Raw genomic sequence first — 121,896 nt, 5'->3', positions numbered from 1 at the left:
GATTGCCTTCCCGCTCTTGTGCCTCCGCGCATCCCTTTATCAGTGAAATATGCCTGGGACTGTTCTTCGTGTGTGAGATGAAATGAAATGAAATGCACCTGATGCTGAACACAGGGAGATGCTCCTGGGCCAGCCCCTGGACAGCCTGGAGAGCTGCCACCCACCATAGAGGGTGCAGGGGAAGACAGGGCAGGGATGATGCTGGGTGGGCAGAGCAGAAGGGAAGCAGGTGGGGGGAAGCTTTTCCTCCCAGATAAGGCTCTCCATCCTAAGAGAACGGATATTTGTGTTCCTCCAGGCTGACACATCTGCCTTTATCAGCCTCGGTTGCACAGGAGGGGACCGAAGACCCTTCCTGTGTCCCTCAGCACCCATTGCCCCACCGGTTTCAGCCACCCCATCGTCTCTCAGCTGCACTCGGGTGCTGGCCCACGCTCCCCCAGGGAGGGTTCGCCTCCCCCCGCAGTGTGTGGGGGCTGCGCTGCTCCTCCTCACCCACGGCACTGCCGGCAGCCAGCCGGCGTGTGACATGCAACCCCGCTCTGCTCTCACATCGCCTTTAGGCAGCCCGGGCGTCCCTAACGCCGCATCCCTCACCCTCCCCGGGTTGCGCGCACAGCGGCACCGCCGCCGCCAGCTCTCCGACTGCATCCGACCTACATTTGCCGCCTTCTCACTGCCGCAGCTCGATTTTATTTAGAGCAGCCTGGCTCCTCCAGCCTGGCTGCAGGCCTGCCGGTGAGAAGAAGGAGCTCAGTGCACAGGATGCAGCAAGGGGGGGCAGGGGGGGGAAGGCTGGTCCTTGTTGACAGGCCACCATGGTACTCTACTCTTCCACAGAAATCAGTGATTAATCCAGAACCAATAGATTCACCCCACTCAAGCTGGAAAACCATCCAACTGCTAAAATATTTGGATGAGGAACTTGCTGGGCGACGCAGCAGGAGCCAATGGTCCCACCGCGTGAAGGCAGCGTGGAGGGGCCCGTGCAGCGCCCGCAGCCACCTGCAGACGTGTCAGTGCTCTTCCAAAGCTCGCAGACCTATTGATGACGCTGTTTTCCAGCTGGGGAAGACTTTTTGTTGAGGCTATACACGTACTTACTGTTCATGTGAAACAAATCCCTGGGCGGGCATACTTTAAGATCTTTGACTTGTTTTTCGGTAGTAGGATGTGCTGCTGAAATATTTATTTTTACTGTTTCCCTCGCCCTTGAACTACAAGGAACAGGAGCAGAGTTTTACCTACAGCAGTCTGGAGATACTGCTGTAAAGTTCTGTAGATCGTAAAGCACACAGCAATTAATCCAGCCCTAAATGCCATTACAAATCCCCATTACTTTCAGCATGGGAATAGCTACTTGCCTTTCAAAAAAGACATGACACTTTACGGGAATACGAGGCAAAATTAATTTCTGGGGGAACCGAGCCCAGCAGAAGCCTTTCGAGTCAAAGTATGCAATCAATTCATTTGCATCCACGTATTGCACCGTGTGCAGTTAGTGCTTAACATAAGTATACTGGTCATCTATTGAAGGGTTTCCATTAGGTATAGTTTGAGAGAAGGTATGTACCGAAGGTGACATATTTTAAAAAAAAAAAGCCCCAGGGAAGTGGCCTGCTTTGGAGTATTATCTTCTCCTTGCCATCCCCAGCTGGGAAAACGGCAGTGATAAGCCCCGTTAGTGTGGGCCGAAATATGCCCATCCTGGGGTCTGTGGCGGTCTCCGGCTGAGCCCAGGGCCTCTTCTCGCCCTCCCCGGCAGCCTCCCTCCCTCGCCGGGCTCCGCTTTATCGTCCCACGGCTGTATACCCCCACACCCGCCCCGCACGCCCCGGGCCGGCCCTATCGGCAAGTGCAGCGATGGCCAGTCCTCCCTGATAAGGCTACAAATCCCAAAGAAGAGATTCAGGGGGGATAACGCCTTCGCTCGGGTCATCTCCTCACCCAGCGAGCTCGTTCTTCATCAGCGGGGCAGCCTTTCCCCAGACAGCCACCGCCGGGTGACAAGCCACATCGCTGGGGGCTCAGTCCCACCCCAAGGAACGCCGCGTCCCGCCGACCTCTGCCATAGGGCCATGTGCTCCCCACAGACCAGCTCACGGCGGGTCTTCGCTCTCCCTCACGGGGACGAAAAAAAAAAAAAAGAGAAAAAAGAGGACCTGGCAGGGCATGGCCATAAATTTCTGCACTCGGTTCCCCGTGTGACAACTGAAGATAAGCAGCCCTCCCCGTTCTCCCCAGCCTTTGCCCAGCCAGCTTGCTGCGCCGGCCAGCTCGCAGGGAGCAGAGGTTCTCCTACCAGCTCAGTGTTTGTGTAACTCCCGGCGGAGCGGGGCCGCCATCTCCGACGGGGCGCCTCCGCATCATTAGAATAATAAAACAATCTGGGAACAAGAGTTTCTCTCTTCCCCCCGGTGACAATTACCATCGCGCGCTCCCCCCCTCCCCGCATCCCCGGCGAAGATTTTTAGCGAAGCCGGCGAGCGCAGCTCGAGCTGGGCTGAGTCTTTCTTTTAAAGACTAATTCAGTCTGATAAGAGTGCCCAGGACAAAGCCGGCCCGGGCAGCATAATTAAAGAAGTACAAATTGTTTCTAAAACCTCATGCTGGCAGAATTTTTACAATTAATGACCGGTTGTCAGTGCTGGGGCTGGCCGGGGAGGAATCGCTCTCATCGTACGCGCCTGATCTGGGTCAGCAGCCCGTCCATCGCCCGTTTGGGGACGGGAAAGCGAACAGGCAGCACGGCACTGCCCCAATAAGCTGTTAATGACACCGTACTCATTACCGTGGGTGACAAACATCGCGCTCTTGTTTCTAAGCAGAGTTTTTGCCAGCTCGCTCTGACTTTCGAGGCTATGATTAAACACAGCCAGAAAAATAGTGTGCTTACCTGGCCTACTTTTTTTCATTTTCCCCCTCCGCACGCATCTTTCATCGAAAAAATCTGCACAGTAAAACAAGCGTCTGTAGGATCACACAGAAGGCTTGATGAACGTAGGACAATATTAAGTCATTTTAATAACGCGGCTTATGAAAGACTGAGAAAAAAAATAATACGGTTAGGCGGTCAATTTAAGAAGGGCCACTTGCTCTGGAATCTCAAATAAGAAACAGTATAGACGGATGTATCTCTCTCTCTCTATCCCAAACTTCTCTGTGTGCTACAGAAGAAAGGATAATAAACGTTTATATTTTAAAAAGCAACGTTACCATCCTGGTATCAATCAAACGCGAGGTAATTCAAAAAATATGCTGACACGCTCTGTCCTTTCCTTGCCCTGCTCTGCCTACATTTTTTAGCACATACAGTGCATCCACTTGAAAGCGTGGTGGATCCTTGCACACAGCAGGATTTTGCAGTCTCCTGCGGGACCCACCGTGTTACAATAGCGTTCAAAGCTTTATAAGCTTCATTTAGTTTCAGCAAGCCTGTTGGAGCATTGTCTGTGCTTAAAGAGGCATTTAAAACTAAAGCGAAGCTTTGAAAGCTTCAGAGACAATGACGCTGGACTCCCTAAGCCCATGAGTTCACTGCACGGTTTGAAGGGATGGCATCATGTAGAAAACATGACACGCTGCCCTGAGAGCCCCGCGCTACCTCGGCGCGAAAGAGGGGGTGAGAGCGGGAAATCTGGGGTGCCCGTTGAGTTTCCGTCGCCGAGGGTCACGTCTGCACCGCGGGCAAGCAAAGCATCCTTATTTTTCTCCTGCCCTTGAGATTTGTACCCGTGCATATTTATTCTCTCTTGCTCTGGAATGATTTCTAAGCCGTTGCTGCGTGCATTTCTAAGCTGTTATGAATAAAAGAAAACAACCCCCGGAGCGCACACAATAAAAACAAGGGGCGACGCAGCAGCCGTGCCACGAGGAGATGCCCGCCTCCTGCGCCTCCTGCGGCGCCGCACTGGTGTACGCGGTTTGCACATCTCTAGACTGAGCAAAAGGCACCATTTAACGTGGAACCACGCTACCTACGAGCCGAGGGAAGTAGCTGCAAAACAGGCGTCAGTAAAGCTGTGTTTTCCCAAAAGGTACTCGTTTTTCAATGCGCAACCATGCCTGTCACCATTTCCAGGCAAGGGCATGTCATTTGTATAACCACGGTGATAAACTGTCCCAATAACATCTCAAGGCAAGAGGAAAACATCCCCTCGAGGCCCAAAAATAAGCGTCCACCCTATCCATGCCACATCGCTCAGGCTGTGAAGGTCACCCGCATCCTCAGGCTGCAGCGGCACCAAGTCCCTGTTCCCACTTCGTAGGAGTTCCCCGGCGAAACCCCCGGTGCTCGGCCACGGGCAGCAGCATCTCAGCCACCTCCGCCGCCAGCAAGAAGGACGAGGAGGGGCAGGACCCGCACCGAAATAAGAATGATCCATATAAATTAGCACAAGTCAGCTACGTGACACCCATAAGCAGATGGAAAGGGCGGTCTGTGGCAAAGGGGCGTAATAAATACCAACCTTGTGGAAAGCCATCGGGCCTGAGTGGGTTCAGAAATAAAACTGTAAATAGGATTCCAAAGGATGACAGATACTGTCAATAAAAGCTGGGCGCACCCCGGTGCCACGGCAGCGCTCGGAGAGCCGCGCCGCGTCTCGCAGGCTGCGTCTCGTTCGCAAGACCGCGGTATTTCATCGGGGCGCAGCTGCAGGCAAAGCTCGATGGAGCGGAAAAGGAGATGGCGTGAGCCACGGCGGAGTTACCGCGTGGTTTAATTTTCAACTTCCATAGCTGTAGAAGGTTTTAACAGGGGTAAAATGTAGTTTCACTTAACCTCAGTCCAGCAGAGCCGGTTTTCGCTACAACTGAAAAATAGGGAAAATAAACCAGTCGGAGGCAGATAACGGGCATGGGAAATTTTAGCCCAAAGGGTTAAAGCCTGGTAAAGGTGTAAAGCAACCAGAATGAGTTTAGTACCTCAGTATGTCAGAAAAAAGCTTAGCTGTCAAGAATGCAGCAGTTCCACGTGTGTGCAGATGCATTGGAGGGAGGAAGATGCGCTGCTGGCATTGAAAAAACACAGCACAAAAATAAGAAAGATTTCAAAATACATCCAAATTGAAAACGCTACCGTTCAAAGCTTACTTAAACGCAGTAAAATATTGCTGTCGCTCTTTCTTTTGAAATCCTGAAGTGCTACTGTAACAAAAATAAACATGCTGATAAAATACTAGAGAACAGCAATGCCAAACTCCCAGAGAAGCGAGTGACCGATTTGCCCGAGCCGTGCTTCAGGCCTGGCTCCAAAGCTGGCTCCGCAGCCCGGGATCCGACGTTAATGGCTCACAGATGTTCTCCTGTAAGAAAAAGGAGTCGAATGTGTTTATTTCTTTCCTGGTACAGGCCAGAGGGCGGTTAGGGGAGCAACTGGAAACCTGCGAGTTGCCGTTTACTCGATCGAATAACCCGTTCGAGAAAAAGATGTTGCCGTGCAAAATTATCCCCCCCCCTCCCCCGCCGAGTTTCAACAGCAAGTAAGAGTTTCACTTCCAGCTGAAACTGGGGGGGGGAATTCAGCTAACCTAGAAAAACAACGTAAATGTACCCAGTTTGTGAAGTACCAGGGATTTTTCATGCCACAGCCTTAAGGCCGACGCTTTTTTTTTTTTTTTTTTTTTTTTTACACCCTCAGAGAAGCCGGGGGGACGGCCGCTGCTCACCTCGGTGCCAGGGCATGACGGTGCGGGCGCGGGTCGGGCTCTGCAGCCGGCGCAGGGCTCGCTGCCTGCTCTGCGAGGGCTGCGATGATGAAGCATCACCTCTGGGCACGACCCCTCTTCTCGGCTCGTCTCCTTCCAGGCAACTGGTGTGGCTGCAGCCAGCGGTTTCTCACCGAGCACCCTTCCGCAGCAGTAAATTAAGCGAGGGGCTTAATCCTTCAGGGATGAGAAAAGCCAGGGTATTACGAGGGAGAAAATAAATCTGTCCCTGGGGACAAGGACTGCTATTACAAAGTTTCCCTGACCGCCCCCAAAGCATTGGCATTTGGTTTTACGGATGTCAGGGCTGGTTTTAATGGGGGACGAGGAGAGGCACTGCCTTGCACCCAGGCTGCGCGGGGAGCAGCGGGGTGGGTGGCGGGGTAAGACAGACCAGTACAGTTCTTCTGACGTGGAAATGGGAAGGATGACGAGACCCACGCTCAACCCGCAGCATCAACAACCCCCCTTTCTGGATGCCTATACCGCATAGAGCAGTAAAATCCTAGGCAAGAGTTGAGTATCTCACGACAGTCCTGCAGATACAGGGTACTGAAGTCCTCTCCAGGGCCCCAGTTCCACTGCCACTGAAGTCAAATGTCACGTGTGACGACGCTTCTTCCGTGGGCGGCAGGCCTGGGTGCCCAGCTACAAACCGGCATCCCTGAAAGGGCACAAAATACACGTGAACTCCCCACCCCGCTGACCTACAGCCACGTGGTTCCCCGCAGAGGGCGCAGGCGAGGAACGGTGGGGAGGTAACACCTCGTCCTGGGTCAGAAGCCACATCACCCCCCTCCCTTGAGATGGTTTGATTTCCGAAGGAGTCTCTGCAGAAACCCTTGCCGTGTGGCGGACCCCAGAGCACAGCGGGGAGGCCCGGGCCACCCTGGGAAAAGCCATTTTTTCCTCTTATTCCTATAGCCAGGGATCAGCCTAGATACTCGCTACATTCTAATCCGCTCTCAAATGCCACCTAGAAAAGCATTGCAGAAAAATCAGATGATTTGGACATATGAAAGATTTTCTTTTTATTTCCCAGAAAGCAATTTTTGGCTTGTTCGTTTCTTTTCACAGAACATCTGCAATTCCCTGCAACTGTAATTGCTGTCATTGTCTTCTGAAAATGACACCGGCGTTTGTACAGCTTCCTTCCAAATAATTGCAGGTACTTTCGGTTCCTCAGGGGGAAGCGCATTTTTGATGCGCGGGGCTTTACCTCAGAGTCCCTCTGCCCTTTCCCCAGGGATGCGCCTGCATGCCTCTGCTCCGCTGACATCCCAGGGGCCGTGGCCCTTCACTCACCGGCTATTCCCATCGGCACGGCCACTCACGGCTGGACGGGAAGCGGTACAGCTCCAGCGCAGTCTGGATGAGGAGCCGTGCAGGTCCCATCAGCCACGGGAGGCAAGTGCCCGATTCTCCGCATGCCATGCCGAAAACGTGCTCTTGCTGGGTGCCTGGAGGCCAGGCAGGGTTGCTTTTTTCAAACCTGTCCTCTACGCTGGGCGACGCTCGAATGAAATGCAACTGCGGTGTTTCTCTAAAGGGCTTGCTAAGAAGTTAAACAAGTAGAGCTCTGAAAGCAATGCATCCATCCTAGGAAATGCGTTTGGGTTATTCTAATGAATTACATGTTTATAGCCAAAATCTGTTTAGTTTCCAGCAAGAAATCAGAAGATGGCTAACATGCAATATTTCCTTAGATTCTGCCAAAACACCCATCTGGTGGCTGGGCAAAGGCAGAAGGATTGGGACTTTCTTTAGGGTATTGAAGACTATCCTACAAATTAGTTACAAATAAGAGGTTGTGTTTCTGCATGGAACTGTCGGCCTTTTAACATCCAGCGCTCCAGCTTTGCTCTCGGCTTTCTGAAGCATTATTCCTTATGCTGCTGACTACACGCTTGCACTTACATGTTTTCTTATTTTTTGGCTCAGTGGAGCAAGCAGTCCGCTTTTCCCTCATTCCTGAGGCATATCAGGTTACAACGAATGTTGTTCTGCTCTTATATACTTACCCAGTGGCATATTAAAAATGCATATTTTCCATTTGATTTTTCTCCTTGCCAGAGTTGGGTTTAATGCCACTTTTCTTCTCCCACTTGCTAGGTACTGTTAACAAGCTACTAGCTTATTCCCAGATGTAAAAAGGCAGGCAACAACACATGCCCTGTTTAACCCCGGTTGGGGATGTCGTCCCCGCAAGTCACAAAAGTGCCAGTTGATTTTTAACTAGGGAGATTTATAGTGCCTCCCTGCAGCTCAACTATTTTTGAGTGTACTAATGTTTCGAGGAGGTAGGCGAAAGGCGGGCGGAAGGAGGCTGCCTGGCAACGGGGCAGCCTCCCGCAGCTGCGTGCGTTCCTGCCCCGCTGACGCTCGCCACGCGTTGCCGTCGCAGGTGCCGGAGGGGCTGGAGTGGGTACCGCGCCTGCCCCCCTGCCCTGCCCTCGGGACGCGGGGCAGCCGGCCCACACCTGCACGGCCACCGACCAGCATCCGCTGCTGAGCTCCGGGAGTCGTCCAGGGCGCCGTTGCTCTCGGGTTTGTTCCAACTTTCAGATCCATTCGGCTGTTAAAATTGAAGAGAATTGAAAAAACCAGCCAGAAATATGGTGTGGGCTTGTTAGAGCTGCGTGCCGAGGCTGCAGGGTGGTGAATATCCACCTACCTTTTCCTTGCCCACCACTTCTGTGGCTCAGTTTAGCCGTTTCATCTAAGTCCCGGAAGAAAAAAGTCAGGATAAAATCCCGTGGGGTAGGTTTGACTCCCCACCAGCATTGTCCAGTACTGCTCCGGCAGCCCGCACCACTGTTCAGCTGCCCAAAGCCCATTATCTGACCTGAGGAGAAGCCCAAGTGCCGCAAGGCCAACATCTGCCCGTTTCTTCCCTTCCTGCTCCCCGTGCTATAGAGGGGTGCTCCCGCTCCCGCCCTCAGGTGAAGGCACTGCGAACCAGTCTTCGTGCAGATGTGGTAACCACAGGACCTCGTTCTCAGTCTCCAAACTATTTAGGTCCAGGAGAAGGCTTACTGTCTTGCACACGTGTGCATTCATCACTGTAACAAAAGAAATCTTACCGACTGGTTATTTTTTTTCTTGTTTACAATTAGGTTAAACACTTTGAATCATTAAGTAGGACTGATGCTAATAATATTCTTTTACAGATGTGCTAGAAACTGTTAGTACAGGAATCTCGAGAGACAATTTATCACTATCGTAATTTCCCAAAACACCACGAGGAGGGTTGTAACTGCTTTTCTTACAGCAAAGAAGGGTGAAAGTTTCAGCCTGAAAATACATTTGTGACTGGGAAATTGCCATGTGTGAAGAGCATGAACTAGAGGACTAGACAGACAGAGAGGGCGAGTAAATCATATGGATGTAAAACCACATTACCAGTCAAGCTAGAAATACTGTTTAAAGGAATTGTATTGTCTGTTGGCATTATATTTTATTTTCTCTTAATTGAGCATATAAAAAAGTAGATCGTGACTCAATACAAACTTCTGAATTGGTGCCTCACTACTTGGATTTATCTGTGGCTGTACAATTCTGGATGATCAAAAACAATTAAATGCATTGATTAAGTAATGATCTTACCAATGGAAAATACGTGAAACCGAAAAGTCAAAAAAGTCATAGGAGAAAATGTTCTAAAATTATTTATATATTTATATTCTAATATGACGTAAAATAACAAGGAGGACAGGCTGATATTTCTAAAAGGTCATTTTTTTTGTGCAAGTAACCAGCAATGAAAATACCAGAATCACATATATCCACATGATTCATAGTCCCAACAGCCAGAGGTGGAGAGTTTGCATGGACATGCCATAACTCTTAACCTATGAAGGGATACATCTGGGCTTTATGGCAACTCATGAATCTTCAGCAAGACAGTTAGGTTATATTTCTTTTCTTTATACAAATTTAAGCATTTCAATTCCATCCATTTGGGAAAAAATCCAAAAGATGTTTTTACTCCATTTAGCATGACCAGCATGTGAAAAGAAACGAGAGGACACTTGATGCAACTTTCTCAAGGAAAAAGAGTGCGAACTGACCTCTCACTCTCCTGGGAAACCCTCTCATTCCAAACAAGAAAAGAAGGGGGAAAAAAGCATAGTGGACTAAACCTGAAACTTGGTTTGTTTCAATTTCTGTTTTAGGTAGTTGAAAGTAATGCATCCATCCTTCAAAAGCATTGAAAGCTGATGAGACTGATTCTCAAACTGAAAAACGACACGAGACTTCTGTCTGTTCCAAAACCAGTTATTCAGAAAAAAATCTGCTTTGCTGCCGGTCAGCGTTGAGACCTCAGACCCTATCCAAGGGCTCTGAAAACTGTAGGAAGCACAATGCCTTCCATCTAGATTGCATATTCCTGCTGTACGCAGAACCAGGCTCAACTGCTCTTGCAATAGAGGATGATTTACAATCCTGCTGTCTTCGACAACAGAAAGCTTAAGTGAAAAAAAACTCACAAAATCGCCCTTATTTACTTGAGTTTACGTAGCTACCCTAGGGAAGGGACCTGCGACTGACTTAGACAGATTTGTAGGCTCCCAGCGATTTCAGCAGAACTTGCTCTCCTGAAAAGCTCCGAAGAGCCACGGATTGGCAGTGCCTTGCACGGCATTTAGCGGAGCTGTACTCCAAACCCCAGGGAATGTCAAGGCAGATGCTGAAGAACACTCAATAACCTGCTGAGGGGCCGGGAGCAAAAGAGACTGTATTGTGCTTAAAGCACACCAGGAAAGCTTCTGCTGGAGAAATTGCACTGTGGAGTAAGATCTTTACCTTTTACCTCCATTTTACCTACGAGCTAAGGAAAAAAGAATTCATTTCAAGAAAAAAACCTTCGCAATACTGTGTATGATGCTTATGAAAAGGTAGGATCGGGCTGGTCCCTTCTAGAGGCTGAGCTGCAATAGAACTGCACTTTAAGTTGCATTCGAGAGAAACACATTTTTCAACCAAATCTCTTCAGTCTCGAGGCCCTTTGATGCTGCAGAGAGCGCTACTTTTCTCCACAGCGGGCCGAAGCTGCATCTCACGTCTCATTTCAGCACACGACAGCTGTTTTCGCAGCAAGACATCACAAAAAAAACACGGCGCGTTTGAGGCTTGTTCGCAGAGGCTCTTTGCATGAGTAATCTCTGAGCAATCACAAGTTTGCCTCGAGAGAAGCTCCGCAGCCTACAGCAGATTACCGGGCTCTGCCGTGGCATCGAGCGCTCCGGCTGAAAGGCGTCCTGGGGCTGGGAGGCGAGAAGACATCAGCAACGAGGGAAAGGCCAGAGGCACAGTATCCTGCATCATCTCGCGGCACACTGCCTCCCAGCCCCGCTGCAGAGAGCGCCCCAGCAAAGTTACTCTGTTTCCATAAAAATTGGGTGCGATTCAAGAAGCTTTAGCCAAAAAGGTAAGCTGGAAGCCACGCGCCAAGGAATTCTGCAGCACAAACCTCCCAGATTTTCGTCCCCGAAGCAATAGGTACCCATTTCGACTCAGAAGGCGGAAAGGAGCGGGAGAGGGAAATTGTGGGGGTGAAACCCAGGGCACACTTGGTGGAGGGGAGTGGAGGCAGGAATCCTGATTCCTTCAAGGTGAACAGGGTTCAAGGAAAAAAGGAATTTTACTAGGGTGAGCAGAGGATTCCTAAAAAGGAAATGATTTTCCTCCTTTTCATCGACAAAAAGATTGTTCCAGTGACAGAGTTACCATGGAAACCGATTTTGAGAATAACAAGAAAGCATTTATGGTACAGAGCTTATTTTAAAGGATGGTGAACCAGCAGCATCCCATTCCCCTAACTGGACTGATAACCTGATCAGATGGCCCAAAGAACTAAAATAACACGTTTTAAAGTGGTGTGGAAGGGCAAGGCTAAATGGAGCTGTCATAGCTTCGTATCTCCGTGCCTTTATGACCTTCAAAGGTGTGGATGGGGGACTCGAAAGAAAGTTTCTCCCAAGACACGGCTTTGGCCAGGCTGACTGGCACCGCATCGCTCAGCGAGCAAAAGCCAGCGGCTGGTGAGCGCCTCTCCTCGCATTAATTCAATTAGCCTGTCATTTTCTTTAGTGTAATTCAGTTTTACTATGAAGGAGGTTTATTTTTTGCTCCCCCGTAGACTGAAAATTCACAGCTGTCAAACGCGAGGGCATGCGTGACTGACCGAAGCGAGGAGGGCAGCGCTCCCGCTCCCCACGGTACCTTTACACTCACACGTGTCACTTCTTCCTGCGGCTGCCACACGGAGAAGGGAAACTGAGAAGCGCCTGCCTACCCCAAGGGCTACCCTGATGCTGACTGCACACCTCGGTGGCAAATATTTTCCTCAGCAGCGGTGGGGGAGCCGCTGAATAAAGCAGCCTGTAAAATCTAGCATACATTGAAACAAGCACATAGCCCCGAACTGCCCATCTGTGATTTACTCCAGCCAAAGCAGAAACAGGTCACCCCTTTACACTGAGCATGGAGGGGTTTTCCCATCATCCCAGCCCCCTGGCCTCCGAAAAACCAGGAAGAGCTGTGACCTTTTGGAAGGGTCCATCACCTCCTGAGTCTGCTCTTTACAGTGAAGGGGTTCATCTCTGCCAGGGTAGCTCAAGTCCTAAGGAAGGATGAGGAGATACTACCTCGTACAGCCAGAGGTATTCTCAATGAGAGAGCATCCCTCTGCAGCCTGGGATAAAAAGTCACCTACTAATGGTTATTCCAAGCATGAAGTCACTGGCACCTAAAATTTTCTTTCCCATTAAATGGAAATGCGAGCTAATAAAAGCTACTTGTGTATATTGCCCCCGGGTTTCCCATCTTGGGAGCAGCCACGTGAGGCTGCAAGTGATAATACTCATCCTCTGAGAAGAAAAAAAGTCTGGTTTACATTGATCTGGGATTCAGACATGAGGTAGAGATAAGAAAAGACACATCATGGGTCTCTCTCGCACACATAATGTTGAAATGTTGACTTCAGAGTAGAAGTCGTGAGGATTTTTTCTTCCCCTCATCTTCCGTCTTTGCTCTGTTTTGTATTTACTGCCTATTTTTATTGCTTCTCCTAGAACTTCGAAGGCTGAGGGACGGCAGGCTGGACATGCGCATTATCTCTATTCCAGACTTCAAAGAGAAAGAATATGTGGACATGAGCTTTAAACTAGAGGAAATAATGCTCTTCGAGCACTGCCACAGAATTTTTCACGCAAGGCTATCAAAAGCTTTTCAGCTTTCCAGCAAGATACGAGGCCATTCTCTGCACACAGGTAACCAAGGAGCAGTATCTGTCCTCACCGCCACCCACAGCGCTGGAAGGAGAACCTCGCAGCCCAGACTCCCGGGGCCAGCCTCTAATGGCTAAAACCCACGATAAGATGACACCTGTCAGGTGGAGCAAAGACAAGAGGCAAACCCCGGCCTTTTGCAGGATGTGAGCGCAGAAATGGATGAGAAAATTAACTCGATCAGATCTGGGTGCTTTCTGAAGTACTCGGCAATCAAACAAGCCTGTAAAGGCACGTGCTGCAGAAATGTTTGTTTTTCAGGTAGACTGGTGCTGCTCAGAAGGTTTTCTTGCACTGGCTTCTTGACAGAACTTCTTTCATTTTAGTACAAGCTGAAACCACGTGTCCCACCATCATTGCTGCGGTTCATACAAGAGGTGACAGAACCGTTCCATTAGCATTGGCCTGGTGAATGAAACTAAAGCCTCTGAAATATATAGTCTTGCAAAAAACCCTACATTGTCAAGGAGATAGCTTGGTATCGAATGGTTTTTCTTTCAGTAACTCCGTCGTACACCTGCAAGCTTGGTCTTCTGATTTTTTAAATTTAATTGTAAATGGTTGCTTACACCACTGCGTACTAGTTTATGACGCAAAAGCACTTGCATTAGAGTGCAAGTATTCCCCGCATACTTGTCAAGATAAGTGTTTGTTAGGGTTACTATATCCAAACACAGTCGTCTAAAAGAGCTGAGAGGGGAACTGCTATCAAATGTAGATCTTAGTGTAGATCTTGGTAGTGCTTTTTAAGCAGTAAATCCTCCTTCCTCTGGCCTTAATTCAGGACGGAGACATACTAACCAATAATTGTAACCATAGAAAGGCAAACAACTTCACAAAACCCTGTTGCTGTTGATTAAATCAGCTCCCTACCAAAAGCTGGATGATGCAGCTAGGGGGTTGGTATAGGCAATACTTGCAGAGCAAGTCAGGAATCACTGCTTTTCATTTATGATTTTCTAATTTGGGAAGTCGGTCCAAAACAGAGGTGAGACAATGCCCACTCTGTTGGCTCAAGACTGACAAGGCGAAAGCCTAAAAAGAACCAAAAATTTGAAATTAAATTCCCCTTTTTAATTTCCCAAGTTCCTATCAAGTTAGCAGCCGAATTTGCATATCAGTAAAGGGCACTTAACAGAAAACACTGTTTCAGTAACTAGCATAAGCATTGAAGAAAGAATAATAATGAAAATATGCAACCCCGAAATGCAGATTTTATATCATGCCTATTCAAAAGAGTGAAGACGTATGTCCTGCTCAGACACGCATGGTTTTCCCAGGTTTGTAAAATCTTCTAACGATTTAGACAGTTAATGATAAGGAAAGAGCTCTTCGACTTTTTTATTTTTTTCCTGGTAAAGAAAAAGACAGCTTCAAGGATATTATAACCAATTTTGAACAAAGTATTTAAAATTGAAGTTTTGATTTTGAATTATTTTAACTATTTAATTTTTACCACCTCTAATCTAAGGACTGAACAGTAAACCAGTACTTCTATAACAGCTTTGCTTGAAAGGACCAGAAAAAGTTGATGGACTCCAAAGATGGATTTGAAACTGGTTTGTTCAAAAAAAATCACTCACTCACTGAACCTTTGATGGTAGTTGCACCAAAACCAGAAGATATAATCCAGGCTTTTTTTTTTTCTTTAATAGCCAAGGATGCTAATGATAAATACCTCATTGAAATCGGTGCGTAATGAAATAGAAAAAAAGCGCTTTTTGCCTTTCACCAGATGATACTGAGACTGGTGTTTTGGAGCTCTTGGTATAACTCTCTTTGGTGTTATTTCTTACATATCCTTCTCAAACAGATATGGTATTAATGATCGTGTAATAACAAACAGGTCTGCTACAAAGCCTTGACTTCTGGGTCACTGATTTCAGGAACTGACTGGATTTTAAAAACATACTGAAAAGCACATTCCCTAGAATATATTTTAGGAGGAAAGAAAGCCTACAGAGGAATATAATTTATTATGATGATTAATTGATGTCCATGCAAAAAAATTAATCAAAAAGCATTTCTGTCACTAGGAGTATGTCTTTGACCAAGTACAGCATAACGGGCGGGGGGCGGGAAGGGAAGGAAATCTGACTCGATACTCAGTTAATTTTTCTGATAAACTGAGAGCAAGATATGAAAATCTGACTTTCATATTCTGTCAAAAATCTTTTAGCATGCTAGGATCAGCCAGGTGCATTATTTTCAATGGCTAGTAATGGTAATGCAAGAAAATATGATGGCATTGACTTTTTTCCCTGTACTTCCCCCTCCTTTAAAAAAAAAAAAAAAAAACCAAACAGAAAGAGGAAGGGAAAAATGTAATGTTTCCCACTGTAGACCGCAGAAATGAGCAAAAAAACCAGCTTTCGCACCTCATCACAACAATTTGATCTCAGGATGCCACTGACATGCAGCCTAAAGGCGGGTGACACGAACAAAGGCGGCCAGGGAAAGAGGTGGATCCCTGGTGGATCCATACATGGCTTCAGTATGCAGGCGGTAACTCAAGCCCTTTTCACTTCAAACACAACTTCTTCCTCCACTGGCTTTCTTGTGGAGCCATCATTTTTGGCAGCTTTTCCTTTTGAGCTTCAGCAGCAGCACAGTTCAAGTTCATCACCTCACCTGAAAAAAGGTACCCCTCGGACTGGTTATGGGATTTACTTTACAGCAGGTTGCCAATAGACCAGTAAGACTTTTTGAAACAAAAGGACACGTTATTTTTTTAAATTAAGTCTTTCATGTGGAAAGGCTCTTTGCTTCTCAGAATATCTTGAGTTTTCATCAAACAAATAGAAACAGAAAATTGCCCAGCAGGTTTTGCTTGAAAGCTGTTTTTAATAAATACTTTACTGCGATTTTTTTTTTTCCCCCAAAAGGAAAATTTTTCTGAGCAGGTTAGGTGAAGTAATGACCAATGACCAAATTATCCATAATATAAAACCTGTTCATTCATTTGTGAAGCATTATAAAGCTTCTGAAGTGATCCTGAAATGTTCAGCGGTGCTTGTGGTGGTGTTCACAGCCGTTTTTGCCCTCTTGACCCGCAACCTTCTGCACGTGCAGTTTGAAGGGGCAAGCCTAACGTATAGATGCTTGCCTTCCTGTATGCCTGTGCATGGGACGGTGTGCGCTGACAGGTGTGTCAGCAAGAAGAGGAGTAAGACAGGCAACCATCTGTACTGCCTGCAGTGTGGTGCTCGTTCAACCTACGTAGCTTCTGTAAGCAGATCTGAAAGGGAAATGACAGTGGAGGGATGGGAGAGAAAACGCAAAAGGAACAAGGAGAAAAGGAAGCTGAAGAGAAAGGCTATTGCTGCTGTGAAGGCAGATCCCTCAAGCACAGGAATGTTTACACAAGCATCATATCTAGACGGCCGCTAACTGCACACAGAAGAATCCAGCCACGTGCGTGACACTGAGGATTAGCCGAGGACTTTGTTGAAGCCACCAGACGTGCGCTTCTGGGCCGCGCTGATTCTCTAGAGCAGGCAAGATACCTAATTGCTGTCTCAGTAAAAGCCTTATGTAGTTTTACAGTGCCACGAACCCCCAGACTAACAATCACAGCTCCGCGAGCAGCAGAAGCAACAAAGTCAGGCTGCCGAGAGACCAGATTCCCGGATTCCTATTCCTTCCCATTGAAATGATGCACACACCATCCCATCTCTACGCAGCAATGCTGCCAGACCCTCCCATAAACTCCGCCACCAGCAGGCACCAAATGCTTCCAGCTCCTTTACAGCCATCTTTGACATTTTTCCTTCCTCCTCCCACCGCCAGCACGCTCTACCCCCTCTCGAGTCCCTGAGCTGGCAGGGGGGAAAGGGAAAGCTTGTATTTATCAGGCAGGCAGCCAAGCAGAACAGATAAATTGCAAGCTCGCGCCACAGCCCCTAAATTTGGCTGAAATTCACTGCGAAATTTAAGAACACTGGGAGGGAAAAGGAGAGGAATGACAGAAAACGTAATCCTAGAAACCTCACCTCTACACGAAACAAGGTGAAGATAAGCACCGGCCAGATCCCCTGACTAGTGGAAATACACCTGGCGACAGGAGGGCTCTGTAATGAGCTCTCGCATCAGACTTCTTAGTCATCATCACAGGTTGGGTTTCCTTTCCCATCCTTCTCCCAGTAAGTTTCAGTTCCAGCTTTGCCACTCGGTCACAGCATCACTGTGCCATTTGCTTCAGAGCCTGGATTTTCCCTTTTACAACATGTAGGTTACTACACCCCCAAAAAGTAATGACATTTCAGAGGATGCATTAATGAAAGGTTTAGCAGCTGAATTACGTCAAAACCTAAACCCTTGTGACTGTTAGCATTTTAATGCTCTGCAAGTACCACAAAGGGGGCCCTGGAGTTCATGCTTGGTGTTGTACAGAGCACGCAGATGGCTAGTTAAAAGAAAAGCTGAGGCAGAATAGGTTGTTTCAGAGCAGATGCAGTCAGCAGACTTTCTTTAAACTGGTAAGGTTTCTAAGTAGATCAGGTACAAACAAATATTCTCTCGTGTTTGCTGCACAGTGGTTAATCAACATCAGTCCCAAAGAGTAGGTTTACCCAACACCTCAGCCTGGTACTGCGCTGATAAACTCCTCATCAGATTATTTTGACAAGCTGGACCTATCAGTGCTCCTCTAAGAGGTGCAGGCTCTGCTAAAAACAACCGCCTTTGATTTTCATACTTTGCAGCAGTAGCTGCTTTAATTATAAACCTGAATTGTAGTAAGGGTCTGACCTTCTGACTTAGCTGTAACAGTTGAAAATATTTACCTTACATGGGCAAAAAACCCACAGGGCAGGAGGGAAGGAAAAAAAAAAAAAAAAGAGGAAGACATATACATAATACAGCTGTGACATAACCACAAGAGTGACAGCAGAAGCGAGTATTTAAGTCCCACCATTTTCATGTTAGATTCTTCAGAAATATCGCAGATTCTATCTCAGGAAAACTCTGAAGAAACAAATTGGGGCACAAGATCAGATTGATTGTTTTAATTTTTGTTATAGGCTAGTAGCCAAAGACATCTCAGGAGAAAGAAATTCATTTTAGCAGTTAGTGACTCTTAACTCAGCAGAAAACAGAAGTCTCAACTTGTCTTAAAAATTAAAGTGAACACATCTCAAACCACATAATCATACATGGTTTCGTACTGTGGGACTTAGCAGTCTATTGCATATCTTTTTAAGAAGAAAGGCTTCCAAAAGTGAGCAGGTGCAGCAGTCTGAAAGCATCTTGGAGTATTCAAGACATACAAATTGTCTCTTTTTGTCTCCGAAAGGATCTGGATTTGCTTTTCCTGTTGAAAGTCACCTACATTAAAAATGCAGAATCATGAGAAAGGTAGCACAAAATAAATCAATGCCGCTAGAGGAATAAGCGTCAGTTTCTGATAACGCACTGCCTCTTCCCTGCCTCTCTTTAGCTGAGAAACTTCTGTTCTGGTTGTTCCAAAATTGTGTTCTTACAGGAGGAGAGACATTCACCCGCCAGGCTTGCTAACCCACACCAGAAGTAGAAGACAGGAGTAGAAAATAGGGTACGACTGCAAGTCTGTGTTCTATTCTGGACCTGTAAAACAAAACCAAAACTCTACAGAAAATTATATTGCTGGAAATTCCTTGCACTTGAACTACTTATGTTTTGTGTCCAAAGCACGAGGACCGTGTTTGACATTTTAAAGGTACTGCTCGTGCTGGCTGACTGTAGCATCTCTAAGCAAGTCTACCTCAAGTACAGTTATTTAGTTGCTATTTATTATATTTAATGGGTTTATAACAGTCCGCAATGCTTTCACCCCACAGACAGGAAGCCACAATATTGCAGCTAAACTTACATAGCTTGGTCATCTTCATTTCCTTCTTGAATTTGGAGAGTAGCCAAAGCAGTAAAAAGCAGTAAGAAACCCTCATCCCCACAGGTACCAGAGGAAGTCTTGGTGCACTAACTGCTACAGGCCATAAATTACCCAAGACTCCTTGATGAGTAGAAGTTCAGCCACGTGAAAGTGATTCTAAGAGGTAAGAGCCATCAACAAGCTCATGTGTTCAATGCTTCTTCATACAAACAAGCCTTTGGAGCCATCATCATCTCTTGTGTGTGGCAGATACGTGCTCTCAAACGCAGATGTGCCAAGGAGCTTCTGTCACCTTTCGGGTGGTACAGAATAGATTCACAGAAAAAAACAAAAAAAAAAAAACAAAAAAAGAGACATTTAGCAAAAAAAAAAAATCACTTAAGAGAGATATTTGACAAAGAACAGAAAAAACTCTTTCTTTAGTGTTTCACCGCACACAAGCCCAGAGTAAGAACAACCACCCAAGCTACATGTGTATCAGTACCTGGGTCTGGCACCATCTCGTAGCTTTGGTGGACAGCAGTCCGCTCATGGGGCAAAAGCCAGGCCTGGGAAGAAACACTGCATTCAGCTCGATACTACCTACTTGCATTAAGCTTTGCCCAATTAGCAGCTAGTAAACTGTTACTCAGTTACTAACACATTTTATGTTAAATATTGGATAGATTAGGAATAAAATCTTTCCAAACGCAGAAAAGGAAATGTCTCTTGCAACAATGTTGTGAGCACAGTGACATTTTACTGTGTGCCAGGCATCACATACGTTTTCCTTTAGGCAACAGATAGCTTGCTACGCTACCTCTGTAAGAGGAAAATCATCCGCTTGGTATCTTCCCAATAACTTTGCTGTCTTCATAGACATAGGATGACAATAGCCGGGGGCACACCTGAAATCCTTGGATTTTAACATGCATTGAACGGCTTTTTAATTGGAAAGGTCACAGGAGACAGACTTCTGAGCATATCTCCAGCTAAGTGTCACCTTTTCAGTGATACTCTCACCAGAGGTTACATAAAAGACAAACAGACAGACACTTTCCCGGGATTCACGCGTCTACCTTGCAGCAGGCCCGCCTGCCTTGTGAAGGCAAAGCTTATGTCCTCCAGAGTTGTACAGCAGAAACGCCATCTTGCAATCCATAGCTGTGGGAGGTACGAAACCAGTCTGTACTTTCCACCCCTCTTTTTGTAGCCACGCAGCGATCAGAGCTAGAAACCAGAAGCTGATAAAAAGTGAGGTTCTTGTGAAATTTCACCAAACAAAAATGAGATATTCTGAAGTGTATTCTTTTGGTTGGCTATTTTTTTAGTCTGACATTGAAAAATGTACATAAACCCAAAGACGTGCAGCATCTTCAATTCAGTTTGAACAGCAAATTGAATTTGGTCTGTCACATCCCAGATTAGCATCCTAAATCTTGGTGCACCGTAATGTGAATGGATGGATGGGTGCTCTTTGCTCCCTCTCTATGCCGTAATGACGTTGAACAGAGAAGTTTTCTCAGTGTCAAATACAGTACATTCGCTGGAACAGATTTAGCTCTGATGAACTAGTATTTTCCAAGAGCAAACAAAATTTTGTCACTAAACATACAAGCGGCTCTAGCAACACAATAACGAACAACCTGAAACCAGGTCTCTGCCTTTCTACTCACATCCTCGCTGTTTTCACTGGTTTCCATTAATGGATTCTGCATCTTTCCTATTTCATTGTCATGATGAGGGAAAAATTCATTCTATTCCACATCACCCCCTGTTACTTCCACTCCAAAGTCTTCAAAGTTTTTAAACTTAAATCCCTGGAGCTTCCTGCTCTTAGTACTACTCCCAGTTAAGCAAAAGAAGAGTAAAAACCAGTCTCAGGACTTTGTGATAATTATTCCCTGTAACCCCTAACCATTCTTAGTTTATCTTTCATAGAAGTAACCAAGTGTTTTACTGTCCAGAGAGTACAAGGAAAAAAAGCAAACGCAACAAATATTTTTAGAATTTTATTAACTTTAACAAAACCTGCTAATTAAAGGGTGGTCAGTTGTTCAGAGAGGGTTCAGGTACACATTTAAATGCCAACTGAGAATATGTAACAAACTATGTACAACTGTGTCAGCCATCAACAGCTGAACACTAATCGATGTAATCAAAATCTTCTGGGATTCCAAAACTTTTGTCAATTCTGCTTTCTTCAAATCCAAATTTACGTTTGGCCCAGGACTTTATTGAAAAGATGTTATCTGTAAACAGAATGAAAAACATTCAGTTTCTAATGTTTAGGAAAGCATGAATTATAGCCTTGGCTACAACAAAATCCTTCCATTTGCACTCTCCCTGTGTATATGAAAGAGGTACATAGTGGGGAACATCATTACTAAGTAGATTTAGAACAGAAAATGGGAGGCTTTTGTTAATGACATATTTTTACTCAGCACTAAGTAAAACATGTCTTCTTTTTTGGAGGTTACCTTGATCTTTTCTTGCTCCTCTTCTATGAGAAGACTGAAAGCTACAATTACAGTGTAAGCTTGAGGAAAGTGTGAATATGCATAATAAGTATTTTATAGGTCCTTTTTCAACGGGACACCTACTGTGTCACTGTCTATAACTGTGAAAATCAGGTTCAAATTAACCATAAGGTCCTTTCTAGTCCTGCATATGTTTGTTCAGATAACATATATCTTATTTGAAAGTAAATAACAGAAATAAAAAGGAGAGATTCAAGTAGCTTTATTTGAGTCAGCATTTCTCTTTTAGAATCACATTACTATTATTTTAGCATATACATTTTCTTCAATTTAACATAATTTTTCACTGCAGTATTGGTTGAAACTCACTCCTTCATGGCTAACACCCATAAATTGCAACATTCCTTAAGACAGGAAGCATTCACTGTGTCTGCACACCTTAGAAATATTTTTTTTCTTTAACCATCAGACAACTTGGCTTTAAAACTGTCTCTTCCAAAGAAAAATATGCTACAGCATATAACCTAATTGTCTAATTAAAAAGCAAAGTGCCTTCTACAGCCTTACCTCTCTCAAGACCTTGAGATCAACAGCCTCTCATCAAAGTAGAAAGCCCTGACAACAGTACCCCTAGAAGTTATTTTCAAATATTTAACAACTTTGTTTTCCCATATGCAGTAAACAACCCAATGCAAATGAAGATATAAAATAATAACAGTCAAAAGATTATAATATCTTGCTGCACTTGGCATAACCAATGATAGTAAGCAGTCCATCAGTATTAGGTGAATTCTAAACAAAAAAGTTACAAACAATATTCCAAATAATTTTTTTAAAAGGACATACATATTGCTAGCTCTGCAAAATGGAAATTATACCAATATAGCAAAGCTAAAAAACAAGAGAAAATTGAGTTTAACTTCTATACAAGTGTTATCACAGTAACCTTCTTCAAAACTATGTAGCATTTTTCCTGCATGTCAAAGCTGATGAATTAGTTTAAGAAATATCTACTTTATATTAGCATCCATCATATGGTAGCAGCAATAAGGTTCCACAAAGCATTCTACTCTTTAGGAACAGATGAAAATTCAGAAAGGAACAATTAAGCTTTCTGAATATCTCAAATTAAGACAGTGCCAAACTAACCACCATTTCCAGTCTCTTTCCACTCAAGTTTTCCTCGTCTTAAAGAGATTTAAACTCAACGAAAAAAATGAGCTCTCAGTTTTAACACGGTGTGCAAGAATAAATCTGTTGTTACATTCACTAACCAAACTGAGAAAATGTATTCTTTTGTGAATCATGATGATTTATAAGCAAAATATACTTCTGTATGTTTTTGTAAGTGAGGGCTATCCTACATCAATTCTGAATGAAATTTAAGATTCTTAACAATAAGTACTCCTTTTATTCAAACTCTTCTAGTCTGAACCTGTGTTAAGCAATATAAATGCATACACACCAGTCCATCTATTGGCTGCCTCCTTGGCTACTTTGTTTGTTTGTCCTGAAAGAGAGAAAAAAACCAAACGAAATAAGCATACTTCAGAGTAAAATCATACAATAGTTTCAAGGCATAGAGATTAATTATCTTATTGATGTCATTTTTAGGGAACAAACTGTATAAGGAAGTTATTCTTCTGCTTCCAAACCCTTCTGTTTTACACTTTTAAGGTTCCAACAAGCACAAAGCTAAGTTAAAGAAAAACAGGAGCGAAGAAACATGAAAGATACCATATGAACAACTTTGAGTTTTTGAAGTGTATTTTAAAATAAAATAATCCTGGTTTGGTTTGCCTGGGGGCTTAATTGTCTGTACCAAGACTGGAACTAGATAAATAGCCTAAAGATGGAAAATATTTTACAAACCTCTCTATACATAAGTAATCCATCACATAGGTATGCATGACTCTATACAGATAAGAAAATGACAAGGGTAACAGTCTATCACATTAATCCAGAAGTTTATCATCTAGTTCTGGAAGGTCTCCCAGGCTTTGAGAACCCCCTCAATGAAATGAAGACAAAATAATGCTCCTGGTTATTAAACTTGGCTTCCCTCCCTTACCACCGCTCCAGATCTAAATATATAAGAGTAAATTACCATTACTACAAATAGCTTTTATATAGTTTCCATGAGGCAAAACAGCATCAAGAAAAATTCCTCTTAGATCACCTTGCTCCAATTAAAATAAGTAGTGAATCAAATCAAGCAGGTTGGTTTGTAACGTGGGAATTTATCAGAATCATTATGGTTCTCACGCCTTCACATAACTTAGTTATTCCCAGTTAGACTTGTTAGTACTTGCATGATAACATGTATTTGAATGGTCAGCATGAAATTTGTCTCCAGGGGTACTGAGAAGTGAACATATGATCAGGTATCCATTGTTGTAAAGATTATACTTCAGGCAAAATTAAATTACGTTGAAAAATCAGCTGCTCGCACAAAGGAAGGTAAGTGCTTATTATTCTACCCTTAATACTTCAGTAAGTGATGAGAAAAATGTTTAAATCAGAGTAAAATACCATTTCAAAACCAGTGCAGTTTCTAAAAATGGCTTACAATTAGAAAGCTTGGGCACAGCATGAAGAAAAACTAAAAAGAAAGTTGGGGAAAGAAAAAGAGTGGGTGAGAAGATGGCATTTTTGCTTGCTTGCATGCATCAGAAATTCAAGTTATTCCTAGCTTGAGAGAGATATTCCTTATTTTCTGACTTCTTGTTGCCACCCCCGCTTGTTCAGTCCCTTGACTGGCAGCACTGACAACATACCAGCAGCCAATGACATTCTGAACAATAACTAACGCTACTTGAAGCAACTCTGTAGAGTAAGGGCTTTCACTGGTCAAGATTTTAAATGTGTTAGCTATGATACTTCCCTCAGCGTTTTTTTAAAACTTTGGAGTAAAAGTGGAAAGCTTTATTTGACTACAAGTAACGAGGTTAGAAATGAAAGGGGGGGAAAGTAGGATGATACTAAACTCTGTGGATCCAGAGCTGCAAGGTGACAGCATCCTGATGGCGGGAGAGCCAGCCTACTCCACAGCACACGCTCTAAACCTCTGCTTGGATGGAAGCAGCTAACCAGCTGAGCACTGTGCTGCTGCATCACACACCAGCATTAAGTTCCTGCAGCTTTCAGCACACAGCCCTGTGCTTAAAGCACAGTGACAGTATGGTACAGTGCATTAAAAAAAAATAGCAGCAGCATGGTCCATTGTCCCCCTTCAAACATCGCTTATGCGTGGTAAAATACACACAAGTGATCACGTGTTTTTAAAATGTGACTTCTTACCTCTGGCAAAGCAAAGGCTGAGGTGACCAACAGATACAGGTTGGGCAACAGGGTAGTTAGAATGGCGGTGGCTGCCTATAACCGGCCTGTGGCTAGAAATGAAATCATGGTAGTAAGAACAGAAAGCTGTATCAGGGAAATCCCACAGTGAGCAGCACCTTCAATGACTTAAAGAGCAGAGAAATAACAAAGAAGCACCAACAAAAGAAACTCCTGAGGGTAAAACTTATACAAATAAAATGAAGAAATATTTTAACGACATCATTCTTTCCATGCACCACCTGGGACTGATCGCAGACTGGCAGTGGAGTGTCATGGTAGAAGCATGGAGGGATCACAACTGGAGGCAGAACTTCAAGATGGGGAAGGTGACATTCAAACAATCTGGTTGAATATCAAAGAAGAGGCTGCCTCCGTCCTTCAGAGGGTGGGAATATACATCCCCCGCATTACTCTGCTGCCAGGGGGGCTCAGGGTTGGGGAAAGAGGAGCTGCTTGTAAAGCCTCAGGCACGTGACATTTCCAGGAAATGCATTCACAAGAGACCGGGGCAAGTGTTTGCTGCTTGCGATTTCCCATTTACAGTGGCTGCCCACACACCCATGTACATGAGGGATGCAGGTATGGATTTATTCTGCCATCTTGAAAGTTGCTTAGACTGTCAGGCATATTGTATCAACAGCAATGCCAGCTAGCTGGGCAATTTGCAAGGCACCCACGTGTTCCTCGTGTCCAGCCTGAGCAAGCTCATGCAAACAAGATAGCTTGCACTGTCTCTTGTCATCAAGTGAGACTGTCACTGCCACTGCTGCAGGATGGCACTGCAGTCTGCTTAACCATTAATTCCTTCACTTAAATTTTCCCTTCATATTTCTTTTTTTTTTTTTTAATTTGGGGGGAGGAAACACATCTCGTCCATTCCCCAGAAGCTACTATGTCATCACCTCAGCTGTTGCCTCATGGCTATGGGCTGAGCATCTAGCTATCTGAAGGCAAGATTAAAGTCCCTGGGGATCAGGCTCAACTCTTGCCTGCTCTTGGAGGGTGGAGGAAAGGAGGAGCAGTAAAACAGACATCGCCCAGACATACCTACTTTATGTACTCATGTAACTCAAAGTCATGCTACTTCTGATTGCCTATTCTTTAGCTGCACGGGATCACACAGCCATTGTCTTCCTGGTTTTTAGATTGTACTGAAACACAAAGTTTAAGACTTAAAGAAGACAATAGCATGAGAACTGAAAAATGTATACATCAAAGAAGAATCAGGACACAAATTGTGTGAACTGTAAAAAGGAGAAACTCAGAGGCAGTGCTCAGTGCAACTGGCTAGTTGCCAAAGCCACCACAACCGTTAGGTCCCAAGCTTAGCTGGAGTCCTGATGATCCTCCCGCTGTCCACAGCTAGTCTATCAGAACTTGATTTTTGGCAGCTACTAAGTAGTGCCCCAGTACAGAAGCTGTGCAAGATAACAAAAGGGCCAAATGTGCAGAAGAGATGAACAATACAGGAGGCAACATATGTTCCAGATGCTTCCAGATGTTCTCATTACCACTACTGGGCCGTAGTTACGCTCTACTTTCTATCTGTACATCTGCACATAGGCTGACAATATATACAATTGCTGTCTGGAGGCAACAGAATAATCCATTTGTTCTGGACATTACATATTTATTCCACCAATTTGTGTGACAACGCATCAACAGACTTTCTTGCTCCCGTGCCTGCAGGATACAATTCACTTGTCTGAGGCACACACCTGTATTCTCTGCTAACCAGTTTCAGGCACAACTGGCATTTTCTAAGCAGGAAAACAGAAGCTTGCATTTTCTTTCTTGAACTGAGCAAAAGCAACCACAGTGTATACAGCAATGTAGGCCCCAGGAGCAGCATGGCTTGCAACACTAGTCTGTTGTGTTAGCAAAACACACCTGGAAATATGCCCTAAACAGTGACAGACTAAGGGTCAGCGAGTCAGTTTTGACCAGTCCTCATGGCAGTCTCTTCTTCCCTCAACCCCAGGTATCTCCGGAGAACTGCAGGGAACTCAATAAGCTCAAATTTTGGGAACCGAACCATTGTCCAAAGCATCTGTGATTGTCCTTATCACAAGGATAATCCCCTATATCCCCTTAGAGGAAAGCAAAGGTAGTGAAAGAAGGCCCAGCAGCAGTGAATGTCTAAAAAGAAAGGGAAGAACATTTGGAAACATGCTTTTTAATGCAGGCAAGTGACATTCTACCAAAGACCTTCAGGTATTCAGGAGCAGACCAGGAGACAAAGCTGACAAAAGGGCACATGGACAGCTGTAGAAGGTGCAGTAAGAAGCCTTCTAAAGCAAATGAACAGTACCTGGTCAGGAGCGAAGGCCAGCAGCACAAAAACATTAATGCAGAACTGTTTCTGAACAAATCTGAACTGGCAATATATATGGGCCCAAACCTTAGCATGGTCAGGCCACATTGTTTCTGATCTGACTCAGGATGCCCTACAGTCATTCTCAGCATACTGCAGAACTACAGCCTCCTTTTTCCTCTTTTCTTTCTTCCTTCCCCCAGATTCGCTCACTTTTTTCCTGGAAGGGGTGGTGAAGGTAATTAGAAGTCATATTTTGCATTCCAAAATGGAACAGCCAAAAACTATTGAAGCCTCAAATATCTCCACAGGAGGACATGTGGAAATACCACTACTCACCACTACATGCCTCATCAACACAATATATATGATCCAGGAGACTAAGTTAGTCTTTCTATCAGACTTCAGATGCTTCCAGCGGTGAAAAACAATTGCAATAGCAACAACCACCACCATCTCCTCACAAACATTTTCCAAACCTACTTTCAGGTTCTTCAAAAAAACTTTTTAAAATCCTGCACGTATCGTTAAAGGAATACTAAGGAAGCAGTCACCGAATATTCAAAATCAGCCTGTAAAGGTAACACATTCCAGCTCCAACAGCTATACTAAAACCATCCCAACAGCCAGAACCAGCTCACAACCCCGTATAGACTTAGACACAAAGAAAGAGCTGTAGCTTTCTTTCCTCTCCTACCTTCTACTCTGGCATCTTCAGGGTAACTTTAAAGATCATTGTAAGTAATGTTTTTATGTGTAAACAAAATTTTCAGGCCCAGGAACCTCTATTTCTACAGAATAACAAAAGCTGTATTTATAAAACTAGCACAGTTTGGTGCCAGTTTTGACCTACCACAACTAATGCCACAAGAAAATTGTATGGAGTCCTCACTTAAAAGACACATGACTGCAGAGGGAACTAGTACCTCTTCAAGGAGACAGTCACCAATCAACTTGTGGGACCGTTAGCAGATACATGCAAAATACAGCTGCAGTCTTCAGCATGTGTGTGAGGGAGTAATTTTACAATGCGAATCGCAATTCTTCTGCATGAAATGCAGAGAACAGCTGCAACTGTTCTCACAGGCGAGTGAGGCATATTAGCCCAAAGATTCCCAATCTCTCTCATGAAAACTGGTCAGGGTAAATTAATTGCATTAGGGGGATTTGAATTCCAGTAATAATTCTGCATCCACATAGACTGAATTTAAATATGAAAAATAGCAACTACCATAAGAACAGTATATGAACTTGAATCTCAAATGAGTCCAATTATGCATTGCTTTCTGCAGTTATCCATTCTCTTGCTCGCAATCTGCCTCACTTTCCAAAAACCTTGTTTACCTCGCTATCATCCCACTGCGACACATTTGTTTCTTTATCATTCTTGCAGAAACATCATTATAATATCCTGTGAGGCAAAATTTCTAAAATCTTTCCCATTAATGAAAATGTCTCATGCAAATAAAGACCCATCTCTAAAGGCCAGGGTAGAAGGTGAACTTAGAAATTATACACAGAATCACAGAATCACTTAGGTTGGGAAAGACCTTTAAGATCATAGAGTCCAACCATACATGTCATCCACAGAGAGTACAAAAGTTAACTGCCTAATAACTCCTTCTGACATGTCCATCCACAAACTGACACCAGAGACCCTCATCAAGAGACTGTAGCTTGCCATTGGCAATGATGCAATCAAGTGCCTTCTTTAAAGCCCACATTTGAGTATCCTTGAGACTAAGTAGTCTACAACACTGTCAACAGGGTAACTCACAACACAGCAAGAACAGCTTTAGAAGAATGTTTTGTAACCAAGTATTAGGCAGAGATACCTCTACACTATATGCAATCTTTACCTCCCCCCATGCTTCCCCAAGAGGTGCTTATTCTTATAAGCAGAATAAAGACCTCTTGTGTAGAAGATGAATTCTGTCAACTCCTTTGAATCCAAAATAACACATCATTCTTCCCCCATACTCCAGTATACCACATAACACTCATCCCCATGATATTAATCAACAAGTCACAATGCTTCAGAATTCATGATTAAATTCAAGTCAATGCATAGCTATGATTTCTCATTTAAACGGCATCACAATTTCAACAGAACTATTTATACTGACATACTACTAAATAATAAAAAGGAATATCCCGTTTTATATTTAGACTGAATAAAGTTTCAGAACTACAAGAAAAAGTGTTCACATTTATGAATCCTACCTACTGATCTACAACTATTTTGAAAAGCACAGAACATAATATGACATTTGTGATAGAAAAATAATCACGAAATTTTGATATAAGAATGAATTAAATTAGCACTTCCATTGCAACAGCTCTGTGTGTGTGTGTATATATGCTTGAAAATAAACCTGAGCAAATACATAACATAGTGCCAGTCTTGTCTATACGGTGAGACATGGCAGTGCACAGTACAGCTACTAATAAGCTGATCCACATCTCTGGGAATATGCTTTTAAAGGGTCTGCGATCTTTGTTAGTGTGTTTGAAAAAAGTGTCAAGTCTCATCAGCAAAAGCTCCCTCTGCCCCATATGAAAAGGTCACACTGTCAAATTTCATCAGGATGTACACAGTGTGTCTCTGAAAAACGTCCAACAGAATTTGTCAGAATTGCTACCAAAAGATTCCTCTATGCAAATACACGCTCTTGCACTTAAGTTTACTATATTCACGTACCCACAGAAAAAGACCATTTACCTCTCAAGTATTCTACCTGGAAGCCCACAATGAAATCTTAGTTGCATAACTCAAATACATCTATTCTTATCCAAAGAACAGAGGGAAACAATGTGCTTACAAAAGGGAAAGAAGCACACCAACTTTGTGATTCAGGGCTCCCTAACAACATTTTGTTTTTCCTTCAGTGGACAACTCCCTCCTCCCACTTCATTTACTAATAAACTCCATACCCACAGTACAGCTGAAGGAAATTGCAAACTTCTGTGCTGCTGAACTGCATTTTGCAAGGAGGCCCATCCCAGAGCGCTACGGTTTTTGTCCAGTTCAGGATGTCACTCTGCTGCACACCTCACGTGTCACAGAAGTTGCAGAGAAGAGTCTGGAAGGCATCGCAGGAGGTCCTCCAGTCTCTGTACCAATGACTCAGTGCATGTCCAACCTTACCTATGCCGTTTCTGAGGTATTTGTAGCCTGTTTTTATGGTTTCCTGTGTTAGAGCTTTTACGACCTTCCTAGGCAATCTAGTTCTGGGGTTGACTATTGCTACCATTAGAATAATTTTTCTTCCAACCTTTTTTCCCCTGCAATTTAAGGCTCTTACTTATTACCAAGTTCTCCATGAACCTAAGCAACAGGCTTTTCCTTTACTTTTTTGAAGGAGATAGATATGTGAAACCCACCAGGAGCAGCCTTCTTTTGAGCCCTATTTTTGTAAAACTGCTCAATGTCTGGTCTTTTTGCTCTACTCTGAATTCTCCCTAGTTAGTTATACACCTCGCCAGTATACCTTTCACAGTAAGAATGTCTTATATTCGACCAGTAAACTATATAACCCTGACATTATTTTCAAACCGGCACCCCTTAACCAACTGCTCCGGATCATTTCCGTAACACAATATCCTTGAATGCGTATCCGTCCTTGCACTTGCCACTACTGAATTTTATTCAGTGTTTTTCAGACTATCTTTGCAATTTGTCATACTCATTTTGAAATCTCACTTTGTCTTTTGTCTATGCAGTCCCTCCTAGTTTCGTCATCTGCAAATATAAAAAAAGCATACCTTCTATTCTATTATCCAGCTCATTAATACAAATACTGAGCAGGTGCACAGACGTGACAGACCCTATTAGAACTTGTTCAATTCAACCTCCCTTTCTGATACTCAATTACTAACGAATACACCTTGAGTACAATTGTAGAGTAGTTTGAGATTCATACTACTGCAGTTTCATCAGGATTGTATTTCCCTACTTTCCTTACCGCAGTATCATACAAAACTGAGTCAAAATACCAAAGACAAACTTCTCCCAAACTACAAAGGTCTCTTACAGTGGCAAAGACAAAATCTCCGTGTTCTTCTAGGTGTTTCCAAATTATTTCTCTATTCCAGACTTTTTTTTTTTTTTCTGATATCCTGTTCTTTCCAGTGAAACTAGTTCATAAGACGTTAAAGTGAGGAGGGGAGAAAAACCATAGGAAATACTCTCAAATACACCACCACTGCCAAGATTAGTCTAGCACTGACACAACCTGCCCTGAAAAATGTCTGCAGTTAAATAGCACAGAACAAGGTATTTATATTAGGAATATACACTGATAATATATGGTCCTAATCTAGATAAACCCATAACGAAAATATACCCTACCATCCCATAACACATGTGAGATTTCCTAACATGTAAGATTGGCAACACATTTTTTTTAAACGAGGCCAGGGAAGACTACATTTGACAGTCCTGCAACGTAGCACTGAAGATAAATTAAAAATCCACAATACCTTTCCGGACCTCATTTTGCATACGGAAGTCATGAAAAGATATAAACCAGTATTTTTTTAAAAAATCCTTTGAATATCACCATAAGTTTATCAAAACAGTCTGAATGAATGGTACCATACACAACTAACATAGCGGGTCTAATACTGGGAGAGAGAAGCAAAATAATCACTCCACAAAAGCCTTTTTGTTTCATATATAAATGATCTATAGTTTACTTCCATTTAATGCTGTCTTCAGGGCTTTAAAACACGGCCAAATGGATTGCTGCTGATTCATTTTAAATCACGGAGTATCATAAACGGAGTCACAAGTAGCCATTTTCCACATCACAAATTTTATCAAGTGCCTACCTTTCCTAAGCAGCTCAACAGCTTTTGCCATAAAGATTTACTGGCTCAGACAATAAAATGATTCCCACATATTTCTCCCCTCTGCCTCTCACCCTAGGTATTTTTTCTGCCATTCCAATATAAACAAATAAGAAACAAAATAAACAGAAAGACCAAAAATAAGCCCTGTGAGCTTTCTTGTTTAATTTCAAGAAAGGTAACTTGCCAGAGTAGCCAGTTTATTTAAGCAGGCTGTTACATATGTTAGCTAAAGATTTATCTTCCAACTACCTCTTTTCTGAGCATCCAAGTAAAACCCCACTGGCATAAGACAAGCTATTTTAAAAAAAATTTCCTTTTTTTTTTTGTTTTGTTTTTGTTGTTTTTTTTTTTTTCTTAACAGGCTAAAATGCAGCTTCATTTTAAAGCAAGTTGGCTTAAGTTGATGCTCCCCAAGAAGAATAGTCTTGCTAGAATGTGTTTGAGGTATAAAAATGCAAATATGCATGTGTCTGAACATTTAGGACAGTTTTTCATTGCAGAGTAACCTCTTAGCTGGAGTCCAAACTTTAGGCTAAAAACAGAGACAGAGAAATTCTCTGAAATGCTGAGAATTAGGGCCTTTTCCTGAAAGATGTTCAGATGCTTCTGAACTTCAGCTTTCCATCTTTGGTTAAAAGCCCCACATTTCACGCACGCAACTTAAGCTGCAGCAGTCTGTCCTAGTGGTCATTATTCTTCGTGGCTGTTATATATATTCTCCTTTCTTTCTAAGTGGAACTGGGGGAGCATCTACCCTGCTCCATATTAGGGAGTGGGGGAAGCATAAAAAAAAAAATATCTTGGCTCAATAGTCAAGTAAATGTGTTCTTTCGTTATTGGTGCACATTTACATCCATTTTGGTAATCCATGATGAAGTGGAAAGAAGGAAAAAAAAAGGGGGGGGAAGGCTTTGTGATTTTGTTTTTATTAGTAGCAGGTAGCCCGCAAGTTATGTACATAAACATCCATTGACTATTTCCTGTCATATCGTCATCCAGATCCTCAGGAGATGAATACATTAAATATACAATTCTCCGAAAGATGCGACTAAGTAAAAAAAGGAGTGCTTGCTTTTAAACCTAGTATTTTTCTATGTAATTTCAAGCAAGTGTCTGGTTCGCTCAAATAATTTCTAATTGCAGATCTTTGTTAATGATATTGATTCATAAACCATAAAAAGGACAGCTTGTCTTTTAGATGCCAGCTGCATATTTCATGGTCAGTAGCTAGAAAACATCCTCTTAATTGCAAACTGAACATATTGGATCTAGAGGTGATTAAAAAAACCCTCTCTCTATAGGCTTGATCTGTACCCTATTGATCTTGGTGGCACCTACACCAGGCTTAAAATTATTTGTAGACATTCACTTTTCCAAGTGAATCATTACATTTATAAAAATAGCTACTTAATAGTTCATTAACTGAAAGCACTGACAAGACTCTTCCATTTAAATAACCTTTCTGGTATGTTTTCTGAACAATAGGCTTTGCCACAATATATAAAAGAAAACCCATTAAACCATTTTGTAAATTATCGGCATTTTGATGAATTTTGAGTAAAACTGATGCAACTCATTTTAAAGCCTCTCCATTAGACACGATAGTCTAATCTTCATTTCATTTCTTCAATACTGCTCCCCCTCTAGGAAAAGGGACTATTCCCAATATAAGTAAAAAAACTCCAAAAGAATCTCGCACTTGGTACTAAGTTTTTGTAACATTAAATACATCTGTATGCATAACAGATTTTCAAATTGATTTGAATTCAACAGTTAGAACATAATAGCTGGGTCTCTCAACAAAAAAAATCCCAAACAAAAACCCACAAAACCCAAAATAAGCACCCCACAAAATGCAGCAGCTAAATCAACATTACCTTTTCAGCATTCAGCCTCAGGATATTAAGATGAATGAAGAAACTGGTAAACCCAGAACTATTTTCTCATACTGTCTGTATACCCCGATATAATTCTTCACAACAGTTTGTCAAGCTGAAATTTTCGGTGTTTAGACACATCAGCATGACAAAGTTTTGAAGCATCTACAATGAAAAAAGACACTTTCAAGTGCATACTACATATAGCATGGCATTTTCGTGGTATTCAGTGATGTCCGGATGTTTTCCCAAAATTCATTTGCACACAGCCATTTAAGCATTACTTTTAGAAAATAATCTAACCCTGAACTGGACTACTAGTGATGCCTCTGAGATCACACTGTCGGAGACTCAAAAAGATAACTATCTGGATATTTGTGGTTTAAAAATCCATTGTCCATTTGAGCCTCTTATGCCTCTTGCTACAGGATAAAAATAAACAAAGACAGCAGAAGTAAAAAGGTTGACACGAAAATGGGCACATTATATGTGTTGTATCTGGCAGTTTGCTAATTTTTGAGAATACAGTTTTTCTACATACGTTCAGATTACTGTTTGAAAGGTAAAAACCTAAGACATAAAAATTATCAGTAAGTGGACATTCTAAAAACATGCTAAATAAACCAGGAATGCTGACAAGCAACATCTAAGACCAGCCCCAGAAATATTAGCAATCGTACCACACAGAAGTCACTTACTTCACTCAGTATGTAACTATTTCTGAGATTACTGTCCTATGGAAAGGCACACAGTAACCAAAGCAAGGCTACTGTGAAAACAGTGTCTAAGACCCAACAATGTTTTATTACACAATAAATCAACATCCCTCTAATTACAGTGGAACAAGAAGTTTGACATTCTAGAAATGTTTATTTTACAGTGAACATTGAAAATGTTTAGCTGTTGCCAGTTACAAGCTGGCCAACATCTCGGAGCAAAATCTGTATCATTTATACTCTTAGGCTGCCAGACAAACATTTCCATAAAATTAATTGTCAAAAAAAAATTTTATTAGCTCCCTAACATCTCTTTCTGGCGGGCAGAAAGAATTAAACTTAGGCAGCAGATTAATCTCGATGTTACGTGGAGCTTTTTTTATTTGCCTTATGAAAATCTGGATAAATTATGAACTATTGAAAGCTTGCATTCTCCATGCCTTTGTCCTCTACCGTAATCTTTAGGGAATCTAGCAGCATCACATGTATCCAACTTTGCATACATACACATTAGGTCATATTCTCCTGGAGGAACAGAGAATCTCTTCTCTACAGTGGCTGCTTCCCCATGAGAATATCCTCCAGCCTACAAAAATCTGCCTCAAAGCTAAGAAACAAGGGCTCTGTCCTGTGCCAGCTGAAGCAGGATTACAAGTTTAACGGAGAAACACAAAATCCCAGTACCTCTTTTCTTTTTTTTACTTCTGATGACTGTTGTCAATTTTACCGCCTTTAATGCAGAGGAATAATTTATTAATCAATCCTAACTCACACAAGATGGCTTAAACAACATTTCCAAGTGGCAAAGACAAGCTTCAACCACTGAACTGCAGTGGTCATTAGAAGAAAGCCATATATTCTGCCATTCTAGATATATTTTTACAACACCCTACCTGTAAAATGGAATTATCCAAATATATCCACAAGACCAGACTATTACGTAGCTTCCTCTAGTGGTCCGTCCCTAAATCTTGTTTCTTCTGCTATTTACTGTAGTTAATTGTTACATACAAATACTGAAATTCTGCAGTCAAATGCTGTAAACTTGGGAAGGCATTAGAGTTTATACTTCAGCTTTCTAATACAAAAGCCAAGGAAATTAAGCCAAAACACATAGCAAAACATTTGTTACTGATATTAAAAGGACAAGCAGTGAAGTCAGCAAAAAACAGAGTTAGTATTTTAGTATTCTGATTTGTCCCCTTGTGAATACACATTATAGTACGTGTAGTTACATGGTAAAACATAACTTTCCCACCACAAGACTCAGGAAGCAAGACAGATGTTCAGCTTTTAGTTGAGTCTTCAGATATTTGCTATGAATCATCCAAACTTTATTTTGACCCTGGAATTACTGTGTGTGTTTGTTTGTGTTTTAATGAGGCTCATCTCTGTACAATAGGTTTGTTTCTGCAACACTCCTTTGAGGAAAAGAGAAATAAAAGAGGCATAGCAAAGCATTCACCAAATTTGAAGGCCACTGAAATCAGATGATAATTTGATACATCTCTAAAATATCACAACAAAATTCAAAGCAGCTCTATAATATGAGATGGGGACATAATAGAGTAAAATTTTATATTAAGCGTTAGAAAGACTTCCTTACAGGCTGAAGTCATTAAGGAAGAAGAGGGAAAACCCAAATGTAGACAGTGACCACTGCCCATTACAAAACATATTATATTGAACAACCCAACTCTTAAAAGACTGCAATTAACAGCAATCTCTGATTTCTGTCTCAAAATTAAAATGAGGTAATTTAAAGTTAGCAATCTCCTCAGGTGATTTAACTGAAAATAATCACAAGGATTATATTATCTAAATTGTACAGCTTGTAGAAAATTGTATCACTCATGCAGTTGGAAAATGCTTTAAAATTTGTGAACCAGTAACTTTGATTATAAGGTTATTCTGTGAAACAGCAGCAGTAACTTTCATGTCTAGCTGAACACTTTCCATTGCCTGAGATTCTTTATTGCCTTCTTACACTAAAAACCATAACTTCCTGCATCTTGTTTTGCCTTTGCACTTTCCTGCACTCTGGAACAAGAGAAATGCTCCCAACCTTTTTTTTTTTTTTTTTTTCCTCTCCCTTAAAGCCTGTAAAATTCCATTCAGCTTTGACAAAGACATTAAGTCCCCAAAATTGACATCACCATTTATTCATTTATACATTGCCAGCAACAATGTGCACTGCCAGTACAACAATGACTGATGAAACATATAACGAAGCAGAAACTATTTAATCAAAGGTCAGGGACAAATTATTTTTGAAACACTACTGCATATTCCCCTGGGAACCCTACAAGTAGCTCAGCAATGCTAACCTCACCAACTGCCTTGAATGCTCATCCCTCTATTGCAGCCACTCACATGTAGCTTCCACACATTTTAATACCAAAAAAAAACCCAAAACCCCTAAAAACCCTCAAAAAAGAGACAGGCATGACTGAAGTAACTAACAATTACATTTCTTTCCCTTTCCCTCTTTTCAGGATATTAGTCTCTGTGTTGCGAGCCCTAGCATTCAAGTTATGATTTGCTCCTAGTATTTAGGAACGTGCTCGTTACGACTGCCTCAAGAGAGGCTCCTCAAATCGTTCAGTGCAATGCTTACTATAAGAGTATCTCAGCAGTTAAAATACCTGGTACTGCGGATCCCTCTGCTGTCAGTATCTGCCTAACCTCATTCATTTTTACAGCTGGAATCAGCTGGAACATGTCTGTTACTTGTCCTCAGGAGAGCACACAGCGAGGGATTTACAGCACAGTAACTAACCTCAGGTCTCAAGCTTGCTTATTCCCTGGCATACCATTGCATCCTCAGGGAGACATAACGCAGCTGACAAAAAATGTCACAGCCCCTCAAAATAAAATATATCTGTCCAATTTTGGGGTGTGCTGCCAACTCTGTTTATGTTCCTGGGTTTCTCTCAGCACATTTCTAAAGCTGGGGACTTTGTTAGAAGAATAAGGAAAGAGAAAGATTCAGTCAGGTATCTTCTCAGGAAAAGGTCTGTGCCTGTTCCTCATCACTCCATAATGGCATTTTGGCATTACAGCAACTGAATATGCAATGGTGTTTGGGTAGCAATGTAAGAGCCTAATAAATAAAACATGAAAGTTGAAGTAGAGAAAATTCAATAAAATTTCATGCATGCTTTTCATTTTTCATGCTAAGGATCAGAATATTAAGTACATTTCAGTGCCCAATTCTGCATTAAGTATTGAAGTCACTCATCATTCCTCATATTCCATTAGAATTAGAAACGCCAACCAAAACCCAGCATGTCAGAGACAGTACAAACAGAAAGTCAACAGTGTAATACGATACTTACGTATAAGTGACAATTAAGTGTCTCTAATGAAATGCTTATATTCTAAATACACGAGACAAAGTAAGTAGAAAGATACCTGTTTTGCTAGTGTGGAACTGAAGGTAAACAGGAGCTAAAGACTACTCTTCCTAAATACATTCTAGGGTTCAGCACACTTAGAAGTTATACAATCTATATGATTCTAGAAGGAATGGTCCTGATATTAATTCTAACGCATCACAGTATTTCAGTTTTAGGATTGTTTGTTAACTGCTCAGTTGCTGGCAGAGTAAATATCAATAACACCCCCCCCCCTTAATATGATACAGCAGAACATGAAAAGAAATGGTCAGTGTACCTGTATTGTATTGCTTACAGCTTTAAAAAGCAGCTGCGCTTTCGCTTATCTCTGCATTCCAGATTTTAAGCTAAAGAAGTGCAGACCCTTTTGTGCAAAAACTCACTTTAAAAAATACAAAACTTACGCATTTCCTCAACGACGTCTGGATCACATTCTCTGTATTTGTCTATTTCTGCCTTTAGCTGCTCTTTTTTCTGACGAAGAGCAGCAAGTTCCTCTATTAGAGCTGCACGTTCTGCCTGAGGATTCAAAGTACATTGGGAGATACAAAAAAATACAAAAATAAAAATCAGTAATTATTGCACAGAATGTTTTTCAAAAAATAAAAATATGTAAATTTAAAAGCTGTTTTCACTACTGCTTTCTGTCATTGAACCAGTTGAGCATTTTATGCACACACGAAATTCTCACTGACACTAAATGATATTGAGTACAAATGGGAAGGAAAAAAAATAAGGCCAAAATGGATAAACCAAAGAACAATTTTCTACAACCTTTGAACTCAACGTGGTTTAACAAACTCCAAACAGATCTCTTAATTTTTGGGCTTAAAGGCTAAATGATATTTAGGAGTGCTAGTCTTGTAATTAAAGACAGCATTACAGAAAAACCTACCGTTCACACTTCCACAAATTGGGATGCTGTGTATGAACGCTCTCTGAATTTATTTCTTTCCTTTTTTCCGCACCATTTAAGAGCAGTGGTCTTAAAAATAAATCCAGATATTTATGACAAGGTAGTTTTTGCTGGGAGAGTATACAATATTGACCTCAAATATTCTATTGATCAATAAGAATCTGCAGACACTGACTCAACACAAGCTCTCCCATAGCCAGCTCAGCACATACTTCTAATTCAGTCTGTAGTTACAGCCAAACACTGTAACTGGCTGATATTCAAAGAACTCATGCTAGGCCACTGGCTAGCCTAAAAAAGCCAGATAGCATGAGTTTGTAAACCATCAGGTTTTTAGTCAATGGCAATTTCCACAGCAGTCCAGCAGCGTGAAGTGTTTTTTCATTTGTGTTTTTTTGGTTTTTTTTTTTTTTTTTCCAAACCTCCATATTCCTAGTGCTTTTGCCAACAGTCTGGGTTCAGCATGTTCTGAAAATGCAGATTGGAAATCAAAAGCTTCTAGATGCTAGAGTATGGAGGCCAATTGCTCAGAGACCTACATCATGATCTAGATTTCTTGGGACTTGTTCCTGATGTATAATCTGGAATCAAAATGTTGGAAGCATCAGCCAGAACAGGATTTCCAGGGCCAATAGCTTCTTGCGACTAGGGCAGGCCACATGGTGAAGCCCAAGTCTCGAACATTCCATTTGGAAACCTGACAAGCACAACTGTGTGAGAAACCTGCCTGTGATTCCCCGATTGCAGTCAAACCCAGAGCATTTCTATAAAACATTTTGCATTCTAAGATTTGGCACTTTCCTACAAAATTTGATTCCACCTGAAAGTTTCTGGCCATCCCTGTTTACGCATTTATTTATTGGAGGTTTAAACCACTTTAGACTGAGCATCTCAAAACAAATCAGCAACTTAGAATACCATATGAAGTATTTCTAACTAATATGCTACTTCATATGTACAGTAAATACAAAGCCTAAATATTATTTTGCAGTGTTAACAGCTTCAGCACGCAAAGAGCACCAAGCTTACATGGCTGCTCAGAACAGTACTTTTGAAATCTAAATTATAAATGAGATTAAAAAAATAAGACCCCAAAACCTAAGTTTGCAGTTACTAGATTTGGCAGTTCAGCAACCATTGGCAACTTTGGACATACCTCTGGGTAGTTCAAGTTTTAAAATATCTTTAAATCTTGACTTCAAGCAGTCACACATTTTCTCAGCCTTGGAGCTGCCAGTTGTCAATATTTTACTCATTAGTGCATGACCAACTAAGGAATAATCTAAAATCTGATTTTTTTCTGTCCCTTTCTCATGTCCAGTATTTAGAATTCTTAATGGATTTCCAACTACTACATTCGTATGTACAAACCGTGCATACTTGTAGCCCTATTTCCTGGTAGGAGTGCCTCCCCCCAGAGCAACTTACAGTATCTTCACGTCCAATTTTTGATTTCTCGATGCTTTTTTGTAAAGCCTCTTTCTTCTGACTGCTTTCAGCAAACTGATAAAGGGAAAAAAAGAACAAAATTAACCCATTTCAGTAACGTATATTAAACATACTTTTAAAATGTGTATACATAGAAATACATTTAAACAAACAGGTGGATATACACTTTTAAGTATATAATATATATTTATAACTCATGTAATAAAAATAAATACAAAATAAGTACAAAAGCACCCAAATAAAAGTCTGAGGCTCTGAATGACAGAAAAGAATTACAGGAGGCAAATTAAAGTCTAAGAAATTTTCACTCCCGTGGCACATAATCTTGTTATGTACTGCATGTTCAGCATGGGACCAAAATCCTATTTCATACCATAATCTGGCATCTCTATGCAAAGGACTCCATGACATGGATGCTTTGGATTAGATTATTTCCTTTGGTCCTTTTCCAGCTCTTCTTATTCAATGGAAGCAGTGACAAAAGCTGTAGCAGATCCACCTGCTCAGCTGCTGACACCAGTCTTCCCAACGTCTGGTATACCATTGGCACGGCCCCAATTCCTTTTGCATACTGGTGAATAGAAGCCTCTATAGCTCAAAGGCGTGTAAAGCCACAGACCCCTTTTTGTGTGCTGCACTCACACTGCTAGACTTCATAGTCCCCTTCCTTCACGCCTGAGGCAGAGGAATCTCACAGAAGTCGTATCTCACAGGGCTGGTGTGAATAGTCCCTGCAGTTTCCTGTTACTCCAGGAGGAACCACTCAAGAGAGACCTCTCTCCATTAACCTGCCACCCATCTTGAACCAGGCCCTTCCAGTTTAGTTGGAAGTTTTCCAGAGACACTTCGGAAACCCTCAAGCTGAGCAGGAATTATGACTCACCCCTCAGGGACAGAATACTCAGCATTAGCCAAAGCACCTTGAAATATTAAATGAGATGAATGAGAACGCAAAAAAAATTCTAGTAAAACATGCTTTGGAAACTAGTTACTACATTTGAAACCAACACAAAAACAAAAAGAAAAAAGAAAGAAGAAACAAAAGTATGCTTTGTAAGTACTCACTCTTTGGTTTAACTTTAAGATGTTCTGAGCAACAGTCAGGGAGAAAACTAGTATATCAGACTAATTGCAAAGACAATGAAGGTGACTGTCAGAGCCCAGGTTTCATTCTGCCTTCCCCTCAAAACCCTCACATGAAGCCTCCACTTCTATATTCCCTCTCTCACTGAGGATCCCACTGAATGGAAAAGCATTCCTAGACATTTCTTGCAATACCTAGCCTTGATAATTTAATCATATAATTTATACTCGTGCAGTTGAAACACCAAGACCACAGTCATACAATGCAAAAAGAGCTGTTTTGAAGCTATAATCACTTTTCAGTTTCTATTTAAACTCACATTCAGGCTATATTTTCAGAAACGCATATTAAATGTAAATGCATGATAAATATCACGCAGAGTTTACTGCCAAGTCTTAGAGATCAGCCATAACAGTAAAAAGAAACTCTGTACTGGTCGTCCATATAGATTAGGACCCATCCCAATTGCAGCTCACTGGGTTTAGGGGTTCCTCTTATAGCTCAACTTTTAAAAATTATTTACTCTTTCTGGGTAAGTATGTGTTCATGCAGGTGTGAATATGCACAGACATGAAGGTGTCCTTTCAAAAACAATATTTTAGTTTTTCTTCAATTTGTATAGAAATTATACTAATGGTAAGGCATATACGATCTGGGGAAAAATACGTCCAGCTGTTTACTCGTTGCTTTCAGTGCAAGTAACCACAGAAGCAGCGTGGATTTCAGTATGTGGTTTAAAGTCCACCAACATCTTAATTTTGGTGGATAGTTAAATAGCACTCTTCCCGGGCTTTCCACAAAATTCCTATAAGGTTAAGTGTATTAGTACCCACATTACGCCGTACTAAACAAGTATACAGTTCAGAAGAGGACAAGTACTCAGGTGTAGTTTGCAGTTCATGAAGCCCAGTGAAGACAAACACCAGAGCATACATCGTTCAGTATCTCTGAATGAAGGATTTTTCCGGAACAAAACTCACAGAGGAAGCAGAGAAGCCAAGGATCTTATCTAGGCCCATATACCACAAGCACAAAGAATAAGCCAATGCTTTCTGCAACAGAGAGGCCATAAAGGTGTTGCTTTCTCTGTTTTTCATATTCATGAGGTTCTTCAGGAACTTTTCTGCATTCTTTAAGATGGAATAATAGAAGTAGCTCTCAGGGAGTTGCAATAAAATCTTGGAAGCATGTTTCCCAGTATGGCATCTTACTATTTTCTTGATCCTCTGTATTCCACAGCATTTAATCATGAAAGAGACAGTAACGACAAACACTGAGAACTACAGAGATTTCTTAGATTCTGATCTACATAACATGCAAGGTTGCCATACCACGAGGTTAGAAGATTAAAAGATCTTCCTCTGTCTAAAAGCTATGATGAGTTTTATACAATTTTATTCAAGGTTTTGCTTTCTTCTATCACAGATTTTAATTTCCTGGGTTTGGTTTTGGCTTTTGTTTTTGCTTGGTTTTTTTTGTTGTTGTTTTTTTTTTTCCCATTCTGTCTTCACAATCAAGAATTTACAAAATAAAATGGAACGACAGCTCTTTGTGTATTATTTAGCAGTCACAGTGGCTATTCCCATGACAACAAATAAAAGATGAGGATAAGGAAAGGAATAGCAGGAGGAGATGAGATATTGAAAAAAACCAAACATAGGACAAGGATGCAAACGATGAGGAACAGATGGCCAGGGTCTGTGCAAGGAATCCATGACGATGGGAGAAGCAGGAAGGCTTGGATACAGAGGTGGGAACACAGCTGAAAATAACTGTAGATGAAAGAAGGAAAGACAGTCAGCAAGAATAAAGGAGTCAGAGGAAGGATGAATACAGATGATACAATACTTAATTGAGAGGTAAGGGCAAACGGCAGATGATGGGTTATAGGGCATTAAAAGAAAAAAAGGTGGCAGAATTTGCAAGTGTTGGGTATGACAGCAGAGGATCACATCTCACCAAATACAGTGGAAGATTGTACAGTGGAAGCAGATGGAAGATTTCAATTCTTGGAGCAACCTTGGGACATTTTTCAAGGGAACTCGCAAATAATTTCTCAAGAAACATTAACCACCCTGAGAGAAGTTTGACTCCTGCCAATAGCAGTGAGGTTGATCCAGAGAAAAAGCTACTTATTGTCTCCTCTCTATGTTTCTTAACAGAGGTGTCTGGTCTGACACATGAGCAACCTTCTGCCACATGTGTAACTGACCAGGCGTGGAAAACAAGTACAGAAAGAGATATTCTACCATACTAGGAAGTTTCGTGTCTGTCTGACTGCTCTGAATCAACACATGATTAAGCAAGATGCAAGAAAGCTGGAAAAATGTCATCTAGGGGAAAGCTGTTCAAAGAAGGAGGGGAGACTAAATAATTAAAAGTTAAAAAGTAAAAAAAAAATTCTCCACAAAAGCATTTTCAGTGTTTGCAAAACATGGTGGGAGGCTGCAAGACGACAGATTAACCACGTAACTAGCATCTATAAAACAGGAGAGCTGGGAAACAGTTCCTTTAATTTTACAGACCACTGCGGTCAATTAACTGACCACTGGCCTAGCTTCAACACTAGTTCAATCCAAAGTCCCCCAAAGGGATGTTCTTTCGTACTTTGCAAAGGTCTCACAACGTTTAGCTATACATTTGTGCAGCAGTCCGTGTGTGCTAATTGCTACTTGCTGATGATAACCATCAGTTCCATCACAGGCCTTGGGGTTTGTATCAAATGATACAGATTAGATGTACACAAGTAATTTATAATACACTATGCACACACTATTACTAGGATTCCACTTTGGCAAGTTGGTGATGTACATGTGGAAGAGGAACGTTTAACCCTGACACACAACAGCAGCAGGTTTCTGTTCTCTTCCTTCTCAAAACCCGCCTGATGCTGTCCTAGCTCCACACAACTGAATTTTTATTCTCCAGCAAAAGTTTTTGTTGGCCATATTCCTTCTGGTTCCTCATTCTTAACCACTCTAACCACCAATATCCCACCAAACATGTAGCTTGTCTCCCTAGCATATTAAAATATCTACAAATCTGGTGTAAGCCATGCAAATACAAACCCTAGAGTATGTACACTGGACAAGAATCAAACCCAGGTCTCATATGCTAACCACCAATAGCACTCACAGCTGTTAGCCCACTGTCATTATGGTCTTAAAGAGAAATATCATATGCTCAGTTTTCTGTCAGCCAAAACACTCAATCAAAAGTGGTATTAGAAACTACTGCTATTGTGAGCACCACTCACTGTGGCACTACAGAAGAATTCAAGACATCCATTTTTTAATTGTTTATAACTTTGCAAAGTTATTTACTTTGGATTTGAAGCCCACTATGCTTTGTTTCAGGCCAGAGGTTGTTTGCTTTTAGCTTAAACAAAAGCAGTTCAAGAGTTTTAGGGTGACGTTTGCAGTAGATGGGTGTATTTATTTCCTATGTTAAACCTAACCCACCACTGAAAAACTTAACTGGAATTGACAGAAGGCATGGAGAGAAAGTACTTCAAAGCATTCCTCTAGATTTTAAAGAAAGATAAAAAAATTTGAAGCCAGCAGGCAAATAATATAGAGAGAATAAAAATGCAAAGATTAACAGCCAAAGAACAATCTGAAAATATTGAAAACAGACCTGTTGTGTTAAAAGAAAGGCATAGAGCATTACTAAAAGAAACTGCTCAGCAATCACTATTGACTAAAACAATAAAACTCAGGGGAAAAAGGCAGCGCATCGATACGCAGAATTGCTTTCTTAAGTACTACACAAAGCAAGCATACAACTACTTCTTTTACATAGACAGTCACAAATACGTACTTGCCAGGGCCTCCAAATCCTCAGAAGTAAACTTTTAAGTTAGATAATTATGCTCGCAGCAGAGTAGAGAGTACTACCGTGAACTGCAGTATTGTCACTTCTGCCCTGCTCTCAGGATGCCTGCATACCACTTGTGAAATGCCATTTTGCATACAACCCATCCAGTGAACTGAACTACAGTAGGAGCAGGTCCCAGGTTCACTGGGACTTTAGTCAGGGATGTGATGTACCCTTAGTGAAGTACAGACAGCAAACATACACTTGTTATGTAAATACGATTAAAATACCTTTTTTTTTTTTCTTTTAACATTTGTGAAAGTAGGAGAAAAGAAGTATGCAATGTCTTACCCCAAGTCATTACAAGTCACTTCATGTTTGCTGGGACTTAGAAGGAGCATGAGAGAAGCAACTGAGAGACTGCAATGGTTAAAGAAATACAGGTAAGAACAAGAGCAGAGATTAAAGCACGACAGAGTATTTTAACTCAGAAATCGAAAAATAGACAACAAGATTTTTTTCAGCAAGAGAACACCACGTAATGGATTGGAAACAGAATGTAGAAAAAGAAGAGACAGAGTTAGAGCCCACCATATTTCTGTACCCTCAAGAATTTTTTGTCTTAAATACTGCATTATAGATATACTGGAGAAATGTTCAAGCCAGGAACTCTCTTCTCTTTATGCATGCTACAAATTTTACCATAAAAAAGATTAACTCATTTTTAATGCAATCTTTGAAAAAGTCAGTTCAAAAACTTGGGAGAAGGTAGGGAATAAATATAGTTTTCTGGAGAAAAAGGAGACCCAAACCAAGTTATATTTGCTATTCAAAATGAAGGGCTGGTGCACTGATTCTTTTAAGTGAATAATACTTGTTCCAAAATATCATGCTATTAATTCCACCAGTGTGCAAGTTCTGTCTTTTTAAAGAAGTACTGAAGAGGTAACAAGGGGGTATTTTTTAGTTTTGGATTGTAACTTATGTCAGTTTAAAAAAAAAAAAGTATCAGACACTCAAGTTAAGTAAGTGAAGGTTTTTTCAGGGAACTACCTGAACAAATATCTGACTCTCCATACAACTGCCTGACAAAGCACTATAAAGATTCTCAAAAATATATTCTGAAGTTAGATCTCTGCACTCATAAGCAGTATTTATATGTTTTGCTAGAGTATTCATGTGGGTAATACTGACTTAGTTGCCCCTCCCACAAACACAATCCATTTTGTGTTTCAAGATTAAATTTAGCCCTGTAATCCTGATTTATTTAGCATGCTAACACATAAGAGAAAGACTGAAATATCACATGGTAAATTAGGCATGACTCTATTCTCAGGTCACGGTAAGTATGAGATGAGTCCTTCTTCCTGCTATTGCTTTTGGATAAAGAAAACAGAACGTGCGCAGTATCCAGAAGAAACAAATGAGGAATCCCCCCCTCCACTGGAACCTTCAGCCATCCACATACAAACCTTATATTGCTAGCTGAAGTTATTTTAAAGATTATTGCTATGTAGTGGTTTACTATACCACTCTACATTAAAAGTAGCTTTTAATTCAATAATTTTCCTTCTGTCTAGATTTGCCATAATAGTTAAGTTAAAGTTTACTTAGAGAAGATGTCTTGCCGTGAGCTTTTGGTTTTGCTTCATTCATTTGCAACACCATTTGGTAAGTACTAGTTATGCAACAGAAAATAACCACTCCAGGCCAATCTCCTTCATAGACAAAAGGTGAAAGAAACAGTTGTGCAGCCTGAATGAAAGAACTGAATTTCTCTGGCTGCTTTCAGAGTTGGCATAATTGGCACGACCTGAGGGACAGATGGCTGTCTACTCAAATATAAATACTAAGTATGCCCAATCAACCTACGAAAACAAAAAAAAAAGCTGAAACGCCTTATTCTTCAACCCTGTTTCACAAACGCAAGCAGTCTAATAGGGAAAGCTGAAAGAGCCAAAAGGCATCTGCATGACTGACAGAACTATAGAAAATTTTAATACCTGGACATGAAGGCTGCTTGTTACTGCCTATTAGCATATTTACTAAACCTCCGAAGTCCAAGGTGATAGTTACCAGGTCTGTTCAAGGCAGAAAGAACACTGAAAAATATTTTCTCTTGGAAAGAAAGGGAGAGAAAGAAGAAAAGTTCTAATTTTTCCCTAAAGGGCTTTTAAAGATTGCTGTCCTAAACAGCTGGGCCGTACACCGACAATGCCTTCAGGGACTAAGCACAGACAGTCCCAAGTTAAAACACAATATTCATCTGATATTCCCTGAGCTCAAGTCCTGCCTAAGGACTACAAAAACAAATCAAAACTTTATTCCACAGGCTTTAAAAAAAGCCCAAATTCTACACTGAGATATTATCAGTAAAATAAAAAGCTTCAGTAAAATACATCTATCAAATTTCAGAGTTTTGACAGCACTCTTACATATTCACTCTTTATGCCAATTTCATCGTTTTTAAGTAACGCTCAGACAGATAACCAAGTCATCTCAAATTCCAGATACACAGAACAGTCTTTGATGGAACTACCATGTGTTCAACAATAATGAGCTGTTTGTGACGGAAAAGACCTTTCCTCTAAAGTCTCCCTGCTTCAAACCAACTTCACACATTTTGGTTTTATACTGTTTGTTTTTTTTTATTCCATTCCTTTCAGAAGAGAAAAGTGCCATGAAGTGAGACTTACATAATTGCATGCTAGTGTTTTACTCCTGCATCCACGCTAATTTTCTAAAATAAAATATCCTATTTTAGTTGAATGACAAGATTTTAAGGTGAAAGTCAAAGTTCAAATTAAATAAGATTACAACTCACTGTCTCCATCAAGTTCAGCTTTGAAAGCAGTATTGCCTCCGCGCTATCCCCAAGCTGGAAGCTCCTGGCCTTGCAGCGGAAGCACACTTCCAGGTTTGCTAGACAGCGCAGAACATCTAAGCCTTTACACTTTCCCAGGATGCTGGGTTTCTGCGGATATGCTGAACTGTCACTCACAGCTGCCATGCCTACTGTGGGGCTTGGGGAGACGTGCAGGGCATAGGGCTGCATCTGTGCCAGATTTGACTGGGCTTCCGGAGTGACAGCCCCATGTTTATTCCCAGTTTCTTTGCATTTCAGATTAACAATTTCATTGCAATGTCCAAAATGGTGCCATCAGCCAGTATGCAAGCCTCTTCAAAAAGGAAAGGTAAACCGCATGATGATATTTCATAAAAAATTCAGTTTCAGAGAAAACACTGTTAGAGAAAGCTGGTATTTTTCCTGCATTATATCAGAATGAATATATAATATACACTTCTGGGGCACAGTAACAATATATCCTTTTTAATATAGTAGGATTCTTCCTTCAAACCTACTTTATAATCTTTAGAGTTACTACAGAGCCAGCTTTTTTAAAAAAATTGCTCTTAAACCATGCAATTTTAGCTTATGCTCATGAAGAAGGCAGGAAAGGAAAACTTACACTTCACAGATGCCATCAATCTAGTTACATATTAACAGCTAGTAAAAGGAAAAGCATGAAATTCAACTAATGAATACCAAATTATGAGGTTGCTTAATTCTAACAGAAGCCTCCAGAGCACTGTATTTTTAGAAGTCTGCCATGACAGCAGTAACTAAGCATACCCTCCAGGGCTTTGTAGCATGCCATTAAACATAATTCCAGAAGGCTCTAATAAGTTACAGCATTAGAAGAGTATTCTCTGCTGGACATTTTAGGACGTACTAAATTCAGATTCATTTCAAAACATCAACATTTTTCAAGTGCAAGATGCAAAGAGGTAACAAAACCCCTGGACTGCTTCAAATAAAACATTATTAGCATCTTCCAGGAGACTGATCCAGGGAATAAGTTTAACAAGATCAACAAACAAATGAGCATAGATACAATCAACATATTCTCCATGTTTAAATGATGCAAATTCTCAGCCTCTTGCTTTTAGGATACTTCTTACTGCCACAGTTCCCACTGGATGGTATGAAGTCTGCTAGTCACACCATACCAGCTTCACAGTTGGCCATTTCTTTATGTGTCTAGTCCTTTATTTCAAAGAAAACATACAGGTCAGTGAAAGCCTGCAGGCTGAAAATAGGGAGGCGTCACTAATTGCCTCTGTTGGGAAAGTCATCACTATACAAGAGAGAAAAAAAAAAGTGAGCCAGAAGGGAATGAAATCACCCAGCAGACTGGGGCTGCAGATTATCAAAATGGCCAAGCCAATCCAAGAAGAATGAATAAATAAAGTAGAAAGCTAAATGAGATGCCCTCAAATATGAGGGGGAAAAGGGAGGCCCAGCATGGATACGGGAAGACTGCTGTAACTGCTTAATCAACGCATTGGGATCCTGCCTACGTATTATAAAGGGCATTAAAAGAGAGAACTCTTCAGCAATTAGATTTTTATTTTTCCTGGAAAGGGACAATCTATTACGTTTTCTGCAACCTAATAAAATTAAATTGTAAGCATACATATTAGAGAAAAATGTCTAAATAAATAAGTCCTAATACAAGTCACATGTATTAGTTGCAAAAGTACTGATGTACTTCTCTGTTTTTAGAGGACAATACTTAACTACGCTATCTGTTCCCTAACGCTCATAAAATGCATACTAAAAAGAGAGCTGTAAGCTTTTCTAAAAGGTATTTCAGCAAAGCTTAAGATTATGTTAAACTTTAAGACACTTTATGAATACAAGTTCTTTATTTTCAATAAATGAAAAGAGTATTTTTAAAAACATACCGAATACTGAATTACTACAGCTATTCAATTGCTCATAATGTGAAAATCTTGCACCCAAAAAATAAACTGTTCTAACAAAACCATTAGGCCACAAATTCCAAAGGTGTTGCACATGTACCTCTAGGGATAGCCCATCGCTGCCATCAGGAAAAAAAACAGTGAGACCCTGCATTCAAAACCATTGACAGAGGCTGAAATTTTAAATAGAGCTGAGCTCTGGTAAAGGCTGATACACTGTCTACTGAGGACACTTCTACAAAGCAATGCAAAAAGCTTGCTTCACAGCACTAGGTCCCACAGGCACTCCCTGGCTGATTCAAAGCGCCAGGCAGAGGATGCATCTTGTCCAGCACCTTCGGCAACATCACCCAACTCCAAACACCATCAGGCCTGTTACCCCTCACTGAACATCTGTCATCGCCATGGATTTGTACCTCTGTTCAGGATTGATTGCTTTAAACCAGCCACCTCTGAGCAGTACCTACTTGCAGTCCAGAATCAATCTCCAAACTCCGTGGAAATACACTGACAATTGAGTGAGTCCATTGGATCAAGGAGGCGGCTGCTCAGACTGAAACAATGTGGACAGCAGAAGCTTCTTGTGCTTCAGTCAGTGCTCTCAAGCAGACTCTATTCAGCAACTTTCATTCAGTAATACAGTCACAGTATTTGAGAAGGAAAAATCTATCTGTCTAAATAGAAATAAACCAAGCTGCATCTTGAAAGAACTTTCTGATGGTTAAAACTCAAAATTTTCTGTGTGTGCTCTGAACAAATAAGGTTCTCTCCTTTTAGTTATGTTGTCAAACATCTCCAGGAGGCTTCAAGCCAGATTACTCACCAATATGATTATTTTTTTCCATTAACTATTTTCAAACAATGTGCATTCCTAACAAATGCATTTCCTAATATAGCACTCCCTGAGTCTTTTTTTTTTTTTTAAATAAAATAAATCCTTTCTCTTGTCATATTTCAGTGTTCATAAGTACAAACAATTGGGAACATGTGAAGTCACTATTTCGACAAGTTCATTCCTGGGCTGTTTTTTTTTTTTTTTTTTAACTAGCTGCCAAAGGAGAGTTAGGATGTAGTGACGTCTAAATTCTTCCCCTGGCTCAATACATGAGTCATGGGAAGTGAAAATCCCTCCTCTTACCAACCCTAGGGCAGGGATTTAAGGAATGAAACATCAACTAATCCCTTCCATCTTCACCAACACTGGCCCAATGCAATGCTTAGTGGGAGAAAAAAATTGCCAGAAACTCTCCCCAACTTTCTGTTGCTCACATGTATCTTGAAGTGAGCACGGGGACAGCATAAAAATACTCCATCTTGTATCCTGCTCTAAAAAGGGTCTGTTTAATCTTTGTTGCAGTACAAGTGACACCATCCTGCTCTCAGTCTCAGAAGGTACTGCAGCTATAATACTGTTTGCTGTTAAACTTTCCCTTGCAAAGCCTAAGAATACAAAAGAATAACCCACAAGAAAGCAACGTCATGAGAAATTAGGTGTGACAATTAACAATAGAACAGTGAAATGAATGGTTTTGAACTGAATGTTGAAATGAAATGTCACAAAACCAGACTGGGGAAAGGAAGTAAACTGGTTGTTTCCCCAAGCTACTGAATTACAGTGCTCACAGTACTGTCAATAGTTACACTAACAAGCGCAAGATCTTTGAAGAACTTGGTATTTCAGGTCCCTGTTAAAAATATTATATGATGCTGTGGCAATCCCCTATGACCTTACAGTTCGAGCATATATCCCCGTCATACTGAATGCTAGACAGACACATTTCAGTGTCACCAAGGATCACTGAAATTGCTTCTGCCTCCCTTAAGCCCTGTAGTGTCAGTACTAAACCCGCCCTGTGCAACTCCAGCTGAGATCCCACCGGCCACACAGGCTATGGCAGACGATGTGCTGGAGAGATGGGACGCTCCTCACGGCTTCTGAGGGTTGTGGTCTGTAGACTCCTCAGCCCTCGAGTGAAAAAGGCCTCACTGTTACTAGTTACTTTAATTAATACTTAATTCAAGCCACAGTAAAGCAAAATGCAAACAACAATTAATTCACCTTATCTAAAACAGAGAGTACAATTGCAAGTGTTTTACCAAAGACATAGATGAAAGAAAACAAAAGAAAATCTAAGCTGAAGCTGTTTATACTAAGGTTACATCAAAAAGGTTTCTATTTTCCTCATTCACTGATATGCCATTTCCTACCTGATAAAACTGTTGTCAAGGTTTTGGTTGCATATGTGCCTTCTCATCTTCAGCAGGTAACATATCTTTCACATTCATATACCTTCTGTAGCAACATGTCTATCAGAACAATGCAAAAACCAAACATCCACGGGGCTAATTGTATGAAACATATTAGCAGCTCTTGCCTGAGATCGAACATGACGGTGATTAACATGCTGGAGTTGCTCATCTCCAGTCTCCGCATTTTATGCCTGCTATGAAATCAACAAAAGGCAGCAGAATCATCAATAAATTATGATCTTTCTGCTTACACTGCATAGGTCAAATTCTTCCCTAGTTAAATAAAAACCCTAAGCTTCCAGTATTGTTATGCCAAAAATAAACATCTCATTTTGTCAAAATATAATTGATCATAGGCAACTTAAAACTCCAGAACCTGACTGCTAGGAAAATATTGATAAAGACTAAAATCATATCCTCTCACCTTTTCTTACAGAAGGGAATAGAAAAACCCACACCCTCTTAGTAAAGCTTCCACAGATCTCCTGACAAAGGTGAAGTTCCATTAAAATTTCTCTACTTATAAACCTTGTTAAAAAATAATTCTCAATACTTGCTCTAATTTCACCATCTCATAGCTGTACTGATGCAACTATAAACCCATCTAACCAAAATGCAACTTCCAACATCTTTTACTAGTGGTCTAATCCACAGCTGCATGAGCATAAACAAGAAGTGAAGAATAAGCGTCTGGCAGAAGGCATAAACCTTTCAGAGCAGCCCTGCCACTGCAAAATAAATCAGTACCAAATCCGTAGGGACCTACTTAGCAATTCTTACTCTGTGAGCTATTGTAGAAAAAAATTGCAGCAGATGCTACACAAACTAAATATATTCGCTGTCCTTGCTTTTCGAAAAAAAAAAAGGAAGAAGTCCAAACAGTAACCCTTGGTTAGAGAGCATCACCAAGATCCTAATCCTAATCAGATCAGCACAAGATTTAACATACATGTCAGTTCAGGAGTCAGTGCCCCACTCCAAACATCTGCCCCCACAAAATCAAGTTGAAAGACGGGGGTGGGGGGGAAGCTATGTCAACAGAAACTTTATTTCAAGAATTGTTTTTAATTGCCATCACTCTGCAAAAGGGGATCACACTGATGACATAATAAATCCTTCCTAAAAAAAATCTAGTGTATACACTACTACTGTGAGGTGTAACTTTAAACATCCAGGCAAAACTGGCTTGCTCTTCATTGTAAATACTGAGTCAGACTTCTTTGCTACTGAGTCTCCAAGTTGGGGTGTGGCTCAATAATCACTAAACAAATCTGAAACAAAAATTCTGTTTCAAGAACAGTTCCTAGACCCGCCTCCCCCAGATCACAAGCTCTGTAAGATGCAGAGAGCTATGAGCAACTTTGCTAAAACATTATGAAGTACCAACATATGCAGGTAAAAGGGCCTGCGGCAGGCCCAACTTCTCAAATGTAAGCCTCAGCACTATGAATTAGTAGGAGAATTTGCATCACGGAGAAGCTTGTTCTGTTCCTCCACGTTATTTTCAAATGTCTCAGTTCGGCATTTGGGATCACCTCTTTCCCTTCGCTACTTACCCATGCCCTCAGCAAACAAAGATATTGCCTCCTGCTAAAAAGTCTTAATTGCAGTATGAACTGAACTGCTAGATTTTTAAACTTGTGCTTTAAGTAAGGCGGCCAGATTCCGGCTTTTAACTGCTGAAGAAAGAGACCAACTCATGTAGTTAACAAGCAATCTGGACAAGACACAGAAAGAAAACATGTCTCTCAGCATGCCAGAAGCTTTATACGGGAACGATCAAAGACAGGCAACGTGCAACAGAAATGGTACAATAGCTTACTCTTTTCCTCTGCTTTGCATGTTCTGACAAGAAGCTTTGTGATACTTGGTGACTGGATTTAGAAACCCTTAAGAAAATCTCTATGCGTTCACATCAAGAAGAATACAAACAGTAAAACAGCTAATTTGAACTCACAGACAGAATCTGTTATCATCTTGTAAAAATGTTCAGAGAGCTATTCATTGAAAATGCCACCTTTCCACTGTGTCAACAGAGACGTTATTTTCAGCTAGTGAAATGTTTTTCCCTGAAACGTTGAAACATTCCCATTCTCATCAGAAAAGCAAGGTAATGAATATAAGTATTTTTAAAGACTCATAACATGGTCTAAAGAGAGCACTTCGTAAGCCCATATGTTAGGAGCAAGACTTGGTTTTCAAATAAGGGTCTGGTAACAATATTATTTCTTTCAACTGCAACAGTTTTAGTATTGCAAAACTGTTTATATCAGCATAGTTTATTTCCTACACAGAAATAACCATAAAATAACATTACAATACAGTAACTGCATGCCTATTATAATTCCATAATAATTGATGGTATTGTGTTTAATAATGTAACAGTCCATTTAAAGCAGCGCAGCATATGTTTGTAGGTAACCCCTGGATACTTACCCTGGAGCACATTAGGCAGATTCCGCAAGACATTCCAAGGAAGATATTCATCAGGGTAAGCCAGAGACCTGCTTGATCAATTGTCTTTAAAATTCATGATGGGACTGGACCCAAGGGCAAAGACAACAAATATCAACTCCTTCATTCAACTACGTAGCTATAATATGCAGCATGAGCAGAAATAGAAAGTATCCAAGAGCAAACCATTTGCATTCAGCAAGCGTGTGGCACCAGGGTGTGTGGTGAACAAAGCAGGAATTTTGGCATGCTTTTGTTCAATTGCTCAGTTGGCGTTTATGCTATGGCAGAGTAAGTAGCCTGGTCTAAAACGTGTGTGAATATACTAATAAGTTGAGTAACTTTACTAAAAAACTCGGCTCCAAGTCAGTGCAGAGTTAAACTGATCTCCTGTTTCACACAAATGAAACTTCACTGGAGGAGGAATCAGTGCATTGTTATTACCAGTCAATAAAAATTAATTTAAGCCCAGTCGTGCCAGACTAAGTCCATGCCTGAAAATGGTACAAGCTCATCCAGCTAAACCGAGAAAGTTTTTAATGTCTGGACTCATTCGAGTTCTGAAAACAAAGGCAGTAAAGGAGCAGACAAAAACTGTCAGTAGGACAACTTATTATTAACCAAGTCTCAGTACACACAAGGTACAGTTTATATCCGTGATACTAATAGGTCATCTGAGATGCTGAGAACGTTACTCAAAACAGAGCAAGTCAGTGGCAGAAACTGAAATTACAGAGTCTATAATTTTGACAACCCATACAGTACCACAAGAGCTATCTCAAGCCACGCTTTCCAACTCATCCAAAGCACCTGCCTGAAAGGTTGTCAATACAGTCCCAGTTAATGATGGGCAGGACTGCAGTACTTCCTCCTTACTGCCACAGACCCCTGAATGTATCACTGGCTCATAAAAATGACATGAATTAGTGAATAGGGGGAAAGGAAGTGAAAGTGAAATGTCTTACTCTTGATCTTGAAAATTGCAGCAGATGCATAAAGCGTGTGACAGAGTATCAGTGCTCTCTGTCAGATCCATGCAAGCAGACAAACAAAATGCCTTCAGATAGCCATCCAGAGCACCCAGGCCAGTAATGAAAATGTTCAGGGTAAAGGGAAATAAATGATCAATGATCTGTTGGTTGAAACAGAACAGCGGACTGGACCCTCTCAGTTTAGCAATGACTGAGATTTACAACCAATGACAATATAGCAAGGGGTAACTGACAAGGTTACCGCTCAACTGGTCACACTACACTCTATGCATAAACAAGCAATTTCAACTGCATTGATCAGGCTATTTAATCTGCTTTGGTGAACAGCCTTCAGACTCACAGACTGCTTTTTCAATTCAAGCTGGGGAAAAAAGCATGGTTTTATACAATAAATTTGGAGCAGCTGAAGTTGACCACACGGTACATAAAATGGCAATGATGAAAGCAGAGCTATACCTGAAGAAAATAGTGTCTGTAAAAGTGTTCAGATGCTACCAATAATTTTGCATTAATTCAAGTGATTCTTTGATGAATGGACATAATGCTAAATAAGCATGGAAAAAGTTGGCAGTGTTGTGGTGCAATCAGACCATAAAGTTAGTTTATTGATCTTGTTATCACGTACTCCAGTTGCAGATAAACTGATGAACAGATGCTTTCCAACTTCAATTAAGAGAAGCAAGAAAGACAGTTCCTAAACAGTAGGAAAGAACCAGTTCAATAAAACAGCAATGCTGCAACAAAAGATGCCTTGCTCTTCTGCAGAAGATCATGACCAATTTGCTCTTCTCTCCTAATAAAAGTGGAATATGGGATTACACAAGTGCTCACAAATTAAACTACTGATAAAAGCAGATAGGAAAGCAAAATGGCTGTAAGTAGAAACCATTGACACATTTACCTGGGATATCCATTTCAGTCCTCTCATGGCTTTCAGATCATGACCACATGATGGCCTACCTTATATAAAAGACACATAAAAGCGTATACGGCCTAAATATTTAGAGGAAGTCCTTAAATTATGTTTTGCATCATGAATAACATGCTTTCAGCAGCAAGCAGACAAGAAGTCTTCTCAAGGTCCAACAAGAATAACCTACAAAACTCTTCTGAAGTGACAGCAAGATAATGGGTAAGATAGTCATACCATGGGTGCCAGATGATTCCTATAGTAAGATCTGGGTGTGTGTGTGCACACATGCACATATGCACTTGTGAGAGACCACGATATGAAAAAGAATGACAAGAGGGTATAAGGAAAAAGCAAACCCATTCAGGTAAACAAGTACTTTCCTTAAAATAGATTTACCTGAGACTCCAATTCTTCCAATTTACGCTTCCTGGCATGAAGAGCTTTACTTGGAAAAGCCCAGAAATAATTGGAAGTTCCAATTCTATCAGTATCCACCATGCCATCATCAACTAAGCTTTGAAGAATCTCTTTCACTGACATTGAGGCTAATAGAAACAAAAATATCAAGTTAGAACTGCATAGCATCCAAACTTTGGAGAATTATGAATACTATAAGCCACCATCTACAATCATCTGTATGAATATTTCACTATAATGTCAGCTAGCTGGACAATTTCAAGAGGACACCATGCCTGATGCTTCACTTGAAGGAATGAATCCCTTCAAAATCAGCAGTTTATACATAAAGGCTGCTATTCTACACAGTCCGCTACCAGGTGTTTGTAAAACACTGCTCATGGGTATCATAAAGCACACATGCATCTTACAGTACAATACCAGAACAAAGTCATGAGAGGGTACTTGAGAAGTTGTCTTGCAATCTTAATTCTAACGTGGATTAATTTCTAATTTCTTGATTAGGAGTGTAATTACATTTCACTTTGTAATGCTTATCAAAGCATTTAACAGCAGCAGATACACTAAAGCCATCTGCCTGCAGACTCAGGAGGGGCAGATTTTACTTTTGATTACATTCAATTCCAATACAGAAAGTCTTCTGCAGTCAGGATCCAAAACATTTCTGAACATAATTGTTCATTTTCTAGAAAATGAGAGGTATAATTCACCATTTTAAGAATGATACCTGTTCAACAAAGGAAAGTAGTTATTATTATCCTCACGTGTTGCAGACATAAACACTTTTGAGCTAATTTATGGTTTTCAGTGTCTGAAAATTTCAAGCCTAAAGGGGATCCCGGATCAGGAACATCTAATCTTTTGGCAACTATAGGCTGGATGAAGGCACTTCCACAGGCTAGACATTTTTCTTGTCAGAGTAACTGGGGCTTGGGTTGTGTGGCTAAATGCCTCCACATTCAGAGACTGGATGAATTTGGACTATTCAGTTTCAAAGGTGTTAATAGTTTTAGTAACTCTACCCTCCAGATTTTTAAATGTGAAATTCCATTGTTTATATTTACTGTTTTGCATCCGCTTCCTGCAAATTACAATTAAACATCTGCATTGACAAATCAATCAAGACAGCACCACATCTCTTCAGAAACCTCGAAGTGCCTCTGTTAGCTGCTGACACAACTGAAAAACACTGCTTTGCAATATTCACGTATGCCTGCAGTTCCTTCAACAAGTTCATTTACTCTTTCAGTGCCACAAAGATAGGCTAGTCAAGGACAGTGGCAACTACACAAACATTACACTTTGCATCCCTTTTGTCAATAAATATAGAAGGAAGCAGAATGGGGAACATATAAAACAACTCAACAGCATAAGATAAATCCTCTTGGACCTAATCCTAAACCAACGGATCTCATCAGGAGGGCTCTCATTGAAAAGACAAACCCTTTCCATTTACAGCTGTCCAGCCATTTTTGGGGGGGAAAAGCTCAACAGAACATTGACCGTGTGCACCTGGATTAGCATTTTAAGATATTTGTGACATTACAGACAGACATTTAAATCCTCTATTCACTACCCGAGTACACATAATGATTTCACTAAGGTGCCACTCAGGCACCTCAGAGCATAGGAAAAACCCCATCCCATGTTTTAGTGGTTAACTTGGAGTTACCTGTGACATTTTAATAATCTCCCATTTTGGCCTTAACATCTAACATAAGTGACAAATATTAGCATACCAAGGTAGGAGTATGCTGTTGATGTCATTTTTAATGCTACTGCCCTGCCATTGACCAGTCTCCCTTTCTAGCTATTTTTTCCATTATTACAACCACAAACCTAAAATTGTAGTCAGGAAAATTTACACCCTATGACCTGTCCTCAAAATGATTAATGACTCAAGACACATAACTTTTGGAAACACTTACTAATCCCTTTTTCTTTTGGAGCAATCTTCTCTATATCCTTCAACTGGAACACATCTTTCTGTGTAAAACATAAAAGACACGTTAGCTCCAAATGACAGCATCATCTAAGCCCCAGTGTTTTTTACACTAAATCAATGCCAACAAAAGCAAGTAGGAAATACACTGCATGTTTATGTTTTGCTAGGGAAATAGGCTGCATATCCCTCAATAGATTTAAAACATTCTAAGAACTGAAAAAAAAAAAAAAAGACCGTTATTGTAACAAGCCCTGTTCTTTTCTTTGGTACTCTACAGTCACCGTATTTTGCCTTAAGTTAGACTATAAGCCCCTTAGGGCAGACAGAGCCAAGATTAGATTCTCAGCACCAGATGCGTCACATTGCTCAAGTACGCAATGTCACAATAATTTTTTTAAAAGGTGAAACATTGTGAATTGCGCATGTCACCAATATAATTGTAGCTCTGCTTTTGGTTCTCCAGGTTTCTTCTCCCCAGTGACCTCTTCCAGGTCTGCTCTCATCTTTTCTAACACTCAGATTTCTTCCTCCTTCCATAAACTGCTGTGAGATACGCCCTAACCTCTTGCTATCCCTCTTATGGTAACAAACTCAAACCAAGATTATTTGGCTCCAAGCATAGGGAGCATATTGCGCATTTAACACCACCTGTGCATCTTCATGCCTTGGCTCCCACCAGGGGACCAGCTACCTGATCAGAAGCTACATGAATCAAGCTCTGTCCCTGTAATTTATACATTGATGACACAGGGCATCAGTGAAATGCATAGATAGATATAGAGTGTTCATCTACATCTACAGCTAACCTCCTTTTCGGACCTGTTTTTCCACCCAATGTAAATGCAGGACAATTATAAGAAAGTTACCTACTGTTTCAAAAAAGATCTCCATCATGCGAACTCTCTTCTCCTCAAAGCTCAGACCTTTTTTCTTGGACTAGAACAGGAAAAAAAAATTGCAACACATTCAGCCATTTGAATAATTAACATCTGCTCAGAATTCAAATCTATTTACTTCTAAGTTATATTGTGCCATCCTTTGAAACAAGCTACTTGTTCCCAAAGAATCATTACACCAAGCTAATCCACTTGGAATCTATCAAACTGAGGGACCTATATTCTAAGTTTGAAGCCAACCATTCACACTACCCAATCCAGCTCAAGCCTCAACATTTCTTGGCATACCTGAACAGTACCTTGTTTTACCATACTAGATTAAAAATATGTATTTATATGAATTCTCAACAACTCACCCAAATGTTTAATAGTCCTTAAAGAGATAAGACAGAATATCTTTTGGATTTTTGGTTTACAATTGTTTTTTATCTTGTGATACAGAGACACTCTGTGAGATGTAGGCCATTTAGGTTTTTTTAAGGAGCTAAAGTGCATTTTGAGGTATTATGTCTTTCTTCAAGTTTCCTAGCCACATTTAGAATTTCAAGGTCACATTTTAAAAACTGTGTTTCTTTGATTTCTTTTCTCTGCAGTTGTGTGACCAAGCAGTAAATAACATGGACCGAAATACAAGCAAAAGGCAGAAATGACTACTAACAAACTGCTACCAGTAACACAGAACTGAGAAATATCCTCCTCTGATCACTTTCAGGGACACTATTTTGACATGACCCTTGTAAAATTAGGATACAAAACATTTCACAAAGAATTGGAGTTTTATTAATAGTGTTTAGCATAAACCTCAACAACACAAAAGCAATGGCCATAAAGCGAATTAGGACTGTTTCCCCTTGCCTCACTCCCTGCTTTGCAGGCTGTGAGACCCAGCACTGCTGCCTGTGGCTACAGAATGAAAGGGGGATAGAAAGAGCAAAATAGGATTTCGGCAGAAAAACGTCTCTCTTCTTTTTTTTTTTTTTAAAGACATCAATATTGTTGCCCTTGACTCAATGGAAGTGGGGAGTCCAATAACATGGTGCCTTGTTTGTTTCCAAGCCCTGACAGAATGGAGTGAATACCATATTTTTTTTCTTAACTACCACTTCTTTCTTAAATAAATCACACGGTAGGGCAGCATAACATTTAAAATGTGTATCAAGAGCAATACAGCCAGATTGATTTAGATTTTAAAAAATAAATTGAAAAACTAGCTTATGCAGCTACAGTAACACAGACATGAACAGAAACAATCCAGTATTATATTTAACAAAAGCACTATTATTACTTTTTAAAGTCTCCTCCGTTCTGCTTTAGCCAGTGATGCCCTACCTCACACTGACATCACAGCTGTCTCCTATGATGTCAGTATGTCACAGGATTAGAACCTGGAGCAGCCATGTAAGTAGGAGCATGAACAGAAAACAAACTATCTTCAACGTCTTCTATGACTTCAACTTCTTCTCCTATGAAGACAGGCCGAGAGAGTTGGGGTTGTTCAGCCTGGAGAAGAGAAGGCTCCAGAGAGACCTTATAATGGCCTTCCCGTACCCAAAGAGGGACTACCAGAAAGATGGGGAGAGAGCCTTTATCAGGGAGGGTAGCAAAAGGACAAGGGGTAATAGTTTTAAAGTGAAAGAGGGCAGATTTAGATTAAATACTAGGAAGAAATCCTTTACTGTGAGGGTGGTGAGACAATGGCCCAGGTTGCCCAGAGAACCTGTGGAGGCTCCATCCCTGGAGGTGTTCAAGGCCAGGCCGGATGAGGCTTTGAGCAATCTGGTCTAGTGGGAGGTGTCCCTGCCCACGGACAGGGTGGAACTAGGTGATCTTCAAGGTCCCTTCCAACCCAAACCATTCTATGATTCTTTCTCCCAGCCTTCCCAAACAGCCCTAACACCCTTAGCAGCAACAGAACAAAACCCATATGCACATGATGTGAAATCTGAGTGGCATTTCTGAAAGCACTTGCTTATTAGCTACATCCCTCAGGCGTCAAATTTCACACCACCACTCCAAGAAACAGAGAAAAGTAATAAATCAATGTATTTTCTACATAGGTTTTATTAATTTTCATGTTGATTTCTCTCTCCTACCTTTTTGCCAGGTGTTCCACACCACATATATAAAACACACCAGGCCTATCAATTCTGCTGTCGCTCACGCTACTGAAGGTAGCCACAGGTACACAATGCTGTTAAGTGCGCTTGGGCACACCGGCAATTCCTTCTGCTTGCACCCACCTCCCCATAACGACGGCTGGAGCATGGCCCGGCCAGTTCACACCTGGCTACCTGGATGGCCACGGCCACCTGTTCCCTTGGCCGGCCTGCATGTCTCGGCGGGACTAGTGAGCACCATGCCCACCTCGGGCTGTAGTTGGGGGCCCGCTCTTCCAGGTACCAGTTACATTGATATCGCTTTCCAAGAAACCAAGGACGCGGCCCACGCCATGGCGCTGTTTATCGGGGGCCGCGCTGCCTCCCCAGGCCGGCAGGAGCGGGGCAGTAGGACCGGGAGTCGCTGGGGCCGCGGGCCCAGCGGGCAGCTCCCGCCGCTCTCCCTCAGCGGCCGCTGGCAAGGCCAGGCGCGGGCAGCCGTTACCCGCAGCAACGGCCGGCTCGCCCCGCGCCGCGCCGCCCCCTCCCCGGCGGCGCCCGCCATGCCCGCCCCGCGCGGCCCTGCAGCCTTATTAACCGCCCGGCCCGGCCGGGGCACTGCACCGCGTCCCGCCTCACGTCGCCAACGAGAGCGGGAGGAAGGCGGCTGGCCCCGCCGCCGCCGCCGCTTACCATGTCGCCTCCAGCGCGGGCGAGCGGCGGGGTTTGATTCCGGCGCCACCGGGAGGGAAAAGGCCGCCGGGAGACCGCCTGCGCAGCTCGCAGCGCCGCCTGCCGCCCGCCCCTGCCGAGCCGAGCCGAGCCGAGCCGAGCGGAGCGGAAACCCCGCCGGGCGGGACGGGGGCGCCTTTCCCCGGCGGAGGCGGCGGGCGGCCCGGAGGGGCGGTGCTGGGGGCGGCCCGGCCCGGCGGCCTGGCTGCGGTGGCCCTGGGCCACAGAATAAAATGAAGGATTAAAAAGATGCGTGAAATTATGTTCTGGGGGTGGGGTTTTTTTTTATACTTTACGCAATCAATCAAGAAATAGAGCCGTCCGTTTTTATAAAGCAGTCTTGCCCTACCAGGAAGCACGTTATCACTGCTTTCTCATTTTATGTATTATTTATAATACTGTGTGTGTTTGTTTGTTAAAAAAGCAAACACATAGGCACTGGTAGACAGGTGAAACTAGGAACAAAACCACAACTTTTGTCACCAGCTACCCATGGGTTGCACGTGGTGCACGTTACGGAGAACGTGTTAAGATGTAGGGGCCGTGGTATTTCGGTTGCTCATTTGGCACTGCCCAGGCTTGACAGCAAAATTTTTCTCAAGTTCTCGTTTTGTTTTCACGTGTTTCTCAATACCTACCCGTTCTGTATATTGTGTAGAAAGTGCAATTTGCTTGACAGGTGTTACTGTGGTATCTTTGCAATATCCGTGCTGTGTTACTGAAATTTACTCACCTCCAAAATAAAAAGTTTTAAAAATATTTTCAATCCCCCCGCCATTGGCTCTAATCATCAGGGTGGGGGGAAGACAAGACTTGTTTCCGAATCTCTGACAACATCCGTGGGGTTGCCAGTCTGCTTTATGCCCCCCGGTAGGTACCCCTCCAAGGTGAGGCAGTGGGGCTCTGTGCCAGTGTCCCGGTTTGAGGTGGGTCCGACAGCCAGCGCTGCCTGGTGCCCGCACTCAGGACTCTCCTTTTTTTCCCTCCAGGGCCCATCAGCCAAGGTAAAACGTGAACACGTTAGCAGTGGTCTAGCACAACGAGCCTTGTGCGACTAGCCCGTGACAGGAGCAGCAGGACATGGAGAAATAAAACCCTCTCCGCCCACAGAAGCAAAGGAGCTGGGCACATCTGGTGTTGCCTCAAACAGTTGTTCGTTTGCAGTGACTGTTCTAGCGACTTTAATTACTTACAGTTCATTTTAGTTATTACGTGTGCTGTAAATTTCCTTCAGCTACAGCAGTTCTGGGAAATTGCTTTGCAGTTTAACGGCAGTGGGTTTGTATCTGCCATGCTAATTCTAGAGTTTAAATTCAAGCAAATGCCAACGCGTAAGCTGAAGTGTTCAGGCGTTCCCCATGAAGGTTTTCCATCGCCTTTGCGAGGTGCCCCCTTTGCTGACACCTGAGGTTCTCTTCCACGCAGACCTGGCCGTGATCCCGTTCCTCATTGTGCGCTCCAGTGCATTACTGAAAATGAAATGCAAATTAGGAAGGCCGTTATTAATACGAAGCTTAACATTCATATAAAACACTTTAAAGCTTCTTGTTCTCATACTTCCTTGTGCATCACATTTTCAACTCTCTAACCCGCGATGCAATCTGTTGGCATGCCTCCTCATCTCTTGTGAGGGTTCATATTCTGTCCCCCCGCTTCTCCCTTCCTTTGGCCAGCTGGTTATTTCCCCGTGCTCCCTGTGCAGTTGTTTTCCTCCCGTCACCATGACCTCCTTTCCCCCAGGACGTGGGCCCCTTCTGGCTCCTTCACAGCCTGCGATAAAGCCAAGCTCCGCTCCTTTTTTTTTCACCACTGCCAAGCAAATGGTTGCTACGACATTTGTGAAGCACACCTCTTGCTGCGTGGGTTTTCTCCAAGCGACACATGTGAGAGGCAGAGTGGGTGTCGGGCTGAACATGCTGCTGGGAGAAGAGGAGAGGGAGGAAGAGGTTTCACTCTGAAGCAGACTTAGGGCATGTATCTTGGGGCTTCTATTCAGCATGCTTGAGGCAGCAATGCTTCCATGTCCCCGTCACACCTGAAAGTAAACTAGCAGCAAAGACCCAGGTCTCCCCCTCAGATGGAGCTGGCACACAGCCAGAGCACACACCTGGAGCTACAGCTGGAAGGTCTTCCTGGTTCCAGCAGTTGCACATGATCACAGCACCCAAGCCAGCCTGGCACGTCAGCCTCTGAAATGTTAGGTTGTGCTCTCAGGGCAGTGATGGGGCAGGAGGCTCAGCAGGTCTTCTCTGCCCCTGCCCCCTGGGGACAGCCAGGCTCAGCTGCCCTGAGTGTGCTGGCAGCCCTGAAGCCCTTTCATGGCCAAACCTCTAGGCCCAAATTACTCTGTAATAAAAAATTTCTTAACGCCTCCCAAATTTTGCAGCACCAGATCAAAACTAACCAGTTTGAAAGACCATTGGGTGGAACAGGTCCCAAACAGAGGGAGAATACACAGAAGTATCTCACGCTTTGTTATGTGAGGGTAGTTTTTCCATTACTGGGTAACGTGGAATGAACCACTCTTAAAATACATATAGGTCTGACCTTTTTAATGGGCTTCAGAACTTCTGAATGTGGATTTCATGAAACTGCTATTCATATACTATTAATATAAAACTAAGACAATGGATGGATAAAACCAAGACGAAGGCTGAGGAAGGGGAACTCAACTGTGCCTTTCTATTAGAAGATTGTTCTCATTTCCCTGTGATTTTCTTAAGCTTTAGCAGATTGAGCTGAAATTTTCTATGCTAGGTGTCTGACTGAGATTTTTAGGTACCAGCCAAAACAGTTTTTCACTGTTCCCGAGGTAGACAAAATACATTGCTTTGTCAGGGTTAAAATATGCTTAGATGAGATGAAATTGTATCCTCCTTCATTTTGCTCTTACAAATCTGTAATTGGATTACATTCATAAATTATGTTTTGAAAGGACATTAAAGTGGCAATGGCAGGCAGGAAGGTTAGGAAGTAGGAGAATGAAAATTGTCCTACTTTGATTTTGTTCCTTTCTTATATATGCACCATAGTGTAGTCTTTAATTACATGGGCTATTTTTTCAGAAGGGAAGAATTCAAGTTGAATAGCAGATCACTCTATTTCCAGAAAAGTAATAGCAAACTGTCCAAGTCCTGTGGCTACCTCCCACAACATCTGTATGACTGACAGCAAAAAGATGCTTCAGTAGAGCTTGAGGATGGAGGACAAGGAGATCTCTAGGAGAGAAGCAATACCAACTCCCCTGAGGTCCAAGCAGTCTGCGGTGGGATGTGGCCGGCTATCAGGAAGCAGTATGATCCATGAGTATCCCACACAGGCCACTCTCTGTAGCATCTGCTGCCTCATTTCATCCTTGGATGAGCGTTTGGACTGCAAGCAGCCGTTCTTCCTACAAACATCTAACCCAGTGAGAAATGCTAGCTGGCCCTCCTCCCAAAATTACTGCTTCCACAGCTTTGCTAGCAGAGCCGCTGAAGTAAGCATTTACCAACTCATTGAGGGGAATAGCTTAAAATACTTGATTTTGGTAACTAGGCATTTCACTAAGACAACAAGCGAGCATTCACATGCCTTGATCAGCCAATAGATCTGGCTTATCAGCCTTCAGCTGGATGAGCAGCAAGTGTGGGTACCTCTTCCACCAGCACAGCTGCAGCCTGGGGAGAACATCTGTCCACAGAAATTACATTGACTGTTCCTGTTCACTTGGATAGTTTTGTCTGGTGCAAATCAGGGAGCGTTCACATGAACTGTCAGCAAAACTACAGGGATAGTTAGCTGCAGATCAGCACAGCTGGATGTGAGAACTTCAGCATAAGGCACCGTGAAATGTTTTTGAACACACAATGATACGTTAAGTGGTTAGCGCTCTAAAGAGAGGGATCCTGGCTAATGATGGGTCCCCAAAATACGTGCAGCTTTAGCTATTTTGGCCTTACTCTCCCTGACGTTGTTTCTCATTGATGAGACGGGGTTCTATATTCCAGTTTACAGAACTTCTAAAAGATCCTGCTGATGCATTTGTGTCGGTATTCAAATAAGTACCATGGGAAGGCCAAAGAGGAAGTTGGCCATTTACTGCAGAATTTTCCTGGTAAAGGGCAGTGTTCCCCAGTCTCAACATCCTGCCTGCCTGCCTGTCTGATTTTGCTCAGTGGTGGAGAACCTCTGCTGTAATAATCCAGGGGACAGAAAAAAATTCTAGCCTTTCAGTGAGAAAAGATTACGAATGCAACACGAGTCTCACCTACTCAGCCCTGTGGCTTCAGGGTACCCTGTGCTACTTCTTCTGTTCTTCTTCATGGTCTTTTTTTCACGGGAAGGAACAGATCCTCCGCAACTCTGAATGTCAAACCAAGGCTGCCCTGCTTCAAGCTGTGGTGTTGGGTTTTTTTGCTGGCAGCCAAATAAAGCCTCTTTTAAGCATCTAAACTTCAGGGCAGATAGACATATACTCCAGTACATTCAGCACCAAGGCTATATTTTCTGGACATATATTCATCTGAAGACTGACAAAGAAAAACAAAATTGTTCCATTATGTTGTAGTAAGTTTGCCTTCAGGAGAAAAAAAAGGCATCAAAACATGGCTGCTGACATTCCCTACACCTTGCAAGAAAGGATAAAACATGGATTCTTTTAGAGGGCTTGAGGGCAAGATCTGCGAAAAAGGGTGGCTGCTCTATATTTCAGCTGTCTCATTTCTGAGTGTCCTGCCACCAAGCAAACACACATCACCGAGTCTGACCTCTCTAGTCCCCTCCAGTGAGATTGTTTCCAAGCCAAATGATGAGTCTGAAGACTCTCATACTTCGTGAGTGAGTTCCCAATCACACGGTGTTCTCAAAGGATTCAGGTCTGGAGAGTTCACAGGTGACCAAGAGGACATATGTACTATGTAAAATGAAAGTTAACATGAACAATATTATTCTACAATAATTTATATTCCGTTTTCTGCAGCAGACTTTTGAAAGATTATAGCACAGCATAGCTGAAAGGTACTGTATACTTCCATGATGCAAATGGAAAAGCTTCCAACTCATAATCTTACTGCTACCAATGAAAAATGTTAATTTTGATGACAGAACTGAAGACGGAAGGGAGAAGACAGGAAACTCCAGTTCCCCACCTTCTTCCCAAGCAGAACCCAAGTCCCTCTTTCCTCTGTGTCTACGTAAAAGCTTAACACCCGTTAAACAATCACAGTTTTCTTGGCTTGTGACCTCTGGTGTCAGGGTTTCCTTTTGGAAAAAGTGAGCCATCTTCCTGCATTATGGGGCTATTTTTAGGGACATACAGTGAGTATGACACATACGAAAAATAAATCCTCATTCATGAAAATAAGAGAGGAAACAAGCTTTATTTTTATTATTTGAAATTTTTGTGCGTGGTAAAGGTACACATTTGACTCTGGTTTTCCTACATTTCCAAGACAGAGTAATTTTTTTTTAATCATCTGCTAAAGCATCAAGAATACTGTGGCACACAGGAAGCTAAAACTACACACACACACACACACACCACACACACACAAACACTTTGATGCGCATCTTTCATCCTTGACCTTAAGGAGACAAAGTTTGTATTTAGCCTCACAGGGATTTAAAAAAACAAAACAAAACAAAACAAAACAAAAACAACAACAACAAAACCCAAGTTAGAAGAGTATTTCATTATGACTGTCAAGAGAGTGCAAGGCTTACATGTACACAAAATATAGGAGACTGACTTACAAAGATGGAATGTACAAAAACTTTTTTAAAAAAATCAAGACAGACTCACCCCTAGAACTGGGAAGCTGCAGCGTATCAACTGGTAGAGATTTCTAACAGGGGGTACTGCCATACACTATGCAGCTTAGGGAACATTCCCGTGTCATAAAGCCAAAGCAAAAGTGTCAGGGTTAAGGCCGTGTTGCTCACAAACATCAACTGAAGTGCTGTACATTCATCGGAACTAACACAACCCGCTAGGAATCTTCCTACTCCGTAACACAAATACCTTTAGCGGACTCTCCACAAAGAGGCCAAAATAATCACTGCTCATAATTCCTGAAGAAAATTTTCAATCATGATTTCATAACTAGCTGTCACCCACAACCAGAAGCCATTTCTTTATAGCAAACAACATATTGGGCACTTGTAGTTCTCATTATGGCAACACTAGATCCTTAGTTATAAAAAATATTGACATAAAATCAAAAGCCCTCTAGTTTTTACAGAACAGAAGAGCATTTACTAAAAATAACTCTCCATCTACTTCAGGCAAATGCTTGCCTAAGCCATTTCCCTTTTCAGCTACATTGCTGCTGGTTTAGCCTATGTAAAAATCCCCTACTGTTTATATTGGATTTATCTGAACAGATCGTTTATTCTATTCACAAAGCAATGAACATACAGTTGGCTAGTTTGTCCTAAAATGCTCCAAATTACACAAGATCTGATAACCTTTTGAGATTACTTTTGAGTTGAAGATTAGTTAAATGAAGCACATACTTTCACCATTCATGCTGTGCTGCTAGTCAATTAGCATTCCATGGAAGTCGAGGGAACATTTGGTTATACCTGAAATCTGGCAGCAAAATGCCTATAAAGCCTTTAATAAATACTAACAACTCAGCAAATCAAGTAGTGCAATTTTGATGTTCACTTAATTGGATGAGAAAAAAATCTGCCGTTTTTTTAGAACAGAATTTCTGCTTTGGTTGCTCTTTGTAAGGTTTGTAAGCAAGCCAAGCGTTTTAGCTAAGTTGGCTTCAGAAGCACACCATAAAAGCAATATGTTTCTCAGTTTCCCGGTGCCAGGCAGATAAGGTCAGACCTTGGAAGGCAATGCCCTATGCCACTGAATTTGAAATTGTAGCTGGCAGCATTTGCTATCAGAAGGAATTCCAAATTAGTGACATTTTTCAGGTGCAGTAAGGGCTGTTCTGGCGATAATGTCCGAAAATCCAAAAGACTATTCAATCTTAAGAAACAATCCACATCATCCCTACAGCTGTTAGCTGGGTTGTAAGTGGGTTGGGTCCAGATTTCTAGATTTCATCAGGATGCGCTGGGCTGACACAGGTTATATAAAATCCTGGTAAACAATGCTGAGTCAAAGGGACTGAAAATCTTTTGGAGAAAAGCATATACATGGAACAGTACAGTCTGAAGTATACGTTTTGATATATAGGTTAAGGTCTGATTTCTGTGCTTCTCAGAGTTTCTGGCAACTGAGGATTTGGCAGTGTTTCCTGAGTGGAAACCATGCAAGTTTAGTAAAATCTTATTATAAAAATCCAAATTCGGAGCTAGATTTGGTTAACATTATCCATAACTGACAGCAACAACAAGTTTCTCATTTTCTTTTTAAGTTTTTACCTCAAAGAGCCTATGCAAACTCTTCTCTTTGTTAATAAATACAGTTAAAATGCTACGTAGCTTTTCTTCCTTGATAAATTTGCCATTTAAGGGCAGATTTCAGAAATTCTTTGTTTGCCAGAAGATTGCTTATAAGGACACTTAGAAATTACTTGATCGTTAGAAAATTTGATCTACAACTGTATTAAATTTTGATAGGACAGTTTATTGCGTAATGACCAAGATATCATCTTCAGAATTTTAGGACAAACTCAGTTCAAGCAGAGCATATTTTTTTTTTCTCTTGGTACTAACAAACTTGAGTTTTAACGTTTCAGAAATGCTACCACCAGTTTCCTAGCTGCATTATATAGCCCAAACCTTAAGCCCTGTATTTATTCCAATGAAATAAGGAAACTTATCTTTGCACAAGAATTTGTGAATTTGCTCTATGTGCAAAAAAATAAACAAGGGAAAAAAGAAGAAATATCTTTACGAAACAGTAATTAAAAAACAGGCAAACTCCACATTTAAGAACCTTGGGGTCTGCTTTTTTACAAGTCAAATGCATCTTTACAAAAAAACCATTTGTTTTTCTCAAGTCCATTGAAACAACTTTAACCTTTTAGAAATAAGACAAATACTTATAACAAGTAATTTAACAAAGATTTCCCATTTTGCAAACACGCTTACAATACTCCCTTGTTCCTGACCCAATGCCCTTTTGTTTCCAGGCCCTAAAAATGAGAAAGGAAAGACAGTATTTCCCAGGCTATCGCAGGCATTGGCAGCAAGCTCACCAGCTCCTCAAACAAGGTTGAAGAGTGAGCACCACTCTCTCTCTATTAGGCTACGATAGCAATTCATCCTTTGACCACTGGATTTAGAAGTAAGAGTAAAGCCAGTGCTACTTTAAAAAGGACAAGTTCACACTTAAAAACCCCCAACATTAAAACCAGAACCAAGTCATATGATTGTGAGCATTTCCAGTTAAATTAATACTTCAACAAAGAACACAGTAGAGAGATCCGGCAGGAAAAAGGAGGGATATTTTTCAGAGTACTGCCATTATCAAATGGCACACATATGTTCCAGTTTGCTGCAATAACCTACATTTACTTTTATTTATTTGTGTGTCAGTCATACATACATACATACATACATACAAACAAACAAATCGGAACAAATCTCACAGTCCTTATTTTGTCCTCTAACAAAATTCCCTTTGATGAAGGACTTCAGGAATTGGTTCAAATTCATTCTTATTTGTTACATATTTTTCTCATGTAAAAACAAATAGCTTTGGTAACCCTTGGCTTTCCTATACAACCTCTGTTTACCACAGTTCCTTTGGTTGTATAATGTAGGTCCTCCATAGGGGTACCTCTCTGGCTTTCTGTCCTGTGTGACGCTGCATTTTATTTTATTGGTTAATACAATGAGTTGCCTTAAGGAAACATGGCAATGAACATACACGAAAGAGTGGCACACATGAGGTTAATTGAGTTGACATTGTAATAACCCTGATCCTAATGAACTAGTTTGGTGTCAAAAGGTCTTTCGTTATACAGAAAATCAGCTCTCACTAATGTATCATTACAATTAATTTTTTTCCAGAGCTTTAGAAATGTCAGGTCTCTGCAAAGTCCTTCCAGCACATTGAGCAAGAGGAAGAGTGAAAAACGAGCACATGAAACAATCCTTCATTAATCCCACGTGAGTAGGGAATTTGCATTGATTCTCATAGTGCTAAACGTTGAGCTGTGTTAGGTCTGACAGTTAGAGCTAGACGGATTTTGTGAGACTTAACCTTACACTAAAAGGACCTACTTGTTATAGATAGTAAGACTGAAGAATGTTAAAGGTGTAATACCTACCATGATAATGAGATCTAGAAGATTCCCAGAATCACCTCTGGGTTAAATAATGCATAACAAAGATACTTCTTCAAATTTGGAAGCTCCGAGCAGGAGCTACCCTTCGCAGTCTTCAAAAGCTTTGGGGACTTTTCCCAAATTTTTCTTGGTTTTGCCTAATTAGTTAATTCCAGTTCCATAAGTTGCAGTTTGCGTTTAATATCACATTGTCTTTATGAATTCAGTTAAAGAGGATTTTGTGTATTAACCCTTACAACAAAAAGTTCAGTGAGAAACCTAAGAGGTGCAAGTCCTATGTAAACAAGGTAAGTTTGGAAATTAACAGAAGTCCGTAAGAGACTCCTTCATTATTAAAAATGAACTCAAAGTAGCAGATATCCTGCATTGGATCTCTCGGACCAGTCTTTTCTTAAGGGTGGATGATTATCCAGCTCCAGAGCTCATTGCTACTGTAAGTATCGATAGACCTTGAAGCAGTGATTTCCAGAGTCTGCAACTACAACGTGGCCATCTGAAGTAAGGGCCAGACCTTGGGGGCCATAAAGTGGGTCAGCAGAGGTGTTAATGTAGGATAAAAATGATCCACTTCCGTCAAAAACCTTTGAGGGCAAGAAAGCACAGAATAAATGTTATCAATAAAAAAGAAAAACAGCGGACACAAGTCTGCTCTCAATGATACCATTATACTTGTCATTTCTGAAACAAATGGCTGACATACACTAGAATAAACAAGGGCAGACTCTGATCTGTTATTCTCATAATATACCAGTTTATATACAAATGGACTTTCTTATTAAAAAGAACTAATTAAAGTTTCTAGGATCTTCAACAAGAATTAAACATGCAATGAAATAATAATAAAAAGAGCACCTCATCTACTCCTTGTTCTAAAAATAGCCAACTACAATAAATCAAACTCATTCAGGAACTCCACCAACCCCTTGTTTTTCCTAACAAATATTACTGCTGTGGCTAGTATGACTCTTACATTCCCACACAGAGAAAACCAGGAATTTGTTTACACTGTTGACAATGCTTCCTGAGAACAGCTGATAAGCAGCTCCCTCATTTTTACATTCAGTGCAAATAATGCATACGCTTAGTTATTATTTTTTTTTGGCAAGTAAGAGGACTTTGTGATTAGCACTTGCAAAATAAAAAGAGCGCAACTCATAACTTAAAAGCAGAATACTTTCTCAACATGTAAAAAAGATGATAAAAATCTGCCGCATTTGCCTCAGGGTCTATACAGATAATTTGCTTTTTCATATTTTCTACCATGTTTCCAATCTTCCGTTACGGTGATTATAAATTACTATAATCTCAGCAATGCTTGCAAGTCTCCTAACTCATCAAATAGCTTTTGGGGAACTACTTGGACACAAAAGCCTTGGTCAAAGTAACCATCAGAATTGCTGGCAGTCACACTGGAAAGTCCGTGATCTGACACCACCAGTTCTAAAAGTGGACAGACCGGCAATGAGGCACATAAAAGGCTGCGTGAGAAACCACATCACTTCTAATGCTATTCTGTTTCTTGGGAAGTCTGAAGACTTCAGTGGCCAGAGTTATCAACCCATTAGTTTTCCTAACCAAGCACCTCTGAAATACAGAAATTTCTACCTGTATTCGGCTGTTTCCCCAATCTGCTACGATAATATTTCCATTAGAATCTACAGCTACTCCAGTTGGTGCATTAAATTGTCCATTTCCTTCTCCATTTGATCCAAACTTCAGTATGAATTCTCCCTCCTGGTTAAATACCTGTATGGGTTAAAACAAAACCCTGAATATGGCATCGTGTCAAATGTTAGTAATCTACTACCAGTTCACCTGTTAACAAAACTGAGAATTGCAGAGTTCCCAGGAACACCTCCTCCCCCCTCCCCTCCCCACCCCCTGAAGATGGGAGAGAAGGTGCCCATCTGTCCCTCTACCTCCATTACTCCATATAGTATTTCCCTTCTTGCTTAAGATCTTATTCAGCTCAGAGACGCAGGCGGAGGGCGCCAGGATCCGTTCTGCTGCTTGCGCGTCCTGAATTAAGAAGAGCTGAGTGCAGATACAGCACTGGGAGTCAGTCCTACAGAAACACGATTGAGCAGATGCACTCTTCTCTGACTTTGATAATCTATGGAATCATGGCATGCTGCTCTCTGTATAGACAGTTCAGCAACTGAATTCTCTGGGATGGTAACAGCAGAAAGATGGAAACAATCAATGACTATTCTGTCCGTGACCCGGATGCACCAATGGGACCAAGTTAGATACAGGATGTGTCACTTATATCATTCCATAGCCATCTCTATTTATTTTGGTCCATCTAGCCACTAGCCATCATATTCGAGAAGTTGTGGCGGTCTGGCGAGGTTCCTGCCGACTGGAAAAGGGGAAACATAACCCCTCTTTTCAAAAAGGGAAACAAGGAAGACCCAGGGAACTACAGGCCAGTCAGTCTCACCTCTGTGCCTGGCAAGATCATGGAGCAGATCCTCCTGGAAACTCTGCTAAGGCACATAGAAAACAAGGAGGTGATTGGTGACAGCCAGCATGGCTTCACCAAGGGCAAGTCATGCCTGACAGATTTGGTGGCCTTCTATGAAGGAGTTACAGCGGCAGTGGACGACGGAAGAGCAACTGATGTCATCTACTTGGATTTGTGCAAAGTGTTTGACACTGTCCCACACGATATCCTGGTCTCTAAATTGAAGAGACATGGATTCAACAAACAGACCACTCAGTGGATAAAGAACTGGCTGGACGGTTGCACTCAAAGAGTTGTGGTCAACGGCTCGATGTCCAAGTGGAGAGCAGTGACGAGTGGCGTTCCTCAGGGGTCGGTACTGGGGCCTGTACTGTTCAACATCTTTGTCAGTGACATGGATAGTGGGGTCGAGTGCACCCTCAGTAAGTTTGCCGATGATACCAAGCTGTCTGGCGAGGTAGACACGCTGGAGGGGAGGGATGCTATCCAGAGGGACCTGGACAGGCTGGAGAGGTGGGCCCAAGTCAACCTCATGACGTTCAACAAGGCCAAGTGCAAGGTCCTACATCTGGGTCGGGGCAATCCCATGCACAAATACAGGCTCAGTGGGGAATGGCTGGAGAGCAGCCCTGAGGAGAAGGAGCTGCGTGTGCTGATTGACGAGAAGCTCAACATGAGCCAGCAATGTGTGATCGCAGCCCAGAAGGCCAACCGCATACTGGGCTGCAACAGAAGAAGTGTGGCCAGCAGGTCAAAGGAGGTGATTCTGCCCCTCTACTCCACTCTCGTGAGACCCCACCTGGAGTACTGCATCCAGCTCTGGAGTCCCCAACATAAGAAGGACGTGGACCTGCTGGAGTGTGTCCAGAGGAGGGCCACGAGGATGATCTGAGGGCTGGAGCACCTCTCCTATGAGGAGAGGCTGAGAGAGTTGGGGCTGTTCAGCCTGGAGAAGAGAAGGCTCCGGGGAGATCTTATTGCGGCCTTCCAGTACCTAAAGGGGGCCTGCAGGAGAGCTGGGGAAGAACTTTTGACTAGGGTATGTAGGACGAGGGGAAATGGCTTTAAACTGGAAGAGGGCAGGTTCAGATTGAAGATTAGGAAGAAGTTTTTCACTTTAAGGGTGGTGAGGCACTGGAACAGGTTGCCCAGAGAGGTTGTGGATGCCCCATCCCTGGAGGTGTTCAAGGCCAGGCTGGATGTGGCCTTGGGCAACGTGGTCTAGTGAGAGGTGTCCCTGCCTATGGCAGGGGAGTTGGAACTCTATGATCTTCAAGGTCCTTTCCAACCTAAACCATTCTATGATTCTATGATTCTATGGTCTTGGACCCAGGCCCAGCTGTGCCACAAGGTCCAACAGTGTTCTTAGAGACTGGCTGTGACTCACACAAGAAAGTGCAAAGACCTGACAAGTGTCAAGTGCACACTGAAGAGCTAAGAAGGTGGAAGATGTGAGGAAATCATCCTATTCTTGAACACCCACAGTGAACAGTGAAGAAGTATTGGGGGGAGGAAATTAACGAAGTACCGGGTTGGTGCCCCAGATGATGAAAATAAGTAGAAAAAAGTCAACTAATAAGAAACAAAAACAGGCAAAGATGTATTGCTCTCTCCCTGGGTTAAAATGGGCATGGTGAGTGACAGAATGAGAGAGAAGCCTACACTGAGTAGGATTTTCCATAGAAGATGCCTGAAGGAAGGAACTTACTTGAAGGATAATGGGGGAGGGAGGATAATGTTGCTGAGTGAGGATGTTTAATTCAAAGACACTGGTGGAAGGAAGAGGCTTTGGGACCCAAAAGAGTGAAATTTATTTGTTTATTTATAAATGTATTTGTTATTTAAATCAAAATTTACTCTCTGCTCTTTCCCCACCATCTAACAAAAGATAACAGCATCACCCAGATTATAACTTACTCTCCAAAGTGTCAACAACTATCTGTACCAATTTAGAGAACACTACAAAAATAAGAATCTTTTCCAGTTAGTACCAAATTATAACAAGTAACATTTTTATCCCATTGAGTCACACCAGAGACAGACGGGAACGCTCTGTTCCCATTAGGGATGCAATAATTATAAATTCACTAAGATGCTACACTTCTTACATCTCTTCATATGCTTTTTTTCATTTTAGTTTGCCCTTGTTAACTCTCTCCAGGCATTCTTGTTACCATGGCAAGCCCTGCTGGTGGAGGGGTAATTTATGAAGTCATAGGCCTCCTGCTGCTAAACCACGTAAACAATCTGCTTTAGGGCTCCTGCAGCAGTCTTGGGTTCTTTGTTGTAATCTGAACCACATGGGTTGCTACTTCCTCTCTAATTCCGAAAGGGTGCAAGAGCAAGGTTGCTATTCAAAAGCTAGATGATTCGGCACCGCTTGGGACACGAGGGTGTCTATGCTCAGACAGTGATTTCCTATTTCAGGTGAAGATTTATCATTTCAGTTATGAACAGTGAAGAACTGGGCTGAGGGTTCATCCTTGTGTTCAATCAGACCAGGCAGCCATTAGGTGAAATCACAGGGATTTCACCGGTGCGTAGGACTGGTGCACGTGGCCTGAGAACCAGGGTAAGACTGCCTTCTGCTGCTCGTGTACACCTCCTGCTGCTGCTGCATGTTAAGGGAGGGAAAAAGAGCGTAGAAAGTGACTGAAAGGGAATGTCATGGCCTGAAAACAAACACGCACAGGTAATTTCTGAAATGGCCTGTCGCTCCTTCATACACATTTGCCACCGCATGACATCTCAACATGTATCCTTGGGTTGGTTTATAATTGGGACAAACAAATATACCACCCTATCTTACCATGAGTGTTTAACAGGCCATGAGTCAGGACTTCCCGTGGGTTTAAGGACTACTGGCCAGTTCTGCCCAGTGCAGGAGGTACTGGATGAAAGCCGATGGTCTGCATGATACAGTTGTTAAGAGTAGTGGGTTGTAAACGGATCCAGTAAGCTTAAAGCTTATAGGTATAGAATTAGAGATTGTCAAGTATCTTTACTTTGTTATAATTTTATTCAACTAGAAGTATGGGAAGCTTTTACTGGGAAATTCAAAAGCAGTTACCAGACTTACTTAAAATAGGAAAGAACACAGGGTGAATTACAGGTTTGGCAGAGAGCTAATAAAACCAACTAAGTTGATATTATTTATCTCAAGTACAACTTATGTTTAAGCAATTGAATTAGAGAACATTATAGGGACACCAAAGGCAATGGATTATATCTCCATTAAGCAATGCACTGCATGTAAAGGTCTCTGTGCAGTCCTTATATCAGAACCTCATACATATAGAGTGTGATCTCTTTGTTTTTAACAATACTTTATTTTCCCCAAGAAAGTACCATGATAAAATAAAAAGCATTCCAAGTTGCCATTAATGACAGTACCTTGACAGAATGGTTATGAAAATCTGTAATGATAATTTCATTGTTGCTGTTTACAGCTGCAAAATGAGGACCTGCAATGCAAAGGAAGAAAAAAAATAAAAATAATACCACCACTAAAACAAAAAGGTTGCTTAAATAAAAAAAAATTATTCAGCCTGCCAGAATATTAGATTTGGCTTCTGCACAATAATAAGGAAATTGGGAATATCAATTTCAAATTAAGAGTAATTTCATTTCATATTTTGAAAAGCTCAAAATGCCTTTCTGTAATCATAAATAATTTCTTTTTCAACCAGTTGCAGCTCGTGTTATCAGTAAGTATTGTTCATTCCTTCCCCTCTCCTATACAAATGAATATTTAGATGTTTATGTGCTTATTAACATGACAAAACATGTAGTGCTTAGGCATAAAGTTGTGTATACACTGAAAATAGTTCTCAAAAATGTTCATGTAAAGTCTCAATTGAAATCTTCTATGCCTTCTGTGCTCACTTCTTACAACCATTTGAGCAAACAAGTTTTAGGATAAATACAAAAGTCACCTAGCAGAACACTGTCAGGGAAAAAAGTGCATTTTTGCTTTACTTTGTGAATGGACTATGTGCACAAACTGGAATAAAAAAAACAAATGGTATCTTGAAAACAGGTGAGTACCTGAATCAAAATACTTGATGCTATTTGGAGTTACTAAACAGATCAGAACTCTGTTTCAATTTTTCACAGTACATCGGTGTAAACTATAAAAAAGGTGAAAACCTTTACACTGAAAAAATTCAAGTAATGACAATTCACCTGTTTTATGTAGCCTACCATCAAGAAAAGGTGATACATTTCTCAAATGCACTGTTAAAGAGTATTTGCACGCTTATCTTCAGAAAGTATTCTTACAAATTTTAAAAGGAAAGAAACTGGATGTACCCAGAAAATTTTGATGACACTTAGCAGTGTTAGAGCCCAAACTCTCATAAATTATATGTATGGCACTTGTGCCATAAGACATTGCAAGAGATCTCAAGTAAGATAAAAGCAGTTATATCATTTATGCTATTTCTCTCTTGTGCTGTGAATCAGTCAGAACATCAAACCAATCAATAACTACTTACTCAGAGTGACACCTGCAAAATCACCTGCATATGTAATTTGGCATCTTCATTTCAAATTTTGAAAGAACAGCTATTCACTCAAAATATAACTTCTTTTTTTTTTTTTTAAACTTAATTGCATGTTCTAATTGAAAGACACCACGTGCAAGCGGCCAGTTGAATATAAGTGGCAATTTCCCCAAACTGGTGTTTTCCATTTGCATAACTGTGTCTTCCTCATCTCCATCTTAACACTATCCCATTACATTCATTTTCTAATCGGAAGATACCACTTAGGGCATTGGCTAATGTGTATCCGATGACTGGAAAACACAAAGCACGGTGTTTGAGTTGATTATCATGAACAGCTGAGTGTGGGCATTACAAAGTACTTATAAAATGCTAGTTAAGATCAGCCTTTCTTGGGTCACTGATCCGAAATGCTTCCAGGCACAGAGAGGTAGATAAAACAATCCGGTTACAGCTACATTTGCAGAACAGATGTTGCCGTCTTGCTGACCAGTTAAACAAAGGGTGAAGCGAATAGTAGCTCTATGGTTAGTAGAACCTTCCCCCCCACCCAGGAAAAACAAGTAGGATATAGCGTCTTCAACATGCTCAAACATCATGCAAATGTGAGCAGAAGAGGCAAGAAAAGGGGATTTACATATTACCATCAAGTGTACCTGCAAACTGCTTGTCACCGTTTCCTCGACTACCAAACCTGGTGACGATTTTCCCGTTTGGTTGGAAGATGAAAACGCAGCATGCTTTATTGTCCACTACAATGATGTGTCCATTACGATCCACAGAAACACCTTTAGGGCCCATGAGCTTTCCAGACCCAATTTTGGCCTAAAAGGGAAAACACAAAACAGGAAAATATGTTGGCATCAAAGAAATAAGGTAATACAGTTCAAAGATTGTATTACAGGCACACAGCGGGACAGAGAGACATTTTTGTCATCAAAAGTTTCCCAGGGGGAAGTTACTTTTTTTTTATCAGCTCTTATTGTGTATGTCATGACTTTTTCTTCAGCTGAAAATAAAGACTGCTTTCTGTATGTCCTTTCTAGAGTGGAGAATCTGCCACCTCAGCAACTGAGTCCAAATATATAACTCATGAGAAACACAATCATCAGATTTGTATGTCTTGATAAACTACAGCATCAGTCAGAAACCATCACAAATGGCTGTGCAGCCAGCACTAGTGTACCAGTGAGACAGGCAGACAGCCATAAAGGACTCCTGCCTCCTATTGCATACTATTCCCGAGTCCAACGACCGCCTGGTTATGGATGGGGAAACACGCCTTTAGCCTTGCCTGCTACATCAAAGCAGTCAGAGCTCACTCTTGGAGCATCAGAGCTGGGTGAGATATAGGCTATGCTGTCCTGTGAGACACCACGCAGCTTCTGAGTGCTCTTAGGAAGAATTTGAGCAGAGCTAAAGCTCAAGCTAACGTCTATATCTTCCACCGGATCCACGTGAGATTGCTTCACTTGCTGCTTAGAAACCCGAAGTGTCAGCTGAATCCTGCAAAGGAGATAGGATCGTGCTGCCAAACAGCAAATAAATAATATTTGAAACACTAAACAAATGAAAGCTCATTCCTGTCTTAGGTAAATAAAAATATTTCCATCATTTAAAAAGGCCTTGTGACTACCAAACCCATCTGCCAGCATGTCAGCAACACGGGGGGAACCGTATACATTATTCCATACTCTATCAATGGAAAAACCTTTAGTGGAGATGAGGTGGAACTCACACAGAGTGAATTATTTGGAAAAGCTAGCGAGTTGTCAAAATAAATCAGAAAACATTAGAAGCATTCTTTAGTAGGATCAAAATGAAGGGGATCTAAGAAGCAGATCTAAGTAACAGTACCCCATCCAGCCCAGAGCAAGCAGAAATTGAGACAAAGCCTTCACAGAACCCCTGAGCTACCTGGGCATATACCCAGGAAGATTCTAGGATCACCTTGTAACCCATTTCAAAATTTTCACCATTCTGCTTTTTTCAGGCAGACTGGCTTAATCTATATAAAATCTGTTGGTTTGACCTTTCATTTAAAAAAAGGTTAGAAAAATACCACCTAATTGTTTGGGGGTTTTGTTGTTGGAATGCAGCAACTTGCTTTCTGGTTTTGGTTGTGGTTTTTTTTTTTTTTTTTTAAATTATGGACAGATTTAGAAGCAGTTATCCAGTTGGTTCCAAAAGTCTGGTCTCCTGCCAGCTTCCTCTACTGTGCTGGATAGGCAATCCACCGAACAGACTGTGTTGAAATTATAGAGCCCAGAACTTTCAGATCCTGTAGTAATTTGTGAGAGACACATCCTACAAACTGAGGTCCATCTCTTTGGTGGAGAACATAATTTCCTGTTTTCATTGGAATTTAAATGAAATAGATACTAAGATACTCGTCGTCTTTATGAAATGAGCATTTTTCACCTCGCTGCCTTTGCAGGGTGGGACAGATCACCACCTAGAACAAGCAATGCTTCCGACTTCTCTGCCCCTCTCCCCTCCCTCCTGCAAGTGGTGAGGAGTAGCTGAAGCTCTGTTGTCTGCAACTAACTATCAAGGTGGGACAGATTACAGGGCATGGAGAAGATCCATTACCTAACTCATTTCTTTCAGTTCCCTAATGTTTTTGAAGCAAACAACCATGTTAGTATCTAAAGGAGCTCAACTACCCTTAGTAAGCCCCATGTTCCTATTCCACAGCACATTCTCATGGGTGGGATTGCAGGTAAAAATATGAGCCATCCTAAAATAAAGCCATCTAGGTTCCCCGGGGCTGTCTGCTACAAAGTCACCAGTATTACTACACAACCTCTTTCAGTTCAAATAAAGAAAACTCCAGGGAGCTTGCAGCTTCAAGACTGTACTTAGCCAACATGCAATGATCATGTGTCTGTTTTATGTTCAGATACATATGTTCTTCGAAATTGCTAAATATTTAGGCAAAACCCACCTAATTAAATCATGCTAAAATATCCTGAGGGAAAACTACTAAAAACGACTTTGTGTTCACCAGGGGAAAGATATGAGCAGACCTACAAAATGTATTCAGGTTTGCATAACAACAAAGCAGCAAAACCATAAACCAAATGCAAATCAGTAGATTTATTTCCTTTGGGGTGATTAAATCATATTCCCTTCTTTCCTCTAGGATGCCCGTGTGTTTGTCTGCTTGTGCATTGCACCACCTCCTTACCATCTTTCCAGGATTCCTATGGAAAGATGACTCAGACTCATGAGTACAGTGTCTTCCTGCCCATAGAAATACATAGGAAAAAAAAAAAATCAGGAATAAATCACGTACTACATTAATAGGCACTCAGTGCTGAGAAGAGTAATAAAAATCACTATTCTTGGGCCAGGATGTAAAATATAATTTGCAGGCAGCAATAAATTATGCCCAGCTAGAGTCTGCAGTGCTTTTTACTAAAAATCTCTGTTTCCAGTTTAGATCAAAATATGCTGATGACACATTACTGAGTCTGGCTGAACATATGCTTTGTATATTTTTATTTCAGAAGGTTCCTTGGAATTATAGGTTTGATTATTTAGAACAGAACATTATGAAACCCAGTCACTCCTGTTAAGTGTATGAATGGAAGTATTTTCAGACTTTTCTGCCATTAGAAATGAATAAAGTATAATGAATCATCTGAAACCTTAATACAAATAATGTGTTTAATTGAATTCAGTCAAGGTCCATTCTTTCATAGGCTCTTATGAATTTAGACTGGTTTTCAAATATGTGTTTATAAAGTCACCATACCCAAGTGGAAAATGTTCTACTGTGGGATATTCCTAGAGGTAAAAAAATCAGCTAGCCTATATAAAAATTTATAAAGGCTTTTCCACAGTAGAAGTTGGTGCTTTAGAGCTTTAAGTTAACTCTACCAATCTTGTCGCTCTCTGAAAGGTTCACAATTGTCAGGAATTGATTTACAGACCTTCAACATACCTTCTTTTCCTGTTTGAGAACTTCCCTAATATGGAGATACAGCTTTGTCACACGCTGCATTGTCGCACAATAAATGGATTTATCATTCATGTGACTGTCTTAATTCAACTGTGACCACTTAACCACACTTCACAGAACTATTCCTGTCTGAACATGCATCCGGTTTCAAGCAGCTCCCTTCTTAATTCTTCTAATGAGACAAGAAAAAATAAAAGTCTGACAGATAAAATGTTTCCTTTCATCTTTTCCCACTCATCTACACTTGATTTTAACTTGACTTGCAGCCCCGTTTGGCTGACAACAAGCTGTCTTAGATACAACCGTTCAAGACTAGAAAGTAATTCTCTCCACAGAGGACCAAGAATTGTTCTCTTGGCTCTGTTCTCCAGTTCCTTCACTAGGTTTGAACACCACCACTGGCGCAGAAGCTGGTACCGTTGCTTCAGCATACGTTCTCCCCTTAGCCTAGCAATATGTCTTCTCTAACAGTTTTCTTAAGCAATTTCAGAGTAATGTACAGAGGAAGCCAGCACTGTTATCTGCCTTTTATAGATGAAAAAAATAAAGCACTGGGAAGTGAAATGGAAGATCACTAGTTGCCTGTGAGACCCGCAGCATAGCCAGAAACAGAAGCCCCAATTTCTGAGACCCTATCTGAGGCTTTATCGTTCACAGGATAATACAACCTTTCATTTTAAGAGACTCGTGTTTTGGTGTAACCCTACGTCAGGGTTTGTCCACCTCTGCACTATGCAAGTTTCACAGCCTTAGGAAAATGGAGCTCTGTCTCTGTTGCTACCAGCGACTGAGGAAGGTGACGCTTTTCTGCCTGGCGGTGGAGGTTGCTGGGGTGAGTCAACCCAGTGCTGTAATCAGGGAGATGCCTGGGCCTGGCTCCAGGCAAAATTTGCCTTCTGGCTCACATGACTATTAAAAAGCCACTAAGGGAGAGTAAACGTAAGTAAATACAGAAAGAAGGGGACAACACCAAAAATAGTTAGATTAAGTTCAAAACAGCCCCCTGATAATGCTGAGCTAACAACTAGGAGACTACCTGCATCAGAGATCATATACGATGACTTGCAGGCACTGTCGTTTGAAAGGAAACACCATTATCCCTTTATCTATCTCTCTGTGTATCTTAGCAAGAGTTGCTCAATTTAATCTGACAAAGCCCCTGTAAGAATTACCATTGCCAGCACACAAGAAATTACAAGGCTTTGCCCAGATTCCCACAGGCTAGATCTGTTATACCCATGTCCTGTGCTTCAGCTGTATGATTATGCCTGCCCTCCATATATAAAATGCTTCTACAAACATTCGTATACTCTTCTCTCATAAATATAGCCTGTTGCATTCAATGTAAAAATAGTATTTTATACCATTGATGTTTCATCTCTCATTTAATCAGCCTACTCCCAAGAACTATGAAGTCCGATGCGTTAACTTGTATTAACCACACAAACATTGCCAACTTTACATAGCTCTTGCAATCCAACAAAAACATTGACTAAAAACAAAGCTAGGCTCTACGTCAGAGGAACTACCTTAATAATTAATTTTTTTCAATACCTGTCTCTCTGCTGGTAGTGTATAGCACATAGGGTCCTGGCTCCTGCAGAGCCATGGCTTTTTCCTCCAGAGCGGGCACCATCCGAAGTGCTGGATTTACAGCATGTCTTGAGAAGGAAGGAAAACGAGCCCTCCATGCTCTGTGTCCAGATCAAGCCAGTTCACATTAAAGATGTTAATAATTATTTAAAACACACTTAGGTTACTCAGAGTATTTGAATTCTTAACTAAATTACATCTTTCTTTGGTTTAGTTTTGGTGTCTTCATTTCATTCGAGGACTTCAGCCAAAACCAAGGTTTTCCTGTGTAGCTGTACATTTTCAAAACTACTTGACACGGAAAATCACATACTCTCTGCAAATGCAAGTAATTTATATTTTTTTAACACTTGCATTGCGTATTAGTATTGTTTTATTTTAGCTTCAAGCCTACACAGGACCGGGCTATTTTGAAAAGCATAAACACGTCTGTTTCCCAGATGGAGGTCGTGGAGGACTATGCAAGCACAATTGCCTATTTGCTATAGCATTGTCACTTTGCAAAGACCACTCAAAGGAAGCCATGTCTTAGTACACATGTGAGCAGCTCAGGACCTGAACTTTTTTAGTCCTTAGGCTGCCAGAAAATTATCCAAACCGGCAGCTTCTCTCCAATGCAGGGCTCTAGAACTAAGTAACTATGGTAGAAATTTCCCTGCAGGTGCTTTATCTCACTGAACAGTGTGTACTGCTAACCTCTGCTATAGGCGGCTATTTCTAGCATGCATTGCCAGACTTGGTAACATGCATTCAGAGAACAGCACCAAATGGAGGCAACCTTTCATTCTCTCTGGAATCGCACCTGAACCCAAACAAAATAAATATTGCAGCTTGGCAAGCATCAGTGTAGTGTAGAAGTTGCCTTCTTATTTTATTCCTGTTAAAGGGATCAGAGTTGCTATGAAAATAAGAGGAGCGCTTTCTCAGAACTTGTGATTTCTGAAATCTAAGACATTATTACTGCCTTTCCCCAGTTCACACCGCCCCACCTAAACCACTCCTCTCTATGCTGTAGCACTGGAACAGCATCCTGGGCTGCCCTTCCTTGCATTTATTACCAACAGGATCATACATGAATTATACATGTGATTTGCTGATACGTACGGAATAAATACATGAAGTCATCAGTCTGCTACCTTATTTTTTTCTCCATATGTCACTGAAGAGCCTCATGGCCTCCTCATAAGTTTTTATGTCTGTCTGTCTGTGTGTATATACATTTATGCACATACCTTTCTGTATAATCAAGAATACTAATGGTATGAAGGTTGTTGAGCTAGTCCAACTAGACTTGATTACATTAGCTATCCTCGACTATACAGAAAGGCACCCAAGCCCCTAGCATGTAGAACTGGAAAATGGAACATATTGTCTCTATTTGGTATAACATTAACATCACAGCTGTGACCTCTTCCTATTAATTATACAACGTGGCTGTGTCATGGGTTTCCACATCACAACAATGGAATTTGGACTAAGTTACAACCAAACTATGTAGTTTCTTGACAAAAAACCCCATTACTTTGCATCCCTTTGTAAGATGGAGAAAACTCAGGAGAGTTCACGTGGTAACTCGTACCTTAAATTTTCCGTCTGATGAGAATATGCTAACCCATTTGTTATCATAATCTGCAATAATGATGTCACCACTGGGATGCACAGCCACTCCTGTTGGCCGCTGCAACTGGCCGGGAGACCTTCCTCGTATGCCAAAACGGCTTTTGAACTGACCATCATTGGAAAATATCTGTAACAGAAAACATTAATTTTAAAATTAAGTCTGCATAATAACACCATCTATTTCTTGGAGCTTAGATTTTAGCAAGTCACTAACGAACACTACAGTTGGGAAGAGAGTTAGGAACCTGAAGCACTTTTTCACGGTCCATATTTGAAAGTGATATGCCGAATTTAAGGAAGGGCTTCCACCTGTACCCTAATTTCAAAATAAAGAAGTTCTCTGCACTTACATTGCACTGTTTCTTCAGTGATCTCAAAGTACTTTACAAACTTTAGTGAATTAAGCTGCACAATGTCCCTCTCAGCTGGAAAAAAGTGGTATTATTCCCATAATAGAAATGACAAAACTGAGGCACCGAGTGACTTGGACTTGGCCACAGTCAAACACTAAATCTGTAGAAAAGATAGGAATAGAAGCTAAAAGAGAATTTCAAAATTTAATTACATGACATAGGGATAAGTACTAGGCCATTTCCTGAGAGATGTTTTAGCCACACAAAATTCAGTCCACTGGTTGTCTCCCCAAGCCAGGTAATTAGACACTGAAGTTCCTCTGAAGTGGCTGCAAATTCCCAAGTGTGAGGGTGCTGATGAATATTTGACTCTGTCTCTTTGAAAAGGCCTGGAAACGAGTTCTTACTGCATGTGGCTTGCTGGTTCTCACATACTGAAGAACAAGCCACACACTGCTGCCTTGTTCATTGCTACCACATGGGCAGCCTGAAGAGTGATGACAAATTGTTAACGGTACAAAAAGATACATGGCAAGCAAAAGAAAAAACACAGCTTGATTTTCACACAGGTTTCACACAAGCCAAGAAATCATGGGTGTCAGGGGTGCTACCACAGAAAAGATTTGATCATGATATCAGAAAGAAAAGTCAATTAAGTAGACTAAAAGCCATTTGAAAATGACATCTACATGTTTATTTTTTTATTTGTATTTGCTCAAGAAATGGTATTTGTGGCACCTTGCCCTGGATTTACATTTGGAAATACGGAGTGATAAATTTACAATGTAAAATTATATTTACAAAAAGGCATTTTTCCAGATTATTTTACCACTTGTTTTCTTGATTCATTGCCAAACATCATAATGAGGGGAAATAAATTCTGATATACATACTAGATACAGTGTAGATCTGAAACAGATAGCTGCAGGTCAAGAAGATGGAAAGATAATGGACGATAAACAAGTTGAACTTCCTCTGTATTTTCTATATCCGCTTGAATTATACAAAACGTGTCTTTCAAAGTACAAAGAAGGCAGAGGTGTGGGGGCAGGGAGAAAAGGAAAAATACTGGAAGTGGCATATCCTCATACCTGCACACACTGGTTGTTACTGTCTGCTATTAATATTTTTCCATTTGTAGATGCAGCTACACCTTGAAGATTTGTAAATTCCCCTTTGTTTCTTCCTTTGGTGCCTAAAATTGAACACAAAGCACATAAGAGATCAGGTTGGACAGGACTAATCAGTTGGGACCTAAATGCCAACACATGCATTTATTACATCCTTGATCTATAGATTTCTATTTTGAAGAGTTCTTATCACTGCTACAGCTTCAAAGAACCATCTCAGTAACAGATCCACAATTCTGAGAAGGGATTGTTCTTAACTCGTTGGCATGTATGCCGTCTAAGCCTTCATCAGTGTAATTACTTCTTTGACCTTCACAAATCAGTGTTCACAATTTGCCTCTTGTGTGAGGTAACAAGTAAAATGTTTTTTCATAAGTGATGGGCTGTTTTTAAATTGCAGATTTTTATTCTGCTGAGAAGGCAATGAGATGGGCGGTAGTGTGGGAACATATAGACAGAGGCTAAGATAAGAACCTAGGGAGACAACAGGGTTTCAGTATAATTAGCTGAATCTCCTCAGTGAAGTCACCAAGTTGAGATAAAACATATTGGTGATCACTTTGGATGGGGCCGTTTCAAGACAGCAAAGTTTCCTGTTCACTCGTACACAGTTTTCAGTCATAGGCTTTAAAAATTCCCTTAGAAGGGAAACTCAGATGAAGAACTGGTTTTGAATGATTGGGACATGTGGGCCAATGAAGACCAACACCTGGAGACTGAATGCTTCTGCAAAGACGTTAGTTTGTTCCAATAAAGCAGTACACACACACAGAGGTCCCATTTTCACCCAGGACAAACGCAATAGTGATTTACACAGAACTGTAAGTCTTTTCCCCAGTGACTTAAGGTGATAAAGAGCTGTAAAATGTCAAATTTTCACAAAAGTTCATGAAGTTTAGATGCCTCATTACGTAGATGCTTGTTCTGAGACATTCTGAGGAGAGTCACGCAGCAAACTGATGTCTTTAAAAGGTCAGCCCTAAAGTAGCTGGTCCAAATTACGTCTGGAGCACAGGAACAGTATCCAAATTCCTGCTTTGTTTGTAAAGGAGGCTCAGGGGTCTTTACAAAAGACTGCAATTATGACCTTGGACCCCAAGATTATCCATAATGAATGAATGAATTTTGAAACAAAAAGACTCTATAAGCTGTTCTTTCCAAGACTTGGATGCAGCACTATTTTTCCTGGTGAAGTATTTTTACATGCATTCACTGGCTGCGTATCAGACACTAATTGGTTTCAATATAGGGTTTTAACTGAAAAACTTGTACTTTATTTTAGTCCAAAACACCCTTGAGCTCAGTGATTGAAACTGTTCTGACTGTGATGCCCAATATACGACATACCTATTAGCTCTAATTTGTATTTAGCTTTCATTAGGGGTGTGTATGCTCTTCACAACCATTCTTTCTGCTGTGGTGACGGCTGTGGGATGCATATTTCCTGTCACTGGGTAGCAAGTAACATTTAATTCCTCTGCACTTGGTGCTGCGAGCATGTCCCTTTGTTTCAAGGCTTGTTTTCTTGAACTCTATGTGCTCCTCCACTAAAGAAGGCAAATACTTCTCAATTTTTGCACTGCAACGGGAAAGTACATATTCAGGGAATAGTGAGTTACACAGCAATTGCATTACCCAGACTTGAGCCACTTCTGTGTATTCTTTTAATGAGCAGTGCCTCAGGGATGCATGCAGTAATTTTTTTTCCACCATATGCTAATGATGAGTTTCCTTTTTGCCTTTTAGCCAAAGAGAATGGATGAAAAGGGAGAAACATTCCTTTTACTACTGAGAGTAAAGGGAAAACATTTGTTAGAAAAGAGGAGGCGTAAGCTAGAGCATCTGGAACCAACTAGCACAAACTTTATGGAATGTATGCTCTTTAGCCTTAGAAAAATGTTCTTGAAAGTCAAGGAATTTAATTTTTAAAGATAAGAGCAACCTACGTAAAGAGTTACTCAGAGTGTTCTTCAGTGGGACCTTGTAAACTTACATCAAAGGAAAAATACAAGAAATTACCCTGGAATGCCATTGTAACATTCCACAGTAAGTTTAAGAAATAGTAGTTTATTAGCACAGCGTGCAGATGAAATTCAGCTCCGTGCAACATCTTTGCATATAGTGCTTTGCAGCTATTAAACCCATCACATCGGTCCTAATTTGTACACAGGCCTGTATACAGTCCCTTCCACAGTGGCACCAATTTCACTGAAGAAGAAAGCTAAGGTTAGTGAAACGCAGCTTATTTCCTAACTTATGTTGAAGAGGAAAACAGGTAACTTTGAACTTTCTGATTTAAAGAATTCACTATGCCAGCAAAGATCTGAATCCAAGCACAGGCAGCAGCAGCAGTTCAGATGATGAGAGGAAAGCTTGTAGTAAACTATGTCAGCCTCTGGAAAAGCAGGATGCTGCAACTGACTCTGTAATACCAAAGGATGATAGCTTTAGGATTCCTGCCTTATAAACATACCTTCCTGACAGAGAGTCTTCAGCAAATCTTTCACTGCAAGCTACCATCCCTCTGTATCATGGCACCCCATGCTTTGTCTTCTCTCAGTCACGGGCAGTCACTCCTTAGCCTATGGAGGCACCAACATTTCAAGTGCACAGGGCTGGAACCAGAGGATGGTTGTGGGATTCTCATCCGATTGTTTCCCAAGCTGCCTGGTTTAGAGATGAAAGCCTGCATCTTTCGTGCCTGTCTTTGCCCAGCCTTACCTCCCTCCTGATCTGAGCTACGGTGGGGCACAAAAGAAGAAAAGACAGACGTTTTACTGCAACTTCTGTGGCAACCTGCTGGGGATTGGGAGAGGACAGCAGAGTTTTCAAAAGGGCAAGCTGAAAAGAGTTATTAGGAAGCAGATCTGTGGCCTGTGGAATAGCTCCTTTTGTACCATCTTTGTATACAGAATAATAAACAATCAGATTTGCCTTAGCCCTATCTAATTCCTTCTGGTATTACTGAGTGTAGCCTGCACAAACCAATTAATGTAGCTTTGATGATATGCTTTCAGCAAAAGAGTATCCATTTTCTGCTCAGGACAATCTAGCACACATAAAATGCTTCATAATTTCAATCTTTTATTCTTGCACAACAGGGGCCAGATTGAATCTCACTCAAAAGAAGGGAAAAAACCCACTAAAAGACCATTAACATCACAGGAAATGTTAAAAATTATGTCATGTAACTGCAATAAGAATCTGCTCTGTAAGTGCTGGGCATCCAGACAAACCTGTTGTACAATGTACATTTTTGATGCTCATAGTAACAGAAGGAACATTTTTTGCTTTCTTAGTTTTACTAATGTGAATAATAACCTCCCTATGCTTGCTAGCCGAGAGCAACCTTATCAGCTTCCTAAAAGACAAAGAGAAAACGTGTCACTGCCCACAGCAGGAAGGCGATGGATTCAGAGAGACAAAAACTCCACAGAAAGATTACAGATTAATGGGGAGACTTTAGAGGTTGCAAGCAGCCATAACATGTTGTATAAGTACCATTTCTTTCCTGCCTACAACACTTCAAATACTTCTTCTTGGACTGTTCTCTGTGTAGAAAAAAAGGATAAAACTAAACAGCATGGAATGGTCTACGTACATACTGCCTAGACAGGTATCAAGGAGTTCTTGTTCCCTAACTTTGTTTCTTTTTTCCTCAGAGCGCCAAAATATATTTAGTCAGAGATTACATGTTATGAGGATGTGATGCCCTCTCTCATAATAGATACAGCTGAAACACGAAAGGCTCTGTAGTAAAATTGCACTGAAGCAGATAGTTAACAAGGTATGTGCTTATTGTAAAATAAATGTCAGTGTTTCTAATCCAAGTTCCCATGCAAATTTAAGTTTTAAAATCAATCAGTCTGTTGGATGAAGGCACACAATGTTTGTAACCTTTAAAGAGGAATGAATAATTCAGTAGGAACTCTGGCAGATACTCCCGCACACTGTTGGTAGTGAAGTTTGGGCTGATTTGTATTAATTTGCTTTACACAGCATCTGTCCCTAAAAGCTTGGCCAAGACCACCTCCACGCCTTGCTCGTGCAGCAGAGCCCCTGCTGCCACAGCTAGGTGTGCACCAATCCTAGGGGCAGGTGCACCTCAGAAGCAGTTCTTTGCTGGTACAGCAGCAAAACCCCGAACGACATGCACCGAACCGAGACCAGGTCTCTGTCGTCAGGACTTCAGGCACACGCTGGGGATTTTGCCAGCAATGTGATGTCAGAGTTCTTCAGCCCCTGTCCAATACAGGTGTGACTGTAAAACTACGCAATGTAGGCCTGGCCAAATTTCACACTGGCCGTTACAAACCCATAAAGAGTTCCTGAAAAGCCTCAGAGGGATTTGAGCTAATAAACTGGAAGATTAAATTCTCCTTCCCCATTGCTAGGTATTCCTATTTCTACAGAAATATAAATTCTGTATAGAAAACATCTCGCTATTTCATCCTATTCATTAATGGGTTTATTCCAGAGTTCTCAAATAGAAAATGGAGAACAACTTATTCAAGTGTGTCAGAGGGGCCTCTGCATGTCATGCATCGTACTTCTGCACTACATGGAACAATTACACATGCACATCCCTTCCTTCTCCAATGACCTTAGCCAGGCTGGAATTTGGCCGTTCCTTGCTGCAAAGGTAGAGAAGGGTCAGGGGAATGGGAGGAAGCAGATGCTGCCTGTTACAGGGAGAAGGTTCCTCTGGACCATCCATACAAGGGGGCTAACTGCAGTTGTAAAAATACATGTTATTTCAAAGAGATGTGTACCCATATAACCCCCTTGTATTTTTGTAAAACTCAAAAGGTATATATCTATAGGCAGTCCTGTTCCTTTCAAACAAGACAATCCAATACAGAGTTTCAGGCAGAGGCCCTCAGAGAAAACTAAAGAAGAAACACCTGATAGGAATCCCTTTGCTCCCCCTAAGCCTGCTTATTACACAGGCTTTGTTCATGAGTTTTTATGTGGAATAAAGTCACAATAAGGCTCCTATTTGCTTTCAGCATTGATAACAGACCAGAAGAAGCCATCTACACCTAGCAAGGAGGCTGACAGAAGGTACTGTTAAAGACACTTTTTTTTTTTCAAATCAGAGTGAATTAGACACATTAAATGTACCAGCTAAACTTAGATGCTCAGTTACACGACTGAACAGACAACTAAACACAGTCTGAGGAAAAGAAAAATTGAACTTTCTAGCAGAGAGCCAACTCTCCATCTGGCTGTATCCGATGCCAATCCCAAGTATAAATAAATGAAGAGAAAAAGCAGTTGAAGTGGGAAATAGCACCACTACTGCTAAACGGTGTCAAAGAACCCAGTTGTGAAATGTGCCAGAAGAGAAGAAATACCAAGGCATATGGCACAGCATGGCAGAGCTAGAGCACAAGATGGGGTCCTGGACAGAGTAACTAACTGATGCCGCCCACAGCTCTTAACCTTCCTTTGGAGGACATGGGAGAGATTATGGAGCAGATCATCCTCAGTGCCATCACACGGCACATGCAAGAGAACAGGGTGATCAGGCCCAGTCGGCATGGCTTTGTGAAAGGCAGGTCATGCCTGTCAAACCTGATCTCCTTCTATGACAAGGTGACCCACTTGCTGGACAAGGGAAAAGCTGTGGATGTTATCTACCTGGATTTTTGCAAGGCTTTTGACACCGTTTCCCATAGCATTCTCCTGGAGAAACTGGCTGCTCATGGCCTGGACAGGTATACTCTTCGTTGGGTAAAAAACTGGCTGGATGGCCGTGTCCAGAGAGTGGTGGTAAATGGAGTTAAATCCAGTTGGTGTCCAGTGACGAGTGGTGTCCCCCAGGGATCGGTGCTGGGGCCCGTTCTCTTTAATATCTTTATCAACAATCTGGATGAGGGGATCGAGTGCACCCTCAGTAAGTTCGCAGACGACACTAAACTGGGGGGGCGTGTTGATCTGCTTGAGGGTAGGATGGCTCTGCAGAGGGATCTGGACAGGCTGGACAGATGGGCTGAGGCCAATGGTATGAGGTTCAACAAGGCCAAGTGTCGGGTCCTGCACTTGGGTCACAACAACCCCATGCAGCGCTACAGACTGGGGGCGGAGTGGCTCGAAAGCTGCCTGGCAGAAAAGGACCTGGAGGTGTTGGTGGACAACCGGCTGAGCATGAGCCAGCAGTGTGCCCAGGCAGCCAAGAAGGCCAACACCATCCTGGCCTGCATCAGGAATAGTGTGGTGAGCCGGACTAGGGAAGTAATCATCCCCCTGTACTCGGCACTGGTGAGGCCTCACCTCGAGTACTGTGTTCAGTTTTGGGCCCCTCACTACAAGAAGGACATTGAGGTGTTGGAGCGTGTCCAGAGAAGGGCTACAAAGCTGGTGAAGGGTCTGGAGGACAAACCGTATGAGGAACGACTGAGGGATCTGGGGTTGTTTAGCCTGGAGAAGAGGAGGCTGAGGGGAGACCTTATCACCCTCTACAACTACCTGAAAGGAGGTTTTAGAGAGATGGGAGCTGACCTCTTCTCCCTGGCGACAAGTGATAGGACAAGAGGAAATGGGTTCAAGTTATGTCAGGGCAGGTTTAGATTAGATGTTAGGAAGCATTTTTTCACTGAAAGGGTTATTAAACATTGGAATAAGCTGCCCAGAGAGGTGGTGGATTCACCATCCCTGGAGGTGTTTAAGAAAAGGGTAGATGAGCTGCTTAGGGACATGGTTTAGGAGTGGTGGCGTTTTTATCAGGGTAGGTTAATGGTTGGACTTGATGATCTTAAAGGTCCCTTCCAACCTCACTGATTCTATGATTCTATGATTCTATGATTTACCAGGGAAGGTGGAAGTGGCTGACACTGTGAACATCCCTCGCCTCCGTTTACCTCTGCTCAGCATGGGTCTAAGGCACAAAAGCAAGGTAACGGAAAAGAGCCTTCCCTCTCACTTTCGTGCTTCCTACCACTTGCAGAGGTTGCAAAAACCATTGAGCAACGATTATTTTCTGGATATCATAAGCACATTCTTGTTTCCATTTGTATAAACTAAGTACGTGCTACAGAGATACTGCATGGATACACTCTTAGAGATCACACCTGTTTAAAAAGAATAAAAAAAAAAGGTTGAGGATATAAATTATTGAGAGAGAAGAGGAGGAAGCAAGAAATACTCTGTTCTTGTAAATAATGAATTACACAAACGTATGAATGCGCACTCAATAGCTTGACCTTAAAATGTCTGAATAGAACCACATGCCATTTTAAAAGACATGAATAATACAGAATTGGCAAAAGATACAATGCACAATTCCCCACAAACGAAAGCACTTAACTGTACTAATGTTGTATTAATGTTATCTCTGTTAATACTAGCACAAGAACCATCTCCCGCTAGGAGCTGATCAATTTACTTGTGCATAAAAGCCCATATATCAGCATATATACAATAGCATACTCTGTATACTTGGATGCCCATAGGAATATTGCAATACAGTTCTCCAACACAGCTGTATGAGCTTCTGGCAGCCCAAATATAAGACTTATCTTGCCCAGTTTAAAATAAAAGTCCAGATTTGGCCAGAGCTATCAGAGCAATTCAACAACGGCTTCAAAATAAGAGATACGCAGTTGTGTTGGAAAACAGCTGTAAACTTTATTTTACATTACCTCACCAAATGAACCAAACCTTAACTTTTTGAAGTGAGCTGAAACTGGAACTTAACAAACTCTTAAATCCACAAAGGCAGTCCCTGTGAAAATGGCAGAAGTTTTACCTGCCTTCATTAATTTTGTATCTTTTGGAAGAGTGTGAAAAGCTAGAGCATTACAGCTGCAATGGCTTAAGAGACCTTTCAGACAATGCATACATAAGTCCACAGAAGCCCAGAGGGACATCTCTAAGTAGGGTCATTCTGTGAAATGAGTGGCTGAGAACGGAACATGTAATAGGATGAAGTATTACTCTCATCTCAGTTTTTCATTAAAATAGCTATCTATGTATCCCAAATATGGACTCTCCCAAGGGGTTGCAACAAGCAAAAGCTCTGAGACATACATAGCTCTTGTTCTAATTATTTTCTCTTCTTATTTTGGAGGGGTATGGTGGTGAAAAAGGAGAGGAGGCAGAACTCCCAAAATAAAGCACATGGTCATGATTGCATCACAACAGAAAGAAAGGCAACTGCACTTTTTGGAAAACATTTAAGACTTCTAGAGTTTATGGTGTATTGGAGAGAATAGTTAAAAAGAAAAAAAATCAAACAAACGCCACCACCACCACAACCTAAACCAGAGCCATACCACTATTTGGTAGTCAGGCTAGAAACTGTTCACTAGAAGCAAGGGTTACAGAAGCAGAAATTACAAACTGATACCACTTTAATCCAAGCCAAAAGCTTTGTAATAAGAATATTGACAGTTTTTAAATAATTTCAGAAAATCTTTTGGGGGTGGGGTGGTTTGGTTTTGTTCTGTTGTTTTGGTTTTGGGTTTTTTTTTTTTGTTTTTATTTGTTTTGTTTTGCTTTTTTGTTAATACCTTTAGAGCTACAATTTCCACGCTGGTCCAAATTAATGCATGATATAAGTGAACAAGAGGGCTTAGCATTCAGTGAAGGTGTAAGCCACAACGTGTAACAGAGCTCCCCTGTTACTCACAGGCACAGCGTACCTGTGCAGGCTTCCCTATCCTGCTCCTACCTGCTACAGACCTACAGAGACTTTCTGCCTGCATCTGTCCATCCAACCCCTTCTCTGTCTAGCATATAACACGTCATGACCGTTCCAGAAGAGATTAAAGAGATGTTTTCTTTCTAGGCAGGGTTCAGACATTATTATTAACCATTTTGTCCAACCCTGTCTCAAAACAGAGCCCAAAAAAGATCTAGGCTACATTTATAAATACTCTCTGCCACACTTAACCATTACCAGCAGTGAAACTGCTTTGGGAAGAACCACAGGTCCCTTTCTATTGCAGCAGGAGCCTGAGGCTGATCACTCTGCCCTATGCAAGGGCTTCTCTCCCCACAGGGTTGCTAAAAGCGGCTCTGCCGGTGGTGACTACAGCAACAGCTTTTGCAACAAGAACACCCTCCTACTAGAGGAAGGGCTATGTCTGTGTACTAATTTAACAAAGGTCGTCTACCAACTTTGGACAATAAAGCATGGTTACTGCCAAGCAGGGCTGGCTCGACTTCAGTATGAATTGTTCTACACTGTATTTCCAACTTTTGACTCAGCAGTCACCATGAAACTTAGCCTTAGTGACAGTAAAACTGGGTATCATTGCCTCTGTATAAAAATGCTTTAAGTTGTTATATTTATGGGGTCATTTATCTTACAAGGAAATGCACTGGCCACCTGGGAAAGGCTGGTCATTTTACAAGTAGCTCCATCGAAAGCTTACATTGTACTGTCTTATTCAGCAAGCAAAGCACGCTTGCTGAATACATTTTCTGACATAAAACCATTATGTTATTGCATGTACTCTTTTATGACAGCAAGGAGTCTACTAGAAATACTGATGGATAAGAAATCAGATGGACAGGGCTAACCAACTGACAAGTGGTGTCCAGATGAATTTTCGATAGACTTGCTTAAAAATCCTCCAGGATTAACCACCATCCATTCTATGCTACAAAGGGGAAAGCCACTTTGCCGACTGGTTGTCAAACTTGGTTAACACGTACTGCTGAAATTCTGACTTGTACATACTAAGAATTAACTTGCTTTTTTCTTTAGCTGTGCAAAGTGAAAAGTCTTTTCTAAATCTATAAGCAGATATTATATAAATACAGTAAATACAGACTTTTAAAATTATAATTATTATTATATAGCTTAAAAACAAAGCATCAAAAGACCTGAAAGAAAATCACAGTAAATGACACCAAGATGTTATGCATTTACCAAGCATTAGAAGTCCACAGATTTAGAGATAACATTACCCTATATAAAGAACCAAACATATTTAGGTATTGGGGGGAAAATGCAGATGAAAGAAATCGTAATTTTGTCCTATGCTGACATAGTGAAATAACTATATATGCCCACAGGATTTAGCATGTATAGTTCCAGGTTAATTAATTAGATTAATATTTAGAGCAATAGTTTCAGAAGAGTCCTCCTACTTCCCTTCTTGCCATGCAACTTTTTAAAGAAGTAATTTAATCAAATCTGAAGCTTCGATCTTATTATATTTTCATGTGCCCAACAGAGTACAGAAGAAGTGGTAAAGTATTTTGTCCCAAATCGAATGTATGCATTTCTCAAACTGAATTCCAATTAAATATTTGCTGCAAACAGAATTTCTGAAGTATGTGCTTTTAAAATTTACATATGAACAAAAGTCAAGAGGCCTAAAGGTATTATCATGTTCCTCTACTTAGAGCTTTAACTTTAAAATAATTTAACTTCTAGATTTTTTTCATCAAGTTTCATCAAGTTCAGGGGAACTGTTTTTAAGTATATCAATAGGTAGCAGACAAGTCACCTACCTACTCTGAAGATCAAATCATCTTCAATGGGATTCTCTTTTCTTTTGCCAGTGCTGTACATGCTGGCAGGTCTTTTCACAGCTTTCTGCTTCACATGACCACTGCCAGGAGATTTAACACGCCTCTTAACCCCTTCAGTGGTAGGGGACACATCTGCTGATCTGACCACTTTAAGTTTGAAAGGGCTGCCCTTGATATGTTGATCATAAAGTCTCAGTGACAAAGTGAAGTCCCCTTCTTTCTGAACAGTGTACAAAAATTCGTAAGTGCCATTTTTATTGTCAAGTATTTCTCCGTCGGCGACACTTCCATCAGGCGTGCTCAGTTCAGCAGTGAGGTAAGCGTTCCCAGATTTACAGAGCTCCCCATCTTTGTCCTTAGTTGTGATGGTAACGGACATGGGCTGTCCAATCACTGTCTGCCTCAATCCCTCACCTGTGGCAACTGTTTCAGAGGCAACAGCATTGGTGGTTAAAATGGTACCCAGATTGTGAATGGACTTCTTCAAGCCTTCTGTTTCCACTATGAAATCCAACTGATCGTTTTCACGGGGCTGCAATGGGAAGTCCCGCTCGGCCAGTTCATTCAGCTTGTCGCTCATTTGCTTCTTCACCAGCAGAACTTCGGTTTCAGTGCCGTGGTTGAGGGCTTGGGCTGTAAAGTTGCTGCAACTTTTAATGCTTTCTTGTCCTTCAAGTAGGGTATCCAGCTGTGTCTGGAGGACCTGTGTGCATTACCAAACACCAGATTAGCATCACGTTACAAGAACTGTCTTAGCAAGATGTAGTTTATATCTGAAGGGCTCTGTAGAAACCCAATTTATAGTGCTTTATTTTAGAGTTTATTTTAAAGTTTTATTTTAGAAAAAGTACCACACTGATCCCCTACATGTTCTTGGAATATCATGGTGCAACACAAAAAATACACCCTGTTTTGGGTCTTCAAGGCTTCACAGATCCACTGTCGCTCTAGAATGAATTATTGCCCTGCCTGTCTTGTCTCTTTAAAAAAAAACAAAACAAAACAAAACCACAAAAGAAAAAAACAAGAAACAAAACCAAAACAAAACCAAACAAAAAAAAATGTAAAAGCTTGAACCCTGCTCCATCTAACTCTCAGCAGTCAGAGTTAATGAGATAGTTACTGGGAATTGAGCTGTGTGCACAGAGGCAGAGATATTTTGGAGTCACCAGGCCCATTAATAAGGGAGGCTGCAAAAAACTTCTTGAAAGTACTTCTTCAGAGCCAAGGAAACTCTTGGCTTGCTCCTCTATGGAGATGGACAAGAAGGCACTCTCAAGATCTGTACACCATCCTGAGGAAAACTGTGATTCCTGATCTAAAAAAGTGAAGAAAGGAAAGGTCTCCCCAGCAGAAGATGGTAAGGTTTTTTCCCCAGTTTCAGCAGGCAGGAAAGCAAAATGTAAAGGATGGGTTGTGGATATTGGGAAGAGTTGGGTTGAGCAGCCTAAAATTTTGGTTGAACTCAAAATTGTTAGGTGTGGGCTGGGAACAAGGCTAACGTTTTTTTTTAAAACCAGTTTTGCAACGAATTGGGAAAAGGATCCCTGAATTATAACAACCTTGCAGAGAAATTCATGACAGTCAGGAAAGCCCAAACATTCCAGCTACCCACCACATTCTCCACTGACGAAATCCCCAAACCAAAGTACCCAGTCACACATGTGGTATGTTTTTCCTACAGAGAAGAACTAGGGCACAGACATTACTGTGGATCAGAGAAGTTATTTTGTTGACCATCACTGTAAAGTAAATATTTTCAAAGCATTTCAACTGATTTTAAAGTAAACTTAGAGACTGGGTATATTTATTGTTATGAGATACTCTTCCCTTGCTGAGACACACCATGTAATGACACTGCATTCTAAGGGCATTTTTCTTCTGAATTTTACAAAACTATCTGCTCTTCACCCACTGGAGAAAATCCAGGCTGAGTTACTGATATGGGAAAGTGAACACAACACAAAATCTTCTGCAAGAAAAACAGAATGAACAAATTCCAAGACTACACTGAAATTTCAAGTTATCTGTTTCTCTAGGCATCTATAAAGCTCTCAGGATTCAGTAAAAGGCATTTCTAATCTGCCTTGCCTTTATTCAAGGACATAAGTAGTTAAACAGATAGCATAGCTTATAAAGTCCCAGGATGACAAAACCCCATATACCTGGGATAACAAACCACAAGCTGAGGAGGAAGACAATTTGCAGCTACATTTTAAAACCATTATTTCCTCAATATAGTTTCCTTTTGTTACAAAGATGGAACATGTTAAACCCTACCATAACTAATATTTAAAATGTGTTTAGAGTATTTTACACCAGGCCTCTTTCCATCCATTGGACAACTGAAACTCAATTGCCAACTATCTCTCAGTAAAGTGTAGCCCTTCCATTTTTTCATTTTTGAAAAGTGCACGTGGTGGGTTGACTCTGGCTGGATGCCACGTACCCACAAAGCCACTCTATCACTCCCCTCCTCAGCTGGACAGGGGGAGAGAAAATATAACGAAAGGCTTGTGGGTTGAGATAAAGACAGGGAGATTGCTCAGCAATTACTGTCACAAGCAAAACAGACTCAACTTGGGGAAATTAATCAAATTTATTACCAATGAAAATCAGAGTAGGGTAATGAGAAATAAACCCAAATGTTAAAACACCTTCCCCCCACCCCTCCCTTCTTCCCAGGCTCAACTTCACTCCCGATTTCTCTACCTCCTCCCCCTGAGCAGCTGTGGGGAACAGGCAATGGGGGTTGTGGTCAGTTCATCACACATTGTCTCCGCCACTCCTTCTACCTCGAGGGGAGGACTCCTCACACTCTTCCTCTGCTCCAGCATGAGGTCCCTCCCATGGTAGACAGTCCTCCACAAAGTTCTCCAACATGAGTCCTTCCTGCGGGCTGCAGTTCTTTACAAACTGCTCCAGCATGTGTCCTTTCCACAGGGTGCAGTCCTTCAGGAACAGACTGTTCCAGTGTAGGTTCCTCACAGGGTCACAAGTCCTGCCAGCAAACCTGCTCCAGCGTGGGCTTCTCTCTCCATGGAGCCACAGGACCTCCCAGGTGTGGGCTTCCCACAGGGTCACAGCCTCCTTTGGGCATCCGCCTGCTCCAGCGTGAGGTCCTCCACAGGCTGCAGGTTGGTATCTGCTCTACCACAGACCTCCATGGGCTGCAGGGGGACAACCTGTCTCACCGTGGTCTTTATCATGGGCTGCAGGGGAATCTCTGCTTCTGCACCTCCTTCTTCACTGACCTCAGTGTCTTCAGAGTTGTTCTCACATATTCTCACTCCTCTCTTTTGACTACAGCTTCGTAGGGGTTTTTTTTGCCCCTTCTTAAATATGCTTTCACAGAGGCGCTACCACCATCGCTGATGGGCTCAGCCTTGGCCAGCAGTGGGTCTGTCTCGGAGACAGATGGCATTGGCTCCGTCGGACATGGGGGAAGCTTCTAGCAGCTTCTCACAGAGGCCACTCCTGTAGCCCTCACGCTACCAAAACCTTGCCATGCAAACCCAATACATCACAATATCAGAATGATGGAATATTTGGGTTTGAATTATTTTGCAGGACTACTATTCATTCAAAAGTAAAATCCAATTCCAATCACTTTTTTATACAAGCAGGGGAGATGCCTCTTTTACTGCTTATGTGCAGCTTTGTAAAAATTTGGTTCTTTAACACCCAAAGTAATTTTTCAACTCTTTTAAATCCCTTTAAACAACAATAAGATAATTTAACATCATATTCCATCTTGTGTGAACTTTGTACACACCCTGAGTATATTTGCTTGCTAAGAAAATAAGTTTTTGTGACATCTTGGAGACATTTAGATGAATCTGGGATATCAGGTTATCAGGCACTCTTAAAACTCCCGTTGTTGATGCTACTTTCTTTTAACTGCTACTTTGAGGGAAGAGATCTTTCTTTTATATAAAACAGACAACTGATGCCCAGGAAGACAAGGACTAAATTCTTTCATTTGCTTGATTCAGACTCACTAATCCTCAACCAAAAACCCTACCCACCAGGCTACAGGCTTCTCTTTGTGCCGATTTCTGTTTTCTTCCTCTGAAGCTTAGGCTACAATACAGGGGGAAAACCGCAAGGTTCAACCATCCAGATAGGAAGTACAAGAATGAATACAGCTCTGGAAAAGCAAGACGTCCCTCCAATCTTTATGTGTTCCAACCAGTGACATCTAACATGAAATATGTTACCAGGCATTTGAAAGGAAAACAGTGCTTTAAAGCAAAACAGTAAGCCTTGCTCAGTTCTTCAGGAGAAATTGTTTGGCCTGTATCTTCATGGGGGGGTTCATAGGATTGCAGCCCAAGGACTTTAGACTTTCCTTTAGTGTCCCCTTATTGTCATCTGCACATCAGCATGTTGGAATTAAGCAGATGCCTGCTTAGTGTGTTGGCCATTTTAGATCCTCACACACCATGCACAAAGGGCTACCTGCCCATACAGGTTCTGGATTCCATTTATAAGGCTGGGCACCCACCAGTGAGGCTCTGCAGCACTTGATTTCGGGAAAACAAAGTTCTCCTCCTGATCTCAGACACAATTTGTCAAACTGGCGTCCTGCATAATTTGTAAAAACCGGCTGATTAAATTAATAGCTTTTCATTGAAACAAAACATGCATCTTACTTTGTGTTTAAGGCCATAATTCACTTCCAGTTCCATAAGCAGCACGCTCTTTCGCACATTTAAAGTCTTCTGGAGTTCATCAAAAGTGGAATGAATGTCATCTACAATGCTAGCCTTTTGGTTGGTTAACTGGTGTATGATTTCAGATATAAAATGAAGTGCTGAGTCGATCTCTGGAAGCCTGAGGGAGGGATTAAATTACAAAGATTGCTGTTTCAAAAGTCATTAAACATTGGCCCTTACCCTGATATCTTTTGATGAAACAATCTCATCAGCAGGCTGTCTTTAAACTCGGTCATTGCCCAGAAGTGAGTTCATTCCTTTTATAAACACATAGTGGTTTTGGTCTGATAAAATAAGGCTAAACCAGGGCCCTCCCTTGTGGAAATCCATTAGACTTTAGGCATTTCCAACAAGGAGGCCTTGGATCCTCTGTCCTTTAAGCAAATGTATCTACTTGGGAAGGTGTAACTAGATCTACCCCACTTTTTCTTTCTTTTTAGCTTTTCTGCCACCGTAGTGTTTGTACTAGTCTTTTAAGCATCTAGTACTATTTATTTGCCATGAAATTCATGACTGGCTAGTACTTTTCTCTTTAACACTTTATGCCCCTTCTTTGGAGGACACTTGCATTTCTAATGGGCTCTGTTTTGTGAAACACAGATAGGAATCTTCTGCTCTTTTCTCTAATTCCTCAGTGCATCCCACTCAATGGATTTTTTTTCCTTATGCTAGCCTCACTATCCCTGTTTTCTAGGTAAAGGTCCATGGCAGCAGCGTATTAAAACATCTACCCAAAGTAAGACAGGAAGCCAGTGGTAGAACTGAAAATGGAAAATAATCAGTGGAGTCTCCATACCTTTTGTTGACAGCATCCAACTGGACTTGGAGGGAAGCCTTATGTTGCTCTACCACATCCTTGAGTGGTACCGTGGGATGCTCTGCGTGTTCTCCCTCTGTACACTCCCGGCACATGGCTGTCTCGCAGGACTGGCAGTAAAACTCCATCACCTGCAAAAGTGCACAACTCTTAAGTTCAAACATGGCAGGAGTAATATCACTCAAAGCACATCTTACTGGGTCTTGAGCTTGTTATTATCCAAGCTCTAAGACAAAGTTTCTCCTTTCTTATTCACCAATAATTTACTGCCTAAAAGATTATTTTTATATATTTCATATCAAAATTCTGGTTTAAATGCATTTTATTCTACCAGAAAGTGTCAGAACAGCAGCTTGGGAAATAGAATGCTGGACTTCAAGGCTGGCCCTAACATCATCTTTGAACTGTGCAATAGTAAGTTTTGGTGTCCCTCTCAACTACTCTGTGAAACAACTCAACAAATCAGGGCATTCAAGTCCCCTCGATAACTCGACCCTTAACCTCTCCAGCGGGTCTGCCAAAGAAAGTATAATCTTAGGCTGTTTTTCAAAACAGGGCCACCCGCAGAACACAAACGCAACAGAGCTCACCAAACAGCATGTTTATTTGCTAGAAAAAAAGCACCCTAAATGAACCAACACGCTGCAGGGAAAAATCTCCATATCCCATTACTAATTCCTTAAAACTATCAAAACCTCATATCTGAGATGATAATAAGAGTGCTGATCTATACTTAAAAGAGGAGATTGTTTCAACCTGTTATGTAACCAGTAAGATGCTGTCTGGAGATAAAAAAAGATCTTTATATGTAATAAATACCCCAAATTCTGAATACATTCATGAAGGGAAAGAAACAGAAAAGTTCTGTGCCCAAAATCATATGTTAGTCAAAATAATGCACATATATGCAAATTCAGCATGAGACTTTCTTTTACATCTAGGAAGTCCTTGAGTACAAAGCATTTTAAGCTTATTAAAAGAATATAAGGAAGCTCATAGTATATGCTTCAAAGCAAGGCATTGGCAGCTCTCTTGCTTTCAGAACATAGCATCAGAATCTTGAATAACTTGGCTGATGCTTCTGGCACTCAGACCTCTCGCACAGACAGTTGTACTGGAGATGCTGGTTGGCAACAAGACGGTTGTGTAGAACCGTCTGTTTTCAGGTGAGCAGAGGGACCTGTAACAGCACTGTGCAAAGTAGCTGGCTGCTCCAAGACATCTTGAGAATTAGAAGGGGGAAGTAAGAGCCATGATTTGCATGTGGCTATTAGCATTAACAGGGATTTTCCTCTGATAAGCTCCTTTCCATCTTATTCCCATTCTTCCCTCTTATCTCAATTCACAAGATATGGGATTCACACGCGATGAGGGTTTAGTCATTTGTTGGCCATTCGTGTAAGCCACTTTAGAGAAAATTTAAAAGCTGCTCCAAATAAACTGTGTAAGATCAAATATACCAGCAAGGAAAGAAAAAAAAAAGTAGACCTTCCAAACAATGACAACCCTCATCAACACCACTACAGTCCCTGTGAATTTAGCAGTCTCACAGTAGTAGATCCTCTAAGGCCTGGCAGTTACTTTGGTAGGCACTAAGATGTGATGCAGTCTTACAGTGCATAGAGGAAATGAGTTAAACAGTGTTTAGGATTTAAATTCTTTTCAAAGGCTTCAAAAATTTGCAACCAGAAACAACCAAAAGAAACAATATTTCGTTAGCATTGTGTTGTTTATTAGTGTTCCTCTTTATTCAAGCACCAGAGAATCACATAAGCTAGAATGGTAATAGCAAGCAAACCACAAGACCTAATGGGTATGTCTGCACAGAAATAGTCTTCTTTGCCTTAGTCAAATTCAAAATGTTTTGAGTGAAGCAGCTTTCATCTCCCATTAAAATCTTTTAGCTGAAGGAGAAAGAAAACTTAATATTAATAGAATTCAGGCTTCAAGTGCCTAGGTAAGCTGAATTCCTAAGATTTTGTCTAGCATTTCTTAATCAGGTAAGATCAATTCTAACAACAGACAGACATGTATTACTGGCTTTTCCTCTCTCCCTTCCGTGCCCAACACAGGCATCACATTTCGTGACATTCCCAGAAAGCTTTTCATGGTAACAGGTTTGCTTTACAAAACGTCTCAGAAAAAAACATTTGCCTGAACCCCTTCTTTGCAAATTGAAGAGAGGTCTTGGGCAGGATATACTATGGCATCTAACACTGGCTTCAGCTGTATTTCCACTGAAGTCAACGAGAACATCCCCATCAGCTGTAATGAAATGTGAATTAATACCCACTGGTTCTGAAATCCCATCCACTAACTCCCACCTTAAACCAGACCAACATATTTCAGCACAATGATCTAATTAGAGACCTATGCATATCTTCACTACTGCAATTTAACTGAATTTACAGAAACTGTTTAATTTGCATAATCAGGGATGCAGGTACTTCTAGAATTAGATTTCACAAAGCCAAAGCACACTAACTCCAACCCTTCAAAGGTCAGGTCTCAAGAAAAAGGTTCTCACCAATCACAGGTTTCCCTTCTCTAAAATCACGTTTGAATAGTCACGTTGTTCATCCTCTGCTTTCTATTTGTTTGAATTAAAAGAACAGTCCAGAGAAAAAGGATGAGTCTGCTTTTTGCCATCCTTCTTCCTCATCTCACACACAGGCTTAATTCCTCTGTGCCAGGGCTAATGCGTACCTCAGCTTTGTATGTTTTGGCTTTTAGAATACCATAAAAGTTTGGATTACCTGAAGGCACTTTCCAGATATCTGGTAAAATTTAGAATGTGGAGCTTTGTTCTTCCTACTCATAGCTTTTGCCTTACCCATGCAGTAAACCTGAAAGCTTAAAGCAAGTTTTTTAAAAAGTTTTGTAAGACTGTCATGACTTAAACAACATGCTCACGTATAAGGGAACCACCCAAATCCCTTGTATGACTTTCCAATTCAGTCAGATATAATTGTATCATTTACATTATTGCTTCCTAACTGTATTAAATGTTCTTTGTGAGGCAGAACAAAATTTTGCCAGCAGAGAGCTCAGTTTATTAGTTCTAATGCTCATTAAGAGCCTAACTCTGACATTCTGAACTTTTTATTTAGCCTCAATGACACACTGAATATTGCAAAGTACAGAAAAAAATTATTTACACTTTAATGGCATACACGAGTATGTGACATGGTGGGCAGTACAGAGGTGAGGAGAAAAAACAAGGTTTAAAAGGTGTGTTATGAACTCACTTCATCAGAATATCAAGGATGGGTGCGTTTTTATTTTTCTAAGAGAGGCATACAAGAAGTAAGCAACACCTGCACAAGTTCAGGAAATGTTTTTCTAGACAAGATCTTATACCTGACAACTTGCCAAGCTATTCTGGGATCTTTTGAGAAAAAGCTAATCAGAGATAAGGCATGCTCTTTTGTTACAAGCATTTAATTTAATATTGAGTAGGCTCTTTTGTTGCACTCTATAGGAAGAAAATACACTGCTCCTGTAAAAGCATGTATCCTAGATGTTGACCTGGCTTTCACTTCAAATTCAAATAAAACCCAAGCATGGACTTTTCAGGATGGATGACTGCAAAAAGTTTATTATTTATTACATATTTATTACATATTATGAAGTAACAGACCTAGAATTTCACAGCCTTCCCTGTCCGGCATGTTGTACCTGCTCCTAAATGATTGCAGATCAATGTTTCCAAAGCAGGATGCTTATATTCAACAAGAGCTGCAGGTGTTTAGCAGCTGAGAATAAAGCCAATCTTATTTTAATAATGTGTAGGTAGAAGATAAGAATCTTCTGTTAGGTTCAAAAGTTCCATAACATATATGCCCTGTTACCCTGATTTAACAGGAACATATATTTGTGCTCTGTGTTGGGCAAATATGAGGAAGCATTTGTTTATAGTTCAAGAACAGGAAACTCTCTCTCATGTTAAGATACTACAGCTCAGTTCCATTTTTCATAAGAACACACACAGCAAAGATGCCACAACAGAGGAGGAGAGGATGCGCGCAGTAGCAATAGGATACACACACATGTATGGAAAATATGAGTGGTGGGACTAAGACACCAACTGGAACAGAAAGTATCTAATCTACATGGCCTGAGGAAGGCTAAGTTACAAGCAGACAGGCAAGCCAATGAAAAAGCATCTGCGCATCAGTTTCTATCTGATTTTAATCAGAGAGCTTTAAATCCAGCATGGCTGGAACGTTTGAAAAAACTTGTTTAAACAGAAACTTATTTCTAAGCTAATACAAAGAAAATCTGGTAATATTTAAACAAAATATACCTGATGCAAATACTCCCTTGATCGTAAAAATACAATGGGTCTGACCCTACCCAAAGGAATACATAAAAATTAACGGAGTGAGGATTCAATGCAGAATGACTGCTGGTTCCATGAAGGCGTTCTCCTGCAGCTACCCTCTTAATCCTCTCTCGCTCCCCGAAGGCCCCAGCAAAGCTGCTCACAGCCGCACAGTGCCCTCGTGCCGCGTACCCACGAGGCCAGCAAAAGCCCATTTCCACAGTCAGGCCTCAGGCGCTCAGCGCCTCTCCCTGCGCACCCTGCCCTTCAGCCAGACCCCCCTGGCCAGCCTCCAGCAGCTCTCCCCAAAGCTTATCTTGGCTCCTCCCATCACAAGCACTAATGTGTGCACTTCAGCTTTTAATTTTCTAGCTCCCCAAAGCCTGAAATTGGAGTCATCCTCAACCTGTCCCTGACCCTCCCACATACTTACTGAAGCAAGAAGATATGCCCATCATACACTACTCAGCTTCCTAAAAGGCATGTTATGTTTCAAGGCAAGCCAAGTAAGTTTGGTTTAGAGGACTTACAAATCCATCTTTCCCTTGAAAGGAGTTCTCAGAGAGGTATAGGGTAACATATTTTTAATCGTAGGCAAACCAGTTTTTTCTAAGCACACCCAAAGAATCATCAGCTGATAATGTAAAATGCAAAATGAGTAACATCTTCATTTTGACTTTTCTCTGCCTTTCACAATCAAATGGCTCCTGTCACAATTGCTATTTCAGAAAAGAACTAAGAAGATTCATTTCAAGGAGAGCCAATAAAAGACAAATGAAAACTAGGAAAGTATTAATCAGTAACCACTACACATACATAGGTATAGTACACATTAAAAAAGTTACACCAGTTATTCATTAATCAGTGTACAGCGTATCAGTTGCACAGGTCCACCTAATTCCAGCAGGTCAGTAATGGAGAGGGAACTGAGCTGTTCCAAGAGTAATCACCACCTATTAGCTGAATTATTCCTATACAACCAATATACCTAAACTGAATATACAATAAAACAGTCCCCAGAAAGTCATCCTAAAATACTGGCACATATTTCTTGGCTTGGATAGAAGCACAGCATTCAGTTTATAACACAGCATCGTGGTCTACTTCCATGTTTGCATAAGCCTGGCTATGAGACAGGAGCTCATATGCCTACCACAACGGGTTAACAGTGAAAAATGGTAAGCAGAGTTAGAGCTGTTCTTGTAATAATCTGGTTATACTTACTCAGTTGGGGGTACTTGGCAATGAATACACTGACATGATTTGAGGGTGTATGCAGGGGGATGCCAGGCAAAAAAAGTAGGTGGAGGAGAAAAACAAAGCAGCCTCCAAGGACTGATATGTGAGAGGCACAAAACACTGCAGATAGATAAACAGAAGCTCTCTGTTTCTAGCCTGTGCTGACCCAGAGCATCCTAAGCTAGGACACCCTTTTATTTGGCCCCACGTTAATATGCTCACATAGCTTTTGGAACTGTCTCAGTGTGCAGGTCAGTTAAGCTTATAAAGTCCCTGCCACATACTGCCTAAACAAGCACACAGGTTCCCATGGCAATAGTTGATTCTACAAGAAAAAGATACAGAAACATCCCAAAGAGGCAAAGGCACAAGATTCAGCACTTGCAGGACAACAGTTTTGACCAAGTGTGCTGAAAGATGATCAGTAAGATGAAATAATATCCTGACTACTTTAAGATGCTCCATTAAGAGCATTTGAGTTAATTTTAAGAATCATTTATCTTTTGTTGACATATTACAAAATCAAAGAACTAGTGTGATTCCAGTTCCCTCACTATCTTTTCAGAAAATATCCATGACAAACCAGACCAGTCAATACATATGAGTTCCTGTACATACCACAGGAGTTCATCTCACTTACATTTCCATCATGATTGGGGCAGGAGAGCGGTTTGCCCGCAGCAACAGCGGTGACAGTCTCCAAGATGGAGGACTCTTCAATGCTGTTGTCCGGTGTTCGTTGCAGGACATCCATCAGGTTGGTGATAAAGAAGTTGTTCTGGAGCGCAGAAACCCCTTTCTCTGGCAGAATGGAGGTCTGGCGGCACACGGGGCAAGAAAGGGTTAAGCTATGGGCTGGAATGTAATTCTGTAAGCACCTATAGGGAAGGGAGGTGGAAGAGGAGAAAGAGAGAGGCAAAGTATCATCAAAGAGTAAAAAAATCCTCCCTTCAGTTTAAGAACTGGTTTGAAATAGTGCTACCCCTACTTATACAAGGGAAGATACATCAGCGGGCTTCAGAAATAAAAGTATTTATGGGGATTTTTTTTTCTTTTAAAGCTTTTTTCCTCTGCCACATGAAAAAGGTTCAATAAGCTGACATCATTATAAGAGTTATGTGCCTTTCTTTGAGATTTTTGTGCAGAGTGGATCCATGCTTCCAGACATCTACTGCATCCTGCTCATAGGATAGTAAAAATGATAAACTATCAGATAAAGTTTGACAGACATGCAGTTATTACATCAAGTATTTGAACCTGTGTCTTTAACTGACTAACCGGTGGTTGACCCTTCTCTTTCCCATACAATCCCTTTATTAACTTGTATTTGTGGGTTTAGTGTTTCAGAGCTAAAACCTGGTCCCAATGAAACCAATGGAAAATTTTCCATTTCTTTCAATTAGGAAAGTCATTTGGCAGTTAGCCAGAATCAACAGAGCTCTCTTTACTACATAGAGAAGCACGTCCTAGGTTATCACAGTTTATGTTAAGGGGAGTTTTGGCGGAGATTTGCGTTTGATTGTGTTTGATCTGGGGGGTAGGGTGGGTGGAGGGATTGGTCGTTGGGGTTTTTTTAGAAAAACTAAATTTCACAGCACATAAATCTGACACAAAAGTTCCGTGATCAACAACATGCAGCACACCAGCCTAGGTGATGTTTAGTGCCACTTTTGGCCTTGAAAACCAAGTTAACAGCTGCTGGGCATGCAACATCCAACTGCAATTAGCAATTCAGCACAGTCCCGTAAGCAGAGGACGCTTTGCAGAATGCAGGTCTTCAGGGGAGCGGTGTTACACCGAATTCCTCATGAGATGCCAACCAAGAAAGTGTGACCTCACACAGCTACACAGCTCTTGTACACTTCCAAGGGCTTTGCTTGCCCCACTGTTCATCATCCTCCCTTGGCAGCCCTCCTCCTGACCCCCCAGTAAGGGCTCTGTGAAAGGAGAGCTTAGGCTTTGCACATCAGCAGTACACTGGAAGAGATCTTCCAGCCTCTCTCCATAACCAGATCAGCATAAGAGGATTACAGTGAAAACCAGAAGCTGACTTTAGGATTTACACATGAACTGAAGTCAAGAAACTTAAAACATGGTGGTGAAAACCTTGACTTCACTGACTACAGTGAGAGTTTCACTGCCGACTTCAGTAAAGTTGGTCTTTCCTATTCTTCTACGAAAGACCTGTCCATCTGACACACTCAGAGTTCCACAATTTTTCTTGCACCCTTCGTAAGATCAGATATGCATACCACAATTCTAAGAGGTGGAAATCTGCTGAACTAAATGTTCACACAAAATATAATTTCTTAAAATTATCCTGCCATTCAAGATATAATCCAACGAGTTGCATCCCATCATCAGATAAAGAATTCTAACCGATAATTCTTCAGCTGTCTTTTCTGCAGATGCTGTATTTACTTCACCATTTGATGGATAATATAACATTAAAGTACCACTATGTATATTCAATTCATTCAGCTGAATACAGTAGAAGACAGGCTGCTGTTTTATCACATCGCTTTTCAGAGAGTTTTTCCACTTCAATCAACCAAGCTGCAGCATAATGAAGACATTTAATCATAGGTTATTAATAATGTATATATCATGTCTAGCCCTTGGACATTAAAGGATGGGATAATTATTTCTTTGCCTAGTAAATCAACAAGAAAGGGTTTTATTGTTTCTAATTATAGGCTAATTGGTATAAATTTGAGGTCATAAATTTGAGGTCCAAATTCTGACTGTCATCACCTTCCACATTGTTGTAACTGTATTCATTTGTTTAATTGGGTTTACTTTTTATTTACTCTTGCTTAACGGGAATGCATTCTAAATATTCCACTGCTGTCTCTTCTTCCTGCCTCCCACAAATACCAGTGTTTTTCTACATTCCTGCCTTTCCAGCCTTCCCAGACTTCATCATGCCTTAACACGACCTTTACAAGCAAAGAGAAAAGTCCCCATTCACTAAAGGATGCAGAGTTCGGTGCTTGTTGCAGGACACAAATACCTAGTTACCAGCATGAGGAAAGGACTTACCTCTCACAGAAAGTGTGCAGGCAAGGAAGTACTTTGGGGTTCTTGTAACGGTCCAGGCATATGCTGCAAATCAGAAACTGCTTGTCAATCTGACGGACCACAGGACTTGGGATGTTGGAACCTTCACTGGCCATCCTAGACCACTGACATATGGGTCCTGTTCCCTTCTACCCTGCACACTGCTGCAGCGGGGTGGGGAAAAGAAGAAAAGAAGAAAAATGGCTTATAAACTCCATGAAGTAACAAAATCAACAAATAATTCACTCATGTTTCATCCTTACGCAGCAATTCATGTTTCCATGTAAAAGCAAAACAGTGAAGAGTTAAAATTCTGAAATGGTTTATCACTGATGAGAGCCTGGGAAACAGTCAGCCAAGTCTACACCACCACACGTAGCACCTCTGTCTGAGCAGGCATTCTGGAAAGGCATGTTGCCACTGGACTGAAAGAGTTACAGGGCTGTCCGGTTTTAAAGAAATCCCACGGTAAAAACATTCTTGCACCAGTAGGTTCAGCCAGTGCTAACAAACATAGGATTTCTTACATCTACGGTACCACTGGCAAAAGGCTTAAGCTGGAACTGCACCAGCCAGTCAAATGGCTGTGTCAGACAGAGTTTGAAAATGGTTCACCTAACAATTTTTTCCCTTATCAGTGCTGGTGTTGCCAAAGATATGGGAGGTTTGGACTCCAGGAAGCGCCCAAGAAGGAACCTCCAGAACCAGCCAGCCCCTGGGAAGGGAGTGCTCAAATTCTGCATCAGCAACTGGGGTGAGGTAGGTGAGGCAAAAATCCTCACGATAGAAGAAACTGAGCAAAGAAGAGGCAACTGATAGCTGCTGAGAACCAGCAAAGATAGGGTGGAGGATACACGAAGCACATCCAAATAACAAATGCAAGAAAAATGGCATTCTAGGCAGAAAGAGTAGTAAGAATCATGTTTCTAGGACTGAAGACTCTTCATAACCCTGGCATGTAAAGCATGAAATAAAAGGGTGAGAAGAAAGTCTACTGACTGGTAGAATTAAAATCACAGGTTAAAGGAACACCTCCTGTCCTGGAACAAGGGACAGGCAGAGAAAAACTTTGTTTCTTTTCAGCTGGAGGTACATGTTATAGCCAACAGAATTCATGTGTGGAAAGAGAAGACGGGGGAGGAAAAGGAAGGAAGCAACCTCAGAGAAAAGTAAGCTGCCTGCTAAAATAGCTTAGGAAAACCTGACAAGCAGAGGCCCTGGCAGGGTGGCCCGGCAAGAACTCCTCTCCATCAGCGTTTCTGGCGGGCTGGAGCACTGGGAGGCACAGGCTCACTCCCCGGGGAGCCGACGGCAGCGTCTCTGTCGCAGAGCCTCCTGCCAGTCCTCCCGCAGCCACAGTGAAACAGGGGCTCCTCTTCCGGGCGAGCGGTGAGCCCAGCTGGGCGCCTTCACTGCAGGTACGCTCCCGAGGTAGGCACTTCTTCCCTAACGGTCTTCTACCCCAGTTTTTAGTCATCCATTTCAGGCAATTCGATATTTGGCTTGAGGGCAGTTCAGGCTTTCCAAGACAGAAATAACGAGCCCTCTCTCTGCCTTGGTGCAGATTGCGCTCATTCAAAGGTCGCTCGATTCCACAATGATCTGCACGACCTGTAGCATTTTATCGGCAGCGTTACGTCAGATCTTCTTCCTGTGCTGAATGCCCGGCACGCTCATCTGGCAGAGTTGAACTCATGCTGTTCTTCCCGAGCTGTGTATTTAGTCTTACAGGTCTGGTTTACTTACTACATTGAGCAAACGGCTATTTCATTATCCTAATGACAGTGATTATGGATCACACTGTACTGACTTCCCTGATAACAAGTTCCTGGGGAATCACCTCTGTGCTAGCAAGTACAACAGCATAAATTTATTCACAATTAAAATACCCAACAGCGGTAACTGACAGGTTATTTGATGCACAACACTTATGGCGGGCCCTTTTGTTTCCTTTTTTTCCGAGAAAGGGGAATCTGCAAGGTTAAAAATTGCCATAATGCTTGTAAAATATGTTTGTTCATGAACCCAAAATGCATGATTTCAGAACTGATCATTTGTTTCACTTTTACCATTTCTTTCCCCGTAGTAAGATAAAATGTGACAACTGCATAAACAAAAATTAATTTCACCTATTTAAATGCTATAAATTACACACAATAAACCTTAGGAGACCAATTAGGAACCCATGTTACTTTTCAAAAGCTTGAGTTAAAAATGGCTTTTACAAGGAGTGGGACAAAAATATCCAGCTTTCACAAATGGAAGTAGAAAGAATAGACTATCAAATATGCATTAATGTATTCATGCGTTTGGTGGTATAGCATGCAGAACTTCAGTGATGCATTTCAAAAGAAAATGCAGTTCACCATTGATGCAGCTGTGTTTGCCTCCCACTTTTCCCAACCGAAAGTTAGGGGTGGGGACTCAAAGAAAGCAGGGAAGATAATCAGAAGCAGGAAGACTTCTTATCAAAAGCACAGTTTCCAAACTGGATACCCATACATTATGAACAGTATAATTTTTTTTGTTATAGACTAAGCATAGACTATTTAAAAAAAACTATACTTAAGATACAAAAGAATAGGTCTCCAGTGAATGCTGCCTGTCATTTCACAGAAGAAAGTTCTCTAGCAACCAGATATTTTCTGTTATTTCATCTTTCCGCCATCAAGTATGGCTACACTAGCAAATAGTGTTTGTACAAAGAAAACTCCTGCTGCCTGAAAAATTTCATATTGATTTAATCTGATCTTCATCTTAGCCTTTTACATTCCCCCTATCTCATTGCAAAATCAGGTGATTCTTAGTGTTTCATACACAAAGGTCATGCCAGCCACTTTAATTTTCAAATGTTCATGCTTTAAGCTTTGTCAGTGAAATTTTAACAATTCAGAAATAAGTGCTTTTAATATTTGATGTTTTGTCTGGAACACAACAGGCCATGATTGCCATTTATCCCATATGCTCACATAAATCAGATTTAAAATATGCACCCGAAAATATAATTTCATCAGTACATTTCAAGCTTTGGCCACTACCTGGTACAATAACATCTTACACAAGTGGTTCATTTAAAAAGTTTTTTGAGTATGGAATTTCCAGAATTCTGCAGCCTCCCTGAGCCAACTCCACCTTTGATGCAATTTTGATGAATGTGATGTAGCTATGAGAAGAATGATTTTGCCTGTTGACTCAATGAAAGCAGCTGTACAAAGAGTATTTGAGGAAAAGCAGGAGATTTTAGGCAATGCTTTTGAATTTTGCCAAAGACAGTATTTATTCTGATTTACTGCAGTGCTTGCAGCACTTCCTCAAAACAGCAACACGAGTTTCAGATGTATTAGCAGTGGGAGATTCACAAAGTAACACTATTTTTACAAGAAAAACATTCTTTTATGTAGTAGCATCTTCTGAGCTGAAAAACCGCTCTTTTTGCAGTTTCATTGTCTCACGATCTAATAAAGAGCAGCTGAAGCATGAGCTTTGAAAATAAGTGAGAATCACTTCTCCATATACTTACACTTCAGAATTTAAACATGCAAAGCCAAAGGATTGTGAAACATTGCACCAAACGACATAAAACCCCACCCATTTATCTGTAAGATGCACACACTGGAAACCCAGGCTAGGTTTGTGAAATCAAGTGCGGAAAAGGGTTCTGAAATGTATATTCTCTGTCAGCCCCTTTGAGGCTCAAGGGTTATCTTTCCAGCCACCCCGAAAGTAACATTGTTCTTTTTCCTTCTGCTTGGCGATAGGACTATCGATTTTTATTCAAAATACACTATACAGCAAAGAAGGGAGGAAACAATGGCTCTGTGAGCTAGTGGAAAGCCTTGCCCTGCTACGCATGCATGCCTTCGGGAAAGAAAGTCAGGGTGCGGCCCCACCCATGTGAAAAGAACTTCCTATAGTCCTGGAAAAGGAAGAAAACCCCAACATTAGGGTACAGCAAATAACAGTTCCAGCGGAGCTGTTCCACATCGATAGAGCCATGGAATAAGAAAGTGCACCCTCTCTACAGGTAGCTTCAAACGAGCTCTGGAATTCCTCAACAGTTACCGAATTCTCTATTAGTTTCCGTGGCCCCGTCAAGACAAAAAGCCATTGGGAAAACTTATAACTGTCTGTTCGGTTCCCAGGATTTATTCCTAAAAGAGCAGAATCCTCCGTTGCTGATACACTGCTATCACTGAACTCCACCCAGCCAGAGCTGCAACTAGCCTGAAAGTACAGCCCGAGGAGAACAAATTGCTCGCAGCTTGTTCATCCTCTTCTTATCAATGGTATTCACAACCCAGAGGGTCTATTCATGTATTATGAATGAATAGGTTTCCAATGGCAACGTTTCCAAAGGAACGGTGAGGCCTCCAGAGAGCCGTAAGAAAGGGTGGGGAACCTCAATAAGGTTGCTTCAAGGATTGGGGGAGCTCGGGCGTAAAAGTCTTAAAAGAGATCTATCGCCTGTCCGCGGTCTTTAGGAATAAAGAACAGATTCAAGCCATTTCTAGCAGCAGCCCCAAAATTAGCCGACACAGAACACACCGAGCAAATTAATAATCATAACCGCCACACAGTCCACTTGTGTAAAAGGCTTGATAAGCTAAATTTGCATTCCTTTCTCTCCCGCTCTTGCAATCAGCTTGGTGCCTTGTTTAAAACACAGCAACCCTCTTCATTCTTACAGCATGCAGAAGCAGAATGAACGATCGGGGGGCCGAAACAGGAGGAGCAACCCGGCAGCAGCCACCAGGAATAACACTGAGCAAACTTGAGCATTTCAGACCTACCCATCTTTGTAGAAAAATAGCTTAAGCAGTGCAGTGCTGAGGATAAAATCCTTGCAGGGACGGAGCTGCAGTTCCGCAGTAATCCAAACGAACAAACCATCATCTGTTAATATTTCAAGCCTCACGCGTAAAACTCTTTAAGAATCCCTATCACAGCATAGTCGTTATTAGACGCACAACAGATTTTGTGCTCTAAGGAATGACGCTCCATTCCACGAAGAGGACAGGTGGAAAGAAAAATGGAAGAATGAGAGGAGGCCCAGTGAAGTCGTCATGAATTATTTTTTTTTTTCCCCCCGGGTCATTTACAAGTGGGAGACCCCTTCAGGATTCAAACCAATCAATCTTTATTTAGCACATCTTTTTCTCACTCAGCCTGTGTAGAAAGACTGCAGCAAATGGTGCAAGGGATTGTGGGATGGGGATGCAGCAGAGAGCTGCAACCAGATTCGCTGGGCTATTTTTTTTTCCTCCCTACTCAGCAATCAGCTGTTTCGAGGCTCCGCGCAGGGCCATTGAATTTGGTCACCAGAATGTTATTAGAGGATTAGCCGGCGGAGGCAGCTACCACCGCGCATCTGGCATGTCAATGCCACTAAGACAGACATATGCAAATACTACTCGCAAATCGGAAAAAGGATTTTGCTCCGAAGGGGAGAGTAAATATTGCGTAACACCCATTACTGGGACAGTCGCCACAGATGAAACGAAAGCACTTTCGTTTATAAAGAAGATAAAGCTTAACACTTAATGATTCCGCTCTGATTTTTCCAGGATTCGGGGTATTTCTTGGGACATAATTCTCCCCTGCTCCAACTTGCAGAAACAACAAAAGACCTCACAAACGCTCTTTGTCTCTCCAGATGTTTGAAGCAGAAGCGAAGAACCCCTTCAGAAAGCTGTGCCACTGACACACAAACCGGCAGCAGCTTCTCCTACTACAGAGCTCGGTATTTGACCTGACTCAGACTCAAGTCAAATATTTAAGGCAGCAATTAGTAAACTCATATTCAAGGAACACGAGAATCAAAGCTAAGTCTGTTCAACTTTTTTACAAACATGAATGCAGAGGTGTACTATCTTACTTAATCTGTTTATTTATTTAAAAAAATAAAATTAAAAATCACAGATCGGTTCAGATTTTACTAGGCTATAAGGACATAAAAAGAAATTTGGTGTCTGGTATTTTTTAGCTATGCAGAGAAGGTTGTGAAAAAGATGCCTGTGAATAAACAGACAATACTGAAGCAAAACAACATAGAATTAGCTTTGTCTTCCAGTATAACAGCTGGTGGGTTTTGCAGACAAGGTAGTATTTGCATCTCTAAATACAGTGAATCTTTTCTTTTGAAAAACCAAATCATATGCAAGTATTTCAGCTAACTGAGGCTAACAAAGCTTCCCACAAATAAAAGGACACAAAGGTCCATTTGCATCAAGAAAAAATGTGGGGTTTAAATACTGTCTGTGCTACTGTGACTTAATTAGAAGGGATATAGTTATTTAAGAAGTTTAAAATGTTGTCTTAAGCTCTTTAAGCAGTTTCCAGAATATAATATTTATTCCATTCTTGGACCGATGAGGTAAATAGTATTAATAATCATTTGGCATCATTGAGATGTAATCTAAATTCCTGTTAAAAATATACATTCTGCATACATCATTTACTTTCTACTTGGCAATCATTTAGCCGGATTGGGTTTACGCATCAAGCAAATCCACCCTGGTTTCCCTGGGTAATACCCATAGGGCGAAAGCATGTTGTAATCCAGTTTGTAACCTGAAATGAAACATCAGGCAAGCCTGTGTGTGTGTATGTGTGTGTGTGTTAGGATTTTGGGTGCTTGTGCCAAAATACTGCTCCTCGGATTTCCTCAACATGTGCTGAACTCTGTCAAAGAGCGAGAACAAGGTATGTTTCATTTTAGCTCCAACATTCAGCAGGTCAGAATAAGCAGGCGTCTGCACAGCAGGTTTCACAGCTGAAAAAAAGCCCAGAGATTTTAGGCACATTTTTGGAGGGGTGTTTTTTCATGCTTAGTTGGGGGTTTTTGTTTTCTTTTTAAACTGTCTAGAGAACCCCCCATTGCAAAGAGCAAGCAACGTATTTCACTCCCACAACAAGGAGATCCAAGGCATTTTGTTTCTGCCCCTGGAACAAAGATGCACTTAAAACAAAAATCAAGAGGGAAAATTCAGAAGGGGCACCCCCAGAGCCCAGGTGGCAGACTCTCGAACAGAAGCATGCAGACATCACTTAGCTGTTTGCTTGTCCTTGCTCATTTCAAGCATCAAATTTACGTCCACTAAATCAGAATGACAAGCATTGCGCAAATTACTATTTCCATTTACAGTCAGTATTAAGGACTACATACCCCATGAATCAGAACCGATCCCGTAACGTACCTCATGGCTAAAGGAGACTGGAGGAGTCACAGCTGCAGCCACTCTCACAGGGATCTACACCTCCAAAGGAGAGACTGCTTCAAAGTGCAGTTCTCTTATAATTAACACTGAGAAGCTGCCTGCTGACAGTGACCTGATATTCTGCACATAATCCTGCTGCTTCAACAAAACAAAAATGTGGTATCGTGGCACGAAAATGAGACAAAAGTCAGAGCACATCCCTTGAGATTTTTGTTCTTATATGTCAAATGTTGCTATGTGGGTTTCTTCTCCCTCATGATGAGGAAATGGATTCATGCTCAGCCTTGTACTTTACCCCCATAGCAGTTACTACCAACTGATTTCGAATAGGTTTATTGTAAGTGTATGTCCTTTGAGTTGGGAGATGGGAGTGGGGGTTGTTGTTATGTGCTTGGTTTTGGTTTGTTGTTTTTTTTTTTTTTTAAAAAAAAGAACAGGCTCAGAAATCCACTGCACTCATTGTTGCTGCTGACCTGTCTGTGTCACTGCTGACTAGTGAAGTAAGTTCTGGAGAAGAAAATACATAGCAGATGCCATCTTCATAGTGCCACGGAAGAGCTGTCCAGCCCCTGTTATCACCCCTGTAATTGTCATGGTTTTGAAATAAGTTATGCTTTTCACTGCCAAACACAACCTGAATTCATATTCTTAGGGACCCCGTAAATAGTAATTTACCAAAAAACCCCGCAGCTAATTTACAGACCATAGGTAAATATTAGTATATCCTTCTCTAATATTAAATAAGTCATCCAAACACTCCAGGTTAAGATTAATGGCCTGCACTGAAACTTCTATTATAAATTGACTGAAGGGAGAGTAGTCTAACTCAGTCGGCTGTACAGAAGAGATTTTAAGGTCAGCAGAAAAAAAAATTATTGGGTTAGCCCAAACTAAATGGCCAACTAATACAGTCCTTGCAATTAAGACTGACTCAAAAATAAGAGGTGGGAGAGACTAGATATCAATTACCCAAAGCCGACGTGCTGGGAATGAGGGCTAGTTTGGGAACAGAAATACAGGAGAGGATGGGCTGTTACAGCCATCGCCCAGCTCAACATCCTGGCGCCAGGAAAGCAAGTGGGGTGAAACAACCAAGCTCTGTCATTGCGGGACCATGCCCACACTGGGAATCAAGGGGCATTAGTCATCCTGACGAGACAGTGGCCATGGAGGCGCCTTTACCTTTCCCCACTGTGGCTCTGCAGCCGTGCAGAGCCAGCAGCTCCTGCAGAGCAAGCGCATCTTCCAGCCCTGACCCCACGGTCTCCAATAGCCCAGGCTGTAGGCTCACGTGGGCTGGGAAGAGCCACAGCTTCCTCCAACTGTGGGCTTGTAGCTAGAGGGCATGTCTGCCCTGAAAGGAGCTCTTCTAGGTCCTGGTTCTTCCCCACCAGCCACATCCTGGAGCCACGATCGCTCCCCCATCATGTGATCCAGTGGAGCAGAAGCTTTGCCCCGAAGCTTGTGACCCAACGCATGGCTTGTCATAGCCTGCGAGGCAAAGAACTTGAAAGGTTTGCCTGGGATGTAATGCTGGGCTGCTGGAGATCTTCCCAGCCCCCCCAGCATCCATCCTCCTATGCCTTTGCCACCTTATTCTATTTCCTTCTAACTTCTGCTTATGCCTAGTTTAGCTTGCCAAGGCTGCGGCTTTTGTAGCACAACTGCAGCCAGGCTGGGACAGCCTGACCTCCCTGCTCAGCCAGCCCAAGCTTGGCTGATGTGACTGCACTCCCTGCCTGTCTCCAGCACTGATGTTCCAAGTCACGCAGCACCAAACACAAACTGCTTTTCTCCCCTCTCTGTTATTCTTTCTCTTTCCCCTTTTGGGTATTTGCCATCGAGGTGGCAGGGCCAGGCACCATGGTCACCAAAAACAAGCTCTGTATTCTGGCATTTCTTCTGCACAGCAATGGGCTCACCTTCAGTACCACTGTCAGATGTTGATGACATGAATTAGGTTTCTTTTAAAAGCTTTGAACTACTAAAGGCACAGGAATAACAGGAATAGAAGTCACTGCTATAAATGAAAGCCTTGCTTAATAATTTTACAAGTTTAATGCTTTGTTGCCTTTTTCCTCCTTCCTTTCCTCAGCCTGTAATCAAAGCTTATAACAGGGTGAACACCTGAAATACATGGGTGGGCCTCTTAAGACATCAATGTACTAATGCTTTGTACTCTGATTTGTAGAGGGTGGAAGGGTTATGGCTGGAATCTAATACGCCCTTTTCTTCCCTCTCCCCATCCCCACAACTTCTGCATCCCTCTGCAGTACCCCTTCTCCACCACCCTTTGGTGGTGCAATAGTCCTGCTGCCATCCCCACAGACCCCATCTCCCAACAGGACAGTCCTTGGGTGGAGAGGGGACCTTCAGGTGGCTGTCCTGCACACACCAAGGGATGAGAGCAGCAGGTTAAGAGCGCGTGTGATCACACAGTCATCACTCAACTCAGATATGATACCTACTTAAAGGCTGTCTGCCTGAGGTTTTCAGGACCTCATTTTGGGTCCGGGCCTTGCACAATAAATTCAAACACACTTGGAGCACACTGGATTTACGGCACATGCAAGGACAATTTGAGTGCCTGCAGTGGAAGTCCA

General features: G+C 41.6%; 2 protein-coding genes across 2 annotated transcripts; both read right to left on the bottom strand.

The window, feature by feature from the left end:
• Positions 1–20,897: 20,897 nt before the first annotated feature.
• MND1 (meiotic nuclear divisions 1) lies at positions 20,898–61,848 on the bottom strand (the record flags this gene model as incomplete). The annotated part of the gene is made up of 8 exons (XM_082482520.1): positions 20,898–21,100; positions 22,794–22,838; positions 38,234–38,348; positions 40,174–40,248; positions 56,867–57,015; positions 58,816–58,873; positions 59,703–59,768; positions 61,822–61,848. 8 exons carry the CDS (start codon positions 61,846–61,848, stop codon positions 20,994–20,996), a joined length of 642 nt encoding a protein of 213 aa, XP_082338646.1. The 3' UTR covers positions 20,898–20,993.
• A 10,375-nt stretch (positions 61,849–72,223) lies between these two features.
• On the bottom strand, positions 72,224–112,223 carry TRIM2 (tripartite motif containing 2; the record flags this gene model as incomplete). The annotated part of the gene is made up of 11 exons (XM_082482762.1): positions 112,059–112,223; positions 109,657–109,894; positions 103,433–103,584; positions 102,574–102,754; positions 97,898–98,621; positions 87,392–87,495; positions 85,907–86,074; positions 79,424–79,592; positions 77,656–77,726; positions 73,401–73,541; positions 72,224–72,376 (listed from the first exon to the last, which is right to left on the bottom strand). The coding sequence occupies exons 1-11, from the start codon at positions 112,190–112,192 to the stop codon at positions 72,224–72,226; spliced, it is 2,235 nt and encodes a 744-aa protein (XP_082338888.1). The 5' UTR covers positions 112,193–112,223.
• Positions 112,224–121,896: the final 9,673 nt, after the last annotated feature.

Source organism: Vanellus vanellus (assembly GCF_965231255.1).
Source record: "Vanellus vanellus genome assembly, chromosome: 4".
NCBI lineage: Eukaryota > Metazoa > Chordata > Aves > Charadriiformes > Charadriidae > Vanellus > Vanellus vanellus.
This window is presented reverse-complemented; position numbering and strand designations above follow the sequence as displayed.